Genomic DNA, 144179 nt, shown 5'->3' with positions numbered 1-144179 from the left:
TGTGTCCTGCCCATTTGCATCCCTGGGGCCCACACATGGCCTGTGCATGAGGTAGGTGGTCAGAGCCGTGGGGTCAGCCTCACCCCAGTCTGAGTCCCCAGTCAGATACAGATTGCCTGTGTGACTCCCAGGGAGTCACTTCCATCTCTGAGCCTCAGTTTCCTCATTGGTGAAATGGGAGTGATAACAGGGTGAGACTTAATGGGCAGTGGCTGGCGAGGCTTCCTGGCTGACCCATCCCAGTGAGTCCTCCATGACGGGCTGTGGTCACTGGTGTACACCAGGGCCCTCACCACCTTTCCCAGGAAATCCAGGGGCCAAGAAGTCTTTGCTGGTCCAACTCACAAGACTGTGAAGGCAGGAGGGGATCCCACCTGACGGTCACTCCAGTCATCCTCTTGGTCGTTTACTGAGTCACTCACTCACTCATTCCCTTCCACAGATGTTTACTGAGCACCTTCAAAACACTCTGCACAGCACTGGGTGCTTTGCTGATGCAAAATGTGTAAGACAAGCTTTCTAAGCTCAAGAGAGAACATATAAGAGAATTGAAACTAGGCAGCAGTATATAACTATGTGTCCCCTGGATGGAGCAGGCAGTGGTCTTTTGAGTTGAGAGACAGGAAAAGACACAGAAACTGGGAGTTGGGGGTGTGACAGGGGCACGCCTTAGGGAAGACTTCCCAGAGGCGGTGGCCTGCGGCCGGGTCTGTGGAACTCACATGGGTGGGGAGAAGGGGGCATTCCAGGTAAAGGGAACTGCTCACTGAGAAAAGGTACAGAGGAAGGAACACCTGCTTGGCTGGATGGAACGGGTGGAATCTGGTTAGACAGGTGGCCAGGGTTAGGCCGCAAAGGGCCAGGAGGCTGAATACTTCCTGGAGTCTGGGAGTCCAGGCTGTTGACAGGATGAGGCTGTGACGCCATCAAACTCACAGGCTCCTGGAAGGTGGTTTGGTGGCCGGGTCGGCTATGGCTCTCCTCCATGCCCTTTCGGGCTCCTGCCCACTGGATAGGGATTGGTAGGAAGAAAATGGTATTTTTGGATCAGCCTCTGCTTCCAGTTCATATGCGACCTCAAGGGCCTCACCGTTTTTCTTAGAGCCTCGGTTTCTAAACATAAAATTGGAACGACTGGGCCAGATGATCTCAATTGCCTTTCCAGCTCTGGGACTCTAAATCCTCTGACTGTTGATTCCAGACACACGTGTCACTGCAAAGCTACCCATCCAGTTTCTTGGCAATCACCCTCCCCACCAGCCAGCCACATGGTCGGCCTAGGCTGCCATATTTGTGCCACGTGACCTCTCCCCACTGGCCAAGCTAATTGGAGCAGATTCTAAAAGATTCCTGACCCTAAAGAGACATACTCCATCCATACTCCATAGCAATCAGATTGATCCTTTGGAGAATTTAAACCAAGATATCCAGGTCCTGGATCAATTAGATAGGGTTAGTCTACACATGCAATATTCTGAAGAAAAATAACTAATATTTGTTGCACACTTGTTCCCCTGTGCCCTTTATTTCATTCTCACATCACCCTGCAAAGTAGGCTGTGTTAGTATCCCCATTTTACAGATGGAGAAACTGAGTTCCAGTGAAGTACCATACTTGTCATGTTATGGCATGCAGCTGGTTAAGATGCATTCCAATTTTCCAGGAAAAAAAAATTTCAGTATATTTTTCCTCATACCTATATTGAAAATAATTGTAAGGTATTTGTAGAAGAAACCATTTCATTTTGTTCATGTAAATACAATATATTGTATACTGAAATTCCAGTAAAAAAATCCAAATTAGTTCTATTTATTCTGAAATAAAGTATTTCTTGGAACTGGCATGAAGGATAAAGAATGTAAGAAATGCACCTAACATGGGGTTTGCATACTGGGGAGGACTTCCACCAACATCATGTGATCATATGCCATTAGGTCTATCTGTCATTTTAAGTCTTCATTATGGGCCTTTATTAATAATATAGACACATTGGCTATATTTAGTGGGGAGGGGAGAAGGAGGTATGTGGATGTAGAATTTGTCTACATTGCTGCCATTTGTCTATAATGTTACTCCATTGGCAGAGGCAGTAACAAAATTCCATAGATAGGAGTGACCTGGGTCTTGATCGTTTCATGCTCCTGTCTCACCAGGGCATGATGGAGAGCTGGACCAGAGCTTGAAGCAGGAAGAGAAAACCTGCAGACAATATGGCTCTGTCAGGGAAAGTGGATCACGTGATCAGAGAAGCCACCCCAAGCATGGAGCCACAGAAACATGTGGAAAGAAGGCTCTGGCTGCCCTGAAGCCGAGCGCATTTCCTACAGCCCAAGCCTGTCAGGCTGCTCTATATCTTGATGATTGGCTCCCTTTTCCAAGTAGAAGTCTGTTCCTAGCAACCAGACAATTCCTGATGAAAACCTCAGTGTTATGATTATGTCCTGTTAATAAATGTTACAGGGTATGAATCCATAAACTTCACTGTGAAAGAAATGTTGCATTATTGTATTTCCTTGAAATCCAGTTAAATCTGACCCTGAGTCCACATTCTTGCCAAGGTGACTGGAAATTTGGTCTTGGTTGTTACTGAGGTGAGGGGAACCCTCTTCTTTAGGGCAGCCCACAAAAAGGTAGACTCCCATCGGAGATGGGTCTTCAGGGCATCTTTCCAGCCATGGCTCGTTGTCCTTCCTGCGTGTTCCCCTTTTGGAAGGCATGCCTGCTACTGCTATACCAGGGTCTGGCCTCCATAAGTTAAATGTCCCCCCTCCCCAGCCGCCTCCACTGACACGGCTGATCTCCGCTCTCTTCCCTGTCTTGGGGAATCTCCCGTCTCATTGCACTCAAAGGCCCTTGGCTCTCTCTTCCCTGCAGGATAATAACCTCAAGTTCAGGCTTTTGGATACAGAAGCCAAGGAGGCAGACCGTCATTGAGCATCTTCTATTTATAGCACGGGGCTACCTGTTGGCACTGGAGAAAGGAGTGAGTATAAGAGCACAGAACACAAAGCAACACCCCAGTGGGTAATTCCGACACTCTGCAGGTGTGTGTTCCTGATGGCTGTGGTGCCCACTGCTTCTGCCGACCTCCCTTTTCCAGGAGTGGCCCTGTGGCCACTGGACCCAGTTCCTCCACTGACATCTGTGTGGGTCACTGGAACTCCTTCCTAGAGCACAGACCTACTGGCTCCGTGGGATGAGGGAGAGAGGCAGGAGCTGGGTCCCAGCCCCTAGCCCACTTCCTGGAGACCGGGGTGCTGTGACAGGTGTGGTCAGCGTGGGGACCCGGCAGCCCCCAGTGGGTTGTTGCTTCCTCAGACACTTTTCCCAGAAACATCCTTCCAGGTCACTGCCATTGCTCCTGGATTCTTCCTTGGAGCAACTCTAGGTTTATTGTTATTAGAGGTGCAAAAGTCATTTCCCTGAAGCTCACATATGACCTCATTTCCTTGTTTAAAACCCTTGGCCTTTGGGTCAACCCCAAACTCCTCAATGTGGCTTTCAACCCCTTGTGTCATCTGGTCCTCGCTCACCGTCAGTCTCAATCCACACATTTGCCCACTTCACGTTCGCTCTCTGCTCCAAAATCACATGCGTTCTTTTCATCTCTTCCCCAGGTCCTCTGCCTGGGACTATTTCAGCAGCAGCCTCATCGGCTGGCCCTCGAGCCATCCTTTAGTGTCAGGGAGCACAGGGAACACTGGCCCTAAAGACCCTAGACCTGGGTTTGAATGACAGCTCCTCGCTGGCTGGATGTGTGACCTTTTATTCTCTGAGCCTTAAGCATCTCATCTGTAAATAAGCCAGTTTCACAGGGCTGAGGTGAGGATTCAGTGAGGAAATAGATATAAAACACAGAGAAGGACTTCGTTGGTGGTCCAGTGGCTAAGACTCTGCACTCCCAACGCAGGGGGCCAGGGTTCTCTTCCTGGTCAGGGAACTAGATTGCCACATGCCAAGATCCGATGCAGCCATATAAATACATACATACATACATACATATTTTAAAAATAAATAAATAAAACACAGAGGATGGCTAAAAAACGTGCCCCCCTACCATGTGCTCAGTGAATCAAACCGTCTCTTATTTCTTTGACTGATGTCCCCTCTTGGCACTCTACCCCCAGCTGAATAGAAGCAGAATATTGTTTATTGAGTTTAACTGGTGTCTGACAAAAAGATTCTTGGCCAGGAGTTTGAGTAATAAAGTGAAAAGAATGAAAGTGACAACCATCACTTGTTGCACTTACTGTGAGCCAGACCCTGGCCCCGTGGGCAATGCTTGAAGACATCGCCTCATTTAATTCACAGATCCCCAGAGCAGGAGAGTTTTTATTTATCTGTTTTTGTGGACAACAAAACAGAGGCTCAGAGAGTTTGTGGTTTATCCAATGTCCCAAGCTTATAAGTGGCACTGTCCAGTCGGAATTGAATCTGAGTCCAAATGTCAGGCAGTTAAACACACCCATACACATATACGCACATACGTATGCTCTGCACTCACATCCACAAATGTGCGCACCCATATTCACATACACACACATTCCATAGTGCGTTCTCCAACACCACCAGCAATATACTGAAATCTCAGTGGACACCGATGGGACATCCTACAATTTAACTCAATTCAGGCACTATTTACCTGGTGAGAGCATCAGATCCCACAGGTTAAGGGCTCAGTCCTACAAGACTGTCCAGTCTCCCTTTCAGATGCCAATCACAAGTCCAAGTTGTCACCTGTGTTTCTGATCTGTCAGTTATGAATCAGAACCCATGACCCTTTCCTTGAGGTTCCACTAATTTGCTAGGGCAGCTCACAGAAGTCAGGAAAACATTGTGCTTACTAGATCACCAGTTGATTAGAAAAGAACGGTACTCAGGAACAGCCAACTGGAAGAGACGCATTGGGCAAGGCATGGGGAAAGGAGCTTCCACGCCCTCCAGGAGTGCCCCACTCTACCTGAACATCCGCGTGTTCACCAACCGGAAGTTCTCCAAACTCCATCGTTTTGGGGTTTCATGGAGGCCTGGGGAGGGGGGTGGTGAGACTGAAAATTCCAATGCTCTCTATCACATGGGAGCCTGTTAGAAAATAAAATCCAAGTCCCTCTCCCCTCACATTAAAATCTGCATTTTAGAAAAATCTCCGAGTGATTCATACATATGGTAAATTTTGAGGATAACTATTCTAGAATCCTTGGTAAATAGTAGATGCTCAAAAAATGTCTATCGAATAAAATAATAAAGAAGAAAAAAAAATTCCTACCTTCTAATCCTGGTTGGTTCCCTGGTAACCAGCCTCCCTTCTCAGGGGCTTTCCAAAAGTCACTTCATTAACACACTCAGGTGTGGTTGAAAGGGGCTTGTTACAAATATCCAAAGACAACTTTACTGTTCTTATCACTTAGGAAATTCGAAGGGTTTTAGGAGCTCTGCGTCAGAAACTGGGATGAAGACCAACTACATACTTATTATGAAGCACAATATCGCACACATACATGCACTCATAGACACACGCCCCCACACACATATGTACACGCACATAAGGAAGGGTAGAGGGGATGTTATTATGGGGGACTGGACCTACGGTGACTTGGAAGAAGTAGATGACACGAACAATGAAGGGGACAAATGACGCCGCTCCACTCTCAAACAGGGAGAGGAGAGCAGGCTGAATTTAGGACCCTGGCCTCTCCCCTCCCCTTGCTTCACTGACACTGTGGTTTCACTGGGGTTTAAGGGGCCGCTGCCTTTTTCCTGAGACTCTCTTCCTCCTCACAGCAGCCCACATGATTGGGGCCTGCAAAGAGATGTGCTCACTTGGAGGAGGGAGCTGGAGGGAGACTGGGCCCTGTGCCAGAGCCCCCCAGACCTTCACCTGACCTGACGCCCTGATCAGAGACACTCTGATCCATCGGCAGAATACTTTCCTGATTTCTCCAGCTTCCTGACACTTGGTCCACGGTGCAAGCACTTTTCCTTTCCATGGACTGTGACGCACATGTCACTTGCGTACATTTTGATTTAAATTTGCTTTTGTAAAAGAGAAAATCTTAAAAAATAATGTCTGTGAATGCCTGTCAACATTTTAGTCTTTCAGACATGTCCTCATTTTAGGAGTGACCAGTCTTGGGCCCAAGAGGCTGGCCCATCCGCAGTGTTACTCATCCATCCATTCATTCATTTAAAAAAATGGTTACGGAGCACCTACCATCAGCGGGTCACAGTGATAACAACCAGGAACCAAACAGACCATGTTCCTGAATCCAAGGAGACATGTGGGGACATGGAAATCAAGTTATCAAACAAAGGAATAAGCAAAATAATTTCAGGTAGTGGTGTGTTATAGAGATGATTCAAAAGGTTCTGTGATACCCAGAATAACTGAAAGCAGGGACGCAAACAGATGCTGGTATGCCAGTGTTCATAGCAGCATTATTCACAGTAGCCAAAGGTGGAAATAACCCAAGTATCCATCAACAGACAAATGAATAAGTAAAATGTGGAACAGACACACAATGGAATATTACTCAACTTTAAAAAGGAAGGAAATTCTGACTGCAACATGCATGAACCTTGAAGACATGATGTTAAATGAAATAAGGCAGACACGAAAGGACAAACACCATATGATTCCACTTATATGAGCGACTTAGAATAGGCAAACTGATAGAAAGAGAAATTAGAATAGAGGTTACTAGGGGCTGGGAGAGTAAGGGGAATGAGGAATTATTGTTTAACGGGTACAGAGTACCTTTTCGAGATGATGAAGGTTCTGGAGATGGACGGTGGTGATGGTCGCACAACACTGTGAATGTACTTAATGCTTCTGAAGCGTACACTTAAAAATGGTTAAAATGGGGCTTCCCTGGTGGCACAGTGGTTGAGAGTCCGCCTGCCGATGCAGGGGACACGGGTTCGTGCCCCGGTCTGGGAGGATCCCGCGTGTCGCGGAGCAGCTAGGCCCGTGAGCCATGGCCGCTGGGCCTGCGCGTCCAGAGCCTGTGCTCCGCAACGGGAGAGGCCACAACGGTGAGAGGCCCGCGTACCGCAAAAAAATAAATAAACAAATAAATAAATAAATAAAATGGTTAAAATGGTAAATTTTATGTTATGCATATTTTATCACAGTGAAAGATATTGATTTTTTTAAAAAAGTTATATAATAGAATGGGAGGTCTAATTTACCTAAGATGGTTGAGGAAGGCCTTTCTGGAGAAGGTACATTTGATCAGAGTGGAGGAGGCAACAGGATCCAGCCGGCTCGGCCAAACGATGGTAAGCGAGTGGGGTGAGATCATGCGGGAGAGGGAGGCACGGCAGCGCCACGTGGGACTTCGCAGGCTTGGGCAGGGAGCGCAACTTTTATTCCAAGAGCAATGGGAAACTACAAAAGGACTGTAGACGTTGGCACGACATAATCAATTTCACACTTTCAGAAGACCACTCAGGTCTCTGTGTGGCACAGAGATTGCCAGGGGGTGCCGAGGGCACAGTGGGGAGGCGATAGGGCAGTACAGGCAACAGGTGAAGTCTATCTCCTTACACACGTCACCCTCCGACACCCTCTCCCTGACTGTTGCCGCGTCATGGGGCCAGTGGGCCACATGTTGGGAAAGGAAGATGAGGAAATCAGAGTGTTGAAATCTGCTGGTGCCTCTGTCAGAGGCAAAGGCTCCTCACTGCTGGGGACGGGGCCTGGCCCATGCGGCCCCTCCGTAAGCCTGATTCACCCAGCTTGCCAGAGGAGGGAAAGGCACAGTGAGTGACCTGATGGCAGGGCCAAGAGCAGGCAGGCAGTGGCTTACAAGAGCACGGGTCTGAGAGTCTGGCAGAGCTGGCTTGACCCCAACTCTGGCACCAGCAGCATGCCTTGGGCAGATGAGTTCACCCCCCTTAGCCTCAGTTTCCTCATCTGTAAAAGCATGATAACCATACTTACTTTGCAAGGTTGTTGCAAAGATTCAGTGTGTTAAGCTTTTAGCACAGTATCTAGCACAGGGTAAACACTCAGTAAAGATTAGCACACTCATCATCATTATTTTGCTCCTGTAGATCTAAAATATTTATTCACTCTGCTCTGGGTACATTAGGACCATGAGACATGGTCCTTTTACATTCAAGGATACCACGTGAGAAAAACAGCAATTTGAGACCCCCGGCTGATAATGACTTCTCTTTTGACGTTTTTGTCTTTGGCCAAAAACGTCGTAGTATGACCTTAGACCAAATATTAGGTTGAACCATAGAAATTGCAATGACCTGCAAAACTGACTATTTCATGTTTCTAGCTAAAACTGTATCTTTTTGAGATTCTATGTATAAAATAAGGATAATAATTCATACCTAGAGGATTGTTGTACAGATGTACAATAAACACCAGGACCTAACTTGGTAGCCAAATCCATCAGTTTTCAAATGCATCTTTGCCAGAGATTAATGGGAACAAGGTGCCCTGCTGCCCAAAGCTGTGGCTTAGTTTTCCGATGTGTTATCCTCCCTAATGTCTGGAAGGGCAAAGGCCTTTAGAGTCCCTATTTTGTTCTCCTTTTTCAAAAGGGCTCTTTCTTATCCTCTGACCTTTCATTTATACAGCCTCTTATTCTTGTCTTAGGGATGGGGTTGCCAGACCTCCCTTTCTGAGGATATTATTGCTATTGTCCTTCTTGTTCCTTGGCAGTTTTCTTTTGCCCTCAGCATCACGTCTGTGTGTCTGTTGTGTTCCTCTCTTTTCTATTTGTTTTGCTCCAGAGGCTTTGGTTGCTGTTCATGGTTAAGAGCCGAAAAGCTGTTTGAAAACTCATCAGTGAGGCTTGTTGATTGGTGAGCTTCACTATTGTGCAAAAAAGTGGTGAATTGGTTTTGCTCTTAGGCTAGTTAGTTTCCCTAGAGAGGAGCCCTTGAACCTCCTGCCTGGGGGTTATTACCCTGGTACCCAGGAGGGATCTCTGTATTCAATATGGAGACTTTCACTTAATACCTCTGTAAAATAGTCTTTTGCACCTGACCTGAGCTGTAGGAGGGTCTCTCCAATTCATCTTCCCCCCAAAGATAAGCATCCAGGCTTTTGTTGTCTGCATTTACCAGCTGAGGGAGGGAATGGTGGTGGTGGTGGTGATGTTGGTGCTGGTGATGTGGTGATGGTGGTAATGGTGGTGGTGCTGGTGCTGGTGGTGCTGGTGATGGTGGCGGTTGTGGTGATGGTGGTAATGGTGGTGGTAGCGATGGTGGTTGTGATGGTGGTAATGGTGGTGGTGGTGGTGATGGTGGTGCTGGTGGTGCTGGTGCTGGTGGTGCTGGTGATGGTGGTGATTGTGGTGATGGTGGTAATGGTGGTGGTAGCGATGGTGGTTGTGGTGATGGTGGTAATGGTGGTGGTGGTGATGGTGGTGATGGTGGTGCTGGTGGTGCTGGTGGTGGTGGTGGTGATGCTGGTGTTGGTGGTGCTGGTGATGGTGGTGGTTGTGGTGATGGTGGTAATGGTGGTGGTAGCGATGGTGGTGGTGGTGCTGGTGGTAATTGTGGTGGTGGTGGTGATGGTGGTGATGGTGGTGCTGGTGCTGGTCGTGCTGGTGATGGTGGTGATTGTGGTGATGGTGGTAATAGTGGTGGTAGCGATGGTGGTTGTGGAGATGGTGGTAATGGTGGTGGTAGTGATGGTGGTTGTGGTGATGGTGGTAATGGTGGTGGTGGTGGTGATGGTGGTGATGGTGGTGCTGGTGATGGTGGTGGTTGTGGTGATGGTGGTGATAGCGATGGTGGTTGTGGTGATGGTGGTAATGGTGGTGGTGGTGATGGTGGTGCTGGTGCTGGTGGTGCTGGTGCTGGTGGTGGTTGTGGTGATGGTGGTGTTGGTGGTGCTGGTGATGGTGGTGCTGGTGGTATTTGCTGTCTCCTACTTCTGCAACCATTCCTATTATTTTCAGCTCCACTCCTCACGCCATCTCCAAGCTACCTGCTATACAATTCCTGCTGTTTTGGGGTCCTCTGACTTCTCTCTTGTAGGCTTAGGTTAAAGCTTCCTCTGGTTGGCAAAGCTGATTAGTATTCAACTGTATGTTGTCCCTTTTCATAAAATTAATTGATATATCTGAGTTCCTATTTTTTGGTAAACTATACCTTTTATATTCCTTTGTAATTTTAGTGCTGTTTGAGGAAAAAGTAGATGAAAATGAATGGATTTGATCCCTATTTTAAAATAAAAGTTCCCCACTGCTCTTTTATAAACCTAAATTTTGTTTCTTTTCATCTTATTTTCTGCTTTTTTCCTATTTCTCGTATTTTATTTTCAACATGAAGAATAGGATCCGTTTGCAAGCACCCTGAATGGTCCCAAATGCACTAAGAGCTACAAGCTTCTCTAAACCATACGAATTCAGACACCAGGGGCCTGGATTTCTCAGAAAATAAAACAGCCCTGGGCCACTTCAATTTTTTCAGTATTTCTGAGTAAATTTTTTTTTAAATGAAGATACCCTGAAACAAAATTTAGGAAAATTGAGATATATTTTAAACATTTGCATTTGCCAAATGTATGCTTTCAACACTGAAAAAAATTCCAAAGCAATATAATTATGCTATTCACAAGATAATTACAGGATTTATTAAATATATTAACTCATGACACACAGGCAGAGTGGTACAGTAATGAGATGCAAGCTTAAAGCACTATGATGAATATCTTCTTTGAATTGCCTCAATTCAGTTAGAGGCAGCATCAGCCTTCTAGCCCTTGGGACTTCCATGAATAGGGTGGCATGGAGTGTGCTTCCATCCCTGCCTCCGCCCAGCACTCTCACCCCAGTGATGAGATGCGCCCCGAAACATCAGCTGGGCAGCTCCCACCAAAGGTGGCGAGAGCAGAGTAGCAGGGGCGGTGAGCAAATACTTGCCCCTGTGCCGTGGGCAGGCGAGCCAGACTCGCTCAGCAGCATGCCACAGGGCAGTGATGCTTTCTACTCCTGACTCCCATGGCAGGCCTGGGTCTTACACATGACTGGCTCTTTGCAGCTGAATGTCTCCTGGGCCCTGACAGCGGAAAAGGAGTTAAGTAACCAACATGGTATCTCCCTTTAAGATATTCAGGTTACCCAGACTCAACCCTATAAGGGCTTGGAAACTTCAGTGTATTCCTCACTTTTCAGGCCACCTTAACATTTAAAGAAATGGTACACAAAACAGAAAAAAAAATTACCCCCAATCTCACTACTTGCCAGCCAAGTAAATCATCCAGATTTTCTTCCCATGTTCTCTGTGGATGCTATGATGATATAGATACACACACACACAGATACACACTTGTGTATCTTAAAATAAATAGAACACTGGCTCAGAAATCAGACAGAGCTGGATTCAAGTCCTGTCTCCTTTCCTTATCAAATGCATAGCCTTGAACGTGTGACAACTTCTCTGAACTCCAATCTCACATCTGTACAATGGGGGTAATAATAGTATCAACTTCAACAGATTATCTCAGAATAAAATAACATGACATAATGCATGGGAAATGCTGATCACAATGCCTGCCACATAGTAAGTGCTCAATAAATGTAGTCAGTTACTGTCATTGACTCTTTAATTCAATAAACATTTATTCAGCATTTTTTAAGGTCAGGCAGCAGGAGAGAGAAAACAGAGTGCCTTTCCTCCTAAAATGCATCATGTAGGGCCAGAGGTGGACATGTAGACAGAAAATGAGAACTTCCATGAGGCCTGAACAGGGCTAGACAGGAAGCTAGGGAGGAAAGACCAGACTGATCAGGATCTGGTTAACGCGGGCTGTCGGGGGGTCTGGGAGAACTTGCAGGGAGACAATTTGGGATTCTGCCTTTTTATGCTGAACATTAAATTACAAGCACTTTTGATGTTGCTACCTAATCTTCCCGTCACTTTTAATGACTGCATAATATTACACTGCTTCAAAGGACTGTATTTTCCCTCACCTTTCCCCTGTCATTTGGTTCTGAGGTTACCAATTTGGAGCTATTAGAGATATCACCACAATGAACATGGGTGTGACAGTTTTTCCTTTCAGGAATTATGTCTGTAGGATAAATTCTAGGTCAGAGGGGATGAACATTGTTTAATAGCTCCGGCAGCTCACTGCCAAGTTGTTGTCAACGGGTTCACGCACTGAATATAATCATCACTTTATGTGTTTTGTCAGAATAGGTAAAGTTGGTACTTCAATGTTGTTTTTGTTTCCATTTCTGTGATGAGTTGTTCGGTGGGGGAAATTGAATGCAAACGAGTATCTTGGGTAGATCTAAGGGAAGGAGAGTGCAGGGAATTGTGACTGCGGGGACTGGGTTTGAGAGGCGGGTTTCTGCCATGCCTCAGTGAGGCAGAGGAGGAGAAGGTGGCTTATAAGGCAACGCCAAGTGCGTTTCTTAATTGCATTGCTTGTATTTTCCCTCTCTTCCATGGCGGACTAAATGAATCATTAACACGGTAATCATCACTCCTGTATGTAATCATCACAATGTATGAAAAAATTGTCATTTCTAACACTGACTGCCTTCTCAGGAAGGTGGTGACTGTTGAATAGCAACCTTTTGTTCTGCTGAGCCCTGGGAAGTGCTTGGAAAAGCAGTTGAATGCAGGATAATATTTGCGGATCTTCCACTATTGATTGGCAAGTTGTTGGAAGTGTTGCTGTTGTCTGCCTGCTCCATCTATCATGGCCTCAGGGAAGGAGCAGTGTGAAGGCCACCCCAGGATAGAGGAGAAGGTGAGATTGCCATGAAGTCCTGAGCTGAAGGAGGCAAGGAATGGGAGGCCTGCTTCTTCTGCTCCCGTGTGATTGTTCCATGGAGAAGAAGATGCTGAGATGAAGAGGCCAGAAGGATGTGTGTCTGGTTTTCCCAGGTCAGAGAGGGCCTCCAAAGGAGGACTTGGTAGACACATCTAGGTGGGAGGGAGGATGCTGAGAACAGGGGATGGGGTCGGGGAGGACACGTGCTTGTGACTTGCTTTTCCTGGGCACGGTGAGCCGGCTGCACAGCTGAAGGGGGACCCTACACAAGGTCATGTCCACCTGTCAGGGCCAGCAGCATATGTCCCAACAGTGCAGGGACAGAAGCGGGCAGCTGGATAAATGAACCCGAGGCGGCATGAGGTGTGCGAGGTTTTGGCAAGTTCCCAGGGGCCCCAGCAAGGGACACTGAGACACAGAGAAGGGCTAGTGTAAATGGGCTTTAAGACCAGAGGCAAATAGCTGGACCACGGACTTCAGCGATAGTGGCCACCCAATGCCCCAAAGGCCAGTGAGAACAGTTACCCTTGGCAGGCACCAATCCAGGGACCAGACTGAAGTAGGCAGTCCACAGCAGAATGGACACCAAGAAGAATACAGAAGAGGGATTAACATACATACACTATTATATATAAAAATAGATAACCAAAAAGGACCTACTGTATAGCACAGGGAATTCTACTCAATATGCTATAATAACCTACGTTGAAAAAGAATCTGAATAAGAAGAATGAATATGTGTATATGTATAACTGAATCACTTTGCTGTACACCTGAAACTAACACAACATTGTAAATCAACTGTACTCCAATAAAAGTTAAAAAAAAAAAAAAGACCACAGAAGATGTATGTCTTACAAGGCTCTATCAACCATGACACCAACTGCTATTTCATGCCACCCATATTTGGGAGAAGATGCTGAACTACTTTGGATAACAAAGGGAAAAGAATTTAGAATTCTGAATTTTAGGAATTCTAGGAAGGAGGGAGAAAGTAACGGAGATAGATGGGAAGATGTCTCAGACAGCTTGACTCCTATAATGGAATACCATTGACTAGGTGGCTTAAATGGCAAACATTTATTTCTCGCAGTTCTGGAGGCTGAGAAGTCCATATCAAGGTGCCGGCATTGTTAGGTTCTGATGTAGATCCTCTTCTTGGTCTGCCGTCTTCTTTCTATGTCCTCCTATGGCACAGAGCAGAGAGAAAGGAATAGCTCTCTTCCTCTTCCTATAAAGGCACTAATCCCATCATGGGACTCCACCCTCATGACCTAATCACCTCCCAACCCCACCTCCTAATACTATCCCATTGGAAGTTAGGGTTTCGACACATGGATTTGGGGGGATAAAGCATGCCGGCCATAACAGAAGGGAAGAGATGACTTAAGCGCCAGAAAGATGGTGGAAGGCTGTATGCTTTGAGCTAATCTTCCTTCCTTTGACCCCTAAATTTCTACTAAAATCTACTCACCTAACTTAACTGCTTGTCATCAGCTGATATTTTGTAAAAACAAAACAAACAAACAAAAAAGTCATTTTCCAGTCCATGGATGTGAAATAGCTGTGTGGCCTGGCCAAGTCACTCATCTCTATGCCTCAGTTTCCTCTTCTGTAACATGGGGCTGGTTATGGCACCATAGGATTGCCTGTAATTCATTTAGTAAGTGAATGGCCACAAAAAGCACTCAGTGAATGGAAAGTATTGTTGTTGATATTATTATTATTACTTTTGTGCCTAGAGAGCATCGGGGTCACTTAGAGGGCTTCTTAAACACAGACGGCTGGGTTCCACCCCTAGAACTTCTGATTCAGTAGGTCTGGGCTAGTAGGATCCAAGAATTTTCATCTCTGCCAAGATTCAGGTGATGCTGATGCTGCCAGCCCGAGAACTGCACTTTGAGAACCACTGGCCTAACTTGCTGCTTATGAAGCCACAGGGCAGGCTGTGGTGCTTAGCAGAAGGCAGTGAAGTGGTGCAAAGAAGTGAAGGAAGAAAGGCAACAAAAGCTTGGCAGTTCCAGCACAGAGCTTCCCAGCCCGTATATCGCGGCTAGAGATGTGTGTGCCCAGAAATTGATCCCTCATCCTCAGCAGGATCCTGAAGACAAGGGCATCCAGCTTCAGCTTCAAGGGGAAATGGGGCTGAAACCCCCAGACAAGATGCCTTTCCCTGATACGCATATGGTCCAGCCCTTAAGGGGGTTTGGCAGGGTGGGGGAACACTGGGATACCTGGCCTATTGCCTCTGGCCTTAATCATGGTCAGCTATTTACTCCAGGCGACGTACAAGAATGATCGTTTCCGACATGTGCTGTGACTTGAAAACATTTGGGAAGCCTTTCTCTACAGCTGCACTGTCCAATTCGGTAGCCACTAGAAACATGTGTCTAGTACAAACTGAGATGTGCCATAAGTCTAAAATACATACCAGATTGTGAACATTTAGAACAAAAATGAGAAACTCATTAATAATTTGTTTTATATTGATTACATGCTGAAATGTTAATATTTTGAATATATTAAATATGCTGCTAAAATTATTTTTACTGCTTTCTTTTTAGTTTTCTTAATGTGGCAATTAGAAAATTTTAAATTGCATATGTGGCTCCCATTACATGTACGGAAAGTGCTGCCCTAGGAAGAAAAGTCAACACTTTGCAGAAACTGTAGGTGGTTTGGCCTACCTGCAAGGGTGTGTGTGTGTGTGTGTGTGTGTATGTAGTCGAGCTATCAGGGGAGGCAGAGAAGACCCAGTGGCAGGCTAAGTTCTTGGACTTGAGTCTGTAGGAGACAGAGAATGATTCAGAAGCTGTGAGAGGCAGGATGACAGGATTAGATTGTTTAGAACGATACCTAGAAGTAGAGTGGAGGAGGGATTGGAAGGTCTCACAAAAAACAAAAGCCCTGAGAAGCAGTGCAGTGGAAGTGAAAGAGAAGCCAACTGATGGTGGGCCACACAGCCCAAGTCCACACCAGATATATTCAGGCTCAGGCCAGCCTAGTGGTTAAGAGTATGGGCTTTGGCATCAGACTGCTCTATTTGATTCTCAGCCCTTCCACTTAAGGTCAGCTGTTTTACTTAACTTTCTGGGTCTCAGTTTATTCACCTATAAAATGGGAATCAGTATCATTGCGTTGTTACGAGGCGTAAAGTTGTTCAGAGATGTAAAGTGCTTAAAACAGTGTCTGTTTGGTCCTGCTTGGTCACATGCTCCTCTCTCATTTTTCCAGGAGGATGTGGTCTTATGATTGGATTAGCCTGGGTCTCGTGCCCAGCTCAGGTGGACAGGCAGCTGGATCTGTTACCCCACGAAGCAGAGAAGCACGCCAGCACCCACAAACAGCAGCTGCCCTGTCTGCACTGCCCTCCTGGCTCGGTGACCTTGGGCAAATGACTCAATGAATCAGAAGCCCAACTTCCACTTCTATAAAACCCTTCTAGAGAGATTGTAAGGATTACACAATCCCTGCCCCCACCGAAGGTGACCAGCAAATAATTTAAGGCGGTGCTGCCGTCATTGGCAGTAAAGACCTGGGGCTAGGCGATGATCTGAACTGGGGAGTTGTCCTTTCGGGGGGTCAGATCACACCTCAAACTCTCAAATCAGTGTCAACAGAAAGGTCAGCAGGGACTCTGGGGCTGAGACCTGATGGGTGGGTCCTGGTCCGTGTCTGTTTAATAAACATCCCCTAGCCTTCTGGAAAGCTTCCTTCACTGGCTATGCAGTTTTGGTCCAACCTGTTCTCCTTTTTGTGAGCTGGGGTTTCGTAAGAGGCCAAATTCCAGTCTGGGGCAGGATAAACAGGATCGCATGGCTGATGATTGGTGAGCCGGCCTGGAATGCAATTTACTGCAGATTTCCGTGGAGGAGAGCCGGTCACCCCCTGGACAGTTTACAGGGAGGCTGTTAAAACAGGAAGGAGCTTCTAGGCTCTGCAGGATGGCTGCTTGGCATTTTTCTCTACCCTTTTTAAAGGAATGGAGACACCAGCTACCAGCTGGGAATTCTCTGCGTCAATCTGCTTTACAAAGAAATAAAAGCCTCTTGGCCAAAGCTTTATGTTTGTCCAATGCTTTGCAGCTTACAAAAGATAGTCAATTCTAGCACCACTCCAGTTTTGCAGGTGGGGAATTTGGAACTCAGAGAGGGGAAGTGACTTGCCCAAGGACACATAGCCAGGAAATGGCAGGGCAAGGATGAGAAAATTTTCCACAGAGCAAATTGGGCAAAAATAGTGTTTGTGCTCAGTCTTCTAGTTCATCAGCTAACCCTTCTCACTGGGAGTTAGCTTGACTTGAATACAATCTGAGGGTGACGGGATTAAGAGGGTCCCTTGCTCCAATGTGGGTATCATCATGAGGAAATATTTTTCCTTTTACCTAGCTCAGAATTTTAGAAATCTGTTTTCTTTTTTTTGAATCTGGTCAGTGTTTATTCATTATTTATGCATTCATTATGCAATCTTTTTTTTAAAATTGAAGTGTAGTTAATTTACAATGCTGTGTTAGTTTTAAGTGCACAGCAAAGTGATTTGGTTATATATACATATACATACATACATATGTATATACACATATGTATGTGTCTACATATTCTTTTTCAGATTCTTTTCCATTATAGATTATTACAAGATTTTGTTGAAATCTGTTTTCTTGACCTCACACTGTTCCCTTCTCTTTAAACACAGTCCCAGCCTCTTCAACCTAACCCTGGTACCTGTCCCATCTCTAAAGGGATTTCAAGGCAGGTAGGTCAGTAGGAAGAGATTTGAGTTCAGTTCCTAACATGGCTACAACCCTACTGCCTGACCTTAGGCAAATCACTAACTCTCTCTGGACCTCAGTTTTCTTATCTGAAAATGGGGTATATAAAGTAGAGCTGAGCCCCCAAAGCCCATCCATGCTTCTAAAGCTTCTAGTCTGAATCCCTGCCTGTAGCTCAGCCATGGGAGAGCTGGGGCCCAGGGCAACATCTGGCCCTTCCCTGCTCCTTGGTGACCTGCCCTGTTGGGGACATACACAGGCCTCCCCAGGCCTCTGAGGGATGGCCCTGGCTGCCCTCTCTGGTGAGCTAAGCACAGCATCCGTGAGAACTGAGGGTGGAGATGAAGACAGCCCCACTGAAATAAGGCACGCTCGTCCTCTGCCCCAGTGCAGCCTGCCTTCCTCAAGGCAGCTGCCGACTGGCCTGGGGGAGGACCGGTTGCCATCCCAGAATGAGCAGGGCTTGGGGTGGGCAGGTTCCATTAGCTCATTCTCCTAATTGTTGGTGATTGTTTCTCCTGATTAATTTCCAATTAGCACCGGGAAGCCCAGTTTGGGGTGGATTCTGCCAGTTTTCCAGAGCCAGTTCTCAGCTATTTCTGGCTTGGCCAGACCCAGGACCTTCCTGCTTCCATGGGAGCTGCCATTCTGGGAGGGCCTCCTGGGCACTGACACCCTGTTGCCACCCTCAGGACAACACTGAGAAACTGGTCTCATTATTGCCAAGTTACAAACGTGGAAACTGAGGCTCAGTGAGGTGAAGTAACCTGCCCAGGTTCCCGCAGGCAGTAAGTGAGCGGTGGAGTTGAATCCTGACTTACAGATTTTCAAACACACGTGCATTTTCGTAAAACTGCCGCCTCCATGTTCTTCTTTTCCCAACGCAGTGCTTGAATCATTTAGAAACAGTTAATCCACAAATAAACCTCGGGCTTTGTCTTTCCAATTGGAAACCCAGATTCTGTGACAATCGGGCCTTTTTTCTAAGCTAGCCAGGAAATCTGGTCATATTAGGAAGAAGCAAAGCCATTTGGGTTTTAATAACATGGTGAGAAAATAGTGTGACTTTAAAGTCTTTATGAGCCCTGGAATGCATTTTCCAAAGCGGGAATTAGCTGACACAGGCAGAGTGTCAGCTGGAAAAACAAGGTCTGTGTTAGGTGGCCCAGAAAAAAACCTGCTTCTGTGCCCAGAGCCTCCCATTGATTTCAATTGCTGGTTAGCACAGGCCAGCAGAACAATTGTCCCATCGGTGAATGTGCCATTAGGAATGACCCCACGCAGCTAATGGGGGTTTAATACTGGCTTGCTTGGTCCTTGGTATGGTTCCTGTCCTCATTTTCAGTAAGAAAATTACCTGTGTCTGTCATTCCCTTTAAACTTGTACAGTAATAATTAGCCAGCCCCCAAAGAGAAGCTGGTTACCTTTAACCTTGGCTGGATGAAAGCTCAGTGACCCATTAAAGTGTGTGAAGTCATTGGACTCTGGCCGGCTAGGGAGGAATGCAGCAGATATTTGGTAGCAAATGGTTATGATATCTCACATTTGTTCATCATTTCACAATCTTCAGAGCTCAGGGTAACCTTGAGGTCATGAGCCAGAATTCTCACTTAAGGGTCAGCAAACCATGGCCAGCCACTGGCCAAATCAGGCCCACCCTGTATTTTTCCAAATGAAGTTTCATCGGAATACCTCTATGCCGTTCATTTACATATTGTTTGTGGTTGTTTTTGCACTGCAACGGCAGAGATGAGTCCCTGTAACGGAGATTGTGTGGCCTGCAAAGCCTAAAATAGTCACAATCTGACCCTTGATAGAAGTTTGCTAACCTCTGCTCTAATTCACAAAAGCCAAGTTTGAATCCTGGATCAACCATTTACCAGCTGCTTGATCTTGGACAAATTACCTCCTTTCTCTGCTTCAGTTTCTCCATCTGTTAATTAAAGGTAGTGTCTATGTGGTAGTCGCTACCAGCTCTCACCAACTCCTTCAGTTACACACGCTGTCTTGCACTTAGGCGTGACCAGGGGACTTGTCCTTAGCAATGAAATGTAGGTGGAAGTGATGTGTATCACTTCTAGACAGAAGCATTTAGAGCTGGGGTTGGTTTTCCATGCTCTCTTTCTCTGCCACTTAGACCAAGGAGGCCATGTGCCCTGGATGTTGTAATTACAGGATGGTCGGTTGGGTTCCCAAATTCTTGAAATGAATAGAGATCCCCTCAACTTACAATGGACATTTAGTATGGGTGAGAAATAAACTTTTGGTGTTTAAACCACTGAGATGTAAGTATTATTTGTTACTTCAGCAAGATCTAGCTTATGCTATCTAATCAACCTACTTCATATGGTTTTTGTTAGGATTAGATGAGTTAGGTGTGTAAGATCTTTAGAATAGTGGCAGGCGTAAAATAAAGACTCAGTGAATGCTAGCTGATATTACTTATTACATCAATTATTATGCATTAAAATAATATGCATTATTTTTATGAAATAAAATATGAAAACTTTTTTCATAAATTATCTCATTTTTAACTTCATAATAACTATGAGGTGGTCATTATAATCCTCATTTATTCAGTCAATAAACATTTAATGGGTACCTGTTTTCTGTTAGGTAATATGCTAGACTCTAGGATGTAGAAATCAATCAGAAAAGCTATATGTTCACAGAGGCGAGGTCTGTTGAACCCAGACTTTAGAGTGGAAGTGATGTTAAAGGAAGTTGTTGCACAACTGAATCTTGGAAGGTAAGTGAGGGTTTACCAGATGAAGAAGGTGACGAAATGCATTCCAGGCAGAGGGAACCATCATATGCAATGACATAGAAGCTGAAATTATATGCTCTTCTGGGGGAACACTGAGTGAATTGGTGCATTAGAGGGACAAGATTTTGGTTAGGAATATAGCAGATAATATTGTTTGGCTACTCAACATATATTTGCAATCTACTTCTCTCTTACCAGCTTTACACTACAGAGAGAGAGCAAGGTATATGATTTACCAGCCTCCCTTGCAGCTAGAGAAGGCCATGTGACACAGTATCATACAAAAAAGATGTCAGGAGACATTTCCTTGGAAATTTCAGATTAAAGCAAAGAAGCCAATGAAGACAGCTCCTCACTGTAGGGACTTCCCTGGTGGTCCAGTGGTAAAGAATCTGCCTTACAATGCAGGGGACGCGGGTTCAATCCCTGGACAGGGAAATAGAATCCCGCATGCCGCAGGGCAACTGAGCCTGCACGTCACAACTACTGAGCTCACATGCCTCAACTAGAGAGCCTGCATGCTGCAAACTACAGAGCCCACATGCTCTGGACCCCACACGCCACAACTACAGAGCCCATGAGCCCTGGAGCCTGCATGTCACAACTAGAGAAGAGAAAACCCCCACGCCACAACTAGAGAGAAGCCTGCCCACCACAACGAAGAGCCCACATGCCTCAATGAAGATTCCGCAGGCCACAACTAAGACTCAACACAGCCAAAAATAAATTAAAAATAAATAAATAATAAATAAATCTTTGAAAAAAAAAGAGAGAGAGCTCTCCTCACTCTTATTTGTGAGTGTAATGCCTGGAGCTGTGGCAGCCATCTTGTGATAATAAGGGGAAGGTCAAGAGAATTGGGGAGACATGGAACCAATATCTGGATCTTGAGCTGCTGCTGAAGCAACTCTGGAAGCATGTCCCCCCAGACTTCTTGCCAAGTAAACAATATACATCCTTGTGAATTAAGTGACTGCTCATTTGTTATTTGTAGCCAAAAGTATCCTAATGGGGAGTTGTGAGAAGTAAGACTGGAGAGGTTAGCAGGACCTAGCTCATGCAGGGCAATAGGGGCAAGTCAAGGATTTTGCACAGGAAGGGGAAATGCAGGTTTAAAGAGGGCAAGTCACTACCCAGGATCCCACTGCTAATTGGTGTCAGAGCTGGGATTTACACAGAGATCTTCCAAGCCAAGACCAAGTCTCTTTCCACTGATGTGTAGGGCATTTTGCCTCTTCAGCTGAATGGTCCTAGCCAATCTCTACAGGAGAGACTTGCTCATGGCTTGTTTTGGCCCACTGGGGTCATTTTGAAACAGGAGGGAAGGAGGCAGGGCACAACCTTTGAAAGAATGACAGAGCCCGAGGACATGACATAAACTGGTTAGAACCAAATGGGTCTAAGATGGTGGACAAGTCAACTTCCACTAGACCTTGAGCCTCAGGATACGCTCACTGTAACACAATAGCAAGCTAAATGACACACCCACAGGCACCATGACAGTTCCAAGACTGCCCATAAGGATCAAAAAGTGGGTGGTGGCCCAATTCCTGGAATTCCCCGCCCCTTCCTGAAATAGCTAGAATACTCCTCCCACTATGAAATTACCCACCCTGGTGCCTTTCTTACTTTCTGAAATGGCCCACACTCTGTCTGTGGAGTGTGTTTCTCTCTAAATAAATCCACTTCTTACCTATCACTTTGTCTCTCACTGAATTCTTTCTGCAATGAGACATCAAGAACCTGAGCTTCGTTAAGTCCTGAAACCAGGTGTGTGATCTCAGTTGGAAGACTGTAGGTTTTGGCTGGGTTCGAGTCCCAGCTGCATAGGTTCAAGTCCAATCTGAGGCACACAGTTTCAATTTCTAACCACATGCTGTATAATTTGGGATTTTGCCAAAGCATCTTCCTATTTGGGGACCACATCTGTGAACTTCATAAATAAGGAGACTTGAGGAGGTGTGTGGAGAAATCAGAGAAGGTGAGGAGGTAAAGCAAATTAAAACCGAATTGGGGACTTCCCTGGTGGCACAGTGATTAAGAATCCGCCTGCCAATGCAAGGGACACGGGTTTGAGCCCTGGTCCGGGAAGACCCCACATGCGCGGAGCAACTAAGCCCGTGCACCACAACTACTGAGCCTGCACTCTAGAGCCCGTGAGCCACAACTACTGAAGCCCGTGTGCCTAGAGCCCGTGCGCTGCAACAAGAGAAGCCACCGCAATGAGAAGCCCGTGCACCGCGACGAAGAGTAGCCCCTGCTCGCCGCAACTAGAGAAAACCCGCGCACAACAATGAAGACCCAATGCAGCAAAAAATAAATTAATTAATGTAAAAAAACAAATAAAACTAGATAGCTTAAAATCTATAAAAAAACAAAAAACAAAAACCGAATTGGGTTTGGGGGAAAGACTCACAAAGACCCAGGACATGGAGGAAATTAGAAGCAGGAAGAATAGTGCCAACCCTTCCACCATCTAGGTTTCATTGGCTGAGAAGAAAGTTTACAGCCACAGCATCCTCCCCTGCTTCTCTGTAGTTTGCACCTCTCTGACACATGTTACTGCAACAGGAAGCTATGAGACCCTGAGCTCCTCAGGGCCAGGACAGTGCCGGACCCAGCTGTGTCTCCCAGAGCCTGGCTCTGTGTGTCACCCAGATGGGCACTTACCATATCTGCCCCATGTGGACTGAAACTTAAGATAAAGTTAAATTAGGAGTGACCTCATCTCTAGGGTGGCCACCCCCTCCAAAGGCAGTGTCATAAGTTATCCTAATTTTTCTCCCCCTAGGCTCCTTAAGCCAGGTAGACCCAACTCACACATCAACCCCACACCCACCCCCGAAAATAGCATCAAAGACCAGCTGATATTCAGTCTAGTTTAACAGTTAAGAGAGCCAGTTCTGAGAGCCCAATGGCCTGGCTCTTCCACTTCCTTGCCTGTGTGACTGTGGGCAAGTAGTTTACCATGTCTTCTTCTTGGTCCTCTCATTTGTTTAAGAAAGTATTGATTGCATATACTTGTGAGGATGAAGTAACACAGAGGAACTGCTGACATGCACTAAGCCCTTGATGCATGTTATTATTATATTATTATGATGATGTCAGTTGTTACTGTTATGATGATCATGATTCAAGGCAGCCCTCAGGACCCTGACCCTCACTTTCGCCCTCTCTGGCTCCTCGTGCTTATAGAACACGTATCTGGAGACTCCTGACTGCTGACATCTATCCTGCCGTTATCCATTCTGCGTTTGAAATCAATGTACTTGTCCCCAGGACTTGCAGCCCAGCATTCCCCTATAGGTCCTGGCTGAGTCAGCCCCTCAGGCCCCCGTGTCCCGTGTTGCCCCAGGTAGGACCAGCCCTGACCCCACACTACCCCCATCCCTTCCAGACTCGCCTCCGGCCTGCCACCCCTCTGCGCTCTCATCGGTGGGGGGACGAGGGAGGGGACGTGTGCCCTGGCAGCCCTGGCTATGCTGAGCCTTGTTTGTGTATTTCCACCTTCACGCTTCAGTGGCTGTCGCCCCTGACTCATCAGTTAGTTAACAAGCTCCAGAACCATGCCTCTTCCCTGTGGCACTTCATCAAACAGCCCATCTAGGCTGCGAGGGTGCGGGCTCCACGGGGATGTTTCTGTGGGAGAAGTTTGCTTGTCTGTTTTTCGATGCAGCTGCCCTCCCTTTCTCATTGCACCGAGAGCATCTCAAGGGCAAAGTCTCTGTCTCTTCTTTCTTTTGCAGTTTCTGAATATGGGTGGAGAATTTTGCTTTTCACAGCAAGGAGTCATGAGCCGTCTGGCTGGCTGATGGGGAAGGTGATTATTTTTAACAATAATAGTAGCTCACACTTACTGAGCACTTACTATGAACAAGGAAGTCTGCAGAGCACTTTCTGTGCATTAACTTATAGAATTTTCACAATAATGCTGGGAGGGAAGGTGCTTTTTAAAATTACTATTTTACAAATAAAGAGACTGCGGCTTAGAGAATTACTTGCCCAAGTCACGCAACTAGTGAGTAACCAAGGCAGGATTTCACCCCAGCCTTTCTGACTCCAAAACCGTGCCTCTCAAACTTTGGGGGACACAAAATCACTTAAAGGCCTTGTTAAAGTGTAGCTTTTGGGTTGAGACCTAAGATTTAGCATTTCCAAGAAGCCCTCACAGGATGGTGATCCTGCTGATTTGAGTATGCACTTTAAGTAACAGAGATCGAAATTGTACTGTATTCCCTCCTGGTATGTTAAGTTGACAACAGGATGTTCAATTAAGTTCTTTCCTGGAAGGAATTTCCTGAAACAGAGTCATGGAGAGGGTTCGTGGCTAGGAGTCCTGGGTTTGAACTCCAGCAGCTATTTAGTTATCATGATCCTGGGCAACTTCCATTCTTAGAAACTCAGCTTCCTCATGGGCAGCATGAGGCTAATTGTACCACTTGATGAATGATGATGTGATAATGCCCCTGAGACAGGGCTCTGTAGACTGTCCAGAAAGGATGGTTATTCAAGGAAGAAAAACCAAAGTAATATTTTTACTAATAACAACTCCCACTTGAATGGATCGTGGGCAGAGTCATTCAAGTTTTCATTCATTCCCCAAATTTTTTTTTATTTTTTTGCCATCTGATGATCAAAGGTTAAGAGATTCATCAGTGTTTCATTGAACTAATTAGGAGCTTTCACTACCTCAGTATCTGAGTCCTATAGAACCCTCGGTGAAGTGTGGTTTTATACCCACAGACCAATTCTCCCAAGCCCCTTCCATCTTTGTCATAATAGATGATACAGGAGAATAGCCTGGGTCCCAAAACAACGAGATCACAAGGAGAGCTTGCCTGAGCAGGAATGCTGAGCAAAGCTGACACCCACCACTGAATTCCCAGCCTTGGACATCCAGCGTGGAGTGCAAGAGATGCCTGGGATAGACGTTGCTGGTCTGACCAACTGACAGATTAATGGGATTTTATGTACTTCTCTTTCAGTCTCTTAATTTGTCCTCTGTAAAAAACTAGATACAGGGGGTTCGTGATGGCTACAACTTCTTTGCTGCTCCTCCCATTAAGAGATGGAGACCTAGTTTTCCTCCCCTTGAATAGAAGCTGGCCTTGAGGCTTAGTTTATAATACCCAACAGAATATGGCAAAAGTGGTGTTCTGGGGTTTGCAAACTCAGGCCTTAAAAAGAAGACTGACAGCTTCTGCCTTCTCCCTCTTGGAAGCCAGCTGCATGCTCTAAAGGAGCTTCAGCCAGACTAGTGAAGGGTATGAAGCCAAGGCCTGGAGAGAGGCCCTGAGGGTGAGAGGCTGCCTTGAGCAGCGTAGCTCAGCCAAGATTCCAGTGGAAGGCAGGTCATGAGTGCCCTCAGTTACACCAGGTGGAGGAAAAGAACCACCCAGCTGAGCCCAGTCAACCCACAGGATTTTGAAATATAATACATTACTGTTGCTTTAAGCCCCTACGTTTGGGGATGGCTAGTTGTACAACCACTGATAACTAAAACACTGGACATTTTTTGAATCTAAATTTTTTTCTAATCGTCCTTTCTATTTATACATCCAGCAAATATTTCCTATGTGTTAGGCCTATGGATCTCAGTGTGATCCCCATAAGCAGCAGCGTCACTGGGAAACTTGTTAGAAGTGCAAATTCTGAGACCCACCCCAATCTACTCCCTCAGAAATTCTGGGGTGGGACGCAGCAACCTGAATTAAGGAGCCTTTCAGGTAATTCTGATACAACACTCAAGTTTAAGGACCACTGGGCTAAGCCAATGGTTCTCTACCCTACCCGTGCACCTTAATCACCCGTGAAATTTAAAAATCTATACTTGCTCAGGGCTCACTTACCCCAGACCTACTGAATCAGGTGAGGCCTAGGTGTTTGTGATGCTTAAAGAGTTCCATACTGATTCTGTTGTGTAACCATGTACAATGGAAGAATGAAAGATGACCCTCATGAAGTTGGGCCCTGGAGACCAAGGCTTCTCAAACTTTAATGCATAAATGATTTATCTGAAGCTTTGGTAAAAATGCAGACTCTGATTCAGTAGATCTGGGATGGGGCCTGAGGTTATGCATTTCTAATAAACTCTCACGTGAGGCTGCAAACTTCACTTGGAATAGCAAAGCTCTAGGGAGTCACCAGCTTCTCTGACGGGTAAATGGCTTAAAAGACAGTTTTATATTACACACACACACACACACACACACACACACACACACACACACACACTCTTCTATAAATGCTTCAGTCGGAGATAGGTCTAAAAAGTGCTGTTGGGGGGCTTCCCTGTTGGCACAGTGGTTGAGAGTCTGCCTGCCAATGCAGCGGACACGGATTCGTGCCCCGGTCCGGGAGGATCCCACATGCCGCGGAGCGGCTGGGCCCGTGAGCCATGGCCGCTGGGCCTGTGCATCCAGAGCCTGTGCTCCGCAACGGGAGAGGCCACAACATGAGAGGCCCGAGTACCGTAAAAAGAAAAAAAAAAAAAAAAAAAAAAGTGCTGTTGAGGCAGCCTCACCATCTGCACTGCACAGCCTTTAAGGCCCTGCAAGAGATGTTATTTGAGTTTGCCTCAACAGATGAAAGATGAAAAGGATTTTGTCCAATAGACATGGAGAAGGACATTCTTTTTCTCTTTTTAAATTGTGGTAAAATTCTCATAAAATAAAATTTACCATCTTAACCGGTTTTCAGTGTACAATTCGGTGGTATTAAATACATTCATAGTGTTGTGCAACCGGCACCACCATCCATTCCCCATACGTCTTTTCATTTTTTAAAGCTGAAATTCTATATCATTAAACAATAGCTCTCCATTCCCCTCTCCCCTCAGCTCTTGGTCACCACATCCTGCTTTCTGTCGCTAGGGTTTTGACTTTTCCAAGTACCTCACCGAAGTACAGTATTTATTTTTTTGTGACCGGCTTATTTCACTTAGCATGATGTCTTCAAGGTTCATCTGTGCTGTAGCGCATTGTGGAATCTCCTTCCTTTTTAAGGCTGAATAATATTCCATAACATGTATATATCACATTTTGCTTATCCATTCATCCATTTCTGGACACTTGGGATGCTTCCATGTTTTAGCTATCGTAAATAATGCTGCTGTGAACGTGGATGTACAAATATCTCTTTGAAATCTTGGTTGCAGTTCTTTTGGGTATATACATAGAAATGGAATTACTGCATCACATGATAATTCTATTTTTAATTTTTGGAGGAACTGCTGTACTGTTTTCCACAGCAGCTTTGCCATTTTACATTTTCACTGACAGTGCACAAGGGTTCCAATATTTCCACATCCTAGCCAACACGTGTTATTTTCTGATTTTATTTATTTTATTTTTTTATAGTAGCTACCCTAATGGGTGTGAGGTTGGGAAGAGCCTTTGTTAAGGGAGCCGAAAAGAGCCACTCACAGTGGCTGGGATCTAGCTGGGGCAGCATGGGGAAAGCTAAAAGAAGCCAGCAATGGTTTGTGGCTAGATTATGAACGACCTTGAATTATCAGGCTTTAAAAGTCCGAATTTTATCCCATGGTCCCTGGGGAGCCATGGAAGTTTCTTCAGCAGGGGAGTGATATTTCTGAGCCATCAATTCTGAACCTGGTTCCCACATAAGGTGGGAGGGCGGCCCTGATTGCCCTGATGACTGCAAGATGTGTATGATGAGATAGAGTGACACAGAGTGACTTGGGGGCTTGGAATGAATGCAGCAGACCAATATTTTGAAACCAGGGTGGCTTGTCTTCCTTTAAAGAGAACAGTTTTCCAATCTCTTTGAGGAATTGTCCCGAGGAGGAGGAAGAGGAAGGTTTCCATTCCCAGAGAGCATAACTCTGGTCACATGTTCCAGTAAGTAATGTTCTCCTTACCACGATGAACAGAAAAATGTACGTGATGGAATGAAAATCCCACAGGCCGGCTTGCCGTGGGCAGCCTCGCTTACTATGGAAAATTCCTGATAAAAGTCAGCAGAAGAATTTCCTAGCTAGTGACTATTATTAACAGGCGCTTCAGCCTTGCGCTGACATTCAAGATTGGGTTCTTTCATATGCCATTGCACAAGCCAGGTGATTAAACCCCTCTGTTGTTTAAAAGCAAAGAGAATGCACCCAACTTTGCCAGGCTGACTACCCTTTTTAATAACCCACGCGGCCCTGCTCAGTTAGCATGAGAACAAAACTGCAACCATGAAATTATTTTAACAAGTACCATAAAAAAAACAATTTGCTTGAGTGATGTTTAGGGAGAAGGGGGGGACCCACCCTCTCTCTAAGCTAATTAAACTATGCTATATGTCCTTGTGCAGTTCCTGACATTTTTCTGGTTCACTCAGTTTGAATGCTTGCGCAAGGATCAGCGCCAAGCTCCCAAATGGCTAACTCAAAACAAAAGCGAGGTCTCCAGAGTATTCTCGAGCATCCGGCAAATTGAGGGAAAGTTATTTTGGGTTAATCAATGTACTTCAGTTGCAATCACATCTTGCCTCATAGATAAGACTGAACACAAATAATCAGTGTTTGAAGTCCAACCCAGAACGAACTAGGAAGTGACACTGACCTTACTTTATTCCTTTTATTTGATTTTAATTTTTCGTAAAATCATACTCTACCTGGATAAAACCATTGACAACGGTCCCTCATTGTCTATCCACTCAACCCCACCCTCCTGATAACTTACGTTTTTCCCACTCATACCACCTATTCCCGGAAGCCACTGGCAGTTTCCTTGAACATCTTTACAGGCAAGTGGTCTATTCTCAGCCTGATAGGGACCAGACATTGATTAATGGCTGGGAACTTTGGTTTCTGGCAAGACAAGCCTTAGTTTAGGCTGGAGAGGCCTTTGGGTGTTGGTCAGGCTCTCATCAAAGCCAAACTTAAAAGCATAATAAGAGTCTTGGACACAGCACAATTGCGTACGTGTGAGACATGAGACCCCTTCTGAGAAATGAGCTGGAATATCGTGCTCTTATACTCCTTCAAACCCATGTTTACCAACCCCTTTGGAGTTTAAAGAAAATGTTCCCTTTTGAAAAGCTCTTTACCATTGACAAAGCAGTAAAATTTGTGGACTACCGGCTCCCTTTTAAATTCCGAAGAACTGCAAAGCACAGATAAAACATATAATTCAATTCATTTCCTTTTAAGCATAACACAGCCAGCACCTGCCACGTGTGAGATATTAATGGGGTACCATCCTTTGGGTGAACAAGATGAAACAGACAGAGGTGCTTCCTGACTTCAAGGAAATTAGACTGTTCTAATTTAAGAGGGGAATCAGTATGATAAATAGGAGAGATGCTCATAATGATAAACCCTAACTTTTTCATTACCTTCTACAATGTGCAAAGTGCATGCATATCTGTGTATGTGTATACACAACTACGAGGCTGGCAGTAGATGCTGGCAGTCTCTGACTGGTCTGAATGCTTCTCCAACTCAGTGGAGTCATGGGTTCACTGTGGACGTGAAGACGACCAGGTGATTGACTAAGAAAGTACAGACTTTTGGAGTCTGACAGAGATGTGAGTCCTGGCTGCACCACTTACTAACTCTGAGCTTATCCCATGAGAGATACAATGCCCACCTCTCAGGGTCACTGAAAGCCATCTCCAAGATAAAACAACCTAACCCAACCCCTGGCACATGGCTAGCTCTCAATGGCTATCATGTCCCTTTCCCTCTCATGCGGTTCTTGCTTGATTAATCCCAAGCGTGCCTTGTAGAGCGGTAGCGAGCCATGCCGAAGCTCTGCCATGCTTCCCAGGGTCCCCCGTCCAGGGCCATTCATGTCTCCAGCCCCAGAGCTCCACGAAGGGTGTGGTCTCACTGTTTGTGGAACAGCTGCCTCGCCTCTGTCTGAAGGAGGGGCTGCTGAGAAGGGAAGCTGCCAGGAAGAACAGCGACCCAAGTTGGGCTACTTCCTGTTTTGAAACCCAGGGACTCGCTTGCAATCAAGGATGAGCAGTAGAGGCATGGGGAAGACAGTTCCCAACTCCCCATGCCTAAGGACTGCCTGTCACCCGTGGTTACATGACTGGTGGTGTGCTCTTGAGCTTGCTTCTGGCTTTGCAGTAAGCCCTTCCTCCACTGGGGTTCCTTTTTATAGAAATCCAAGGTCAAAGGAAGGCATTATCTGGTGGCCTGACCTGATATGGGAAGGATGGCCTGTTACTCAGCCTTGCAGACGTGCCCATGGTATGTACTGCCACACCTTGGTCCCTCTGGCATCCTCTGTCCCTATGCACACGGATAAGAAGAAGCAGAGCTACTAGTACAGCTGGGAGAACGCATTACTCACTGCCCACAGCTTGCCAGGAACACAATGCCTGGACCTCAACTCTGGCACCACAGTCACCACCCTCTTTCAAACCACGACCATCTCTGGCCTTGATCCCTGCAATAGGCTCCTAATCACTGCTTCCCACGCTTTCCTGCCTGCAACCCCTAGTCCATGCCCACGCTGCAATCAATATCATCTCTCAGAGTGTAACTCTGTGACCCAAGCCAGGCCAAGGAGAGTACAACATCCCTCTGGCCAGCGTGACTGGTCCAGGGATGGGCTGTAATCCAAGCTACTGAATAATTATAACTCCCATCTCTGAGGCACTTTCCGTGTGCCAGACATGGGACAAAACTGCCAGTATCTCACTCTTCACCTGCACAATAATCCTATGGGGTCAGAGCTGTTATTATTAGGGGAGGTAGATAACTGGCCAAAGGAATCTAGTGAGGGCACAGCCAGAACTTGAACTCGATTCTTTCACACTCCAGAACCCAGGCTTACACTTAAGTAAGAGTGTGGATGAAGAGTGCTCTGGGGATGTTTTCTCCAAACAACAGGATTTGTCCTTTTTAGTCTTTGTCTTCTAATAAGGATGGCATTATGGTGCAATATGGGCAAAATCAAGGAAAATTGAACAGCTTGGCGGCCCGGGGCTTGTCCCCCTCTGTCTCCTGCAAGCAATTGTGAGGGCAGCATATTTGCCACCTTATGATGAACATTTTATTTTTTATACATAATACATCACCACATTATAGCAATCTGGTGGATCTTGGTGGGATCTTTGTGGATTGATCAGTTTCTCCCTCTGAAACTGAAGCGGACATTGTTGTGCATTCATCCTGGGATGAAATCTCCTGTAAGAGTCTTCCTTTGGGGTTTGATATGAAATAAAATTGGCTTTGTGACCAATACCCATATCCTCAGCAAACATTACAGACTCCCCAGAGAGGAAGAGTCTCGTGCTCTGGGGCAGAAAACTGGGGTCAAAAGGACTAGTCTTAAGAGCTGTCTGATCTCTGGCAAGGTGTGAGAACCTGCTAAGCCCATCCCTCGATGGGATGATAATCCATCCTCTGAGGTCTGGGGGAGAACTGGGCTCATGTATGTCACTTGCTTAGCATAGTGCTGGGCACATAAAAAGGACTCAATAAATTGTAGCTCTTTTTATTCATTTTTCTACCAAGAGGAAAAATTGATTTCAAAACCCAAGGCTTGGGGCTTCCCTGGTGGCGCAGTGGTTGAGAATCCACCTGCCTATGCAGGGGACATGGGTTCGTGCCCCGGTCTGGGAAGATCCCACATGCTGCGGAGCGGCTGGGCCCGTGAGCCATGGCCGCTGTGCCTGCGCGTCCGGAGCCTGTGCTCCGCAGTGGGAGAGGCCACAACGGTGAGAGGCCTGCGTACCACAAAAAAAAAAACAAACAAAGAAAAAAAAACCCTCAAGCCTAGAATCCTCTGTTTGCTTGTTTATGTTCTAACTTCCTTCCTGGTCTGAATCTGTTAAAATCTATCTTTCCGTAATCTTGATTTGGTCTCTATTTATAAATTTCTACTTTATGGTATTATTGTATTGTATAGTATTATTGTACATATATAATATTGTGTGTGTTATTGTAATATGTACATAGAAAGGGGTCAATTAGATATATATAAATTGTTAGTGGGAAAATAATCTATCCAAATATTAAAATTTTAAAAATCTGCCGTTATCACATAATCTTGTAAACCCAGATGATAATGAAGCAGATTGATGGGGGAAGGGGTTTTGTGTGTGTGCATGTGTGTGTGTGTGTGTGTGTGTGTGTGTGTGTGAGAGAGAGAGAGAGAGAGAGAGAGACAGAGAGACAGAGAGACAGAGAGACAGAGAAGTTTCAACCACAGCATATATAACTCTATAGTCTATAGTCGGCTTGGGTCCGTGGTGAGAGTTGGTCACCTGAGACAGTTTGTGATCTTTACATGCTATCTTCTGATAGGCCTGGGTGACTCATTTCTCTCTGGCCTGCACATCTGTCACAGCCTCTTGGCCACTCCCTGGGCTCCAGAATGGGCACATTTGATCCACTTCCTATTGGGTCCCAGTATTACCCACAAAGTAACCTTTGAAGTTCCTAATCTAGTACAACCCTCTCATTTTATAATTGAGACTCAGAGAGGTCTTGGGACTTTCCTGAGATCACACAGCAAGTGAGTGGCACAATCAAGACCAGAAATGAGGTTTCATTCATTCCTACAGGTGCACATTTGTTTATTCAAAAAATATTTTTGAACATGAATAGGCATCAGGCATATTGCAGGCTCTAGAGACGCAGCAGTGGGCAAGATGAGTACAGTGCCTGCAGTCTCTGGGCTCCCATTCTAGAGGGGCAGATGGACAAGGGGATTTCAGATTGTGCTAAGTGCTACACAGCCTATGAAGGGGCTCTGGGCTACAGAGTGAGGGGTCGGTGTGAGGAGGTGACCGAGACCACTTTAGGGAAGGTGGTTGGAAAGGGCCACTTTGATTATGACATCTGAGCCAGCAGCCAGCCCTGGGAAGATCTGGGTCTGGGCATGTGCATGAGGTCTTGGGGAGGACACCAGCTTGGCTTGTTCCAGGATCAGGGACGTGCTTCGTGGGGCTGGAGCCCAGGGAGCAAGCCGGAAGGAGGCCGCAGGAGAGGAGGTTGAAGGGAACGGTAGAGCCACTGTAAGGTCTCATGCTCTGTCCGCTGGGCCTTTCCTTCCACATACAGCCCAACCAAACTCACCCCTTCTCGCTGGATCAGATTTACACCCGGTGGTATTTTTAGCCTTCTCTCTCCAGCTCAGCGAATGCACCCCACATGAAAGAGGAGACGCATTTATCTTCGTGGTTGAGAGATGCTCACATGGGAGAGGCAACGTGACAGCAAGAAAGAGCATGGGCTTTGAAGCACAGGAAAGCTGGGTCTGAACCTCAGCTCTGCCACTGAACCAGGTGTCCTTAAACAAGATTCCCTCACTGCTCTACACCTCGGTGTCCCATCTGTAAGATGGACTTAGTGATAACCAGTGTTTGTATAGTGCTTGGGCAGAGCCAGGAACTGTTTTACGTCCTTTCTAAGTAGTATCTCAATTCATCTTCTTAAGGACCCACTTATGGTACTATTGCAGGCATACCTCACTTTATTGCGCTTTGCAGATACTGTGTTTTTTGTTTGTTTGTTTTTTGTTTTTGCGGTACGCGGGCCTCTCACTGTTGTGGCCTCTCCCGTTGTGGAGCACAGGCTCCGGACGCGCAGGCTCAGCGGCCATGGCTCACGGGCCCAGCTGCTCCGCGGCGTGTGGGATCTTCCTGGACCGGGGCACGAACCCATGTCCCCTGCATCGGCAGGCGGACTCCCAACCACTGTGCCACCAGGGAAGCCCGATACTGTGTTGTTTTACAAATTGAAGGTTTGTGGCAACCCTGAGTTGAGCAAGTCTATCAGTGCCATTTTTCCAACCGCATCCCCTCACTTTGTGTCACCGTGTCACATTTTGGTAAATCTTACCATATTTCAAAGTTTTTCATTATTATTATATTTGTTAGGGTGATCTATGATCAGCGATGTTACTACTGTAACTGGCTGAAGGCTCAGATGATAGTTAGCATTTTTTAGCAATAAAGTATTTTTTAATTAACGTATGTACATTGCTATTTTAGGCATAATGCTATTGCACATTTAACAGAGTACAGTATAGTGTAAATTTAACTTTTATACGCTCTGGGAAACAAAAAAAATTCATGTGACTTTCTTTATTGCAATATTTGCTTTATTGAGGTGGTCCGGGAACAAACCCCCCAAATCTCTGAGGTCTGCCTGTATTATCAGGCCCATTTTATACTGATGAGGAAACTGAGACTCAGAGAGGGGAACCCAGAATTCAAATCCCAGTGGTCCTGCATCTTGCATGTGATGCTGCTGTCAGGAGGCTTCAAAGAACTAAGTTCGCAGCCTGGGCCCTCACGGTACTTAATCAATCTTCTGTTTCCCCTAAGGAAGCAGATGGATGGCGTCGCAACCAGATGGTCCATGGCTGCAAATGTAAGGCAGTGGAGACAAGCAAAGCTGGTTGGCTGTGTTGCTCACCGGGATCCCCAGCTCAGCAGCTAGATGCCCAGGACATTCCTCCTGCCTTTCTGCCATGGAAAAATAAATGGGTTCAACTTCTTCCCACTGTACTTACTAGTGGTCCTTCAGCTATGATTTTTTCCTCTGAAGTTCAACATTCTTCAAGGTCCCTGTGAAGCAGGCAGAGCATGGCCCTCCTCTGGGCTCCCACTAGACCCTCGACATCCCTCATCAGCCCGTATGAAGCTCTGTGGTAATTACCTTACTTGCCCAGGGCAAGAACACAGACAGAGGTCCACATATCATAGGTCTAAATATTGAAAGTTATAAATCAAGCTAATAAACTGTTAAATAAAATATGTCCTATCCACATACCTTGAAAAATACATCTGCCTAACAATCTGGAAGCTAAGATGGAATAAAGAAATCTCACATGCCTCAGTATGATGACGTTAGGAGAGCTGGTCCCCAGCCCCAGGCCTGGCCCCTGCCCCACCCTGATCTCTGTCCTGAGATGGGCCTTGTGCAGGAAAACACCCGACAGTACCCCAGCCTCATGTCCAAGCCGCATCATCTACACCTCCAACAGCTGCTCTTTGACTTCCACTGGGCTTTCAGGTTTGCACATAGGCAGCTTGCTCAGCCTTTGGGAGGACAGACGGGGGAAGTTTATGCAGGTCCCGGAATTGGGCTTTTAGCTACTTGGGCAAGGCTTCCATGGTCCCCAGTATGTGTGCATGGAGCATGATCTAGAAGAGCGCTGTCTGATAGAAATATAACATGAGCTACAGGTGCTGGCCACGTATGGAATTTAAAATTTACTCTTGGCTCTTGCCTGGTGGCGTAATGGTTAAGAATCCGCCTGCCAGTGCAGGCGACACGGGTTCGATCCCTGGTCCGGGAAGACCCCACATGCCGCGGAGCAACTAAACCCATGCACCACAACTACTGACCCTGCACTCTAGAGCCTGCGAGCCACAACTACTGATCCCACGTGCTACAACTACTGAAGCCCGTGTGCCTAGAGCCTGTGCTCCACAGCAAGGGAAGCCATTGCAATGAGAAGCCAGTGCACCACAACGAAGAGTAGCCCCCGCTTGACGCGACTAGAGAAAGCCTGTGCGCAGCAAAGAAGACCCAACGCAGCCAAAAATAATAAATAAATAAATAGGTTTAGTTTATTTAAAAAAAATAAAATTCACTCTTAGCTCACATTAGGGAAAAAAAGTAAAAAAGTAACAGGGCAAATTAATTTTAGTAATCCATTGTATTTAACCCAATATATCCAAAATACTATCCCTTTAACATGTAAGCAAATGTAAAAAAATATTCATGAGAAATTGTACATCCTTTGTTTTGTGCTAAGCCTTTGAATTCCAGACAGCCCGTCTCAGTTAAGTCCAGCCACATTTCAGATGCTTGACAGCCACTCAATAGCTAGCAGCTGCCTTGTTTGGCAGTGCAGGTCTAGAACCCTGCTGCTCCAAGAGTGGTCTGGGGACCAGCAGAATTCACAGCACCTGCAGAATCTCAGGCCCCACCCTAGACAGAATCAGCCTTTTAGCAAGATCACCAGGCAATGGATATGTACATTAAAGTTTGAGAAGCTGGCTGCTACCAAACGCCCCTGGACCCACTGACTCCACTGAGAGAGGACTGGGCAGGGGTTCCTCTTTTATTTATTTATTTATTTATTTTTTCGGTACACGGGCCTCTCACTGTTGTGCCCTCTCCCGTTGCAGAGCACAGGCTCCAGACGCGCAAGCTCAGCGGCCATGGCTCACGGGCCCAGCTGCTCTGTGGCATGTGGGATCTTCCCGGACCGGGGCACAAACCCGTGTCCCCTGCATCGGCAGACGGACTCTCAACCATTGCGCCACCAGGGAAGCCCAGGGGTTCCTCTTAAGGGAGGCTTTGCCAGACTGTTTCTACTGATCCACACTGCCTCCCTTTGAGCCCTTTCAGCTGGGCAGAAAACACCAGCACAGCCTGAAAGGGGAAAATGTGCAGGGCTTGGGGAGTAGGAAAAGGATTCATAGGAAGTAGGAGTAGAGACGTGAAAAGGAAAACAGAAGAAAAAGCCTGGTCATAAGGGGACAGCAAGCCAAGAGGCAGGTCTGGGGAGGGAAGCTTTGCAGAGAGACTCCACTATAATGAGAGATAATGGTAAATAGTTACACTGGTTTCTGGGCATGATTAGGTGGGTGTTTAATAAATGAGAGAAGTCCAAAGTCACCAAGTGGGAGGCTTCTGAAAAGAGCTGTACAGGGAAATTCTTGATCTCAAGCCCTTCCACTACAAAGGTTTGAACTGACATTTTGTACTGAAGGCAGAAGCCAGTCCCATATTGCACATTTCATGGAGGTTTCTCAAACATGCTGGAGGTGAGAGGTTCTATGGGAAGTTACGCAGGGGAAATTTCACTGTCCTTTCCATTTGCATAATGGATATTTTTTGAGAGCAGCCCACCAGGTATATTTCAGACTGTTAGTTCAAGCTGGACCTGTATCAAGTTGGCTTGGGTGGACAATAACACCTTTTCAGATGTCTTCAGATGAAAATAAAGACAGAACGAAAGAAACTAAGGTCTTCCTGAGCACTATGGCTTTGCTTGATACATAAGGTATCTCCAAGAATGGGCATAATCTTCTCAAATATGTGCAGTAAGCTCACTGCTGCCCCTCCAATGCCTGAACAAAATTATTTCCTATTAGGAAGAGCCAATCAGGGGGTGGGGGTAGGAGATGACTGCTTGCAGGTAACCAAGAGCCTGCAATGGGGACAATTATTGCACCCATTTTACAGATGTGAAAAGTAAAGCTCAGTGAAGACCACATACTTAGAAAATTATGAAGTTGAGTTTCAAACCCATTTTTTTTCTGACTCCCAAAAATCTTCCCACTGCCTTGTTCTACCTGTGGATTTATCAATAACCCAGACCTGGGAAAGTTCCTGCAGTAGAAAACATTCAGATACAGATTATAATTTGGACACATGCTGTCAATAGAAAAGAGGTCACCAACTGGACACCTTGCCTGTGCTTTGCTTGGCAAGAGATTTTTAAAATTTTATAAATTCATGTTTGATACTTAACATTGGGAGAGATTCCGCATGAAAATTCCAGTTTCTGGGTATAGCTGAAGAAACATGAGAAGATCTGGCATCCCTAACCTGACATTCCCTCCTGGCAAAAGTCACTGGGAGCTGGGTAGCAGTGGCTGCATTTGGATGGAGCAGGGCACCCTGATTTTCCTCACTCCCCACCTTTCTCTACCGCCTTACCCTTGGCCAGTGCACCTATTTGTGTCATTGACCTTGTCCCAGTTGCCCTTTTGCAGTCTCCCCCATGGATCTGATGCCTGCAATGCTGATGGTAGGATCCGATGGCATCTGTTCCCCACTCCAACCACCCAAATCTGCAGCCAAGAGTCCTTGAAGAAGGGCAGAGATGGGACAGTGGGAGCATTTGGAGGGAATTTGAGTTTTCCCGTGGGACCAAAAGTATGGGGACTCTAGGACTTCTTCGCAGGCACTGCTCTACAGACAAAGACACAGCCCTAGGCAGGAGGCCTGGGGCATTGTCCCCCGGGGTGTATGGTGTGGGTGTGAAGCCCCAGCCTGCGAGCAGTTTGGGCAAGGGGTCTGGGATCAAAGAAGTAGGGACAAGCCAGGCTGCTTTAGCTCCCAGAAGCTGGCTTCTGCTGAAGCTCTCCAATTTTCCTGTGCAATTTCACATGCCTTAGACTCTCCATATGTCCCCTGGGACTTGTTTGAGTTGTAAAACATTAGCCGGGGACTCATTCTCCTCTTGTTGAAACCACTACCACAGGAAGTTGTGTATAAACTTTGGGCTTCTTTCTTTAGTTGTTCAATTCTGAAATGCTGTTTGCTTGTTGTTTGTTTTTTCTTAAGTACATTTATGAATTCATCTGGACAGGGTTACCCAAGAGCACTCCCTTACAAAGGAGAAGCAAAAACAATAATAAAAATGCTGCTGATGGTAGTATCGCTAAGAAATGAGGTAATGCAGGGGAAAAGTCCTAGCCCAGCTCTGAGCCAGCTCTGAGGACACAAATACTCAGGGAATTCTCAGTCCAGTGGGAGAGCCAGACACATAAACAGGCCATTACAATGGAATCTGAGCAGGGCGGCTCCAAAAGTAAACAGAGGGTATTCTCGGACCTTGGAGGATTGACGCCTACCCTGAGATGGGAAAGCTGCTGGAGGAGGTGATGACTGAATCTTGACAAAAGATTCAGCAGAGCAAAGAAGAGGAGAAGGATGATCCAGGCAAGAGGAATCGTGGGAGCAAAGGTCTGGAAATAGACAAGAGCACGGTGCACAGTGGGACCTACATGTTCTTGGAACTTGCTGAGAAAGGTTTAGGAGGAGGCTGGAAGAGGAAAGAGCAAGCCAGTGAGGACTGTGGATTCATCTTGAAAGAATGGAGACGCCATGAAGGGTCTTAAGTATCAATGTGTCATGATCAGACGTGCTTATTGGAATAATCACCCAGGTTTCAGATCTCCCAAGGTGGGAGGATAAATTGGAGTGTGGATCTGAAGCCAGCAACTGCTCAGTGCTATTACCTCCTAAGGAAAGATGGAAACTAATATTCACCTTTCTGTCTCCAGGGTTCTTGATCTCTGTAACTGGAACTTCCATCCATCCAGTTGATCAAGTCAGAAACTTGGACATCTTCCTTACCTCCTACCTCTCTCTTACCCGCTGTATCACCAAGACATATAAAGGCTACATCTTCAGTATCTTCCCAAGGTGCTTATTTTCTCCCTGCCACTGCCAAGTGGACATCATCATCACCCTTAGTGACCTCCTAACTGGTCTCCCTGCCTTCTGGTGTTCTCCCTCTCCCAGGCGTTCTCCGAGTCACAGCCCAAGTGGTCTTTGTAAAATGCAGACTTATCCTGACACTGCTTAGCAAAAATGCCTTCAGTGGCTCCCATCAGTCAGGGTTCCTACTGCAATCAGAGCTCCAGCCTATTTACACAGAAGGTAAATTTATAAAAAGGGTACAGTGCAGCACATGAAATCATCAGAAGTTTGTTTGTAAGCTATCATACGGCGAAGGACGTGACTTACTCTGCTGAGCAGTTCTGCTCCACACGGTGTTGGCAGCGGCTACTTTCATCTAGAGGCACAGCTCAGCTGAGATGGCTTGCTCTTGTGGTTGGTCGTTGGTCCTGGCTGTCAGCTGGGAACTCAGCTGGGGCTGTCGACCAGACGACTCTGTTCTCTAAATGGTCTCTCCATGTGGCATGCGCAGCTGGATTCCAAAAGGAAGTATTTCAAAGGTGTGAAAGTGAAAGCTGCAAATCTCCTAAAGCCCAGCCTCATGATTACTTCTGCTGAATTCTCTTAGTCAAAGCAAGTCACACGTCAATCCGGATTCGAAATAGACTCTTGATGGGAAAAGAGGCAAAAAATGTGCAGCCATCTTTGAATGCACCATCCCTCACCTGCGTAACCTCCTGAATCACCTACATGGAGTAGGATTGGGAACTGAGTGATCAGTTGATTCCATCATTTACTTATTTATTTATTTGGGAATCACTGACCTTGAAATAGATTAGCAGTCTTCTTGGAATAAGTGAGAAGGCAGCTCCATATAGTGAAGAGAGCTCACCAGACCTGTGGTCAGACCTTGTTTCTCCTATGACCTTAGGTAAGTCACTTAGTCTTTTTGGATCTCAGTTTGCTCATCAGTAAAATGGGGATAACTACACCTACAGATGAGAATAACAACACCCACCTCACAAGGTATTTCCAGGTTTCACTGGTCATGTCCTAGCCTTGTTGGTTAATCTTGAGGTGGTATGACCTAGTAGAAGAAAAGCTTAGTCTCCAGAGAAACAAGTTTATTTTGGGGAAAAAAGAAACAAAAGAAAACAAAACAAAAAAACCTCCGATGTTACTTTAAAGCAAACCATCTGGAACAGTTAGAACACTATCAGCAAAGAAGACATTGACTTTTTACTCTATAAAGATTGTTCATTGAAGAAAGCCCATAATAGAGGTTGCCTCTGGGGAACCAGGAATTAGAGATGGAGGGAAAAGCTATGCTTTAGTGCTTACTCCTTGGCACTGTCTAGATATTTTTCCTCATGTACATGTAGTCTTTATCATTAAAAAAATTAAAAATTTAAATATGGGAAATTCAAATGTTGAAACAATTTCTCCTTGGTCATGATTATTTTGCTGAGCACATAGCTGGTCATTAATACAAATCACAGCTAAACACAAAGAAGATCAATCCCATTTTTCCTATAACAAGAAGTCTTGAAAAGAGCACACAGAGTGGGACTCTTCACCTGACTTAGTTTCCTCCCGGACCCTCTCTTTCTGTAGGGCAGGGGCTCCTATTAGTGAGGGTTCCTGCTGCAATCAGAACTCCAGCCTTTTTAAACAGAAAATAAAGTTATAAAAAGGGAATCGTTGTTTTATAATGCTCTTGAAGTGCTTCTGCCTTTGTTCATTAAGTGCCTGTTCAGAGTGCAGACAGCTTGGGCTGTGTCCCATCACTGTTGGAGATGATGCATCTACACACCCACAGCCCCCTCGCCACACACCCTCCTTGGTGGCCCCTGCTTCTGCTTGGCTGGATCCTAATCTGTGACTTTCAGGCAGCCTAATGCCTAACCTTATTTAGCAAGATCATGATGTGGGATATACTGGGAGCCAATTGAGGAAGGGAGAGGAGGCCGGAAAGAAACATGGATGGAAGAAAAGAAAGAAGGAAGCGGGGGGAGGGAGGGAGGGAGGGGTGCTGATTCTTGCCTTTTTGTAGACAGCCCCTCCAAAGCTTCTCTTCCTCCAGACCCTTGCCCCTTGCCCCAGGCTTCTCTTGTCCCCTCTGCCCTTGCAGTCCCCTGCTCTTGCCTATTACACTGACTGGTGCAGATCAGTACATGTTACTCTGAAACACAAGAAAAGGGGATTTTTAAAAAGCCTACTGTCGTCTCCCAGTCACCCTCCGCTACCCCCACCCAACACTGCGTGTGTCCTCAGGTCCTGTTAGTTCTATGAAAATGATCTGTCTAATCGCCCACCTCTTGGGGTCTCCACCACCACCATCCTCACCCCTCCAATAGGAATGGGTGTAAGCCAAAGTGTGTAAACACTGCTTAAGGTCATTAAAAAAAAAAAAAAAAAAAGGTTGCCCTTAAATTTTATTGCGGCTCCTGATCTTTTTCTTTTCTTAAATTTTTTTTGCGAAACCCATCTCCAAGTGGCAGTCAGACCCCTACCAAGTTGACCCCCAGTCTTCCGCGACAGCTCTGTTATCAGTTAAATTGTGTCAATCAAAAAGATATGTTGAAATCCAGACCCCTGCCCCCAGGACCTTAGAAAGTGACCATATTGGGACATAGGGCTGTTGAAGATGTAATTAGTTAAGATGAGGTCAATTTGGAATAGGTGGGCCCCTCATCCAATAAGACTGGTGCCTTAGAAGAAGAAGAGACACATAGACACATGGGAGAAGGCAGAGATTGGAGTGCTGCAGCTACAAGCCAAGGGACACCAAAGATTGCTGGCCACCACCCAAAGCTGGGAAGAGGCGAGGAAGGACTCCTCCATAGTCTCAGAGGGAGCACAGCCCTGCTGATGCCATGGCTTAGGACTTCTGGCCTCTGGACCTGAGAGAGAACAAATTTCTTTTGTTCTAAGCACCCAGTGTGTGTACTTTGTTATGACAGCCCTGGGAAACTCAGCACAGCTCCGCTTAGCTATCTTCGAATCTACCACTGAACAAGAGTCTTTCAAAAGGAACTAGGTGATAGATGTCAATTGGCTCAATTTGAATGGAATTTTGGAAGCGAAACACATACACTTTTCACCAGATACTAAAAAGGCCTGTCTTCCTCTAAATGTCCTATCAAAAATACAGAGACATTCAAAGATGCAACACGGCTCTCTTTTTCTTATCCTCAAAAAATAAGTTCTCAGGATAACAGGGAGAGAGAGGGCAGAATAATGCAGAGGGTAGACAGAGGGAGAACGTAGGATCTCAGAGTCACCCCTTCCCTATCAGCTGCGTGCTCTTGGACAAGTGGACCAGCCAGAGCCCTGGAGGAAAGACCATTCACAGCACGTAGGGGACAACCAGGGATGCTGAGGCAACAGAGGGAAGCTGGGACCAGCCCTAGGGCTGGAGGACAAAGGGAGGAAACTGAGTTATTGGAGGTTATGGAAAAATTATTCATGGAGGGACACAGCTCCTGGCAGAGCTCCCTCTTCACTCTGAACTTAGTTTTTTCCTCTGCCGATGGGGGATAAGAGCACTGACCTGATAGGCTTGTGACTAGTTAACCTGGTAACGAATTATAAGGGACATAGCGCAATGCTTGGCACAGAGGTGCGCCCTCCATAAACATCTCGTAAATGTACAGCGATGGCAGAATGAATATTTTTATAAGGCACACACGTAATAATTTTCTTTTTGTAAAAAAAAAAGTCTCAAATGATAGACTTGGATAAGTTATGCCTCCACTCTGTGTCATAAAAAGTACAGAGGGAATTGTATAGCATATAAGAGATAATTAACTCCAAGTTGAATCAGGGCTGCCAGAATTCAGAAAGGATTCCTCTAGTCAATCTTGCCCTAAAAAGGCACCGAGGCACACGTACGGGAAGAAAATAGAAGCCAATTAATTCAAAACATTTGGTACCTTGTAGCCCCAAGAGGTTTAGATGGAAGTACTTAGTGACTGTGACTGAAATAGAAAGTGCATTGGTGGCACGTGGTAGGCTGGACAGAGCTGATTCAGCCACCATCCAGAGGAGTCCATGGTGATGTCCATTTCCGGTCACTGTGGACTCAAAGGCAAAAATGCAACATTAGGGCCAGTGGGCTTGGCAGGGGCGTTGAGAGCAAAGGCTCTTTCTATCTCTGGGGAATTATATTTGAGTCTACCCAATTGCAAGAGAGAAAGGAAGGGAAATAACTGGGCTCCTGCAAACGTGTTGGGTGATGGGCTAGAAGGCTCCTGCACATTGCTTCTGCGAATCCTCACAGCACGAGGAGAGGCAGAAGAGGAAACACACCCAGGGAGGACAAGGGTCTCGTCCAAGGTCCCATTACAGCTGAGTGGCCCAAGAAGAATTCAAACTTAGGTTGTTTTCACTTTTTGCTGTGTGTGTTTTCCACCCCATCATGAGTCAAACATGTCGGCCCTACTTTTAAGGTGTGGCCATAAGAACCCCTACAGGAACTGTATCACCATACTGGAAGAAAAACAGAAATCAAACCACCACATAGGAAGAGAAACAGGGGACCTGGATTTAAATTCCAGTTCTGCCTCTGCCCCGGAGATTGCTATCACCATATTTCAATGATTTGAACTCACACTTATTTTTTTTTCCCGCATTTTAACATCTGAGAAATCAGAGCATAATTTACAATTAATAGCATGTCATAGTTTGACAGTGGTGATTCTTTCTTAGTAGTTCATAAAATAATGGTGTGCTTTATAATTGCTGGTGCCTTTATTTATGAAATATATGATTATCACCTTCATTTCTCATGGATGAGTAATAGCCTGCTCACAAGTGAATCAGGGGTCTCATGCCCATCTCCCTGACCTCCCCTCCTCCTAGGACACTTCCCTCTTGCTACATTTGCCTTCTCTTTCCACCTCCCACCACAGCTAACAGAATCCTGATTTGGATAGACATGTCCACCCATAGGGGGGTGAGCGGTGGTTATCGTAGCCCATCGCAATTAGATGCCCAATCTAATCATGGATAATGCCATTTCTCTCATTTGTGATTGGTTTGAGGCTGGGCTTGTGAGCCAGTTCTAGTGTAAGAAAAAGTGTCCTGTGTGTGTGTCGGGGAGGCGGGGGGGGGTCTCCTGGGGAAATCATCTTCTCTTTTCAAAATGACCCACGAGAAGTTTTCTTCCCTCTCCTAGACACAGGTCTGAATGTGCCTGGAACTACAGGCAGCTCTCCTAGGACCCTAAAGGGGATCCAGCCTTGGGATGTTGGGACTGGCAGAGCAGTGACACTTAGAAGACCCCACATTCTAATGACGTGTTTGAACCCTTCTGTGTTCCCCACTTTTCACCCTTGGACTTGAGAACTCCCAGTCAGGGAAGTCAGAAGCTTCCTTATCATTTAAGCCACCTTGAGTTGGGTTTTCCGTTACTTTCAGCTGAAAATGTGTGCATAGCCTCAAGGCTTTTCCTCTTGCCTGACCCTCTCCCCCTGGCTGGCTCCGCCCCATCCTTCAGGTCCACCTCTGAGGTCACTCCCCGTCACTTCCCTGTTGGATGTACCTTCTGCCAATCACCCCATCCCATCCTGTTCTGTTTCCTGCAGAACCCTTGGGAATTCATGAAACATCTCTTGTTTAGGGACAGCACCATCCTCCCTTGTGTTGGAACATAGGGCACATGAGGGCTATTCATCTCGCTTTCCAGGACCTAGCCCAGTGCCTGGAATGTAGTAAGCACTCAAGAAATCATCTCCAGGTGAATGAGAAGTGGAGAGCTGGCATTCTAATCCGAGGCACCTCCCACCTTGCTAGACACCACCTTTCAGAACCCTTCTCCTCCCTCCTTTCAGATTCAGTTTCCTTGTTGCTCTAGCAGCGTGGGCTCCCTAGCTTGCAGAGGCAAGTTCCAGTTGATTAACCTCTCTGGCATTTCCCCCTAATGATCAGCATTCTCCCTTTGCACTTGAAACCTCAAAAAATAGACAACCAACACATAAGTAGCTTCCTGGTCTGCAGTTGGTTTCTCTGCCCAGGATTGATGCCTATGGTCCCTAGACTGAGATGCCGGGCCCAGGATTGGAATGGCTTTATTGTCCATCTCCCTGTGTTCTCTGCCAGTAGCCCCCCACCTGATCTGCTGCAGTGGGAAAAAGGTCACATTGGCAATGGACCCTAAGAATTCCTCAGAAGATGGAAATTTTAGCTCAGACTGGGAAAATGATCTGGCCACAGGCAGTGAGTGGAAGAGGACCTTGGTTTCCTCTCTTTTCAGATTCCAAGATCTTTTCAATAACCTGTTACTTCTCTTAGATGGAGACAGAGAAAACGGGGATCAGACCCCTGAGTTGCCATTACGTCCAGGGTAACCTAGAACACGTCATTTAAATTCTGTGAGCCTCTGTTTACCCATTTGCCGGTTAGCGCGCTCAGCCAGCCTCATGGCTCTGTGTGTGTGTGTGTGTGTGTGTGTGTGTGTGTGTGTGTGTTTCTTAGAAGGTCATGCAAGGGCTGATATAATGCTTATAAAAACACTAAAGCAGCTTCTTCTTTAAGACCAGTTTCAATGTCCATCTAAAGCAGGCATTTAAAAATTTGACCTCTTATAAACATGCATCCCTGTCCTTAAAAGATGCTTAACCTGAGGCATCCATTTTCTGCTTGCCTCATCTGACGAGCCATGTCCCCAGCTCCCGGACATCTGGTGCCTGCAGCTGACCCATTAGCCTCCTCTCCTGCCCCCATAGCAGAGAGATCTGTCCTCCAGCTTGATCCAGGCCACCATGAAATATTTAAGCAGCCCTGACAGCAGATAACTTATTTTGACTGGATTCTGCTAGGATCGTGGATTGGATTACAGATGAGAGGTCTGACCAGCTAAGAGAAGTCGGAGGTCTGAAGCAGGGCTGCCTGCAACATGGAGAATGAGCACTTAGAAAGAAATTGCAATGTAGGGTGCTACATTTTCAACAAACGCAAACTTTGCAAGTTCAGACTTGCTGCAGACTCCTAAAGCAGTGGCTGAGACCTGAGAACCGATACCAGAGAGAAGAGGATTGCCGTCCTTAGAGTCATAAAGATCTGGGTTCAAATCCAGCCTGGCCATTTTCTGGCTCTATTCCCCTGGTGAGTTACTGAGTTATATACTGAGACCCAGTTTCTGTCTCTGTAAGTTGGGGAAAATAAGGCTTACCTCCTAGTGTTGCCATGAGGTCTCAATGTGATAAGGTCATTTGGAGGTACCTGGTAGGTTCTTACTTTATATAAGTTTCCTCCTCCTATCCAATCCAGGGCTTCTTACCTAGGTCAACTTTAAGAGACAGCCAGGCATTACCTGATGGATATTGGGTCACCTGGCAATGGAACCAAATTCACTCCATCCACACACTTAGAACCTACTCGAGACTCCTAGGATTTCTTTACCATTCACCTCATTCCACCTCAAAAGGATCTGAGGCTGTTGAGTACATAGTGCCTTTATATACACTCCTGTTAATAAAACAGGAGTAGGAATAATAACAGATAATGTTTACAGAGCGCTTACTATATAGCAGGTCCTGAGTTAAGTGCCTTACCCACATTAATGTTTTTCCAAAGATTGGAAAAAAAAAAAAGGAACGCTCTGGCAAGCAGGTGAAAGCAGACCTGCTAAGCATTGGTGGCCCATTTCTGGTTTTAATGCCAGCGCAGCCCCGAGTTCAGGGCCATGGTTATAAAATAAATTGTTCCGATGGCAGAAAAAAAACAAGGGGGTTTGGACTAGAGAGCTTTAGCGTCGCAATAACACAAATAATTTTTCCTCCAGGAGTCCCAGCAGTAAAAGTGTTTCTGTAGCTGGGTGTTCACAGCCTTAAAACCTAAATGTCCGCAGCTCCTGCTGTGTTGGATCATGTGCTATTCCCCTTATGGCCACCAGCTCTGACATCGGGGCAAAGTATCTTAGGTATTTTTTTATCCTCTTTATCGTCTTTTTCAACCAGTGTTATGACGAAGTCTCTCAAAGCAAATGTTATAACTTCAAAGCCATTCACCTGTCACCCTTGTGGTTCCCTCAGGGGGCCCGGTAAGGCCAATTGTATACCGTAAATAATCCATTGGTTTATAGCCAGTTTGCACAATGGACACTCACACTACAGGAGAAAAGTCTATGGTTGAGGGCCCAAGGTCTCTCTGAGCTCCCCGGAAGCCCATTCCCCGAGGGAAATTCAGTGAAGTCTGGAGGGTGTTGGTGCTTTGGCTTGGCTCTTTTGAAGTGGGCATCATCTACCAGGCTTTGGGCTGGTTGCTTTTTACCCCTCTGGCTGTGGCTTCCTTGGCATGAACACAGGATCTGTTCACCCACGCAGTGCAGAATGCCTGTAGGATTTGACAGACCCTAGGCTCCGCTCCCATCATTCCCAGAATGTGTCAGTCTCTACCTGCCCAGATTCCACACACACCATTTCAAGGAATCTTGACAAGTCCCCTGTGAGGTAGACAGTATGCTCCCTTTGACAGATGAGGAAACGGAGGCTCAAAAAGATAAGATAAGCTGTCCAATCTCACGTAACCTGCGTGTGGCAGAGCCTGGGCTAGACCCCAGGTCTCCTGACTCCACTGCAGCTTCAGAGGGGTCCAAGGCTGGGCTTAACAGCACACAGGGGTCACAGAGCTGGGACTCAAACCCAAGGCTCTGGACACGAGTCCAGCACTCACCCCATAACACAACATGACTGCCTAGCTCCCGTGCACCCATGTAATAAATTTTTGCTGCCCACTTGCCAGGCACTAGGAGCTATTGGATGTCATGAGGATGCAGCTGTGAGCAAGACAGACAGGATCTGCGTTTCTTGGGCTCACCTTCTAGTGGGGGAGGGAGACTCTAAATAAGGAAGCTGATAAATTTACAATCATTGTGGTTGGGATGAGTCTCATGGTGGACATATGCAGGGTCTGTGGAGGGGAGAAGGGGTGAGGGTGTGGGGTCACTGCTTTAGACAGGAGGTCAGGGAGGGCTTCTCTGCGGAAGTGACATTATCTGAGAACTGCATGATAAGCAGGAGGCAGATATGGAAGAGAGAACAGGACGGGGGAGGGCCTGGAGGTGCGAAGGCTCTGTGACAGGGACAGGGTAGTGTGACCAGAAGGTCATGAATGAAGACAAGAAGGGCTCGGGGTGAAGTTGGGTTAACCACAGGCCTTGAGGACACATGGAGGGCTGAATATTTTCCTATGAGCAACACCGAGACACTGAAGTGTTTAGGCTTGGAGGCGACATGACCAGATTTGCATTTTAGAAACATTACTTTTCGTTGCCGCCACTGCTGTTGCTGCTGCCGCCGCCGTGTGTGTGTATGTGTGTGTGTGTGTGTGTGTGTGAGTGCACACGCATGCATGTACATGCACTGGGGGTGGGGATGGGGGCTGCAGGTGGGGATCAGGGAAGCCAGAGAGATGCTGCTGTGGGAGCCCCAGCACGCCTGGACTAGGATGTGGTAACGAGAATGGAAGAATGGGGCAGATTTGGGTCATGCTGAAAAACAAAATTATCAGAACTTACGGATGGCCTGAAAGTGAGCAGCAAGGGAGGGGAAGGTGTTCAGAATGACTTCCAGGCTCTGGGCTCAAACACACCAGGTGCAGAATAGGTCTTCTATTTTGGGGCTGTTAGAACGGGTCCGTGAGGGCGGGGCCTGGGGGAAGCTCAAGGACCTTGCTGGGAGGCTTGAGTTTTGAATCCCACCCTGCAGCAGGAGTCCTTCCAGCAGCCACCAGACCCCTCCGCCCACAGAGCAGGCAGATAAAAATCCCCACTGTGCCCAGAGCCTTCCGGGAGCCCCCGCCAGCCAGGCTCTGCAGCAGCCAGGGCACTGCACTCTCTAGATTGGGTTCCTGGAAAAACTGTTCAATAATTGATAAGGAGCCCTCCTGACATCAGTCAAAGATGAAGAGGCGCTCTCCTCGCTTAAGTAAGGCCTCTCTGGCCTGCAGATTTGGGTCCTGCAGCTCCGCAGTTGGAATATGAGGGAAGTGAGGGAGGGGGCAATGCAACAGCCATAAGAAAAACACTCAGCACAGAATGATAATAATGACAATACTGTCATAACTATCATTTTCTGAACACTTGCTGTGTGCCAGGCAGGGTTCCAAGGGACCACATGTTTCTTAAGAACTCTAAGAGGGAAGTCCTATAATTATTCCCACTTTACAGGTGAAAAAACTGAGGCAAAGGGAGGTTAAGTAAGTTGTCCCAGGTCACTTGGCTTGCAAATGGTGAAGCCAGGTTTAAACCCCAATAGTCTGGCTCCAGAGTCCCTGGAAACCCTCTCTGCTCTGTACTGTCTCCGTGTGCTCACCGAGGTGGAGACCTGGAACTTGCAGCAGTGGGGGCTACTTTGTCTCTCCTCATTTAAAATGAATTTATTAGGGGCTCCTCTGGTGGCGCAGTGGTTGAGAGTCCACCTGCCGATGCAGAGGACACGGGTTCGTGCCCCGGTCCGGGAAGATCCCACATGCCGCAGAGCGCCTGGGCCCGTGAGCCATGGCCGCTGAGCCTGCGCGTCCAGAGCCTGTGCTCCGCAATGGGAGAGGCCACAACAGTGAGAGGCCCGCGTACCGCAAAAAAAAAAAAAAAAAAAAAAAGAATTTATTAGATAGAATGATGTGGGAAACATTTAACTAAGGCCCCTGTTAGGGGCTTATGTTCACTACTTAGTTTGATTTACTAGCCCCCTGTGAAATGAGGAATCTTGTCATGCCAATTTTACAAATGAGGAAACTGAGGTTAAGAGACCTAAGAAGTTTTATCCAAGGCTGGGCAGCTAGGAAAGGATAGACCTGGAATTTGATCCTTGGTCACTTAACTCCAAGGGCAGAGACCTCTAACTTCACTGCACGTGTAGGTATATGTATATCATATCTATAAATTGCTCAAGTTCATTGAAAAGAATCTTCCTGTTTGGACACAGAGCTATGAGGCTTATCCTGATGCTGTGAGGTGGACCTTCTGAGCGTGTCTATCCCCACAGAGAGCCCAGTGAAAGGTCCACTCGGAAGCTCAAATTCCAGCTGCTTCCGTGCTTTCCTTTCTCTGATCTTGGGGGTGTGCCTGTCTTTTCGTGGCCTTAGAAGAAAGGAAGTTAGACCCTAGAGCCATTTCTCTAATCTTCCATCAATATACTGCTTTGAAAAATTCTGTTGTTTCTCTTTATTTTGCTATCTTCAACTGTTTTCATTATCCCGCCTTCTTCTCCTTCCTTGCCTCCTTCCTTTGTCATTCAAGGAGGACATTTACAGAGCACCTGCTCAGCGGCTGTAGCTGCTGATGTGGCACAAAGATCACCGATAGTGGGGCTACACAGCTGGCGCGCAACTCCCAGCTCTGCCCTGGACTAGCTCTGTGGCCTTGGGCAACTTCTTTCCCCACTCCCAGCCTCAATATCCTCATCTGTAAAATGGGTTAATCGTACAATCGATTCCACATGGGTTGCCACAAACAGGAAAGATGGTTACAGTTATGAAAGTGTCTGATGTGGAAAGTGCTCGGTGAATGTTGATGGACACTGAGACTTTGAGTGTGAGAGGAGACAAAAGGATCAGATGCAGATGCTGCCCTTGAAGAGCTAGCTCCCTGCCTAGAAGGGGAGATAGGGCCGAAATCAACAAGGCAGACTGTGACAAGGGCCATAGGAAGAGGCACTTAAAGTGTCCTGAGGACTGGCAGGCATTGTCATGTAAATGCCTTTGGTTCTATAGAACAGCCTAGAAACACATTCCTTCGTGTCTCTCTCTCTCTCTCTCTCCCTCTCTGAGGGGTCAGGAAGATGTTTTTCTAGGCCAGATTCAAATCTGCCCTGAATCTTCAGTAAAATAGGGCAGAAGGTAATGAGCAGGAATCGAGGTGATACTACCTGTGATTGAGGCCAGCAGGTTTAAAAGCAGCAGAAAGCTCCCTCGGGCTGGGCTCATCCATGGGCAAGAGACAGGAGTCCAGATCTGCCCTGAGTCCGCGCTCTGTCACTTCCTAGCTGTGTGACTTTGGACAAACACCTCACCATCTGGAAGCCTCAGGCCCATCACCTATAAAATATAGTTAACAATAAATAGTGCTATCTTCAGGGCTGCTATGAGGATTGAGAGAACTATATGCAAGTTCAGGGCATATGGAATACGCATAACAAGGACCAGCTTTTAACTTTTGTTCTCTTTTTGGTGAGTGGGGCTGTGTTTGGGGCTCTTCTAAGACAGGTGGATTTTATTGGCCAATTAGAATTTTGGCAGCTCCATTGCAGAACAACTGAAGGGTAGGCACTTGACAATTTCATGTTTTCAGTATTTGAGAGTGGAAACTGTCAGAAATAGATGTGCTTTGAATCAATGGGAGCAAGCCAATTATGAGAGAGCCAGGTTCCTGCATCCAACTTGGAGCTGAGTTCAGGGGCAGCATCCGTCTGATCCGATCTCATGGTCATATTGCAGGGTGGGTTTAGGGAGACTTTACAGGGAGGATATCCATGAGTGCTTTAGTTGGCAGCAGCCATCAGCCTGGGATGAGCACTGTGAACAGGTCAGCACCATCAGTGATGTTCAGAGCTTCACAAACCACATACGCACACATAGCCTCCGCTGAGCTCATTCATGCAGTCAGCTCATGCATATGCATGAAGTTACTGTTCAATGACCAATCAAAGGACACCTTCTGAGCAGGAAAGGAAAGAGCATTAGGCCAGGGAAGTGGAACTCTGTTCAAATCCAGGTTCTGCCTCTTTCATCTCTCTGAGCCTCAGTGTCCTCATTTGTAAAAATGGGGAGAATAACAGGGGCTGTTGGGAATATTAAATTAGAGAACTGATATGAAAATGACCTGACACAGTGCTTAGAACGTGGTAGGGGTTTAATAAAGGCCGGTTAAATTGGAATCTGCTGAGGACTATAGGGACGTAAAGATTTAACGAATATTGTGGGGATCCTACAGTATGTCAGTCTCGTGTCAGGTACCAGGCATACAGAGGTGAATAAAACATGCCATTGTGGGGTCTATATTTAAATAGTGGGACATATGCACACAAACATCACGAGAGACATCACAAAAGGGAAATTTATGCCACGTGTGAAGGACACAAATGGGTTTGTAGTCAGAGACATCCTATGTTTGCAAAGTCCTCTTTGGTTACTTCTGGCTTTTGAGAGCATATAGCCATAAAGAAAAATGAGATTCAATCGTCGATTCGATTCGAATCGGTTGAGAGACTCCATCCAAAGTGTGGAGGGACAGAAGGTGATGTCAGGCTCCCAGTTTGGCCAACACGAGTCTAGTCAGGTACCAGCCATCCAACTCCACATTCCCTGGAAAAGGCCACCATCCCTAAGACCCAAAACTTCTCTTTGCCTTTGAATCTCCAGTCCCAGGGCGGGCAACGGCCTCTCTGTGGTTCCAGTTGAGAACCAGTGTCCCAGAAATCTTCCCTGTGCCCATCCAGACCCATACTCCACCCACTTTCACCCTGCTCTGTGCCTGCCCTGGGGAGGCTGACCTTGGTGGATTCAATCAATGGAGCCCCTTACCCTCTGGTTCCTGGTTAGGCTCAAACAATGGGGAGCCTGAACAGGAGATGGGAAGGTGGGAGGAAGGTGAGACTGGGGTATTTATTCCCCTGTCTCCGCCTTGCTGGGCCTCTGTGGGTTGGCTGGGTCCCTCTACCCAAGGCCACAGGTCCTGCCAGGTGGAGCTCTCCACACAGTGCTCTGGCTCACGGTTCTGGTCACCACATTTTCCCCTCTGTCTTCAGGCCTAGGGGAGGTGACAGAACTCAGTTCTTACCAGTCCCAGGGAACTGGGCTATCTTTGTGGCTCCCCCACACCTTTGTAAATAGCTCTTTTATTAAACGCTCCTTGAATTGCCTAATTGGAGCATGCCATCTGTTTCCTGCTAGCCCCTGACTGACACCTCCAGGTTCTCAGCCTGGAGATCACTTTGCTCTGTGCATATATTTTTCTGGCCCACGTGGAAAATAAGGTTGGAAATTTGGCCATGATGAAGTTGCCCTTCCAAATCTTTGCACGTCCTGTTTGCTCTTTGGTTTGGACCAGCCAGTCACTTTTCTTCCCAGCTCTAAGGAAAAGTGGTTTTCAAGCCTCATCTGAGATCAAGAACCTCAAATGTATGCGTGGACAGAATTCACATGAGCCACCAGGGCCTATTCAACTACCACGCATGGTGGTTCTCAGAATTAATTTTCAACTACACACGCCAAACCCTCAGGAGAACACCTGGTATACAGTAGGCACTCTTAACCTCATTTGGTTGTATCATCGGCTTGCCTATATTCCCTAATGATTCACAGATTCACACAGACATTGTCTCAAGCATCCATTCTGCTCTGTCGCCTTGTCATTTTACATCTGCAACATGTAGAAATAGAATTCACATTTTTTTTTTTTTTTGCGGTACGTGGGCCTCTCACTGCTGTGGCCTCTCCCGTTGCAGAACACAGGCTCCGGACGCACAGGCTCAGCAGCCATGGCTCACGGGCCCATCCGCTCCGCGGCACGTGGGATCCTCCTGGACCGGGGCACGAACCCGTGTCCCCTGCATCGGCAGGCGGACTCTCAACCACTGCGCCACCAGGGAAGCCCCATGTTTTTTTGAACTCCTATGGAGGAGAGTAGAATTGACAGAGTGACTAGACATGCTGACTCTACCCACTCCCCGCCTTATTTATTTACAAACTTGTGGCCTTGAACCAGTTACTTAAGGCCCCTGTTAATGCCTGTCTCCTCATATGTGAAGTGTATACGATAATGGTACCTACCTCCTAGATTTGTTGTGAGGATGAAACGAGTTAGCTGTGTAAAGCACTTATATATGCTTATTATGATTATGTACTTACTTGATCCTCACAGGATTAGGAGCTATATGTGATTGTCAGAGCTCTGCAGGTCTGTCTGACTCCAAAGCCTGGTTCCAGCACACTTTCTATGGCCATAGGGATTATTTGGGGGACAGAGCTTGAGAAGGGATGTAACGAAGATATTAACGATGGCTGCCATGTGCTGGGTCATTACCGTGCTTGTCAGGAACTACGCTAAGCACCTTCCATACGTTATCCCGATTTCAACTTCCAATGATGCAACAAGGAAACCATTATTAACCTCATTGTACACGAGGAAACTGGGGCACTGAGGGTTAAGTTACACAGGTAGGGTCATGCATATTAAGTGGCTCTGGCAGGATGGAATCCTGGTCTGCTCTGACTCAGACATTCAAGTTCTTAGCCACCAAGAAGACAGTACCATGCTTCTCAACTGACAAAACTCAGGGATCCTAGAGAAGCCTGTCTGGGGGGATTCTGCCCTGTGAATTCCATCCCAATATGAACGAGGTTGGCATCATCCTCTGCTGCAGCAGTGAGATGCGTAGCTTAGCACTGAGGCTGGCAAACACAGCATCTGATGTAATCTATTCCACTACTGAATGCGCAGTAGCTCACATTTTAAAAAAAATAAATAAATAAAATGAAAGAAAGGGGAAAAAAAAAAGGCTGTAGAAATGGTAGGAAGGCGGGAGGCCCAGAACCCAGACAATTGAAAAGCAGTGGCTGGTATTATCCAAGCTGATCACGGTGGCCATCAAACAGGAAGCAGGGGAGGACCCTAACTGTTGAGGTCATCACCATCCCTGCCTGCGGGACAATGAAGGGTGAGGGCACTCCGACAAGGCCCGGTTCAGCCCGGCGCCCACAGCCAGGCCCAGCTGTACACAGCAGTGTCACTGCCTCAGAGGAGACCATGTCGGGGGACAAGAGCACCAGTATATAGTCTGTCCTCTGCCTCCCCCGGCTGTCTGCACCAGGGCAGGGGGAGACTACCCTGTTTCCTCCTTAAAGGCCTTCACTCACAGAGGACAGATGGACAAAAAGCAACAGGAAAATAAGATCTGGCTTCATCCAACACAAAAGGGGGACAATGTGTGTCAATCCCAGCATGAAAGAGACTGGGGACAAGGCTGATGAGGGAGGGGCCCTCCTGAAAGGGAAAGCCAATAGGACCTAGCAGCGGGCAGCTGCCACTATGGAGGGCTGAAGCCTTGCTAGAACCAGATCCAAGGCAGGTTGACATCTTCTGGCTGGGTTGGCTTCAGGAACCTGATGCCCTGGGCTCCACACCCAACTCAGCCTCTTGGCTGGGATTCCAGCCACGGAGGCTATCCTCTGTGATCCCGCCCCTGGGCACATTTGATTGGGCTGGGGGAAGAGGTCAGCTGACCTGAGATAGACCAATCAGAATCTCACTGCAAGGGTCACCACCACCAAAGGCAGCATTTGTTTTGTTTTGTTTCTTTTTTTCCTATTTTATGCAATGTTAAATCCCAAGTGCCTAAGATTATGCCAGGCACAATATATATTGAACTGAATCTTTCTCTGCACTTGGAATCAGGATTCAGCCAACTGTCCTCTGCAGGCCTGGCACTGAGGGACCCTTAACCCGAGAGTTGAGGCAGCCACAATCTGCAAAAGGATTAAGGACCGTACAGAGGGAAAAGGAGGAGGAATAAGAACTAGAAAGGAGAGGGCCGAACAGGCTTCCAGAATATGTCCCTGTATCCTTATGACAATGTTCTTCTCCCCGCTTTCTCCTTAAGCTAGCCTGAGTGGGTCTTGAGATTTAAAACCAAGTCATTCTAACCAAAACATGTCTCCTTGAAGTCCTTCCCCAAAGGGATTGTGAAAATTCCTGTGAACCCTTGAAGTATTTTTAGCTGCGTATACTTGGACAACTTTAGCCCTTGTCTGATCTGCCTACTGAGACACAGAAGTGGGAAGGCAGGATGGCAGTCTAGAGCCTGACTGCCTGGCTCCCAATCCCGGCCCCTCGCCATCCATCCTGCAACCTGTGTCAGATTATCTCACTTTTCTGAGCCTCAGTTTCTTCCCCTGCAAAATGGACATTATAATAGCACCTACCTCTGTGGTTATTTTGAAAATATAAAGTGCTTTGCACAGTACTTAGCACATGCTTAGTGCTAGCTTAGTAAAAATAATGTATCCAATACATTGAACAAGCAGGATTCTTCTAAAAACAACTTGATTTTTGTCTCCCGTTTCCCTTTAAACCTATTCACTGCAAGTAATCCGTTCCTCACTCCTGAATGAGATTATGAGCAGTCCCGTGAGTTTTCTAATCACTGTTAGGTCATAAAAGGTCATGTGGTCACTTGAAGTCAGGGACAACTGCCTCAATTCGTTACTTACTTCTTCTCCCCCCTTTCCACCAGGGCCTGCCGTCAACAGGATCCTGCGGGTTGGGTCTTTCTGCTCCCCCACTAGCATGATAACCTAGTTTCTGGTCCCTCCAAGGATCACATGCGGATAGAGAAGGAAAGGAAGGGGGATAGGAAAGTTCTCAATTGTTTGGTTTTGTCAGAGGCTGGCGTTGCCCTCTCTGAGTCTGACAAATGTTTGAAGTTGACAGTTTTGCACTTAGGTTTTCTGGAGATGTCTCTGCTGGACCACCCATGATGACAAGTCCAGGCTTTCCATTTGGCCAGTCCCGGCCATTCCCCATCTTGGCCTCTCCCTTCCAGCACTTCCTTCAGGACAGGATCTCTTTCACAAGGACCCCAGGCTGACATTCCTACTGCGGTTCTGAATGTGACAGCCCCCCAGTCCCCAATATCTGGCCCCCGTTTCACCTAGCTCTGGCCTGCCATCGTAGGGCCATGTCCCTCTTTCCCTTCTCTGCTGCCACCAGCCACTGTAGCTCCCTTGAACACAGGTCAGGCCCAGGCCCACCACGTCCTCCAGCGGCAGGGCACACAAAACAAGCTCTCTGAGAGTCCCAGTGGGCTAAGACTCAGGGTGAAAGCACAAACTCCTTCTCCAAAGAAGGTTTCACAAAACCTTCCCGAAATTTCAACAGCCCAACCCTTTTCTACCTTCCAAAGTGGTGGAGAGCTTTGAGAAGGGTTTGACTGGTTTTGGGAATTTTCTTTTGTAAACTCTGCACTTGGCTGGCCTTGCCCCTCCTGTGGAATGCAGCAGCTGTCATACCTTGGTGCCTCAGCTAGAACTTCAACTTGAACCTCCTGTTAATAATGAATTGACGTGTGCATCTAACCTCTCCGTTCACCAAATGTGATCAGATGCATTACCTCACCTATTCCTCACAGTAACTGTATCGAGGTGGCAATTTTGCTCTCCCCATTTTTCTGATGAGGAAACTGAGAGGTCAGAGAGCTTGTCTTAGATCACTCAGCTGAAGACTTAGAGCCACATTGGTGCTATCTGCCTGACTCCTTTCCACTGTAGCACAGCTTCCCGAGGAAGAAGGCATATCAGGGCTCTGTGCCCTTGCCCTGTGCTACCTGGCACTTGGGCTGTGGGCCTTCCACGGCCCCAGGACACTCCTGACTCAAGGGATATCCTAAAGGCCTGCCTGAAAAGGCAGCAGCCTCCTCAATACAGAGCTAAAACACAGACAGGAGACTTCCTTGAAGTGGATCGAGGCAGCCAGCCCTGTGACTGGCAGCTGGGTTCAGAGAAGCAGCCAAAGAAAAGCCTCACTTCCTTTGCACATAAAGCGTCCATTCTCAGCCACACACACTGGCACAGACACTCACAGACCAGCGCCGGACAATGAAACAGACACAGGCAAGAGCAAGAGATTTTTTTTTTCCCTTTCCAAATGTAAAACTCAGATAATACTCAACACATATACAATTTGCATATGAGCTGACATTTTTATAGGAAAGGCAGGGATTTCTTGTGCCAGAGTTTTGGGGCAGATGGCTGGGGGAGGTGTCTATAAAGACAGCATTATAGCCTGTGGCCACTTCTTCATGGTGATCAGCACATGGGCCAAAAATATACCAGTTCCCTTTCCCCCCATGTTTCTTACCTTCTATCCATCTTGCTCTCTCCTCTCCCTCTCTCTCCATTATTGATATTTTCTAGTGGCCACCAGCCCTGGAGATGAGTGATACTCCACCCTGCCCTCCAGGGGCTCACAGTCAGGTAGGGGAGCTAGGAGAGGAAAAACCAACAATGAAAATGCAGGATAATAAAGTAAAGATGGAGATGCATGCAAAGTGCTCTGGGACCCCAGAGTGGAGTAAGGGAAGGAGGGAAGGGGCGGGAGGTCGGGGGGATTTTCCAGATATTTTACAACTGGTACTAACGTACCAGGCAGAATGGTTGCTTAACCCATCAGAACAGATTCCAGCCTTTACATGGAATTGGGTGAATATCAGCTCGTGGTGGATTGAGAGAGAGCTTCACAGAGGAGGAGATGCCTGAGCTGAGTTGTGAGGGTTTGGTCATTAGGCAAACAAACTTCAAGAGCGGGGACAGGAGACAGAGTCAGTTAGGGGGACTACTGAGACCTTTTTATCTCTGGTCCCTTAGAGGCCCAGAGTGGTCAGGAGATGTTTGTTGAATGAATGAATGAAATGGAGGCCATGGGATGGGTAGTCACAGGGGATGAAACTGAAGAGCAGCAATAAGACAATAATGGAGCTGCCATTTATTGTAGTCTGCTACATGTTCCCTGCTGCCTGTCAGAGGGAGATGAATTGCCAAGATTAGAGGAGCGAAGCCATATCACCTAAAATCCTCTGGCACATAGTAAGTGTTATATCGGTGTTAGTTATTATTATCCCCAAGTTACAGATACACATGTGGAAACTCAGAGAAATATGATAACAGTTTGGACAGCCAGGCCTATCTGACACCAAATCTTATTCCCTTAGCCTATACCCTGCAGGGGAGTAGGACTGTTTGACTTATGTAAATTGCACTATACATATTTGAAAAAACACACAACATTTTAATTCTCGATGGCCTGCGCCCTGAAGTAACTATGGGGTGAAGCCTGATTCATCTCTCTTCCTACAGGCCTCTCATGGCCAAAGCATCTCGGTGTGATTTCCACACAGCAAAGTTTCTAAATGCAAACATATACTCCTTTTGGGGCTCAATCAAAGAAACCGTGATCTGGTCCAAAAATGGAAGCTAAACCATCTTACTCTACCACGTACATCGGATAGGCAAGTGAAGGCATTTGCAAGGGTGGTTTTTATAATATACATTGTAGTACAAGCTGTAGTATATGGTAAGGTGCAGTTGTGCTGTGTACAGCCTCCAGGGTTAGGAATGGTCAGCTGGTATTTGGGTTAAAGGTCCTTGGCTTGGCGGTCATCCTTATGCCCCTATGTCCTTGGAGTGTCTGGAGCCTTCTGATTCCCAGTGGCCAAAACACTCAGATTTTGTCTGAAACCCAATATTGGTTTTCCCAGCTGTGGGAACACAGTGAAAATCTAATGGACCCCACTGGATGCTACCCGCTGGTTCTCCACTGCCAGTCTTTCGGTAATTAACCTTTGGATCCAGAAATGAAAGCTCCATAGCAGGGCTGGAAGGTTCTCTCCAGAACAAGATGGAGCTTCTGAGCTGAGACCCTTTCTCTTGACAACCTGAAAATCAATATTCAATCAAGGATAACAGCCATCACCTGGACCCATATTTCTAAAGTGACCCAGCCTGTCAGGAACCATATAACATCCAAATGTTAACCCACATGGTGAGAAAGAAATAAAAATAAAATCAGGCTACTTCATCATTAGTCTCTCATGAATGCATCTTATGAATATTTTTCTTTCAGAGACATGTACCGAGTACTTGGGAAACAGTGTTGGTGTGTGCTTTCATTAAGTCTCCGACTCCGAAACACATTCTGGGACTAATTATTTTTTAACTAACTAATCAGCATGTTTCATTCATAAATTGGGATTTATCAGTATAGCACATGAAAGGAGAGAACATATTATTCTTTTAATTTGGCTAATATGCAAAAACGCGCTGTGTTTGTAATGACCTGCTTTCAGTGAATAGAGGCAGGCTGGAAATAGTAGCAGCTTCCTCTAATGAGGGTGCTGGCTCCTGGCCCCAGCTGTTCACCACCAGACACTCAGTGTGCTCCCTGACCTATCAGAGCACGTGTTCCTCCGGTGAGGACGCAGGAGCGATTTCCTCACCAGGGGAAGAACTGATGGCCTTGTGTTTGTTTGACGGATGGAACCAGTTACACCCGCTTTGTTAGTGCGAAGTAAAAGCCTGGGGGCGGAGGGTAGTGGGAAGGAGTGTTCACTTTTGTTGACTATAACACACAATCACACACACACACACACACACACACACACACCCTGAACCTGTCAAGAGTTAAGGCCCAAATCTATTAATAAGAGATTCCACTGTAATCTAGTGATTCTTGTCTTTCTCACCCTATTGTGCCTGCCAACCAGTGTGCAGCTTGTTGGCTATGCAAATAAATCCTCCGCTCTGAAGTCCCCTGATAAAGGGATTTATTTATCGGCCAGACCTGAGTGTCCCATTTGTTCCTGCAAATTTGCTCCTCCCCGCTCTTGCGCACTCTGATTTAGAGCCACGGACGCAGGTTCGCCTGGTTGATCAGGAGCCGGGACAATCTCCCCACGCCCTCGAAACCCCAGGTCCGGCTTTGAACCCGAATCCTCTTGCGCCTCTGGTCGGCGGAACTGCTTTGGCCTCACCCAGCAGGACCGGGGGGGGAGGGGCGGGGACCGGAGTCGCGCTGGCCTTCCCGTGACACACTGGAGCAGGGTCCAGCCGCATTCTTTCTGTCCAGCCCTGGTGCCAGCCTGCCGAGGACTCCGCCCGGGGACATCCTGATGTGGCACATTTTCCAGCCAGGCGCTGCTTTTGTGTTTTAAAGGAGGACGCTTCCTCTTCTGTTGTTTTGTTTTGTTTTGTTTTTCTCCCGTTTGTTTTCAAAACTTTTATTCTAGGAGCTACTTTTTTAAAATTGAAGTATAGTTAATTTACAATGTTGTGTTAGTTTCAAGTGTACAGCAAAGTGATTCAGTTATACACATATATTTATTTTTTTCAGATTTTTTCCATTACAGGTTATTACAAGATATTGAGTAGAGTTCCCTGTGCTCTACAGTAGGTCCTTGTTGTTTACCTATTTTATATACAGTAGTGAGTATATGTTACTCCAAACTCCTAATTTATCATGCTCATTGTAGAAAAGTTAGGAGAAACAGAAAACTCGCCATTAAAAAAATCTAAATCCCACTGCCAAGAGACAACCAGCTTGTATACTCCCGTTTGGGGTATTTCCTTCTGATCCTCTGTACCTGTGGCAGAACGGGATCTCTCAGCCAGTGAGAGCAGTCTGGCTTCCTCTATTTGTGAAGCAAATGCTAAAGCAGGATGGAAAAAAACTGTGCTGTATTTTAAATATTTACAGGCAACAATCAGAGTCACATGATATTAGCAAGAGTATATCTGTGACTATGTGCGAGTATTCAGAGTATCCCTGTGATTATTTATAGAACTGCATTTAGAGATGATGTCAAAAATCTAAATCTGAGACCTTAGATGAACATGAGGTGCAGTCAAATAACTCTCCTGGGTCCCTTACCCCACCCCCATGGGTCTTATGTATGTGTATTTGTGCTTATACAATATTTGAGATCATTCTACCTTCACCTTTTTATATTAATATGACTTTGGTCACATTTTTACAAGTCAACAAAATTCTTCTGCAACAGGTTTTGATGGCTACTCATCATTCCATTATGCAAACTAACCATTTAAGCTTTCACCCATTACTGGACATTTCATATGATTCCTTTTTTTTTCACTCTGATAAATAATACTGCATTGAACACCTTTATATGAAAATCTTTGCAACTCTCTGGAGTTATTTCCTTTGGCTGGACTCCCAAGAGGAAAATTACTGGGTCATAGGGTAGGAACATTTTAGTGTCTTGTTTCATGTTGCTCAGTTCGATTCTGAATAAGTGGTACTGATTTACCCTGAAAGAACACTTTCACCATTTTAGTTAACCTTTAATTGCAGAAGTCATTCACAGCATACACGCTCCTTGTAAAAAGAGTTAAAAGGTAAGGCCTGTATCTCTTACCACCACTTCCTCCAATCTCTGAACCTCTCAAAGGCAGCCACCATTTTCAGTTAAAAAGCCCTTAATGCATTTAATTAGTTATCTGTGTGCTTATATAAAATGTATATCTATGAACTAATAAAAACTCTCATATCTCTGTAACTATAGAAAACATGGTGGTTTTTGTGTGTGGAATTTTTTTACGTGAATGATATCATATTGTATGCGTATTATGTAACTTTTTTCCTCAGCTATCTGTCTCATAGTCTTTACTGTGTATATATAAATCAACCTTACTCTTTCTAACTTTCCATACATTTCTATGGGATAGATTCAGCCTAGTTTTGACAGCCATTCATCTATGCATAAATATTTGGGTTGATCCCAACTGTTTTTCATTTTGACAAAAAGTGCTGCAATATACACCCTTTTCCACAAGCAAGTGATTTGAACAGGTTTTGTCTCTACAGTAGGAACCAAGAAATAGAATTTCTGGGTCAGAGGATATGCACACTTTTTATTTTAATAGGTGTTGCCGAATTGTAGAGGACATTTTAAATTACTTTAATTAGGGATCTTCTAGAATGCCTTGGATTTGGGCTTAATTATCAAGATGTAGTTCTGAAGTATCCTATCAGGTAGGATGTCACCCAAAGGTCTGTTCATGTATTCATTCACTAGCCTAGCCATTTCTGTCTTCTGAGGACCCAGCATGGCCCCTGATACATAGTGCAGAGTCATTAAATGTTGCTAAGGTCCTCTCCTCTGCACCAGCCACACCCTCAAGGGGCCTCAACCCAACACCCGATTCCTTTCTGCAGCTGCCAACCCCCAGCTCAGCTTTCCAGACAGCTCTCAAATATCCCCTCTTCTTGGAAGCCCTCCCTGGAGCTCAGGCTGAGTAAGGCAGCTTCTCTTCCGTGTCCCCGTGGCACCCTTATTTATTGGCTTGTCATGCTTATTGCCATTTGGAATTTAGTCACCTCTCCCCTGTTACACTGGATAGTCTCAGGATTTCAGTGGTGCATGGTATTTAGGCATCACCTGATCAGTGTTTGTGGACTGTTGGCAGCCCAACAAGCATGTATGCATGGCAGTCTGTTGGCTTTGAAAGAGAGGGGGCCAAGTGTATGCAGCATTCTTCATATCGAGCTTAACAGGAAAAGGCTGTAAAAACTTAGATGGCAAATATTTGACCCTTGACAGTGATTATGATGTTGATAAAAATGATGAATGACCGGTAAGTAGGGTAAATCACAAACCCTCGCAGGCACAAAAATTTAGAACCACATCATTCACCTCTTGGGAAAATGTTTGTCATGCTCCTCACTTCAATATTTCTCCATGAAATCTAGAAGTTTCTTATGCAACTTATCTTTTTTTTTTTTTTTTTTTTTAATATATATATTTTTTAAGTTTTCTACATACAACAGCTTTCTTTTTTAAATTAATTTATTTATTTTTGGCTGTGTTGGGTCTTCGCTTCTGTGCGAGGGCTTTCTCTAGTTGTGGCAAGTGGGGACCACTCTTCATCGCGGTGCGCGGGCCTCTCACTATCGCAGCCTCTCTTGTTGCGGAGCACAAGCTCCAGACGCGCAGGCTCAGTAGTTGTGGCTCACGGGCCTAGTTACTCCGCGGCATGTGGGATCCTCCCAGACCAGGGCTCGAACCCGTGTCCCCTGCATTGGCAGGCAGATTCTCAACCACTGCGCCACCAGGGAAGCCCTGCAACTTATCTTTTAAAATGCGGGGAGTGACACACATCACGGGGAGTGACAAACAGCAGCCAGAAAGCTGCTCAAATTTTGGAACATGGCAGCTTATTGTTATCAATCTCTGGGTAGGATCTCAACTCTGAAAAGAAACATATGAAAAAGACTGAAATAAATATACCAAAATGTTAATAATGGCTTTACCAGTGGAATTAGGGTGATGTGTGATGTTCTTTCCTTCTTCTTTTTACCTTTCTTACAAAACCTTTCAGATGGTGTTACCGTGTACATACATTCATTTTACATCAGAAAAACAGAAATAACCAAAATCATTTCTAGCAATGACTGAAGTTGCTAAGGAGACAATTTAAAATAATCTGTGATGTGTGGAAGTCTGTGACAGAAGATAATTCCAAGGGGACTAACCTGAACTATCAGCTCTCAGGTTAGACAGTCACTCATTCAGGACGAATTGGGTACCACAGCCGAGGACCGTGCTAGGGGTGAGGGGATAAAGTGCAAACATCAGGTACACTTCCCACCCTCACGAAGCTCACAGTCTACTGGGAACCACAAACTCAGCACTAATGGGCATCAGGCAGCAGGGAGAAAGGAGTGAGATCCACCAGCAGGCCCACTCCTCATATTTTGCAGACCCTGGGAAAAAGTTTAAATGGAAGTCCATCTACCAGATCACTAAATACTTTACAAGCTATAAATCGAGTTAACAAATTGAAGTAACTTCTAGTCTCCTACCCTGACAAATGTACATTTGTAATGACCTGGAAGGCCAAGTTCAAAGTAGAATTCTCAGACTCCTCAGGGTTCCTTACCTGAAGATGTTGGGGAGAACTGGTCCCCAGGCCAAGGGCTTCCCCACCCCCCTCAACACACCATCTGCTCTTCTTCTCTTCCCATGCCTGACTCCATCCCCCACAGCAAGGAACTCTGTGCAGGTGGATGGACACCAGGGCCTGCACATTCAAGCTTCAGTCCCTTCCCTCCCTCCAGCTTTGTCTTGGCCACACTTTGGGCATGGGGTATACTCCCTAGCAGTGCTAGTCGCCCTTGGGAGAACTAACTGGGAAAGAGGTCTCTGCAGGCTCTGGAAGCAGGCTTGGGTCCCGTGGCCAGGGAATTCCAGGGCCCAGCAGCCTGGTCTAGACGAGGCAGTGCAGACATCACTTGGTTGCATGGGGTCAAGGGCAGGGGCCCCACTCGCCGGAGTCTTAGGGCAGCACTGTCGCCTTGGGAGTGTTGTAGAGCAAATGCCCCATCTTACAAGAGCAGCCAATGCCAGCCCTAATTTGCCATATGTGGGGAATGGATTCAGATGGCTACATCGTCCACTTTTTTTAAAGAGAGAACACAAATCTGGGTTTTCCTATGAAACTGCATAATTTTTACATTACCAAGTAATAATAATAATGAACAAAACACAAAAATCATTCGGCTGGCCAAATTAAAAAATATCTGTGAATCACTGTGGCCGCTATGAAAGGAAAGAAAATTAAAATTCCATTTACAAGTTGCTTGACCACCATTTAGTTTTGAAAATGATATTCACCAATTCATTAATGTCACTTAAGCCCATCAGTAAATGGTATGTCTCCACTGCTGTATATATGTCTGAATTTCATGCACTTTCTCCTCCCCAGCAGAAATCCAATTTACTTGGTACCTCCTAGTACTGATGTATGTCCCCCATAAGCTATCAGGAAAGGCCTGATTTGGGGATCTGCTCACTTTTCTTCCCTGACACGACTTTCATCATGTCCTCCTCTGGCCTGCCATAATGACCTGGGAACCTACCTCTCACTGCACTTCCCATGTACCACTGTCATTAGCTCTGTACACGTCTGTCACCTCAAGAATTACCTCCATGTCCCCAGGGCCTACCACAGAGCCTGTCATATGGTAGACACCTAGCACATTTTGTTTGTTCTGGACTGAATTTGTTGGTGGTTGGTTCTCTGTGATGACCCACATCTCCCCAATCACAAATGAATAATGATCATAGGTGACATTTCTTGGACACTTGCTATAGGTAGGCACCATCCTAAGAGCTTTACATGTATTACCTATATAATCCTCTCAACTAACTGCTCAACAATTTTTTATCCCCGTTTTCCAGATGCAGAAACTGTGGCTCAGAGAGACAAAAAGACCTGCTCATGAGTCATTCAGCTGGCAAATGTCAGAGGTGGGCCTTGAACCAATCTTGCCTGATTCGAAAGGTACATATTACTCAACCAGTAAGCCAGGCTTCCCTAAAAGTGCCACCGATGGTTTTTGAGATGTCTTCAGATGGCACAGAAGAACTCTTATTTCTATTACTAGGCATTTGCTTGACTCATTTATTCTAGTGTGGGTTAGGAAAAAATAAATGACAGCATCCATTTATGGCATGGTGTATTGATTCTTCTATTTACATGAGTGATAACAGAATTTTTCTTTCCAACTTATTTAGTTAAGTTCTAAAAAATGAGTCCATTTACACATAATGTTGGGTGAATAATAAAATAGGTCATACAACAATGAAGCAAAAATTATGTGTCTGAGATAACAAAAAGAACTAGAATTTGAAGAACACTGCCTCATCAATTGCCATATATGGATTAAAAAGACATACACACACATAATGAAACTAATTTTTAAGCTCACTTGCTTAAAAAAACACATCCCAGAGCCTGCCTAAGAGGACTCCAACTAGCCTCTAAACTTCTAAATTTGAAGCGTGTTTCTTCTTCCTCTTTCTATTTTTGGAATTTAAATAGCCAAATGGATTAAAAGAAAAAAACAAACAAAAAAACCTGCCTCTAAATAAGAAATGAGCTAGGGCCCTGGAGCTCTCTGCCTCATTTCAACTCCAAGCAAATAGTGTATTACAACACCCCTGGACATAGTGGTTTCTAACTACCAAGCTGCCAGGCTTTTAAATAAGAGCAGCATAGAAGTGCGGCCATAACGCTACCTATTTCCCTTGCTAAATTATTTATGCATTTGTTATATTTTACATGGGCTGTTGAACCTGAAGGTACTTCTGTGGGGGCCAGGTCATTTCAAGAAACCCATTACTGAGAATCAACTCAGCTATGTTAGAAACTGGCACATCCAATTGTATGTGATATTGCTCGTTAATATTATATAATTACTGCCTCTGCCATTGTTTTCAGGTGGTGATAAATGTGTGTGTGTGTGTATGTGTGTGTATGTGCACTATTCAATGGCTTCAAGGCAATCCACTTCATTAACAGGCTGTTTAACATTGAGGGTATATCAATAAAGACTAGCTTTATGCAATCGTGGAACTGCATCTAAGATGACTTGGCCAAATGAAGCTATTATCCTGTACAGTGTGTTTTACACAAGACTGAAATGGTTTACTAAGTTTATAAAGCCATTTGCCAGGATTTACAGTGACTGATTTGCCAAAAGATCAGCAGTGTGGTAGAATTTTTATGCTATGTCAATAGAAATTTGATGTACACTACTAGGAGATTCCCCAAATTTTCCAAGGCTTGTTGTTAAAGTCAACCTAACATTTATTACTTCAGACTTCCTTATGACTTGTATATCAAGAGGAAAGAAAACTGATTAATTCAACCTTAATTCAGCAAACACTCATTAAAGGCCTACTGTGTGCTGGGCATAATGCCGGGCTTAGGGGTTACACAACAGAAAAGTGCCTGACCTGGAGGAGCAACTCCAGTGGGTGGATCTAAATAGCCAATTACATAAATAGTCAGTTATGTGGCCAAGTGTCTGTGCCAACCTGGGAGAAGATGCCCACCTCTGCTGGGGGGTCAGAGAAGGCAGTGAAGGTGCTTGAGTCTGAGCTCCCCTGGCAAATGAGATAGCTGTTCTTGGCAGACAGACATACACTGAAAGGCCTAAGAAAGTTGTGTGGTGAGCATAGGACACACTTGTTGATTCCTCCAAAGACTTTCCTGCTCCTTCGCTAGCAGAATTCTGATTCTGTTTGTTTCACATTGGGGTCCTTTGGTCTCAGGGAAGGTGGGCCCAGGTCTCGTCGAGATCAAGGCATGTGACCCCATCCTGAGCAAAAACATGTAACAGGAAGTGTGCTTGGAGGGTGTTTGAGGTATACCTTTCCTCCCTGATCAGAGGAAAGCTCCTGACCAGAAACTCTCAGCTCTTTGAAGCCCTCTGTGTCTTGCTTCTGAATGTCATGGTGTGATGACTGGGGCTGTGGCAGACGTCTTAAGACCCTGAAGGTGAGGCCAAGAACATCCAGAGATTCCAATCCACAGCACTGTCATACTTGACCAGCCAGCATCAGCAACTGCTCGCCTCTAGACTTCTTGATGTGTGAGAAAAATCACCACTTACTGTTTGTCACTCTTACTCATGCATTCCGTTACTTCCAGCAAATAGTATTCATGACATTGCAAGTACTTGGAACCTCAAGTTTTTCAGAATGGTTGGAACAGTGCTCTCAGAGAGCGGCAGGAGATGATGCTAAAATGTTAGGCAGGTGCCAGTTCATCAGGTGCATGGGGTGCTACATTCAGGAGTCCGGCAGTGCCTTCCAGAGAATGGGTCCCTTCCCAGTGGGGTATATGAGATAGTTGTAGGTGGTACACAGACAAGACAGTATATAATCTTGAATCACACAATGAGAAATTTCGCTCCTTTTCCATTCTTTTTCAGCCCTTCTCATTAGGTAAAGACGACGTTTCCAGGTTGGGCTAGTAAGTCTTTAGCATCTCTCTCTAACCTTTTAATCTTCCTTTTTAACAAAGAGAAAGAAAGCCTCAGACTTAGGGCCTGTGATATACTCACAGGATCTAGGAGCAATTCAATACCATTATTTTGTTTTCATTATTTTAAATGTGATAATTACCTGTTGGTTCTAGCATTTCGGGTGGCTAATCAAGTTGTCTTGACTGCATATCTATTTGTTTGTTTTTTAAAGATAAACCAGTTTATAAAAAATGTTAAAGGAAGGACAATGCAGGAACCACATCCATATGGCAAAAACTGGGATGCTGGAATGAAAATCACTCAAGTTTGAAAAATAGAGTTGAATACATAAGGAAGCCACTTGAAAGTATTTAAGCAATGGAGTAAGGTTATTAGATTCTCTATTTAGAAAAATTCAGTGAGCAAGTCCAGGAAGGAAATCCAAAAAAGAGGGATATGTATACGTATAGCTGATTCACTTTGCTGTACAGTAGAAACTAACACAATATGATAAAGCAACTATACCCCACTAAAAGTTAAAAAAAAATTAAAGTAATAGGGCAATAACAAAAAAAAAAAAAAGAAAGAAGGGAAAATTCTTGGCGCTACTCCATACCTATTCAATCAGAAATTCTGGTTTAACTAGTCTTCCAGGTTATTCTGATGCTTGCTAAAATTTGAGGACCACCGAGTAGAGCGAAGAGTTTTGAGTCAAGATACCTGGGCAAAATAACTGAGTTTTTTTAGACAAGGCCCTTCCCTGGGCCTCAGTTTCCTCAACTGCAAAATGAGGGCATTGACTTGGTTATAAGACCTCAGGTAGTCATGAAACCTCTCTGGTCTACATGCCCCACCCCCAATATCCACCTCCCTTTGCTTCTTTGATAATAGAATATACATTTTTAGCTTAATACATAAAGCATGAAATAAAGACTATACTTCCCAACTTCTTTTGCCATTAGGTGTGCCCATATGGCCAAATTCTGGCCAATGAGAAGAGAACGAAAGTGACGTGTATGTCTTCTGAAGTTCCCTCAAAGAACGGTTGTGTCATTCTTCATCTTCTTCTATGTCCTTTGGTCTGGAATACAGACGTGATAGCTGGAGCTAGATCAACTATCTTAGATCTTAGGTAGAAGTTGAATTCTGAGGAGGGAAAAGCAATGAAATAAAAGGAACCCTGGTTTCTGATGACTTCTTGAAACTACCCCACCAGCGCTATATGGACTCTTGCAAACTTCTTTCATGTGAGAAAGGCACTTTTTTTAGGCATCCTTCATTTGGATTTTCTGTGCTTTTGCATTATTATGAGAAAATCTTTAGTACCTTATAACTTTATGAGAAAATACTATGAGAAAACAATCAGAATATCGTGGGGGCAGGGCCTGGGAATTTGCATTTGATGGGCTCCCGTGGGGACTGCATGCTAAAGTTTGAGGTTGGATGCTTACAAATCAACTCTTATAATTGTTCTTTAGTTTTATATATATATATATATATATATATATATAGATAGATAGATAGATAGATAGATAGATAGATATATACTCCAAGAATAGGGGAGCAAGAAATATGGACATAAAAGGAAAGGACCATCTTTAGTGTTTTTTTATATAGATGACTTTCTTTGAAACTTTATTGCTTACGGGTTCCAAAGTGCAACTCCTTTGGCAGTAAAAATTCTGGCTTAAAGGAAATCATTGGACAAACTGGACCAGTGCCTGTGAGCTCAAGGCTATGTTGGGGCTAAAATTTTGGTCTCTGACTCCCAGATCTCAGATCTCTGGACTCTGCAGCTTCCCTGCAAGCTCCAAAAAGCTCTTCTTTTTCCAGCATCGCAGGTGAAGATCCTCTAGTCTAGCCACAGAGTGTGAGATGGCGGCTCTTTGGCAGCCTGGCCATGGTTTTGATACAGGGAAGTGAAGTGTGTCCAATCGAAACAGCCAGGGGTAATCTAGGTCAACAGCCCATCCACATATGTGGCTGGAACCACAAAAGAATCCAAGTCATCCCATGTGATACATGTCACAGTTTGGAAGGTCAACCCTCCATTCCAGCTCACCTAAAGCTTTGCCGGGATACGGTGAAATCAAGTGAAGCACGTCTCTGTCCTGGACCTTTCCAAACCTTTTGTTCAGTGACATTGCGTTGGAAGAACTGACATCACCGCTCCCCACCAAAATGGATTGTTAACTATGGACTCCATGTTCATGACAACATCTTAAGTGGGAAAGCAGGAAGAAAATACTATTTAAAATGCAGAGGGCTTTTGCAGGTTATAAAACAACAAACAAAAGGAGAAAATGTAACCCAGCAATTAACTGTAAAAAAACCAATGGTGCTTTCTAAGTAAATGTGCCTGCTTTCCAACACTGAAACAGGGTGAAGATCAGAGGTGGGTTTAATAAAACCTGCCTTCAGGACGTGGTTCTCTTTCTGTCTGGCTTGCCTTCTGGTAGTGAGCTTTCGGGCAGTTTTGGAAAAGACGTTATTGCAAAAGTAATTCCATCCTTCTCTCTTCCCCTACCTTCACAAGAACTGCTTCTGAATATTAATATCATATGTTTTTCGTTTCAGTAACATATATATTCCTCTACTACGTTAAAATCCTTATGAATGCTGCTAAGCAAAATAACTGCTGGGTATTAATCTCTTAGGGGACTGGACCATGTACTTGCCCGGACTTGTCTTCTCACTATAGCTCCCCACCCAAAACAACACTAAGGACACGGTGTCCTTCAGTTCCATTACAGAAAGCTCCTGGGCCACCAAATCTAAAAAGATCAACTGCTTTATATATTTCTCCATGTGATGAGCATGTGTTCATGTAATTTATGGTAGTATCTGGTGGCTTTGTGTATGAGTGTCATATTTCCATATTGTGCCTCGGTGTCTCATGGAAATGAACCAAAGCAGGGCCACTGCATTGTGCAACAGGGGGATGGGCATTCACATCATAGTCTGTGGTGCCTTATGGAGTTGCACAGTGCACAACCTGGGCAACGTTGGGTGGTGGCCCTGATTGCTAAAGTCATTAGACAGGCCCCTGGGGAGCTTGGGTGTGTGCTGTTGGGAGAAGACAGTGTGTGCTTCAAGGGCAGTGGTGGAGGACATTAGCTAGCGTGGGGAAGAGTTCACTCTGTGTGATTATGAGGTGAGATTTATATCGCCTGCCAAGCTTTAAGAGAGGCTGATGAAGGAAATATTAGGTCCCTGCTTCCTGGGAGGCTCCGACTTTGGGGTGTGGTTGACCTCAAACCCCAGAGGGGGCTGGGCTGTAGCCAGCAGGGTCCATGCACTAGCCTACAACTTTTCTGAAGGTGTGTCAGCCCTTAATGGACAGGGAGGGAGGGTTTTTAAAAAAATCTTTTTAATTAAAAAAAAAAAATCTGGTAGCACCTTAACGTCCAGGGAGAGCTTGCTTTCTCTGCAACCTGGAGGCTTCCCAGTGAGCATGTTTCATGGGAGGCGCTCTCTTCTGCCAGCAAAGTGTTCAAGCCAGCACTCATCTGCAACTGTTGATCTCTTTGGAAATCCTAAATAGAGCTGCTGAATTGTTGTCATGGTTACCTGGGACAGTTTCTGAGGCCAGAATGTTTTCAAGGAGGGCAGCCCTGAGCTGGGTATCCTGGGTCTCTGTAGGCAACTGACTCAAGAGAATTGCTTCCCGCTTCCTTCTCCCATGCTCCTAATCCCTAGCCAGGAACCTGATGTCTTCAGGGATCATTTTAGCTTCAGCCCAGCCCAAACCTACTGCCCATGCTTGATTTAGCCTTAAAAGATCAGGCTGACCTAGCAGCACCCTGACTATGGCTCTGGTGTGTCTCCTCCCTCTACAAACCAACATAGGTTCCTGGATTCACTCATGCATGCAGCTTCTAGGCAAAAGGCACTTGAGAAGTGGTTCTCTGCGCTTCGTATGTTAATAAGGAACCGACATTTTTGAAACCCTCTTATGAACCCAGCACTTCACTTGTATCTCATGTAATTTACCACCTCCTAGCCAGGGAGGAATATCATTCACATTTTATCTATGAGGAACCAGGGGCTTGTAGAGGTGATGCCCAGAGCTCTACAACTAGGAAGTAGCAGATCTGGAATTCAAATTACCTGTTTGGTTTTAAAGATAGCCCTCTTTCCTTCAAATATGGCAGCCATTTTAGTCACTAAGAATTGGCAGCCCCAAAAGACTCTCAACCATCTACTGGGCATTGAAGATTCATTCATTCATTCATTCAATAAACATGTCCTGAGTCTGCTCTGTGACAGACCCTCTCATGGCCACTGGGGACACACAGATAAATCAGACACAAGCTCTGCTCGTGAAAAAACTAACTCACTGACAACCAGCAGTGAGTAAATGAGAGGAATCTGTAAGATGCTACAAAAAGGAGTAGTCAGGGAAATCATTTTGGAGGAAGTGACACCTAACTGAACCAGCTAAGTCTCAAGGTATGTCCAGTTGTGGGGAATAAACAGCAGAATCAGACCCAATCCCTAACACTTAAGGAACTCAAAGTAGAGTTACAGAGACAAGACTCATGTTCATGACACAACGAAAGACAAAAAAATCACTGATTAAGGTCCCGAACAGGTGCTCTACATGGAAGTATGGGAGGATTGATAAACTCAGGCAGCAGAAGTTGGGGCCATTGAGGAAAGGCTAGGGAAATAAAATGGAAGCCACCTTTTTTCATGAGATTCTTCTTAAAAGTCTTTGATCTCTCCCTTTTTTATTCCCTACTCTTGCCATAGTCACTTGTGGCTCTTCTCTGATTTCGTTTCATTTCTCATTTTCTACTAAAGGAAAACACTCACTTATTCAACATCTTTAGAGTGAGTGCTGAGAGCAAGGCATTAATCTAGGTCCTGATGGTGGTCATAGTGGTGAGAACGTACAAATATGAACAAGACATGGAGCCCTTGAGCAGCAAATGAACAACCTAAATGATTAAAGTTTGATAGATGTGAGTCCCAAACCAAATGGCATAAGGAATGAAATTATGCAGATTTGGAAAAGGGACTGTCATTCAGGAAAGATTTCATTGTAGTTGGTTTGTTCACTCATTCCTTCAGCATGCATTCACTGATGACTCCTATCTACAAGGTTCCCTCCTCAAAGAGCCCACAGTTGACCACAGGTCCAGGAGACCTAAGCAACCATTAAAATAGAGGGTGATAAAGAAGCATGAGATGTACACTGGGCCATGGATGTTCGTAAGAGGGAGCTCGGAAGACAGAGTTGGTAGCTTTTGAACCGATTCCTAAAACTAAATAGGAGTTTACCAGGTGGAGAAGAGAGGAAAGGGAAGGTAAAAAGGCGCTGAAATTATATTTGTAGCACCTTGGTGTGGGGCGGTTGGAGGGAGACGAGGTGTTAAGATATACTGCCCCCAGAGTGGAAAAGCTTTGAACGCCAGACTAAAAAGTTTGGTCTTTTTCAAGGAGGTAGTGGGCAGTCGCAGAGAGGTCTGAGCAGATGAGTTCCCTAACAAGCTTTTCGTTTTGGAAATGTCCCTCTAGTAAGCGGGAAGGGTACACTAGAGCCGGTTGGGAATGAGGGCTCAGCCACAGACGTTTACAGCAGCTGTATCTTTGTGCCTGAGACTGCACCAGACGGGAGCCTAAACCAAGAGGAGGAGTGGGGGTGGGGGAATGGAAGGTGAAGGGAGAGTCCCGCGTGAGGTCTACATTCACGACAAGGACATACGCAACTCCAGGCACCGCACAGCTGCCAGGAAAACCCGCCTCCTCTTCCAGATCCCTCTGGGGAGGAGCTCCGGTCAAAGCACGTGATGCCTGGGGAACCACGTTTACTATGGGCAGTCCTCCCGTTCATCCGCGGTTTCAGGGGTTGCCCCATAGATCTCCCACACCTGGACTCTTTACCGCAGTGCTAGAAGAATCCGTTCTCTTCCACGCGTCCCGCTATACTCCTCCTGCAGAACGTGGTTAGGCGAGATAAACAGCGCAGGAGTCCTTTGCCCACACTAAAGATGGCGACCAGTTGCGCTCACTCTGGGTCGGGGGAACGGGTTCCAGGCGCCGGGCCTCACTGGGCGAGGCGCAGACGGAAGGGGCGTCTCTCGAGATAACTTTTCGACCTTCCTGGGAGGGCGCCTGAGCCGAGGGGCGTGACCTAATCTGAATTCTAGCAGCTGATTGGCTTTTCGGCAGGTGGGCGGGGTGTCTTCCCTAACCCACCCCTCCCTCTTCGAACCGGAAGTGTCTCTCGGTCTTTCCAGCTGGTTGTCATTTCACTCGGCTCGGTCCTGAGGAGAGGGACTCAGCCGCGGCTGCTGAACCCGGGCACCGGGAGGCGGTGGCAGCGGCGGCGGCGGCGGCGGCAGCGGCGACAGCAGAGGAGGAAGGAGGAGAGAAGAAGAGCCAGGCGGAGTCCCCAACTACGACAGCGGGGACTGCGGGACCGGGGTAAAGCGACGGCGGCGGCGACGACGGCCCAGCAACCGTGAGGAGAAACAAAAGCCTTCTAAATTACAGTTTTTAAAAAAATCTGGGGGAAAAAAGAGAGACAGCGAGCAAAGGGGGGAAGGCCCTTCTCTTTTAGAGTAACTACGCTGGTGGGGTTTTCCTATTTTTCCTCTTCTTTCCCCCCTGCGGAGAATCGAACTGAGAGAACTGAACAAACCGCCCCTGGGTCCCATGAGGGAAAAAAACCCCGGAGCCGCAGAGAGGGGTAGAGGCCGAAACCGCAGGACCTTCCAGGTCGCCCCCTTGGTCCCCGCACCCCGGGGCCGCCAGCTTTTCCTCGTCGAGTCTCGCTAATCCGTCCTGATCGCGACATCCCCAAGAGGGAGAAACGGGTGTTTCCAACCCATTTCATGGGGGAGAGGAGGCCGGGGGGAGCCCCAGGAACAGCGACAGCAGCAAGATCTGCACCCAGAGCTTCAAGAACAGCCCCAGAGGCCAAAACTGCACCCCGTGAAAGATCAGAAACAGGACCAGGAACAGCAGAAACTTCCCTGCAATCATCTTTCCATTAGTCAATGCTGATTTCCTCTCCCGCAACCAGGAATTCGCCTCCCACCCCAAATAACCTAATATAATCTATATATATAAATATATAATATATAATGTTCTTAAGTTATTCCTGATTTTTTTTAACCAAGCTGCCAAGAAAAGAACGTATTCTCCCCTTAGCCCTATTCTAATTTTTATGTGAGTGAATCTAAACTGCTGAAGAAGACCATATGTGATTGTTAAATTATATATATATATATATTTTTACTCCGCGCAATGCTTATTCTTCTACATCCATAGATGCTTGAGAAGCTGTGTTTTTGTCATTCATGTACGTTTTCCTTTGGAAAAAGAAAGCGCCTATTTTACTAACCAAAGACTTGATTTTTACCCTCTTCGTTTTTATTCCCTCCTAGAATAAGTTGGATTCATGTCAATGTTTTAAGACATTTTTTTTTTTTTTTTAGTTTTTTTCTTTTTTCTTTCAGAGACCAGAATTCCAAATCTGTACTATTTAGGGTGATAAGCTGCGATCTTTGAGCTAGCTAAAAATAAGACATTTCAAACAAGCAACTTAAATTTAGGGTAGAGGATACAAAGGCGTGAGACATCAGGTTGTTGTTTCTTTTTATCATAAGATTCTGAGCCTAAAAATAATAAATGGGGGATTACGGGTTTGGAGTGCTAGTGCAAAGCAATACTGGGAATAAATCTGCTTTTCCAGTCAGATTCCATCCACATCTGCAGCCTCCACACCATCACCAAAATGCCACCCCCAGCCCTGCTGCTTTTATAAATAATAACACAGCTGCCAATGGCAGCAGTGCCGGGTCAGCTTGGCTCTTTCCTGCTCCGGCTACCCATAACATTCAGGATGAGATCTTGGGATCAGAAAAGGCAAAAAGTCAGCAACAGGAACAGCAAGACCCTTTAGAAAAGCAGCAGCTCTCCCCCAGTCCAGGTCAGGAAGCTGGAATACTGCCTGAAACTGAGAAAGCAAAATCTGAAGAAAATCAAGGGGACAATTCTTCAGAAAATGGCAACGGGAAGGAGAAAATAAGAATCGAATCACCAGTGTTGACAGGGTTTGATTATCAAGAAGCCACGGGGCTAGGTACTTCAACCCAACCCTTGACGTCTAGCGCGTCGTCTCTTACTGGTTTCAGTAACTGGTCAGCAGCGATAGCACCTTCTTCCTCTACAATCATCAATGAAGATGCAAGTTTCTTTCACCAGGGAGGGGTCCCGGCTGCTTCGGCTAATAACGGTGCTCTGTTGTTTCAAAATTTTCCCCATCATGTCAGCCCTGGCTTTGGAGGCAGTTTCTCTCCTCAGATCGGGCCTCTCTCACAGCACCACCCCCATCACCCTCATTTCCAGCATCATCACAGCCAGCATCAGCAGCAAAGGAGGTCTCCTGCCAGTCCCCATCCCCCACCTTTCACACATAGAAATGCTGCTTTTAACCAGCTGCCTCATTTGGCGAATAATCTTAACAAGCCCCCCTCTCCATGGAGCAGCTACCAGAGTCCCTCTCCTACACCGTCTTCTTCCTGGAGCCCAGGAGGTGGTGGATATGGTGGCTGGGGAGGTTCCCAAGGCCGAGATCACCGCAGAGGGCTGAATGGAGGAATAACGCCCCTGAACTCCATCTCGCCTTTGAAGAAAAATTTTGCAAGCAATCATATTCAGCTCCAGAAGTATGCTCGCCCCAGCTCTGCCTTTGCTCCTAAATCCTGGATGGAAGATAGCTTGAACAGGGCTGACAACATTTTTCCTTTTCCGGTAAGATTATGTTCCATTAATAGATTAAGATGAAATAAGGAAACGGCAGGGTGTAATATCTGTGTAACGAAGAGAGTTTGAATTGTCTGTATTCATATCTGAGCTCTTCTTAGAAAATTAGTTAATTACCAGATATTATTTTGGCAGGAGAGGAGTATAATTTGGAACAAAATATTCAGCTTTTTTTTTTTTTGGTAAATTTCTAATTGTTATCTTCCCCTAGATAATCGTATAAATTAGCATAATTATGAATACCAGGTAGTTAGTGATGTCATGATTATTAACTATAATACCTTTCTAGCCTGACAAGAGAATCGTGGTTGGTTTTTCCCTACTTATTTAAGTGAGAATAAATAATGTAGATATAAATATATTTCATTGTGGAAACTGATGAGCATTTTCTACCCGTTTGCATAACTATATAACCTCGCAAATTAATTTTTGTCCACTGTAAGGTAGTGGTTCACTGAAAACCAGCTATTGAATTATAGTTTTCTCACTGGTTATATTTTAAACCTGAAACCTCTCTGAACCCTGCGGTCTGAACAGTTTGAATTCATCAATTTGGCAATTCCTGTTAAAGCTTTTTGCAAATTCTGGCCTGCCTTGTGTCAGTAAGGACTGCTAGAGAAATGATCTGAATATTTTCTTCATCCCCAATTATTTTTGCATACTATGAAACTGTTGATCTCAGAGTGACTCTTTTATGATGCCTTTCACCCATTTGTTTATTTTCCAGTGTTAACACTTGGGGGTGTAGATAATTAAACCATTCCTAAAAATAGGCCCAGGCAAAGATCACTTGTCTTTCTTGCCACCAATGTATCCTTATTCTGCAAGAGTCACATTGTTTCATGTTTTTTAATTAATGAGCAGCCAGTCTAGTTGATAGACGTAGGATAAAGGGAATTTCATAGTTAATTGAACATCAGATGCCCCACTAAATTTGTGTACTTTGGGGGTATGATCATTTATATGTGTTTAGGAAATTTATGTGGGTTTTAAGCTAACATTGAATCAGTCCTCAGAACAAAACCCACAAGATAAGTTCTATTATTATCCCCATTTAGAGATGAGAAAATTGAGTATCAGCAAGATATAATAACTTGCCCAAGAGCACACAGCTGATAAGAGTACAAACTCTAGGTTAAAAAGCAAGGATTAAAAAATGCTACATACATGTGTACGCATACACATGTGCTATATCTAGAGGGTTGTTTTAGAGATCTTTCAGCAAAGGCTCAAACAGATTTCAAAATAATTGCAATGTCTCCATATATGATGTCAACACAAGTAGAATTATCTGTTTTAATTAATAATTTGCTCAGAGGGAGGGGAAGTTTGCTAAGAGAACCCTATGTCATTCCAAGGAATTAAATAACCCTTCTCTAAGGATTCAGGTATAATGATTAGGATGTATCTTAAAATGTTTGGTGAAATCTAGTTAAAAAAATTTTTTTTAAATAATTTTTTTGCCCAGGTATTAAAAAAAGCTGTTGCTTTTGTTTTTAGAAAGGGTTTTTACTCAAACTGAAGAGAGCAATTATCATGCTTTAGTGGTCAGGTGAAAGGCTGTTGAAGACATTGGCAATCCCATGAAGTCTATCTTTAAAAAGTTGGTTTTGATATTCCTTTGAACATAAATTTAAGGGAAATTTAATGCAAAGGTAACTTTTATGAATTATTTATATATTCCTAATTTGAAAAAATCTAAGATGGCATTCTCAACATTTTTAACTGGGTTAAGATTGGCTCAGAATTAAAAATACTTTTCTATTTTGCTACTTATAAAGTGACAGAATGAATTTATGTGACCTCATAGTTTGTTTTCCATTCTCAGTTTACTGACTTTTGATAAAGGTTTGCTTTGGGAAAAATAAAAATTCCAGAAAATGAATAAACATATGTATATGCACATTATTAATATTTTTATGGAGCTAATGGGATGCGTTTAACATGTGAAATTTTTTTAATCAGATGTTTTCTTAGAAATTAAGCTGGTGTATGAAATAATAGTAGACTAGATTGATACTAAAAGGTACTGTTAGAAACTAACTCTTCCCTTAGAATTGTTGTCTGTTATGCTGAGGATGGAAAATGGATGAGTCAATATACCTGGCTCAAATTTGGTAGGATTAGAAACTAAGTTGCTTTCTGTTCACCATCCCCACCATTTTTAGGAGAGTGTATATATTTCTGTGTGTGAGAGAGTGAAGAGAGAGAAAGAGAGAGGTTGGGAGATGGGGAGCTGAGAGCAAGCATTGGGTTGAGTTGAAAGTCACAATAAAAATAAATGATTTGAAAAGAATCTTTATGACAAGAAATTCCTAATAGGGTTTTGAAAATATAAGAAGTTAGTAAACTGAGTACCGTGGTGCTTACTTAAATGAATGTAGTTCTGTGTGTGTGTTTTAGAGAATTATTCTTTTGAATAATTTTTTGGCAAAAAATACTGCTTTGAGTTGATATGAATTACTTGGTTAAATCTGATATGAAAAGATTTGAAGAAACATTTATTTGACTGGGAGCCCAGACACCTAGGTTGTGGTCTTGGCCCTATCAGTGTCATAGCATTTGGGGACCTCAGTTTCTTCATAAAATTGGGGATGGTGGTGACCTAGGTGATTCCTAAGTTCCTTATTATTCTAAAGCAAGCTACTGTGAAATTTAAACTGCTGCAGTCACAGTCCATACTTTTTTCTAAACACTGCTATCTTATTTAAATTTATTACCTTAAACACTATTAATTTTAGGAAAGACATTTTATAGATTAGTAATTCAATTTCTATTGCTTTTAGAAAGAATTCCTTAGGTGTTATAGAGAGATCTTAAAATTTACCACAGAAATTACAGGATAGAATTTACATGGCTATATTATAATATTGGTATTCAATCAAAGGCTAGCATGGAATTATTATATTAAAAGGAAATAATTTACCTGAAATGTAACTAATACTGGGCAATGTTTATTTTAATTTGAAATGAATCAATGGTTTTTACATTTGTTTAATACAGGTTTGGGTACATACAGTGAATTAAAATTCATGATGACATTTTAAATTAATTTTGGGGGCCAATCTTAACCTTCTCTTTTATCCATGTTTATGGAGCAGGAGCAAAGATTCCAAATATGTGAATAATCCTCTAAATAACTGATATGACAGGCATTATATTTTGGGATTTTCTTTGTATTAAAATTTGTTTCTAAGTTATTTTTGCTTAGCTTAAAGTTTTCATTATGTGGATGCAGATAACATGCCTGAAATCCAGTTTTCAGATACAACTAAACTAATATGTATTTAATAATAGCTAACATGCCTGTGATAGTCTAAGTGTTTTACATGTATTAACTCATTTAATTCATTCAACAATCCTATGAAGTAGAAATTATTATTATTATTGTTATTATTACTATTCACACATGAGATTTGGCTTTTAACCATTATACTACAGTGTCTTTTCACATAGACATTTTACAGATGGGAGGGGTAAATGCCTCCTGGAAGCATGTAAGATGAGAGAAAAATTTTTACAGTGAATCATTGATACCTGATGATCAAAAGCTGATTATAAAGTTTTGAAAGTGGAAAATAATAGAATATATTTATTTATCAACTTTAAAATATTAAACAAATAATATTCAAATCAATATATTTTTGTTTGATTTTAGTACGTCCTATATACTAGGTACTGAGCTAGGTGCTTTCACGTATGTTATCTCACTTCGTGTATAGAATTTCTCAACCCTATGAGGCTTAGTTTTATTGTCTTAATTTCAAAATGAAGAAACAAGGGCCATGTTTATGTGACTAAAGGCATGATTTGACCCTTACATTAAGGGGAGAAAAATCCTACCCATCCTGCCAAACACATCCTGGAATCCTGATGTCCGAACCAAATAATATATTGGGGCACCTGCCAATAATGAATTTGAATATAGCAGTTCTTTGGAGGGGTGCCTAGATCTTCTGTCCTTACAGGAATGTAAAGGAGAATTGTATGCTATATATCCTAGTACTCTCTTATATTCAGCTCAGTTACGCCCCCATCTCTATTAGCTAAGAACCAAGAAGTAGACCAAAAAGGAAAAAAAAAAAAAAAAAAAAAAGCAAAGAAAAAGGAAAGGGGGGAGACAAAATCTGTTACAAAGATGGTCCTAAAACTTGATTGATAGGGAGACATTTTAGGATTTGGAGCCCATTTGCTCTTACTTGGTCACCATGGATTTGTTAAGTTGTCTTAACCAGGCAAATAATTTATGTTAACTTTAATAACTCTCCTTGTGTTTTCAGTTTATTGATCCTCAAAATTATATATGGCATCTTATATCTGAAAACAGAAAGTTACTGCATCGCTTCAGGTCTGAAAGTCATGGTGAATTATCAATATTAAAATTGTCTAAAGTGCAACGTTATTACGTTTTTTGTTTTCTCATATAGTCCCAAGAGGGATGTAGGAAACATTTTCTTTGACTTTGTATTTATCTATATTAGAAGACGGGAAAGTAATTTTTTTTAACTGTAAAGTACGGGTTGGATGGTTCTGGCTCCAGCAGAGTTGAAATATTGGAAAAGTTTGGGAAAAGGCTACCAGATACCATTTTACACCTTCTTGTAGAAAGCCTTTTAACTAGGTTTAATTGCTTTTCTGATGGAATTGAAACTTGGGCAGGGTAGTTTTTTGATTATTTTTTGATGTGTCTTCAGGGAAGCCATGGAATATGATCAACACACTGTTCCAACATCTTTCAGGAAAAACCTGGTTATTGCAAGCCTAGTGAATGTGCTTGTTGCTAGTTGCAACTAGAAAGATGTTATTTAGTTCATGAGTTTATGCTTTTGAGAATAATTTTTGTTGGTGTTCATGAGAAAGAAATGGAAAAGTAGTCTTAAAGTTAACCTATGCCTATTTTGAATTTTACAGTCTAAATCTATTTTCCTTACGACTTTTTTGCTCTTTCTATAAAGGAAAATAAGCTTGAGGTTCCATTATCACATTTTTTCAGCACTGTATTTTACCTCAGTTTTTGGTCCCATCACAGATGAGATAATATATTTCTCTTTAAGGCAGGGAGCTTGTAACATGAGCATTCATTTTAATTTTTCCTGACAAAAGTCATTTTGTATTTAATTGTTCAAACAAAATTGTTCATGCGGAAATTAAAGTATATTTTTACCATGATAAATTTATAGCAGTGTAGAATTTTTTACTTCAAAGTTAGCGTAGATTCTCATCATATTGTATAATATTGGAACAGAAGGAGTTACACTTTCAGGTTTTCAGAAAATTCTCAATAGAAAGATAAAGGATCTATAGATTCTATTTTTAATCAGTTTCTGAAGCTGACACTTGGATAATTACTGAGAAAGGCTGTTGTGTGAGGCCAAAAATATAGTAGACTGAAGCACAGGCCCTGGATCCAAACAGACTTAAGTTTGATCTGAGCTCTAGTTAGCTGTGTGACCTTGAGCAAGTCACTTAAATTTGAGAACACAGACCTAGCAGTGAAGGGTTATTGTAAGCTACTTTAAATATGTGGCCGTGTTAGGTAGCTTACATTTTTTTGTTTAAAATAAAATTAAAATCTCTAATATTGAGTAAAATCAGGAAATTAAAATAACTACAAAAAGCTTGGGTATCTATGAAAGATTTTGAGCAGTCCTTAGTTTTGCTTATCCTATCATATATGCTCCACTTCTCAGAGTACTACTTTTAAATAAGCTAGATGCAACCCAGGACAGATAAAACATTTAGCAGAATTATCAGTTTTCTTGAAGAGAAGTTTTATAATTGTTTATATACCTAAACATTTATTAGCATTGGCAGCCTGCATCTTTCAGTAGTTTGAAAGATTTTGCCTATTTTTAAGAAATTTAGAACATTTGGTTGTTTTTGTATACATTAAAGGAGACTGTACTTTTTTTTTTTAACATCTTTATTGGAGTATAATTGCTTTACGATGGTGTGTTAGTTTCTGCTTTATAACAAAGTGAATCAGCTATATATATACATATATCCCCATATCTCCTGTCTCTTGTGTCTCCCTCCCACCCTCCCTATCCCACCCCTCTAGGTTGTCACAGAGCACCAAGCTGATCTCTGTGCTATGCGGCTGCTTCCCTCTAGCTATCTGTTTTATATTTGGCGGTGTATATAAGTCCATGCCCCTCTCTCACTTCGTCACAGCTTACCCTTCCCCCTCCCTGTGTCCTCAAGTCCATTCTCTACGTCTGCGTCTTTATTCCTGTCCTGCCCCTAGGTTCTTCAGAACCATGGTTTTTTGTTTTTTTGTTTTAGATTCCATATATGTGTTAGCATACGGTATTTGTTTTTCTCTTTCTGACTTCACTCTGTATGACAGACTCTAGGTCCATCCACCTCACTACAAATAACGCAATTTCATTTCTTCTTATGGCTGAGTAATATTCCATTGTATATATGTGCCACATCTTCTTTATCCATTCATCTGTCGATGGACACTTAGAAGGAGACTGTACTTTAATGAAGAATTTATGATTTTGTTGGTTAAAAGACAGGAGAGGGTACCATAGATTTGAATTGAATATATTTTAGCTTTTATCCTGGAATTAAGTTCTGTTTTTTATATTTTAATTAATTTATTTAGCATATATTTATTGAGCGCCTGCTATGTTATGGACTAGGCATAGGTAGATATCATAAAAATTGTTTTGATTTGATTCATAATGTATTTCTGACCTGTGCTAATCTTTGAATGATACTGAACATGCATTTTTTATCATTGTAAACAAATTAGCAACTAGCCCAATAGTTATATTTCATTTTAATCCATGAGCTGTTTAAACTTCAAGGCAAACTAACAGGTTCAACTTTAGGTATAACAGAAACAGTGTGTAAATGACAGTTCCAAATATTTTATTAATGGTCACATTTATAAATATACACCTGTACACAACTTGTGCTTTTTTAAGTTCTGTGACAAAATGGTACTACAAAAGGCAAACTTTAGCCTGTGGGTTGCAGAATTTAGGTCTCATTACATGTCAAGGAAAAAAAACTTCATCAGTCACTTACAGGTCTTCCCTCATGTTTGCAAACTGAATTTTTAAAGTTTAAAGCCTTAAGCTAAAGAAGGACTTTTCATATTGTAGAGTATTTAGATTGGGCAATTTCTATTTGCTGCGTATTTACCAGATATATCCCAGTCATTGCTTTCTTTTAGCTCTAAAATAAGTTATAGTTAATTCCAAGGTATTATACATTTTAAAGCCATATTTATATTTAAATGTTATGCAACATACTTTTAATAATAGTTTTCCCAGGTGTTTTTGAGGAATGCATCTGGTGCTAGTCAGTAAAATAACTGCTGTAGCCTTACTGTCTGTAGGAACCTTAAAAAGAACCAAACAATGTAAGAACAGTTGCTACTCAGAAAAACCTCCTAATTATCATATGGAAGTCAGATCTGAGTTGATCTGAGTTTCAACGATGGCTCTGCCACTTACTAGCTGTGTGACCTAAGGCAAGCTCCTCAACTTTCCTGATCCTTCAGTTTCACATTTCTTTTGTCCAGTGTTTTTGAAGTAAAATGAAATGTGCCTAATATTTGGCTTCCAAAAGATTCTGTTGGTATAAGAAAGTCATCAAATAGAAATATTAATTCAAAATTTTGCAAATAGCACAGATTCTTAAAAGGTGAAAACCATTGTGTAACTGGTGTATGGTAATTTGAGTTTAAAGAAGAATTTTATAATCTGAACTATAATTTTGTTTAATAAACTCAGTGTACTTAATAGTGGGAATCAGCCCAGATGGTGCTCCCATTTTCTTGAACATTGCTGGAAAATTTAGCGACCAACTGGTTTTTTTGTTTGTTTCCTCTTTGGATAAAGTTTTTCCCCCCAAGTCTTTTTCATTTCTTATTATGGAAAAGTTTAAACATATTCAATAATAGAGTAGTGTATAGCAAATTCCCATGTACATACATGTCACCTGGCTTCCAACAATGATCAGCTCCTGGACAGTCCTGTTTCATCCATCTTCCTAACTGTCTCTTCCTGCTTTCATGTTATTTTGAAGCATTTCCCAGGAACTGAAGCATTTCCCAGGAACTGTATCATTTCATCTGTAAATGGTTTAGTATGTGTCTCTAAAAGATAGTCTTTTTTTCCCCCTTAAAAACATACAAAAATATCTTCTAGTTGTTTTCTTAAGAAAGATAGTGAGAAATTGAAGCAAGGCCCACATTTCTGTTGTACCTGCTCAGCCTGTTTCACCACTCAACCTGGTGCTAATCTCTAAAGAAACCACTATTGGCCGCATCTCCCTTCTAGGTCAAGAAGGGTGCTGGTGGTCACATGGCCGTCAAAAAAAAAAAAAAAAAAAAAGAGATCGAACAAGACACCAAAACATCAGCTGATGACCACAAATTTGGGAGGAGATTGTTCAGTTTTCCTCTCTTCATTTCAGCCTTCTCCTGGGTTCAGGCTTCTGTGGACTTGGGGGAAGGATCTCCAAAAGGAGAGAGAACAGGACAGGACTGAGAGCATTTTGGTTGTGTTTTTGTTTGTTAATGTGTTTTTGTTTTTCTGAAGGGGAATTTAAAGGTTTGGGGTCTTTTGCAGGCCTTTGGACTGCATCACACTTTTTTTCATCTCTTGCTCTTTTTCAACCCACAAATGTTTGATGCTTTCAATGGACCGTGTGCTAGGAGTACATGACCAAGGCAGACATGCTCCTCCTCATGAACTGTACAGTCCGGTGACCTCTTGCTCTGTGCCTGCGTGTTGAGAAGTGCCTTCTGCTCCGGAGACTCTGGAGAGCTAAGGATGTGGCGGGGGGAGCTGTGAGGGCCCAGAGGCCGACACTGGGCACAGGCTGCCTTTTGACGTTGCTGTCAAGGCTCATGAAAGAGAAGAGACGTTATGGATGTTATGGGTTACAGGATACAAGCCTCAGTTTAAGAATAAAGATTGTGTATTTGGGTGACCGTTTTCTCTGCTGACTCCGGACCCTGATCAGGCCCAGCAGATGTATAGCAGAGGACTGCTGACTGCCAGTAAGCGGCGAAAGACAGAGGACTGGCCAGAGGGTCTAAATGACTTCATTCCTTAGGGCCTAGTTTTAGTAGCTCTTCCCACTTTCCTGAACTAATGACCTCTTGCCTCGAATAGCTTATTAGGTAGGAAATATCTTTTTTTCCCCCTTTTTTGTTTCTCTATGAAAATGAGCTACAGGAAATAGCACAGAACAGCTGAATTATTGAGATACAAACAATGCCTAATTTAATGTTAGTTTCGGGCTCTTTTGCCATTTCACCAGAGAGAGAAAGGGCAGAGGGAATGTTTATTGAGAGGATCTCCTAACTGGTGGGCGTGGTGTGGGCCTTGTCTCATTTCCCCGCACCCCAGTTTTATAAGGGAGGTGCGATCCTTATTTCCATGATGAAATCAAGGTTCAGAGACAATGCAGTGTCAAGATCAGTTGTCTTCTAAGTGGTGATTTAAACGCAGGTCTTGGACTAGATTTTAATTATTTCCCTCTGCCAGGCAAGGTGAAAATGAACAAATAGTTAACAAGAGGAAGGGGTCTCTTGATTTAGGAACTGACTAATCAAGTCTAGAATGCCAAGTTGTGTTTTTAATACAGTCAAGTGGTGACAAGAAATATTTACCGCTTTAAGGATTTCTAATGGTGAACTTGAATGTGGCTTATTTAGTGAAGGTGGGATCAAAGAAAGTTTTCTCAAAGGCTTTCTGGAGAGATCAGATTCTTCAGTTCATGTGGAAGAAAATGGAGCTATTGATCCAGTCAGGGTAATACCCCAAAGACATTGATTCATTTTGTTATAGTTTATTATTCTATTAGGAAGCACTTGGTAGCCCAAGATCTGGAAGACTCTTTGCCTCATTATAAAGCGGTCATAATGAGAAAGCACTGACTGAAGAGGGATCCTGCTAAGAAATATGAGATGCTATTAAATGTGGTTTCTCCTACTTCAGGTAATTACCTCTTTCACTTTAACCTCTGACACTTGTTCTCTGCATTCAGACCCTGTATACAGTGAAGGATTTCATACCTTGCAGGTGTTGATAGATTGGAATTTCTAGGTCATGACAAAGCTCATTTAAATGGACCACTTTTCTGAGCTTCTGCTCTGAAGTCAGACTCCACCACTCACTTCTTGACTTTGAGGGCAAGTAGTTGACTTGTCAGAACTCATTTGCCTAAAGTGGGGCTGATAATTGTATCCACTTTACATGATGGTTGTGAGGAACTGATGTACATAAATCATACATCATTCATCTGAGACACAACACAGAGCCAGGAGGGACATGTTAGCCACTTTAATGATGATGGTAACGATGATGAGAGACTTACTGGACGCTGCACAGTTGCTACAGTCTGTGGCTGTGGAGATGAGTGGAGCTCGCAGTCCAGCGGCAGAGGGGGTGGGTAGCTGTAACAGAGCTTGTCAATATCACGTGGGCTGTCGGTGTGCTAGGGGGATATGGGGAAAAGGGGACTTGTGCCTGCACAGGGATGGAAGGGTCATCTGGTAGTGGAATCTTGAAAGCTGACTATATTGCCAACTTTTGATATCTGTGACCTTAAATACTTAACCCAAGAAAAATATTTACATTTTGGCAAATTTTGGATTAAAACTCCCAGAGTTACCTTTGATTAATTATGGGCTCTGCTGGCATCTCAAACTTCCTATTTATTTTGGCAGCTGATACACTGGCATAGGCTTTGCCTTTCAAACCAAAATATTTTCCTTTCCCTTCTTCACCAGGGAAAGTTTAAGCCGGAAAGAGAAACTTCCATAAGCTGATACAGATACCTAGCAGTCTGAGAAGTGATGCTCCCGGTAATGTATGTCTTTATATGAAGGCAATGAGTAAAGGGAGTAGCTGAATTTTGGCTTTGGTTCTTAGTAATGTGGGCACGTTCAATTAAGTACATTTTGTGTTTTAGACCAGGTCTAGTAATGCTAAAACATACTAACTCAAGTATAAGAAGGCAGGAACAATTAATGGAGTGGTCAGGGTGGTTGTTCTGTTGAAACTGAACTGAATTGTAATCTTTTTTCCAACTTATGCATCTTAGAGCTTGGAAGAGAGGGCTTTGATTTGGGTTTTGAGAGCAAAGCCCTTCTCTTCATAAGGAAACCTTAAAATGGTTGATGTAGAATACTTAAGCTGGACTGCATCACAGCTGTCAACAGGATGTAAGCTACAACTCACACCCCCAAGTATCTAATGAAGTTAACCTGTGGAATGGAATTGCTTAACTCAGTGGTTCTCAAAGTGTGGTCCCTGTCTTCACTTGGAAACTTGTTAGAAATGTGAATTCTTGGACCCTACCCAGACCTACTGAATGAGAAACTTGGCGGGTTGACCCCGGTAGTCTGTGTTTTGACAGGACCTCCAGATGATTCTGATATACTCTTAAGTATGAGAAACACTGGCTTACATTATCCATCTGGATTTTTTTTTTTAAAGCTACAAAATGATAATTTTGGTTTGTGGCATAATTGCAATCTGGTTGTTCATCCTGATTGTAATAGACCCAACAGGTTCACGTGCTTCTTGTGGCTACTCTGGGATGTTGTAAAAAGACGTGTCATCAGTTCTTTGCGCTGTGGCAGTCAGGATTATTCAGGCGAATGTTAAAAGGACAGGTCCTGCTCTTTGAAATACTAATTTGTTTTGTCAGAAGGTTATTTTTATCAATGTTGATTTTCATAGTGGCTTGTGTGGTTTTTCCTTTAGAAATTGTCCTGTGAAGTAGAGATGACAGAAACTGAAACCAACAAGTTACAACTCAATATATTAAATACAATTAATTTTTACAAAATAAAAAGAGGTGTACACGTTGTAATCAAGTTTGCTTTGCTGAGCCTTGAAAATAATTGGTGGTCTTTTATTTTCATTCATGATTATTAAGCTCACATGTTCTAGAGTCAGAAGGCCTGGGTTCAAATTCTGCCTTCTCCATTACCTGACGTTGGTAAAGTTACTTAATCATGCTAAGCTTCACTTTTTTCATCTGTGAAATGGAATAATAACTTAACACTTAATTGTATAGGATTTTTGTGAGGAATAAATGAGATTATGCATGTAAAGCATTAGAGCTTGTTAAACGTTAGCTGCTGGTACTATTATTATTGCTATTACTACCACTTCTGCTCCTGTGGTTGGCTGTAGTTAACCTAGAGATGCATTTGTGTTAGGTCTTTAATTTGTGGACCACATCTATCTGTCATCTCAAAAGGAAGAAGGAAGCTAAAGCTTCTTTTTTTTTTTTTTTTTTTTTTTTTGCGGTACGCGGTCCTCTCACTGTTGTGGCCTTTCCCGTTGCGGAGCACAGGCTCCGGATGCGCAGGCTCAGCAGCCATGGCTCACGGGCCCAGCCGCTCCGTGGCATGTGGGATCCTCCCGGACCGGAGCACTAACCCGTGTCCCCTGCATCGGCAGGCGGACTCTCAACCACTGCGCCACCAGGGAAGCCCAAGATAAAGCTTCTTTATCTCTTCTTATGTTTTTAGTATCTCCGATATTATCCTATATTACTCTTATACATACATTTTGTTCTTTCATTTATTGAGTCATATTTGAGTGCCTACTGTTTGCCAGGTACTAGCCAGCACATTCCTGCCCCTAGGACCCTTATGGCAGACAGAGTATCTCATTTATTCTAATATATATCTTAACTAGTGTGGTCTTTTGACTGCCATGACCATTACTTTACCCAAGGCAGCCCATTTCCTTTGGAGTGAAACTTGGGCTTGCATCCTGACTAAGCTGCTGAACTAGGCAATAACCTGTCTGTGCAGTAAACTGTGGATTTTCTCTAGTCTTAGTTTTTGTCATTAAAATGAGAATAATAGGGCTTGCCTGGTGGCGCAGTGGTTGAGAGTCCGCCTGCCGATGCAGGGGACACGGGTTCGTGCCCCGGTCCGGCAAGATCCCACATGCCGCGGAGCGGCTGGGCCCATGAGCCATGGCCGCTGAGCCTGCGCGTCCGGAGCCTGTGCTCCGCAACGGGAGAGGCCACAACAGTGAGAGGCCTGCGTACTGCAAAAAAAAAAAAAAAAAAAAAAAAAAGAGAATAATACAATCTAACTTAAAAGGAGGTTTGAACATTAATTAAGACAGTATTTAAAAAGTACCTAGAATAATGTCAGGTACTCAGTAGATGCTCAATAAAGGGTAGCTCTGCTTTTCTGCTTTTTATTTCTGTAGTCTGCCAAGAGAAACTGGCAGCAGTGGGTTGAAGCAGATAGAGTGTTTTTTGTTTTACAATAGAGTCTTTGAACTTTTATTGGAAATCAGGACATCCCCCTTCAACAAATTGTTTTAAGTAAGTTTTGGAAAATGCTTGTTATTTTGTATTATGTTTAGCATAATGAAAACGCAGTGACTGTCCTTTTAAGACTCTATAAAAGTTCATTTTCTTATTAATCAGTCATTGACCGCCCACCTTTTTGTGGGCAAGAAGTGATAAACTTTGATGTCATTCTTTTTTTTTTTTTTTTTTTTTTGCGGTACGCGGGCCTCTCACTGTTGTGGCCTCTCCCGTTGCAGAGCACAGGCTCCGGACGTGCAGGCTCAGCGGCCATGGCTCATAGGCCCAGCCGCTCCGCAGCATATGGGATCTTCCCGGACCGGGGCACGAACCCGCGTCCCCTGCATCGGCAGGCGGACTCTCAACCACTGCGCCACCAGGGAAGCCCCGATCAGTCATTCTTGTTCACATCTTTGATTCCTTCCATACTCATCATAATTTAAGCTGCAAATCTTGAAGGAGCACAGACTATTTTAGGATATCGGAAAGCTAGAATACAAGTGTATTTTGTTTCTGGGAAAGGAATATTAGAGATCTAATCAAACTCTTTCCTTTTTTGGATCAGGAAAAGGGTCTAGAGGATGAAAATGCCAAGCTCACATGACACTCCAGGCTTCCTAGTGCCTAATGCTCGGTTCCACTGATTTAGGCTGATGTTCATATTTTGATCATCAGCTCAAGTTCAATCAAGAAGAGCTGTCACTTAACAAGGTTTCTATTTTATAGTTAGTTTACTTTCTGGGAAATGGATTCTAGAAAATAGGTAAGTGTTTTTGATATTTGGCCCAATTAGCAAGCCAAAAAGGAAAAATCGAAGAATGAAATATAGAAATCAAAGCACTCTTGACTTGTCACTTTGGTTCTTGGGCAGGAAAACCAACATTGTTTGTGCTGTTCTTATTCCTTGGGTTTATTTGTGTCTGTACCCCTCCACCTACTTCTTAATGACACAGACATTTGCATTTTGGTCCTTTTTGTAAAATTAGATACTTAAAATAGACAGAAAAAAGTCAGTGAGGGAGTAATCAAGAATGATAAACTTTGGACCCTCTCTGAGAACAGAATGTTTACTTGACAAAATATGTGGCTTGGAACTCTGAATTACCGTAGCATCATAGGAAACAAAGTGTTATACAAATGTAAAGTAGTTTATAATAATTGTAATTGCGAATAAGGTTGGATCGTGGGGAGGAGTACATATTAGACCCGGGTTGTCAAAAATGTGGTGCTTGTGCCATTGGGTCTGTATCTTGCACTTAAAAATGTCTGTTGAGAGACTGTTTTCTTCTAATTCCATTCAGAGCCTGAAAATTCTTCTCAACACATTACATCTGAGAGTCAGTACCAGTTGATCAGAGTTTGTATATTGGTATTTATTTATCATCCTTGTATTGAATCGTGACAAATGAAAGGAAAGCTAGTATAAGTGTAAAAAGGATAGAGGGTTTTTTGTTTGTTTGTTTTTTAATCCCACAAAGCATTACTGAAAATTTAAATATTCATTTAGGATTTTAGTTTTAATGTACTGTACCAATTAGAAGTCAGTGGTTATTTTAGCAAAAATCTTTATATCCTAGGCAATAGGCTGGGGGGGCGGTATGAAGTGGCTTTGCTAAATTATAGGTGAAAAGGAGGCTTCTTTACTTACTGGAAACAGCTGTCATAAAACAAACAAAAACACTGTATAATATTCTTAATTGACTGATTCTCTTGGATGCTCTTGTCATTCAGTGATTGGCAAAATGCAAGTTCTGGAAGTTCACAGGTTGCTTACTACTTTAGTTGCGTTAAAAAAAAAAAGAAAAGGCTGAGGTCTCCTCTTCTATCTCTCCCCACCACCATTACATTTTGACCCCCAAAACCCCCTACAACTCTATAGCCAGAAAGGGGATGTATAAAAACAAACCTCAAGATAAGGAAATAGGAGAAAAGAAATATTTTCAACATTTAAAATAAATAACTTGAAGGAATTCATTCATTCCTCAATTGAGGAGACATATGCAGGCTTTCTAAGCTGTCAGACCCTGTGTGAGGCACAGTGACACAGATAATGTGGAACAAGGCTTCTCAACCTGTTTCACATCATGGCACGCATAGAAAATGATAATATAGAAATAGAAATCATCTGCCAGGGAGTTCCTGCCACATCAGGCCCTCTGGGCAGTCCTGTGGGTTGAGGAGATGATACACCATCACCCTTTGGGAGTTACAAACGTTGGGAACTTTTGATTTAAGACGTACTTCCTACCCTTGGGAAACTGACAGAGAACATAGGCAAGGGAACAGACACTGAGCATTAGTGTCTCCAAGACTGGTTTTGTTGTGGAGAAGAGATAGTGGCTGGCCTGATTTTGAGTGTGGTGCATAGATTGTTGGAGGGAGGACAAATCCAGCTACTGCAGAAAGAGATAGCAGAATTTTGTCTTAACTTGTTTCTCCAGTTATGCCTCAAATCCACTTGGCTTCCGGAAGAATGTGCAATAAAGTTTTGATTTAATTCAGGGCTTGAGATGAGGAAGGATAAAAACAGAAGAGTTTTTCCTTTTTGTGAACACTAACCTTAGAAATTCTCATTCTGGTCACCTGTCCTCCTGCCTCTCTATGGACCGTATTGAGAAGATGAGGACAATGAGGAAAGGATCGGGAGGAAAAGTGGGAAAGATATTCTGGAAGAGCCATACCAGTTTGGAGCCGAAGAGCATGTTAAGGCATCTACTCCCCTCCCATCTTCATCCCCCACCACCCCGGGGGAAAAACCTGTAATACTCTCTACTTTAAATATGGATTATATCCCAGTGTAACTGCCCTTGGACCCCTCAGGTTGCAGAAGTAAAAAAAAAGTTTGTATCCTAAAATATGTGAATATTTGAATATGTGAATATTACTGGATATCTGTGTGGTGGGTGGGGTCAGGAGGGGTGGTCCCTATTTCATGGAAGGATAATAATAGTATAGGGTGAGTAGTGTTACGGAAGGACAAAGGAGAAATGTCAGGATGATCAGAAGGACTACTTTTGACCTATCAACCTTAAAGTTCTAGAGAAGCTGGAAGGTGGAAAAGTGAGATCCCAACAAGTGTGGGGGGAAAAAAAAAAGGGATAAAATGAGGCGAATCCTTTTACAAAGCCAAAGCTTTGAGTTAAAAAGTAATGAGAGAGAAAATGTAATAAAGAGGGCTTTGGAAGCCCCCTTTTCTTTAATACCCTTGCTGTCGTCTTTATATGTGTTAATGTATTTAATTTGAAAACTTCAGTATTTAATTTGAAAACTTTTTCATCTACTTTTCACTATCAAGCTAAACTTTAATTTTAGTTATCTCTAGTACTTTTTATCCTGAAGAATGCCCCAGCAGTTGGGGTGGATGTATATTTTCAGATTCCTCACCCACTCATGAAGTGCATTTCGTTAAGCCGGGGTTTAGACCAGCAGTGTTCTCCACACCTTGTCTTTCCTTTAATGGCAGAAAAATCAAGAATACTTTGCCACTTAGTGGCCTTACAGACATTTGATGATTATTTTAAGATCTTGGCTTATAAGTAAATATAGCTATTCTGAATAGCACATGTAGATGCCACCTTAGTAGATTACTGCTGGAACAAGTTTGGGAAGCTTTGCCACATGACTGCAATCTTAAGTGACAGAGAAAGATTATGAATTCTATTTTTACATTTATTTAATATTCTTAACCATATGAAAATTAGTTTGTTTTTTCTTTGTTCATGAAAGTTATGCTTTTATTGAAATTATTATTAGAAATCAAATCAATCTTTGCTGAGCCCTGGGTGCCTAACTTTTGTGGTGTTGGTGTTTTGGAAGTGTTAAAAATAAAGTGTAGTAATAATGTGCCTTATACAGAGAGGGAGGAAAATTGCCACTTTTTGATGTGTCCCATCAAATACAGCTTATTATCCTCTTTTATAATTAAATGCTGTTTTAAAAGTGGTTTGTGGCTGTTTGTGTTTACAGGATCGCCCCAGGACTTTTGACATGCACTCACTGGAGAGTTCACTCATTGACATAATGAGAGCTGAAAATGATTCGATTAAAGGTAATTTTCCAAATGTAACTATTTGATTTTAGTAAATAGTTTAAAATGTGTATTATCTATGTAACATGATGAGCAATATGGCAAATATTATAGATTCATATTTTATATCCAGTCAGTTCCATCAATTTTATACATGTACCTCTTTTTGTTCAAAAACAAACATATTTTATGCGCATCCACTGTAAGCCCTTCACAATACCAATTAAGGGACCTACCTACAAGAGTTACTAATTGCTAAGGGAGGGCAGTTAACTGGAAAGATGGGAACCATACTCCTAATTTTTTTTTTTTTAGTCTCTCAGGCAAAACCTGCTAAGTGCCGCAAAACCTTTATGTCTGTTCACCAATGACAGTGCCTATACACTAGGAAGAGTTCAAATGTTGATAGATTTTTTGGCCTAGTTTCATGTTTTTTAAAATGGCCAACAGTTTCAAAGTTAAAATGAAGCTTTGTAGTTCTTGAAATACTTTTTCTGTATTATGTTAAAAAAAATAGTGCTATTCCCACTTGGATTCTGGTCTCAGTTCTTTTACCCTGAATAAGATATTGCAGTTTGACTAGGCCTCAATTCCTTCATCTTTAATAGGGGACTTAGAACCACTCTTATGATAAGGGAGTTAATAATGGGGAGCTTTAAAAATACAGGTGCCTGGGCCCCATCCCAGGTGTGGGGTGGGGCTTATGATATTTTTTAGTGTCTCACGTGATGTTCATGTGTAGCCAGAGTTGAGAATGAGCAGATTAGATGTTCTCTAAGGGCCATTCTAGCTCTGATTTTGTGAAAACTACCCCACAAAATAAAATATTTTTCTGCAAAAAATCTCATTTTACTAGACTGAAGAGTTTTTTTTTTAAAGACATTTGGGTTGTTTGGTATATTTGGTCCTGTCACAAGTTGTTTGTTTGTTCGCTTATTCATTCATTCATTCATCCAATGTTTCTGAGCCTGCTTTGTGCCAACACAGCTTTGCGCTGGGGTCAAAGGTGGCAAAGAGCCTGTGACTTCAAGTGGTAACCAGCTTGGCCTAGTTTTCCTTTGAGTTTGGTTTATCATATTACTGATGCAGTAAAACTATTTTTCAGCAAACCTATAACAATAAATTGTTTTATGAGGAATTTTTTTGAGGTCTGGAGAGATGAAAAATAATATGTGAAAAAATATGTGTCCATCTGATGAACTAACTTTGAAGTGGGATTATTTTGAAGGTCTTGACTGAATTCCTCAGGGAATTCTGATGGACTCTAATCTGATTGCATACTTTGTTTCTGAGGAAAGAGGATCTCTCAGAATTGGCTTTTTTTTTTTGGTCACTTCTTAGCACTCTGACTTTGGCTAGTCCTTCAGCCTCTTCGAACCTTTGTTTTCCCATCAGAAAACTTAGGAGAGTCTAAGGCCCTGTCTAACACCAGAAAAACTGCACACTTTAAAATAAAGTAGCTAAAGGAGAAATCTGAGTAGTCTGAATTATACAGTCTCACTTTCCTGGTTTTGTACTATAGTTATGTAAGATGTTCCCAGTTGAGGACACTGGAAAAAGGGTACACAGAATCTCTCTGTACTACTCTTTGTAACTTGATGTGAATCTATGATTGTTTCAGAATTAAAAGTTAAGTACAGAAAAAGTTTCTAAAGGACACTTTTTTTCCTTAATTGATTTCCTCAGCACCTTTTTTTTTTTGAGAGCCTCTTATGTACTAGATAATAGGGATAATAATTAGAACTCATTTTCATGGTAAGTGCCTATGTCTTTTATCAGAGAAAACAGTTTACAAATGGCAGCAGTATAAACACTTTATTATGTGATGCTTCTAAGAAGTAAGCTTCTAACTAGTATTTATGTAAGAGTTTGCACACATTATTCTAATAGGATTAACAACATTTCCTTGGTTTATCGGATACAGCGAGGACAACTCTGGTTTATTTTTTCTCCTGTAGTTTGCTAAGTGGCTCATTGTGTAAACTTCTGCCTTTATTCTATATTCCCTTTTAAATTTTTTCTTACCAATTTTTACCTAAATTAGGTTTCTTTAGGCTGATTCTGTAGAGATAATTAAAAGTTAAGTCTGGTGACAGAAAAAATTAACTCTGATTGACCTAACGTGGGAACGCAAATGTTTTGTGAAATTGTGACATAAAAGAGGAAGTGTGGCAGGATGGAAAGACCATGGGTTTTGGAGTCACACAGACCTGGATTTTAATTGCCACTCTGGGGCTCCCCTGGTGGCGCAGTGGTTGAGAGTCCGCCTGCTGATGCAGGGGACATGGGTTCGTGCCCCGGTCCAGGAAGATCCCACATGCCGCGGAGCGGCTGGGCCCGTGAGCCATGGCCGCTGAGCCTGCGCGTCCGGAGCCTGTGCTCCGCAACGGGAGAGGCCACAACAGTGAGAGGCCCACGTACCAAAAAATATATATGTATATAAATAAATAAATTGCCATTCTGCCCCTACAGTTTTGTGGTAGTTATGAGGATTAAATGATATCGTGTGTCTATAAAATCCAGCATACTGCCAGTTCATTGAGAAGACACTCAATAAATGGTATCGAGTATTACTAAACATCTATTAAGTCTGTTTTCATGCTTATCAAATGAGAAAACCGGTTTCAATATGAGTGCCAAGGTGACTTAAGCATATTAAATGAACTTTGTGTATTTTTTCCTTCTAAGAGAAGTAAGGCATTCACAGATGAGTTCATGGTCCTAAAATGCCAGACCGCAGTTATGCTTGTTTTTTTTTTTAAACCAAGATGATGAACTTTATACCATTGTAGTCTATTGCAATGCAGTTTTGCTCAGGGGAATACTTTATTTCTTGTCAAACTCTCCTCTGATTTAGATAGCTATTTTAGGAAAACTATGTTTGATTTTAACAGTGGTTCTATTGTGAAATTTTGTTTAAAGGTGATAATAAAAGCTGAATATCTTTAAAAAATCTAACACATTGTCCTTTTAAAGTAAGTATATAAAACTGCCTGTCCATTTTGAAAATGAATAAATAGCCTCTTCATGTGCTCTGCTTCCTTAGAAACAGATAAAACAGAAAATGGGCATTATTTCTATGAGACTAGTATAGAATAATATGCCTTTCAAAAAATTAATTTGAAAATTGTTTTTAAAAAACTATCATATGGAGGCAGGTTTTATATTTGGGTTAGTTTTATCTTAAAAATAACTATAAAATATATTATGAATGACTTCATTTATTTTTATTTTCATTTGCAATTCCTCATAGATATGTGGTTTTTGTGTATGTGTTTAAATAATGAAGCCTAAAATTGATACAAGACCTGTCAATTGAATGAAGTCGCTAAGGCTGTATTTATTTAAATTAAAAAAAAAAAAAAAAACCCAAATTGAATTTGCCTTTTCCTTTTGGGAAAAAAGAAAAAATCTCCCTTAATGAAGTTGGTTTAAAATTTTATTTTATTTTTGCCATCAACAGACAAGATGTTAATATGCCTAGGAACTTTCAAATATAATTTTTGAGGTTATTTTTTATGAATGTGCTGTTGATTCCAGTTGGCTTGTTTAGCAACCTTTTTTTTTAAAGAAATGTGCAAACAGAATAGCTAGCCTTCATTTCATAATTTATATATATATATTTTTTACAGTTCATTTAAAAATAGTTTTTCTAAGAATTTTAAGGCTACTGTCATTTTCTCCATGTACAGAGTTTACCTCTTTGAGAAGAAAAGGGTCCTCCTTCTGCCTTATCTCCATGTCCTTTCACTGATCAGCTGGCATGTCTGTATGTAGTATTTTTATCCACGAAATTATGTATTGCCTTCTCCATAACTAACACCAGTGACAGTCTGTAGCAGTTCTTCCCCAGAGAACGATTTCATTTTCCTCACTGCACACCCAGTCTTACAAGCTAAGAGCCTGCTCTGTAGACTAATTTTTGAATTTTGATCTCTGAGATGGCAGCTTGTGCATTGCTACTATCATTATTAGGCTTATCAAGTATTTTCTTCACCTGGACAGGAAAATCTTTTACTGTTGTAGATGCTGAGATGATTATTTGGGAAGTATTGTATCTTACTGTTATTTATGTTTTTTCCTGCCTGTGAAATTGGTACTTATTGTTTAGAAATGGAGCACCATGAAATAGATTAAAAACACGTGCGAGTGCATCTGTTTTCAGCCCTTATGAAGCATAGTTTGGACATAGTGAAATAAAGATTCATGAAGCGGTATTACATTCAGTGTACAGTAGGAGAAACCTCTAAAAATTAAGGAGACTTTTAAAATTTTCTTTCCTGTATGTGAAGGGAATAAAGGAATATATGTATAAACCCAGAAGCAGTAGTTCATGGAATAGAAGCAGAGGGAGACAGCACTGGAATAAAGAGACAAAAACGAATATTTGAAAATTATCAGATGTCAGAGTAGAACAATTCACAGTTTCATAGTAGTGGTTGAGTGTTTCAAATCATATATATGAAAACAATTTAATATCCAGTTTGCTTCATTTCACTAGAAAGCCAAATGAGACAGCAAAATTATTCAGAGAACAAAGGCAATCTGTAAATTGTCAAAACATTATATAGTTGTTCTTCAGATATTAATTAACTAAGTTATGAATCAGAATATCATTTTATTTTTTCTCAGAATACTGTGAAATTAGAGTCTTCCACTCTTCATATTGTTATAGGAAGTATCTTGCTTCCAGTTTTTGGAAGGGGAAGCTCAGCGTATCTACCCCAATCCCTCTGAGTTTCAGGCATTTTAAATAGTTAATTTGCATCTGGGCAATGATGATTGCATTCAGAAATGCAAGTTGTTTAAAGTGCCAGTCTTTTACATATCCCCGTTGTGCCCGAGAAACCTATTGCATATGTCAGTCAAGTAAGTAGTGGGAGTGTGTTAAGACCTTACTGCCTCACTTGCCTCATGCATTAATTTAATAAGAACTTATTTTAAGAGCTGGACCTACTCCAAAAATGCTATGCATTTAATTCCAGACTGCTGAAGGTACTGTGACCTTGCATTTTAAAATACTTCTGAAATTTTTTTTTCCTTATCTACACATTAAATTAGGGACCCTCCCCAAACTATTTTTCACGGCTGTGAATTTGTTTGAAACAAATGCTTCAGCGAGTGGGCAAGTGATGATTCCATCTGTGCCTCTTTTCTTTGCTGCTAAGCAGAACCATTTATAATAATCTCTCTAGAAGAAAATCATGAAACTCAGTTGAAAGTTTAGTACACAAAGCCAGTTTTGTTAATTTTCTATAAGCTTTTTTATGTCACTGTGGGAGAGAGTGACTGTTGGGATAATTATTTAAATTCTGTATCTTTACAGTAGGGGAAGGAATAAAGTTAGTGCTGCTTTAAAAAGATATCATAAATAATAACAAGAAAACCTTAAATTTTCCTTCGATCCACAATTCTTTTAATATTCCTATACTCCAAATTGCAGTCACTTAGCTCAGTATTTTCAAGAACAGATGTTGTATACCAATACAGATGTTTTGAACAGATATTGTATACTGACTTTGTGTACACCGAGATAGCTCTGGAAACCTTCCATGAGACTTGCTGACAATAGGACTAAATTTAATATCATTCAGTTATAAATCTGAGATTCAGAGTAAATACAGTTCTAAAAAATGAAAGGGACTTTTACCGAATAAGTTCCGTTGCTATATTATTTAAATGATTTATTTGAAATAGTTGTGGGGAGATGTAATCTCTTACAGTATTTAACCTTTTTCTATTTAAATCAGTTTGCCTGTGGCAATTTGAGGAGAGACAACTATGCACTGCTCTGCACCCCACTCCCCAGTCACCTTTTTAAAGGATTAGATGGACGTTTTTCTTCAAGGGATATTTAATGGGCCGTGATACAAAGTACCATAGAGAAGACACGGATAAAGCAAAACGGCTAAATTTTACTTGGATTCATAATCAAATTTCTCCTTCTTAGCACATTACCATTACGTGGTATCAAATGTCTTCTGGTGAATTGGGGGATCTTTAAATATTACAAGTGTTAAAGATTCAGAGTCTTCCGGGCAGCTGCCCTGCGAACCTGGCTGGAGCCTTCCTGAACTCGGCTGGTTCTTTCTTGCTCTGCTTGGATGATACCAAGTAATTCAAAGCAGCATAGCAGGGGAGTGGCTGAGGTCTCTGGGGAGCAGAAAATTGCCTTACTCCTAGAAGCTTCATGAGTAATTGAGTAAGGCACACAGCAAAGAATACAGTTCATAAACTTGGCTACAGTTGAACTTTGCGTGTGGCTATTAGAAGTGAAGTGGTTTCCTCTCCTTCCCCACTCTCCCTTTCCTGCCTGCTGAAATGGAACATCCTAAACATTCTTTCTCTTTTGCTTGGCTTAGTTGTGCCGTAGGATGGGACCTGGGCTTCTGTGTTGAGGTAACTTCCTTTGTGAGGAAGAAGGGGGCAAAGCGCTGGGGCATGATTTTCTGTGTATTACTGGTGCAGGGTGTATTCGTAATTCGGACCCACTGTCTCCTTTTTGGTTTACTGTTGGTCAGGATTTTTCTGATTCCTCACAGCACAGTGTAGGCAGAGTTTACAAAGGTGTCGGTTTCAAACTGTGTGACTGTACTTTTCCACGTTGAGGATTGCTGTTGTTTTTTGTTTTGTTTTATTTTGTTTTAAATTTTTCAAGGGGAGGAGGGGAAAGGGAAATGCCTGGGAGGACAAAACGTGATGTTTGTGAACACGGATGTGCTCGTAGCCTTGGACTGAAGTCTTCCTTACTGTAGGCTGCGAAGTGAAACCAATTTGGTTCATACTAAATGCTCCTGTGCCTCAGGAGCCTCATCTGCCTGATTTTTTATGTAACATGTACTGGTAAGTACAAAGTAGTGCTCCTCCTTCCTCTGCCCTCCATGTGTTTGTGATAGAATATTGACCCTTGTTCTTGTTTGTTCCGAAAATCATAAGAGCAGTTGTCACAAAGGGGGAGTTTGTCTTATGTCATCCGTGATGTGGGCCCATAATTACTCAAGCAGTCCCTTATCTTAATCCTGAACATTGAGCGTGAAGAGTCTTGAGCCCAGGAAAATTGAGTAGGCATCTTAAAACATTGTTGCAACTCCCCTTTTACCTGGGTGAGAGGTGAGGGTAAAGGGGGGCAGAGGGGAAAGTGACAGTAAACTTTTTATGTTATTAGAAGGTTGAAGAGCCTAACGATTTCTTTCAAAGGTGCTTTTAACTCTTTTTCTTTTTTTTTTTTCTTTACAACTGTATTAAGGCTCACGTACTTTATGGCTGTTGTAACTTGATTTTGTTAGATTCACATTCAGGGCAGGGATTGGTAAAGGAATAAACTATATGTGACAGTTAACACTTAGAAATACCAAATCAAAAAACAAGCAGCAGGCAGGTAACAAATTAGTGAGTGCTTTTCTGTAATCTTGTACATTTTCACACTAAGTACTGTGTACAACTTAGTGAGTATAGATATTACCATGTGGACAGACAATATTATTTTCCATTCAGAAATGAAATCTGAATAAATTCAAGTAGTAAGGTTTTCAGATTTTGTCAGCATTTTGTCAGTGTCAAATATTATGGACCTCCCTACTGTGTAAAAACGTAGAAGGAGGTCCAGAACACTTATAGAGATCCGTTTTGTTCATGTACCATGTCCAAATTAATAATATATTGTACCTTTTGATAGTGTCACTTATTATTTTTCTGTTTTTTCCCTCTATATTATAAAATTCTGTAGAGAGGTGACTTGCTGTTTCATTTCCTGACAGCTATTAGAACAGCCTTATATGCTAATAATCTGCATAATGAAAGCCCTTTTGATTATGGAGTAATACAATGGTGAGTTGTCTGTGAAGGTCTTAAGACTTTCTTTAATCCTGTTATATAATCCTGGAATATGTTATTCGCTGACTTTAAGGGAGTGGAAGCAATGCCACCTGATTCATAGCTCTCATAAAAATATGCAAGATTCTCTTTGCATTCAGTTTAACAGCAGGAAGCAGAATAGTTGCACAATTGTGCCACAAAATTATTTCTTCCTGACAGGCATGGAATTTCTACCTGAATATTGTAGGCAGTTGATTCACTTAGCAGCTGTGTATACCTGATTTGTGAATTTCTTTATTCACTACTCCTTAGTTTTTCCCCCTCATGTTGCCACTATCCTCATTACCTAAGTTACAGGAGGGAAAAGAGAAAAAACTTGATGAATTTGTTGCTGTTCAACAGTAAAAATTTGCAAAAGGAATACCTTTTAGCTAGTTTTAAACTAGTTACTACTTTTTGAACCAGATATGGAGATGGCTAGGCTGCCTCTGGGCTTCATTATCTTGTCTGAAAGACTGAGTTTGAATTCAGTCCCACACTAGCACAGTCTGTTCTAAAAGCAAGGCTTTGTTTTATTCTGGGTATTACCTGGTAACCAGTCAATTAAGAGCATTAGTGGAATTCTGAAGGGAAAGCAGTTCCATAATCTCTTTGGACTCCAATTGGGCTGATGCCAGTTGTTATACATTGGGAAGAGAAGGAGGAATCAACCAATTAGAGGACCCTTTTTTAATTCTTGAGAAATCAGCACTAAAGTGCAGATCTTCATTCGGAAGAGCAGCCATGATTAATTAGTGTTAATTAGTATAAAGAATCTAAAAAAGAAAAGAAATCTAACTTCTACTGGCTATAGTATTCCAAATAATAAATGTCTGGCATGGTTAATTAAATGGAGATATTTAAATCGGCCACTTGATCTCTTTATTGTAAAAGATCAGAAGTTGTTAGCTTATAATAGACTTTCCCAAATTGTTAGAAATGAAGAGAAGCATGTAGGAGTGTATTAAGACCTGGTTTTGCCATTAACAGTTACATGGCTTAAGTCAGTCACTTCCCTCTAGATCCTGGTTTCTCTACCTGCAGGAGGAAATGGAGGGATTGAACTTAGTGATCTTTAACTTGCTATCAGCAATTCCACGCAGCCTCTCTGGCATGGTATTTCTCAGTGACAAAGTTGAAGGTTTTTATAGTTGAATGACTGAAAGTAACATGGATTTCATGTGAGTTGGGGTGTGTCAGCACTTAATATTGAGTAGCTTGTAAGAAGGGATATAACCAGAAATCAATCAAATTTATTCAGTTGAGTGAAGGCTTTGTTTCTAGACTGCATTTTTTCTTTTTGAGATAGGCCTAAAAATACTATGTCAAGGAAGCAGTTGTTTAAACTTGGCTTGATATAATGTTTCTGTTCTCAATTTGTGGACCACGGGCCTCTTCAGCCATGGGAATTACTTGATGGGGTCTAGGAACCTATTAGAACCAAGCGCTCTAGTTAGATGACAGATTTGTCATGTATGTGCTGCATGATTATCTTCCAAAAGCATGTGGATGCTGATGTAATACAATGAAAATATATTTAAAGGTGTTGCTGAATTCATAGTAGCCTTTTATTATTAAGGGTTTTTGTTGTGGTTGTTTTACTTGTAGTATCCACTGGCATGGGGCTTGAGGGTTTCAGGTGTTATGGTGGGGAGCCTCTCTGAAATATTTTGATTGAAGTAGGTCTTAATAATCATGGAAGGTTATGAAACACTGCTGTAGAGAACTTCTCTAATTGTTCCGCTTTAAACTCCTACCATTAGAATGTTCCCCATTACCAAAAAAGAACATAACAAAAAAAGGAATTTAATAGAGGAAATAGTGAGGACGGGGACAAAGAGGAGTGAGGAGGAGTCGCTTACCCTATCCTAGATTATCATCTCCACCAAATAGCATTTTGGAATGTTGTCTCTGGCATCTGAAGCCATCTTATTGCTTTTTGAGGCATGTCTAGGAGCGTGGACTTGTCAGGCTACATCTGGCACAGTGCCAGGGGGCAGAGGGAGCCCTGTGACAGGAGGGGTGCACCCTGGAGTGGAGTAACATGGTAGCCCTTGTTAGGAGGGGGAGATGGCTCTCTTCAAGCCACATGGTTTGGAAGTACCTTACATTTTAGCTTCTGCTTATATTCCAGCTCCACACACATTTGAGTGTATTCCATGTCCCGAGTAGTAGTAGACCACAGGACACATTTGATGCTGAGCTACATATTTCTTTTTTGAGGTGGACCTGGACATTCTGTATAGGAAGCAGTGTTTTTAACAACCAGTTTCAAGTGAAAGGGCAGTTACTTCTGATACCATTTCTCTGGCTTTTATTCTTTGCCGCTTCTGAGAATTATCTCTAATTTAAATCCTTATAATAACCTTCCATGTGAGTTTTGTGATCTCCAATTTACGGTTGCAGAAACTGCAGTTCAGAGAGATACAACCGCTTTTGTAAAGTCACTCGACTAACTGGTGCCTAGAGAATCAAGATAGGAACCCATAGCCTCTGGCTTCTGGTTCAAGGTATTTATTGTGTAGCATTTGTGAGGGGAACAAACATTAAAAAAGTTTGTCTTAGTATACTTTAGACAGAGAGCAGGCATTCAGGTTTCTTAATTTCTCTGTAGGAGACTGGGGACAGAATTTAAAATCTGTATTTTATCATAATCTTCTGTAAAAGATTCAGATCTCACACCTGCTGATTTCTTATTGAAGGGTGCCTTTTGGAGGGTGGAGGTCAAAATAGAATCACTGAGGGGACTTTTCCAAGCTGGCTTATTCTTTTCGCTGATTCTGATTCACCAGGTCTGTCATGAGACTTAAGCATATGTATTCTGGAAGTGATTCAGATAGACTCTCTCCCTCCTCACCCCCAGCCTCACTCTACTTTGAGAACCGCTTTAGATATATATGTAAAGTCTGAAGCTGTGGGAGGCTGTTCTTAAAACAAATAAATATCAAGCACTGTTTCAGGCTGTTGGGATATATCAGGAAATTAAGACTCTTGGCCTCATGCAACTTATTCTCCAAATAATTTGCAGATATCTTTGAACAGCAGCCTGTTTTTTAGTTTTGAGGGCTAATCAATACGAGGAAGACTCAGTGCCTTTAGTATTGATAAAGGAAAATAAGAACTGGCCTTTTGAGACAGCAAAAGATGAAATCAGATTAGGTATGAAATCCAAGTGCATTCTTTTTTTTTTTTTTTTTTTTGTGGTACATGGGCCTCACTGTTGTGGCCTCTCCCGCTGCGGAGCACAGGCTCCGGACGCGCAGGCTCATGGGCCCAGCTGCTCCGTGGCATGTGGGATCTTCCCGGACCGGGGCACGAACCCGTGTCCCCTGCATCGGCAGGCGGACTCTCAACCACTGTGCCACCAGGGAAGCCCCAAGTGCATTCTTCATGAAGTTTCAATAAAGTCATCAGAATTTATATTAAGTAAGTGATTAGGGTTGATGATATGTATGCAGAAAGCCAACTACTGACTTTGCTGATTGCTTTTTGGGGTTTGGACTTAAGTAACCAGTGTTAAGAATGGCTTATCTCATCTCTAAAGTTCTCAATCATTTGCAAGCAACTTAGTTTACAGTACCTAGGGATTTCCTAAGTTTGTCTTGGTCTTCTTCATGTCAGTACAGAGAGCCATTGCTCAACATCATCTTTACCTTCTGGCCAGTTCTACAATTTATTTTTATTCACTGGTTCTTTTAAAATATGTCTCTTATAACACATGCTTCTTTTAATCAACCTTTTTGCAAGGTAGAATTTTAATTTACTGCCTTGTCTTTGTTTCTGGATTACTTACAGCTTTTCTACTATCCATTGGTCTGTTTTTCCACTTTTCTTTCCATTATATTATCTTTCTTTTTTTTTAACTGGCTTTGGCTGGTTTACTGTGGATAAAAACTATGCCTAATTTTTTAAAGCTTAGAATATTGCCATTAATCACTGGTATCATAACATCCTCTTAAGGCAAGTTATCTTGTTGCTCTGTCCTCTAAATGTAGCATCCAGAATCAGAAGGCCTCTGGCAGGGATAAAAATAGCCTTCCTGCTTGCTGGTTTCTTGTTAGATTTACTGGCAGTAGGAAATCTTTCAAATTCCTTAATTGGGTCAGCTCTTTGCTAGTGTCTCTCTAGACATTCCCTTCTGCCTGAAATTCTTAGATGCTTTTAGATCTTCTATCTTTGCACCTGCCCTGAGTTACAGTCAAAGCAAACCTTCTTTTATTATGAAACCTTCTTTTATTATGAACCCTTCCTCAATCTGTAGAGACATATCCCATTGACTTTACTTACCTTAAAGATAGAGGTTCTTTTCTTCTTTTTTTGGCCACTATATATTCTGGTTTTCAGCTGTCATATCACAATTGAAAAATTAGACCTGAGCTATTGGTACAGAAGAGAGATCCTCCTTGGCTTTTGTTAAAAGGAACATTTTTAAGTTCCTTTGAATTTTCAAAGTTTTCATTTCCTAAGATACTTCTGCTACTTTGCCTGTTTGGCTATCATAAAAGTAAAGAGTTAGGTTTTTTCTCTTCTCTCCCCCAGAGAAGAGTGATATCCTTGTTTGTAACTCAGAACGTTAGCAAACTCTCATTTCTCTGAAGCCCAAAATCCCGCAGATAGCCACTCCCTTCTCCAAGGTTCCAGTTTGGGTCTTATTTGGCTAAGAGGAATCTTTCCTTTCTTTCTCTCACAAGTAGAAAACTGTTGGTTATCTTTGATTTATAAGTTAGTGAGGGAAAAGGAATTAACATTAATTGAGCATATACTCTATACTGGGAGAGTTTTCTGGGCTTTCTGCAAAAATTATCTCACGAATTTGTCACATGTAAATAGAAATATCTCTGTTTTACTTCAGAGAAACTGAGTAATTTGACCTAGCTCACAAGATGGGATTGGTCCAACTCTACACTTTTCACTGGGTGTTTCATGGCAGAGAGACCACCAGCTGCTAGCTTTGTTTTATTCACTTATTCAACAGCTATTTACTGAGTACCTTTCTCTGCTCTAAGCTCTGGGATGCAGGACGCAAAATCTATCCTCAAAGATTTTGTTGCCCTAGACTAGGAAGAGAGTTTAGAGATAGGTGATTTAAACATAGTATAGGGCTTCCCTGGTGGCGCAGTGATTGAGAGTCCGCCTGCCGATGCAGGGGACACGGGTTCGTGCCCCGGTCCGGGAAGATCCCACATTCCCCGGAGCGGCTGGGCCCGTGAGCCATGGCTGCTGAGCCTGCGCGTCCGGAGCCTGTGCTCCGCAATGGGAGGGGCCACAACAATGAGAGGCCCGCGTACCGCCAAAAAAAAAAAAAAAATATATATATATATATATAGTATAATAAGTGTAAAGCATGCTGTATGGAGCCCATAACGCTGCCTGAACCGGGGAGCAGGTGGCTGGCTTGAGGCAGGGACTTTCCATAGGATGTGAGGCCTAAGAAAGAAGCTACCTGGACAGAACGGCGGAGGCTTGAGTGGTGAAATACTGGGGGCAGAGAGAAAGGAAGGCATTCCAGACAGAGGGAGGGACCCAGAAGTAAAAATCAATGGGCTAGTAGTTCTGAACGTGCAGAGTACCTCATGTGGGAAGGGAAGTGGCAGTGTGAGAGATGAACCTAGAGAGGTAGGCAAGAGAATTCAGGTATTTTTTACAAGTCCCAGTCTTTAAACTGAAAGTCAAATCTCTCCTGGAGAGCGGTTTTGTGTAGCCTAAACTGTGTGTGTAATTTAAATGGCTCTTTTGGAGGGGGCAAGACTCTCCATCAGTTGATGTCAGTCCCAGCCAGTGTCTCCATCGTGATTTTGAGTGGAAACGTCTTTACTGGAAGTCAGTTGTATCACAGATAGGTCAGGGGGTAGAATAAGGTTACTGATTATGATTTGGGGAGTTACTTTTAGGTCATTGGAAGAAATTATAAAAATGATTATCCTTGTATCATTAAATGATAGAACATAATGAACACATTTTTATTAGTTCATATTGATACGTGTTCTGCGTTTGTGTAAGTATAAAGCTGGTATTCAGAAATTGAATTTATTCCACATTTCTTGGACCTTGCTTGCGTCATCCAGGCCCCCACAGCGCCATCTTGCTGCAAGTCTCAGGCAGTGTTGGTAAAAACAGCAGATGCAGAAAGGCAGTTACAGCACCTCCTTTAAAAAATTATTTATGGCAGTATAGCTTTGGCTTACTTAGATATGAGCTAAATAAAATTAGCAGGAGCAAAATCAGGAGAAGCATCTCTAGTTAAACAATAACAAATAATGTATATGTGTGTATGTATGTGTGTGTGTGTGTGTGTGTGTGTGTTGTGTCGTGTGCATAAACCTTTTAATCTGTTTTAGAAATGGACCTAAGTCCATGCCTATCCTTTCCCTATGAGAAATTTTTAACGATGTCCACTGAAAACCTCTCCTTTTTCGTTGGAGTATCTAGGTTTTTATACTGTGAGTCAATAAAAATACTAACCCAGAATTTCATGCTTCTTGTCACTTTTTTGGACTGCATGGCTATATTTTAGACAACCTTGCAGAGTTATCCCCTGTTATCATTCCTTGACCTGTACCATGACCCCAACAATGCTGGCATGACTGAAAAAGAGAAGGCCATAGCATGAAACCTAATAGCGCTATAGACCATTTGATATTTTTCGTTGCTTGTGTGTTTGAAATGGCAACATTTATTGTATCATTTCCTGCTGAATCATCAGTAGCAATAATATCTAGGTTAATTTTTAGAAAACAACGTACTTCACCTAATTTTGAAAATAATGGAAACATTTTAGAGTAATTCCTTCTAGTCTTTTCTCCTTCCATCTCATTAACTCGGTTACTTTAGTTAGTGTCTTAAAAGAATATGATAATACACCCTGTTCTTTTGAGCACCTCCTCCCCCCAGCAATTCTTAGTCATTCTGGTTGATAAATATTGGTTCTTTCCAACTCTCAAATGCTTAGCATAGAATTGCCTAGTTCGAGTCTGAATCTTTTCTAGGCTGTAGAATTTGGTAGTGTAGTTCCCCAGAGTCACACTGTATCAGTTGCCTATATTTGGCTAGGTTGAGTCATGTCACCAAATATAGTCTATGCCTTTTGCATGATGTATGCCAGGCTTCTGGCTCCAAATGCCACAGCTGGCCTCCAGAGATGACTGCTTTTTCCTGTCATTGCGTCCCTTAAGGTTAGGACTGCTGATCTGGCAGTATTTCTTTGCATTTATAACACAGTCAATACCAAGAGCCTCCAAAGATTGAATTTTATCCACTAAATAGGTTTACTTGCCTGAAATGCCTTCCTTCTCCCTTGAGGAATTCAATTCTAAATGTGCCCAAACCTGAGTTATGTTTATAGATAGATGAGTTATCAAAAAAACCAAAGAAAGAAAACCCACAAACACTGGGTTATATTCATATTTAGATATCTCAGGGATTTTTATTTTACTTCACTTTATTCACTTGTGAAGTGCTGGTGTTTTAAGTTCAGTGGAATGAACTAATTGAATGCTTACCTGGTGCCCAAACAGGAAACTCGTACCTACGTTTAAAAAAAAAAAAAAAAGCTCTTGGGAGTTCCCTGGTGGCCTAGTGGTTAGGATTCTGGGCTTTCACTGCCATGGCCCAGGTTCAGTCCCTGGTTGGGGAACTGAGATCCCGCAAGCTGTGTGGCCGGAAAAAAAAAAAAAAAAAGCTCTAGTTCCTAAAGGGGGCTGTTACTTAAAAGAGATAAGAAAGCCAGTAGCTGAAATGATTACGTGAGAAGGTTGGCTGTTGCAATATAGATAGCAACAAAATCTGGTGAGTTAATATAACAAGGGGGTTTCCTTTTTGGGAAAGGTGCCCTGGAAAAAAAATTGAAAAACAAACAAGCAAACAAAAAAAGATTTGAAAATATCCTCCATTGGAAACAAAGAAAGAGGGCCACTGTCTCAGAGGGAGGGAGGGGATTGTCAGTAATCTAGCCATGGAAGAGAAAATGCAAAAATGCCGGTGAAAATTAGCATCCGTAGAGCAGAGAGAATATTAGAGCAGAAATAAAAGGGGTACAAGGAGAAGGTGAAAGGCTTGTAGAAGACAAGGCACTTGTCCCATGGCACTTATAATGGGAGCTTTCAGAGAATTTCCAGAAAGGAAGTGATATATATTCTCCATAATAGGTGTCATGAGTGGATGACTCTAGATATTTTAATTACTGAAAAAAATTTATAGAAGGAAAGGGCAGGTAGGATAGGGAAGCATTATGAAAGTTTTTTTCAAAGGTTTTTTAATGTCACTGCTAATATTTTAAAATTGAAGTAGAAGGCGTTGCTTGCTGGTTTAACAAAATATTACAGGTATCTTTACTACTCAGAGGCCAGAACTGATTCCAGCCTGACAGGACTCATAAGAACAGGTCAAAAAATAAAAACAAGTATCACTTTGAGAGTTAACTGTGACTTTTGCCACTGATTCTTCACTGCTCTATTGTCTTAGCTGAAGGTTAGAACTACTGCATTTAGAAGACTAAGGATCAGAAAAAGTCTCAAAGGTTACCTACCTTGGGGGTGGAGAGTGGCATCTCTTTAGGAGGTGTGTGTTGAGGCAGACTCTGAGAGAACTGAGTTAAGGGATATTTTTGTGCCTGTCAAGTTGAAATATTCTTATCTCTCTCTCCTTAAAAGGTACCCCAAAGGTGAGTTTCTGATAAGGTGGAACTTGATTTGTTAAACTGGGCCAGCTAGTTTGAGAATTTGTTTTTTGGATCCTCATCATTAATTATCCTTCCTTAGTATCAAGTAAGAAGCATTATAGTTCATATGGAACAGCCCTGGTTTCAATTGGTAGAGTATCTTCAATTAGATACTCAATTAGAGTATCTTCTTAGAAAAAGCGAAACATTTTCTTAACTTCAGTTAATATTGTTAAATATTTTTGTTTCTGTGTCAATTTATATCATCTTTTTAAAAAATGTTTTATGATAAATAAAAATGGTATGAGTGATAGCTGTTAATTCATTTACCAGAGGGTTTTACAGCTACAAAATTAATGCAAATGTTCCATCATGGAAAATCAGCTGCTACTTTGAGTCAAGTGATTCAGAAACAGCACTCCCTCCCTCCCTCCCTCCCAAGTTTTTAACAGTTAAGGTCATGTTCTTGTTCCAGCATCTCAAGTCTATGCTTTTTTAAAGATAATACTTGTGACAGGTCATATGATCTGGGCTTGTAGCTAAAGCAGTTCAGCTGGAATTCACTGGATTTGGATACTTGACTGTGTGTATATGAGCATTAAATAATGAAGCCAATTTTTAGGAAGAAATTGAAATATCAAAATTAATTTTCACCTCCTCCTTGCCCGTCTTCATCCCTACCTCTCCTCCCTAAATAGGAACATGCTGAAATTTGAAGTGGAGCAATTAACAACTTAATTTTTTAAATCCTTGTATTTGGTGTTAAATGGTAGAAAAAGTAAGTTCAGATTTTGTTTCACATGAGACTCCAAGGTTTGCACGTGGATTAATTAAAGCTGTTAGCAACAGAGAACAGTTTTCTCTTTTCATGGCATGAGTTTATTTCTGTGGAGACTATTTCAAAGAAGTAGGAGTTTGAGAGACTGAAGGATAGTTGTGGTCTAAAGTTCCTCTTTAAAGAGTTGTAAATGTGTGGCTCGTGGATTGATAGGACCACATATTAGCTCTGGCTCCCGCAGTGTTCTCTGGAACTAGGTGGAGTCTTCCTGGCATCTTGAAAGGCTTGCCCCAGCCTCCAGGCCTGGGAGAGCCTCTGCTTACCCACCTTTTCATTGTCTTAGAGAGTCTATTGTTGTTCTGTGGGGTCAGAGTTTAGACTGCTGTTTCCTAATTGGAATGTTTGTAATTCTGAGTCAATTTTAAATTCTCACTCTATTCCTGATGTATAGAGTGCTAGACAGTGGTGGGTAATTAACAGCGAAGTTCCCCTATCCATTCCTTAGATGAATAAGACTTGAGGGTTCTCCACCATTCTCATAAAGGGCATGGGGAATATGGAGACATGAAAATGTTGTCATAGTGAGTTTTGTAACTTATAGCATAGAACTAGTTACATGGTGTGTGGTCTAGCTACCTCAACTTGCATGTAGAAACTCTTCCAAAACAGAAATGCATTCCCCCCCCCTTTATTTGTGGCTACCAATTTGGAAGGTGGAGCATCCTCCCAAAATTTTAGACTTTCACAAACTCTTTTCTCGAGGGTATCTTGGGTACCCATTTTAGGTTCAAAGTTCGAAGGAAATTAACCCAGCATTTGCTGAATGCTACTGTGCCTCTGGGCATTGTGCTATGTGCTTTGATATTTTCTTCATGTGTAAGTACAATGAAATGTGTCTCTTTACCTTCTGTACTTATTCCCCGAAATTTGAATTTAAACCCATTAGTGTGTCTGTACATGTAGGCATAAGACTGGCAGTTTTGTTATGAATTATCTAAAAAAATGCTACTGCTAACTACATACTTTTAAAAAGCTATGGAAAACTACACATGAAAGAAAAATTGCACATTTATGGGGAAAAAATATGAAGGTTGTTATTATGAGTTGGTATTAGAACATAATGGTCTAAAAATTTCCTTTGGATGGGGATTTGGAAATTAGAATAACCGAATAGTTAAATTTAAGGGGTATTTTATTTTCCCACTTTGAAACTTTCCCTTTTTGAATGTTTGTGAATATGCTGTTTGATATGTCAGCTGACTCTGTGTGTTTATTAGCACAGCTAAGTTTTATCTCATAATATGGCTTTTTAAATACCTATTAAGCAATTAATTCAGCTTTGTTGTTGAATACATTTAAACCATCTGTGAAAAAAAATAAAATTTAGTAACGGTCTTCTTTTACCCTCAGGTCGTCTGAACTATTCCTATCCAGGATCCGATAGCTCTCTGCTTATTAATGGTAAGTATTCACCTTAGTTAAGTTCATAGAACTGTAACAAGTTAGTACTGGGTAGAAAATACAGTAGTTAAGCCTCAGCAGGTGGAGAAATGACATTAGTTTGCTCTGTAATGAATATGCAAGTTGCTGTTAATCTAGCACCTATTTTCTGGATAATTATTATTCCTCCAAAAATTAGAGCAGGAACTTTTTTTAAACTTTGAGAGCCAGCTGATTTGCTGTCTTGAAACTGGTGACAACGAGAATGAATGAGACTCGCATAATGACACTTAAAGAATGGCTTAATCCAATGTTAGCTTCTGTAGAGGGACCTTTGAAATGTCAACATAAAAACCATTTCCATGTAGTTGGAAAAGTGTTCCAGGAGAAAGGGAAGGTAATCAGAGATGGAAAGTCAGACAAAACAGCCTGAGACCACAGGGCTTGACACTGCAAAGGACAAGGTCATTCACTGTTTGCTGTCTAATGACGGCAAGAAAAATGAAGTTTTATTAGCCTTTGCAGTGCCTTCAGTAAATTCTCCTTGCCTATTCTAAATATTACCACTGTGCTGTTGAGTTCTCTTTTTATGTGCGTATTCTGAAGCAAACTAACTTTCACACGGAAGGAGGGGCCATCTACTCACAGAAGGAATTAAAGAATTAAAAATTGCCTTTTTTGTAGTACTATAGTTTAAAATAATTCGGTGGAATACAGAAGTGTTGTTTACTTCTTTTCCACCCTTTTACTGTTGAATATGGATTTCAAATTTGTGTGTTCATAATGCCTTCCATTTGCCAAAACTCATTTTCAGTCCCACCACTTCTATGAATTATTCTTGACCAAATAACTATATTCTGCTCATTCCCAAAACAAAGCAAAACCAAAAAATCCTACTCCTTGTCCATGCTATATAGTATGAATGAGGAATTAAAAGTTGCTTTTATGACTGGATTTCTTTTTGGTTAGTGTTTAAAATCAGTGTTCTGTAGAAAGTAAGATTGTTGAGCCAAGAAATGTTAGAAGGAGATTTGATTTATGAGAGTTGCTGGGTGCATTAGATCCTCTGGAAACTATATGGTTTGTAAAACCCTCACTTGTTCATTAGTCTTTCGTCTTTTCATGCTACATTTGCCAGAAATAATGCCAAAATATAATATTTCAGCGTAAATGTGTGTAGACCGAAAACCAAACACAGTGGTGACGGTGGCATCAGGATAAGGGGGAGTAATATAAGGCTCGCCGTTGTAGCATGGTTTCATCTTTTCCTGTGGAACGAGTTCCAGAGTCAAGTGCTGGAAATTGCAGGGAACCAAGATTTGAGATACTGTTGTGTGATCTTAGGCAAAGTGATCAACTCTTTGTCGTCCCAATTGCTTCATGAAGTCGCTAAATTAGGTCGGTTGCCCCTGGGGTCATCTTTGTTGAGATGAGAAAAAGAAACACTCTCTAGTGGGTTTTCCTTAAAGCCCGATTCACTTAATTTTTTTTGAGTCTGTTATGAGATTCTTTCCTTTTACCTCCCCCACCCCGCCCCGTTAATATCCTTTCTTTTAAGAATAGATTATTTTTTAACAACCCTTACTTGGCAAAGAAAAGGTAACTTTCCCCTCTGAATGTTTATGTTTTGAAATTTTATTGGCCCATAGATTCTAGAAGGAGACTGGATGGTGTTTACTGTGGTGGACATGGAAATTTTGTTCTAGAAGTATACTGACTGAGGTTAACATTACCTCAGACTGAAAGATAGGATGGTAAAGAACAAAGAGATGTCAAAGAGGGGAAACGTGCTGGCTCCTCAGACAAGACCCAGGATATGGGGTTATGGCTGCCATGCTGTCAGATGCAGTATTCAGCTTTGCAAGGCCCCTGAACTTGCTTTTGTCAGGTTTGATCAAGTGCTAGTTCTTAATAACAAGCCAACTAGGACCGGATGCCAATTTATGCACTCATAATGAGGAGTACAACTTCTAGGTAGACCAGATGCTAGAATTTACTGATAGACCCGTTCCCTGATAGCAAAGTCCAGGTTTTGGAAGACTGCTGAAAAATCTTGAAATTAAAGCAGGGTGGGGGTGGAGGGATGTTAAGACAGTTCTTTAGTCACCTTGATTTAGGCTTAGGCATTGCCCATTCTCTTCAGTCAAATTTATGAACCACCTTCTGTGGTGGATTGCTTCTATAGATAAATTGATCTCATTCATATGTTGAACCTTAGTAGCTTTGTTCTCAGTATAGCTCAGGTTTTGGGAGTCCCCATATTGAAAATCTAGTGTAATCCATTAATTGTGTTTAATGGAAGATAAACTTAAAAATCACAAATGCTACCCATTTCATAGGACTGTGGTGGAGACTTAAGTGCATGTACAATCATTTAGCATAGCACCTGGCATGTAGTCAAATTAAATAATTAGAGTGTCATTTTGGGGGGATTGGGAATATTAGTGCCAAGGATTTACAAGGGAAAAAAACACAAAACAAGGGATTATGATTGTCTATGAACGAACATGCTTTCTTTGTCTATTATTAAGAGCGATAATCTGAAACGTTATTTACTTTTAAATACAGTCCCTTTGCATCTTACATCCATTCAGCTTTTTCTTAAAACTGAAAATAAAAGCCAAATATGTTGTGTTGCTTTATATTCATTATTCAATTTTAAGACTTTAAGGAACCATCAGGAGCTGTTCTTTCCTGTCCACCTAAATAGTCTACTCAGGCTTTTAAAAACCTTTAGAAAGGTGATTATATAACGATACTCTGCTTTGCTTCAACTATAACTTTCAGAGCTTTTTCTTCCAAGCCTCTGTTGAGTTGAGAACCATTTCTTGCTTTGTTTGAATAAAAATGTGAAAGAGCTGTTTCTTCTCTTTCTCACCTGCACATTTGAATTTTGACATGATTTTTATTGTATAACTTGTTTTGAAGTTTTCAAGCAATCACAAAGCGTTTTGGAAAGAAGTGGGGTTTAAATCCTAAATAAATAAAAAGAAAAGAAGATTCAGAATAGTTAGTCTACTAGCTTCAGCAGTTTATATTGGAATAATATTGGAATTTGCATGTACAAAGATAAAAAGAGCTTACTTATCCAGTGGATCAGATTCACATTGCTTTCTTTTTTCCCCTTGGCTATGCTCAGTCATCAGTTTTCAGATTATGCAGTTACCTTCGTATTACCACTCATGACTTTTAAAAGACACTGCCAGTATAATTCAACAAATAATAATTGCATGTTCTAGGGAATTATTTTTGTTGTTATTAATCGTAGAGATATTTTTGAGGGGCATTCTTGGGGGAAATCCTTGGATTTTAAATGTATTAAAAAAAAACAATTTTCTAGCTACTTTTTGGATATGGTATTAGTTTGCTAGGACTACCGTTAACAAGTACCACAGACTGAGTGGCTTAGACAGAAATTTATTTCCAGTCTTGGAGGCCGGAAGTCTGAGATCAAAGTGTCAGCAAGGTTGATTTCTTCTGAGGCCTCTCTCCTTGGCTTGTAGGATAGCTGTCTTTTCCTTGTCTTTACATGATTTTCCCCTGTGTGCAAGTCTGTGTCCTAATCTCTTGTAAGGACACCAGTCATATTGGATCAGGGCCAACCCCGGTGACCTCATTTAACCTTAACCACCTTTTTAAAGGCCCTGTTTTAAATACAGTCACATTCTGAGCTTCTGGGGGTCAGGGCTTCAACATATGAATTTTGAGGAGGGAACACTATTCATCCCGTAACAGATGCCGATTTCCTAGTTAATCTTATACATAGTAGGAAGATAGTTAGAATATCCATTTTATGTTATGATAAGCAAGCCTGAAACTTGCTCAGTTTCTCAGCTAAGTCCGAAAGGAGTGCTAAGCATAGGCCAGACTCACCTTATATTCCTCTGGTGTGTCTTGGTTTAGCTCTGAGACAGATATCAGGTTAAATGATTAATATTCTTTTTACCCAACTTGAAGCTTTATTTTGTCCAAGAAAACTAGTATTTAACCACCACTACCTCTGTATAAAAGTGCTCGTGCATGGTACTTTTTTCCCTAACCTCCCATTTCACTACTTTAGCCCTTAGGATTAGCTGCTTCAAAAATGAACCTTGTGGCAGGGAAAGTTATAGAACCCCAAAATATTGGGTTGGCCAAAAAGTTCATTCAGTCAGTGAACACGTTCAATAAAATTCTTTGTGAAAATGAAAAATGCGTCTTTCATTTTTACTTAAAACTGAATGAACTTTTTGGCCAATCCAGTAAATTAGTTTAGAACAGATGCATGTATGTATGTATTTCCTAGCCTCTGCGGATGTCTCTCCCTTAGAAGCACCAGCTAAAATATTTGCTCGTCCCAGAAGAGAAGATTAGTAAGAGATCTTTTAAAGGTTAGCATAGAACAACACCTCTTAATTATAGTTCTTGGGAAGGAAAGGGAGAAGATTGTTTGCTTAAAGGGGACGGGGCGGGCGGCGGGGGGACAGAAATCTATGAAAAGGGAGGGGAAAATTTACCCAGGAGAAATGTAGATTACAGTCACTTGCTGAAAATGTATATCATGTGGTTCTAGTTGCTACAGTAAGGAGCATGTTGAGAGATCCCTTCTTGAAAAAGACAATATGAAAGCAGACTGTAAACTCTAAAATGCTCTACAGTTGTTAGCCTTGGAATAGTAATGGGAAGCTGAAAGTAACTGTTGAACACCAATCTAAGAATTTATACATACGAGTTTACTTTTGAGGAAGAAAATTATTATTTACTGAGCGTCTGACTGTCTGACCATCATATATACATGTGGTATCTTTTGTGATTCTCTATTCATTTCTCCATTTTTATAAATAAGAAACTGAGGATTAGGGATATACAGAAACTAGAATTACATTCATACTCTGCCCTTCTGTAAGATAGCTCTTTATAAATAATCCTCTCATATCTTTATTATACCTTATCAACATTCTTTGAATATTGTTAATGCCAGCAGGCTAGTATAAACAGAAGCCAGTGTGACATAGGAAATTCTCTTAAGCATATATCTAAAGTAATGTTGTGACAGTGAGCCCATTAATAAATTAGGGGGTGATTTATAAAATCCTTTAAAATGATTCTTCGCATCTCTGTTGAATTGTATGCTTTGGTCTTTGTGATGATTGTCTGCTTTTGGGTTCTACCACCTTTATTCTTTTGTTAACAGATCAACTCCTTTTAGCTTCCAGCCTTTAATTTATATCTTTTTAACTGACTTACTAAGTTGATTCCCCCACATACTTTTGTTTTTTTGGTCCTACTGGAAAAGTCAGTTATTTGATAACATCTTTTAATCTGAGCCCTCTCCCCTTGTTTTTCCAAGTAGCATTGCTATCTGCCTTCTCAACATGGGGGCAGTGAGAGGTAGATGAAGAGCCTGAGGAAGGCCAGAGGTAGTGTGAATAGGATCAGTCTTTCATTGCCCACTAAAAGCTAGTCATATGTTACTCCTTATGGCCTAAAGTCCTATTATTTATAGAGTTGATTAGATGCCCTCGTGTAGGAAAGGATGCTTTTCTTTCATATATCATTTGTTTGTTTTTAATGTAAGTACCAAGAAGAAAACCCAAAAGGGTCCATTAGCAAACATAGTAATATAGTGTACACAGTAGTAATATAGTGTGCACAGTAGTAATAAATTTAAATGGTGCAGAAAAGGATAAAACAAGAAGTGGAATCTTTCCCCATTCCAGTCCCTATCCTCAAAGGTTCTTGTGGTTGTTTCTAGAAAAAACATTTGTGTATATTCCCACATATCTATTTATATTTCCTTTATTTTTAAGTTCACGTAATAAGAATCATACAGTACACACTTAGGCACCTCATGCACACTACATTTTAGAGAGCTTTAATATGAACACATGAATATGTGCCATATCTTTTAAATGGCTGCATTTTTTGTTATGAATATATCACTATTATGGATAATTTATTCCTTTTGTGACTAACAAATGTTATAACATGAGAAAAAGATACTTTTAAAGAGATAAATAAATGATACTTTCATTTTTATAATGAAATATATATATATATATATAATGTGTATTGAAAAAGACCCAGTAAGTCTTTCTGTACCTTTTTGCAAGTCTGGAATGCCAGACTACTGGAATTTTACTAGAGGGAATTTACTGATGAATATGGGGCATTTTAAAGCGATCTTGTAAAGACACTTTGGGAATAAAGTATTTATCATAGATCTAATAACAACATGCATCCAGAAGTTATAAAAATTTATAGCCATAATGTTTCCAGCCCATTTAAAAATTCTTGAATCATTTTAATACTGAACATTAAATTATATAAATCAAAACTAAGTAATAAATATAAAAGATAAACATATAAATAGTATTAATCTTAACTCTGATGGGAACTAGAAGATTTTTATTCAGTAATAGTATGCATTTTTGAAAACTTCGAACAGTGTATACTCTTTGGTAACTCATGGAAAATTCTAAGCAAGGTTTATTTTAGCTGACTTAGCCAGAAGTTTTTCAAAATATAGATTTCTTTAAACATATTTAAAGTGATTTTTTTTTAACCGCCGCTTCCTCCAGTATTTGAAAAACATCAAATAATGTGCAACACTTGATAATCATGAGATTGGAAATCTGACATTTTCCTCAGGAAAGTGGTGAAGCTCTGTGTTATAAGTATTTCATCATAATATGTTTCACCAAGTATAATTTGAAATAGGTGAGAGAATTGTGCTTAAGTACCACTTTTGTACATAGATGAAGTGGCACCACTTACCATTCTGTTAATATCTGGGTTCTGGTTACATAGGTGTGTTCATGTTATGGAAAGTTCATTGAACTGTACACTTATGATTTGTCTACTTTCCTGTATATATGTCATATGTCAAAATCTACATTAAAATAATGTATAGCATTATAATAAGTGGAAATAAAAAATTTAAACATTCTCATTTTCTGTGCTCCAGAATGTCGTTGTTTGTATTTTTTGGTAATACTTTATATTAATTTGCCTGTTTGATTAGGCAGTTTTTGTAGCTATAAGCATTGTACACCTGTAACCTGTTTTCCCTAAATGTGGGAAAATGTTTCTAAATACAGTTTTTAGAATTTAATCGTGGAATTTAATCATGATTCTTTTATATTAACCAGCTTAATTTTGTGGTACAGAATCAAAGTTTGAAAGTGCACGTTTGAAGACTTTAAGAGTATTTGATTTTTGCTTTTGATCTATAGCCTTTACTGTTCCTGAAACTACTTATTTTTGAAATAGCGGAAGCCATGAGATTTTTTAATGTTAATTTTGTAGCTTTTAAAAGCCCACTCTTTTCAAATATCTGTTTTCTCAGAAATCCAAGCAGCATCAATCAACTTTTTAAGATTGACAGAACCAAGATATTCAAATCATTAATTTCCCCAAACTCCCTTGTCTTTGAAGCAGTTGTATGAATAGAATGTTCTTAAACAACTACTTCTGTGATATCTTTGTCTTTCTAACCTCTGTCAGGTTCACTGAGTGAGAAAATACATCCACCCCCACCCCAAATTTAAGAACTACTAAAGTGAAAATCTAACAGCTGAGGGAGATTTTACTGGTTGTAATCCATTTGCCCAAGTACTTTGGTGAAATTCAATGTTATCTAGTAATGATAGAAATTATTTTGGTATGAGACATAATTTCATTTGGAAAATAGGTACATGGTACTTCTAAGCTATAACTCAGTTATAACTGAGCTGTACTTACTTAGCATTTATCGAGAGGGCTAAGAATGAAAACCCTGACCAGTTCATGTAGTGATCTCTTAGAATGTGCTATAATTTCTAACTGGAAAACCTATCCCAGCTTCCTGTTTAAACTTCCTTTCCAGTCAAGAGACCTCACTTGTTGCATATGCTGCTGTTCTCGGCATCTTTCCTTGAGCATTACAGCACCCCTGTTCATGCCATTGCCAGGTCTTGCAGTGCCCTTTCTCTGTTTTCTCTTTAAGGTCCATCTCAGAGCCACACCCTCCCCTCTCTGTCTCTTTAATCAGAACTAGTTTCTCCTCCTCCTCTGCTTCTGTTGCACCTAACACTTCACATGCCTATTGCCGTAATGGTTACATTACCGTTATTTGCGTATGTGGCCACCTGGCCTTTTAAGTTCCATGTAGTCAGACCCATGTGCAGTTCATCCATAGTGCTTATTAGCAAGATCAGGCATGCATTCAAGAAATGTTTGTTGAATAGAATTAGGGTATTTGGACAAACTGCACATACAAGTTCCAGTTTGTTTGAAGGAAGACATTTTCTCAAAAGTTTCCTGATTTGAAATTTATACTGCCATTTTCTGAGTATTCGGGTATATACATATAATAATTATAAGTCTATATTATGTTGTATTATACTATATTATATTATATTCTTTTTCTTCTCTTCTTGGTTGGAACCTACTTTGTGATAAAATGCCAAACTTTTTACTTTTCAACATTTGGGCCATGGTGGAAGATTTGATTAGGGACAAGAAACTGGCTAAAAGGAAGTTTATAAATTTCCTAAAGACTTCATTTGTTATGAGTTTCTTTATTAGGGAATAATTGAGAAATAGTATAAAACTGCTGTTTATCCTGTAGTGGCAAAAAAGTCATGAATTAAATATTGAAATATCTACTGAATGGCTAGTTAGCAGGGAATTCTGGGAGAAATTAAGATCCATATGGTAGGAGATGGTTTAGATCATGTTACATATCCCTTAGTTTCATACTAGTTTGGACCTTGGGTGACAGAGCAGAAAGCTTCCCTTAAAGCAAGTGAGGCTCAATACACTTTTTACAGTGTCCTTGAAGAACTTAAAGAAGGAATGCATTAAACTGACCTCTCACCATCCAAATTCCATATTTTTTTGAGATGCTTACCAGGAAATGAGGAATACAGCCAATTTTTTTCAGTTTCTAAAGCTGGTAGATGAAATCACAGTTGATTCTTTTGACAATGTTTGAAAGGTTGTTTTTTTGTTTTTTTGTTTTCTCATTTGACATGCAGCAAGGACATATGGGCGAAGGAGAGGTAACATTATTGTTTCTAACTTTTGAATGTATCAGTTGTATTTGGAGAGGACCCAAGTTTGCTCAATTTCTAACCCTTGTTGGGAAGTGGGTAGGGGGAATGAAACATAGCTGTGATCAATACATACTTTATGTGTTATAGTTAAAATTATAGACATTCTAATTTGAAGGAGTCAGAATGGTAGGAGTTGGATTTGAATTGAAATAATTTCAAACTCACCTTATTTATATCTGAAGATTTGTTTCCCTTTTTTCCTTTGTGAAAGGAATTTCTTAGGAGAACAAAATTAAGAATCTTTAAAAAGGAAAATATAGTATGACTGGTCCCAAAATACCTGATTATATTGGAGGTTCAGTTATGCTTGAATAGCTTAAATCTACTTTCAGAAATTTTTATTTATTTGTCTGTTTATTACTGAGCATAATACTGCATTTTGTTTAAAATGAGACTAACTAAATAGATGACTAATCCTATAAATTTCAAACATTGGGGTGGCGGGGGGAAGCTCTACACATTTTAGAGAATTTCAAAGAATCATCTCCTAGAGTGCCTGCCTGAATAAACTTTATTTTTGCCTCCTGTACTATAGTTTTGCCTTTTGATAAGAAAGTAAGTTAGACAGTTAAATAACGTAGCTTTAAAATATAAGTGACTTTTGAAGATCCAGAAATAACCTCCAATTTTAGAGTCATTTTTTATCTTCATTATATAACTCTTTGAACTGTGGTTTTATAGGGTAAATTCATAACAAATATACTGTCAATTGTGTTTAATAATGAAAGTTGAAAGGAAGACAAGTGTGGTGACAAAAGGATATTGGAATGTTTCAGTAAAGGAAGAGCACTTAAGATATATTTCTGCAGAATCCATTAACGAATTCCTTATGTAGTACCTAGAAGTAAATTGGCAGCCTGAAAAGTGACACAACAGTGCTTGAGAGATTCTACAGTTCTTTGTAGCTCTTTGCTTTATGATGTATACGTTCATATTTTACTGGCAGGGAAGTATGGGGAGAATATTAACCACATTGGCATCTCTGGTCTTTTCTGTCTTTATATTCTGAATGAGAGTATTTTCTGACAGCAAACGTAATGACTAGTTTTTAGAATTAGACACTACCTGTACCAGCTGCTAATTACTTAACTCAAAGAAAATTTATCTTTAGCATGCCTAGAAATCTTAGATTCTGTAAGACTAGCCAACAAACTTGGATAACAGCATCAAGTGGATTTTGATGGCATCCCATTAGTTAAGGTAAACTGAGTGCTCACTTTAAAAATCAACTTGTTCATTTTAGGGACATTCTTAGAGCAAACTGGGCAGGCTCTATTGTATGATGTTTTAAAGAAATTTAAGTGATCTAGCATCTGATAGTCAAATTTAATACTTAGTGTACGTGTGTAGGTTGCCAGTGGCCGTGGGGCCCTGCCAAGGTGGTGCAGTCTGCTGCCAACTGCTTTCAAAAGACTGCTCTCTCCTATTGTACTTTCACCAAGTTTCCGGATCCCAGTGGGATGGTTGAGCAGCCCTCTGTTGAACCATGTACTTTCTCCCTGACTCAACTGGGACCTTAAGGTGATGGAAATTCAAGAGCATGTCTAAGTGATTTATTGTTCCGTGAGAAAAATAAAAGCAGCTGTTTTATTGGATCTGCTGTTTTCCTTGTTTCTTGTGTAAGATAATCAGTGGCAAGGAACATTTTCTGTTAGCTTTTTTTTTCCTGCCTTCTGTTCCAGGTCAGTCTTCACTGTTTCCAATGGAAGATGGATTCTTGGATGATGGCCGTGGCGATCAACCTCTTCATAGTGGCCTGGGTTCACCTCACTGCTTCACTCACCAGAATGGAGAAAGAGTAGAACGATATTCTCGCAAGGTGTTTGTGGGCGGATTACCTCCTGACATCGATGAAGGTATATTTAGAAAGAGCCGTTTATAGCACGGTGCCCAGACTGTGGCGCATAATAGGTAATGCATAGGTAATGGTTGCTGTTATTATAATAACAGCCTTATCTGGCTCCAGGTCTTCAGTTGTGATTGCATTGTTCTCTTGTCCTGTCTTCCTAACACAACATGTAAGGTTAGTTCACAGAAGGAAAGGGAGCAGGACTCTGGGAACCTGCTGAAGCAAGTGGCTGGACTAAATCAAAAAGAGTAAACATCATTGGGAAAACCTCTCAAGGATTCTGTTGTGGGCAAACACAAGATGCTAACTGCATTTTTGTCTGTGTGTCCTTCCTTGGCCAAATTCAATTATTCATTTTCCTATTTTCTACCTTTTAGGAGTGCTCTATAAATGTACAGTTAATTGTTTAAAAGTTTAAAATCTTAGAACAAGCCTGAACTTTTGAAAAATATAGCCTGGAGTCGTAGGGAATCTTAAGAGTTGGATCATTTTCTGAGTATTTTTTCACTTGTCAAATATTTACATGCTTTCTGAATTTTATGCACTGTTCCTAGGATTGTTTAGAGTGGTAAACAAGATAGAAAGCCCCTGCTCACATAGAGTTGATATTCTAGTGGGGGAAGGGAGTTAAAAAATGTGAGAAAATATTAGAGAATAAGTACTGAAAAGAAAACAGGTTGATGTGGTATAGTGGAGTCTCAGAAGGGAGACTTGTGAGATTAGGTGGTTAAAGAACTCCTCTTTGAGGACATGATATTTGAGCTGAGACCTGAATAAGGAGCCAGTCATGCAAAAAGACATAGAGGACTACTGTCCAGAAGTATTTTACTCACCTGTGGGTCTAAGTGACCCTGACAAAAATCAGAGTAGCGACCATATAGCAACCATATATCCTTGCTTGCTCTTTGTTCCTAATCTACTTTGTCTTGGTTTCCTGAATGGAAATGGAAAGAAACGTTACAGAGGATAGAAGAGTTTTCTCTAAAAATCTATAAGGTCTAATAGTGAGTTTAATAACTTCCCATTTAGATTGAGATTAAACTTACTGAGCCACTACATTTTCCTTAAGATGATCAGTCTTTTAGAAGGTTGAGATAAAAATGGCTTCAAAACAGCCAAAGATTGAAATAAACACAGGGTTTTTTTGTGTGTGTGTGTGTCTATGATAAAATGTCCTGGAGGAAGCTGTGCTGAAATTTCAGGCCAGACTGGCTCAATCTCTGTTCTGTCGTCAGAAGGCATAGCTTCTGTTCAAAGTGTTCATCCTGGGCTGGACACCTCATCATGACGTTGTTCACTCCAGTAAGCTCCTGGGTGTGACCTTTTCTTTTCTCCAGCTGGAATCCTCACTTTCCTTAGCATTATGGATTCTAGGTTTTATGAGCCTTTAGAGGTCAAATCTTTAACACTCCTGAGCCCTGGATGGACTTCAATGAGGAAATTATATGCTTATATACAGAAAGAGAAGACTGAATTTTATCTGACCTTGCTTGGGATAAGCTCCTTCTCTGGCCTAGTTAGTCTGTATCTTTTAGGAAAATTACTAAGCAATCTTAAATGTATTGTTCCTAAAATTCTTAGAGGCGCAGGTAAATTTGACCAATTTGGCAAAGGAGGTGGTTTAAACTGAGCAAAATTAATGGGAATTGTGTTAGTCATCTTGCTTTATCCTCAAGACCACGTATGTTGATAAGTTGGTAGCAATTTAGGCAGGCAGCCCTTTCTATTAAAATGTGAAATACGTATTCCTGAAGAATACTGTGTTCTGCAGAATTGTGCACTAAGAATCACAGAGTTATGGGGCAAAAGGGGTTAGAGGCAGATCACTTAGAACCTAATGAATTTTGTACCAGAGGCACTAACAAAAAGAGAATTAGTACCTTGGAAATAACTTGGACAGTTCAGGCAAGCAGCTCAGTATGGTTAGAGGCTGCCTCAAGGAATATTGAAAATGCACAAAACCAATAGAGCAGAAATGCTGGCTTGCTAGCTTGGAGGCAGTGCAGATGAAAGTGGACCTCTGAGCAGCTGAGGAATGCAAACTCTCAGGAGATAAGAGCCCTGCAAGGTTGGGGGAACACCTCTCTGACCAGAGAGGCTTGGTTGCTGTGCTCATTCTTAATTTTCTTACAATAGAGCTGAGGGGGCTCCTGCCTGCACATCACACAAGCTGGGGGCTTTTTCCTTTCCTGCTGAAGGTTATGGTTCTCCCACTATGCTAGCTCACCTTGCTTAGGAAAAGTCATTTGTGAACCAGTATAATGTCTAGGTTACACTGACATCATTCCCCTATTTATCAATCTTACACGAGCTAAACGGTACCGTAGCAACAGGCATCATAGCTGTTTGAACAGACTACTTTTTCACAATCTGGAGGAGATGAGAACAGTTCTACCAGACTGAAATTTGAACGTGTTTCTCATCTCTCTTTTCTGTTCCTGCCCTACTCCCAGGTCTTATCTACATATGCTTACCTACTCTTTCTAGAAGTTCCCTGGAAATTTATTTTCCTATAGTCTACTCATTAGTTCTCCAAATATATAATATAGCATAACTGGTATCATTTACATTAATAGGAAAATATGATCAAGTCTTCCTTGTCCATCCCACGTGCCCTTCCTTTACCTTCTTCATAAGGCTCAGAGATATTGGTGTCCAAGGAAGATGGTTGGTGAGGGGGAAGAGGGTGCCAAGTGGAGGGCGTGTGTAGGTACACACACGGAGGGGCCTGTCAGAGGCCTCGGCAGCAGTGTGCACGGTGCCCAGTAAATCAGGGCAATAGGGCTAGGGTGCAGAGGTGGAAGGTAGAGGAGACTGCCAGGGCAGCTAGCTGAAAGATGGGTTACATTGAGCACGGAAGCCAACATATTGAGGATAATCAGAACTTGGTTTCTCATAACGAGAAGGGAATTTACAAACATGGGAAGTGGGGAAGGCTAGAGAGAAACATGGGATGTTGGAGTGGACTTGCAATTACCAGTATGAACTCATTTTTATAAATGTACACAGATATAGAAACGGTTGTAAATATAGCTGTGTGTATATTCATATATTTCCTAGCTTTGTCCTCAGAGAAGACTTAGAAACAGTAAATATCCACTAGCAATGACTATACGGAATACCCAAGTCTCAGTTTCTAAATATCTTTTGTCACTGAAAGGAACGAGGATTTCTTGGGGGGGTGGGGGGAGAAACGGCTAATTCTAAGGGTAGGGCAGAGAAAGAACAAGATGAAAGCCTAGAGTATCTTCTTGGGCCAGGAAGTGTGGAAGCCCTTGAAGGATGATGGGGGGATAGGTCAAAAGGACATAGGAACCCCCACTGGCCAAATCAGGGACAATTTTGAGGACAAACTGAACATCAAAATAAATGAGGAGAGAATCAGATTATAACCCATTGAATAAAATAGGTCCATACTGATCTGATATAAATAAATACATGACTAAATAAATGGGGGAGAAGGGAAAACTAGTAAATGTAGAAGGATTGATAGAAATAGGTAATCAGCATTTGGCAGTAATCATTGTGGTAGTTGATATAGGTAGGAGTCTTCAATGGATGCCAAGTCTAATGAGGGAACAGGATATTGATGGATAACACAATATTCCCCCACAAAATACTAATCAAATTCAAAGGGGAAAATGGTTTCTTTTTGGTGGAGAAACCAGGCGGGTATCAATTTGACTAGCTGATCAAGATGAACATACCTAGTGAAAGGACAGGATGACATAGCATCATTATGGTGGTTTTCCTGTTTGGAATGCATAGGTCATGAGGCAACAGTACCGACCCAGGTTGAGAGCCATCCTGCAGAATGAATGGTCTGTATATTTTAAAGCTACTAAGCATGTAAAAGACAGGAAAGAATGAGGAACTATTGTAAACTGAAAAAGGCCGATGACCTGGGACATGACATCTAAATGTAGCATGGTTCTGGGTAGGATTCTGGATCAGAAAGGAAAAAAGAGATATATTGCGATAGTTTAAAATTGGGATGGAGTCTGTGAATTGGGAAAGAGTGTTGTATCAATGTTGATTTCCTGATTGGAAGCGGCATTGTTTGGTGGTACATAAGGCAGTATAAGGGAGTGACCTTGCTTTGAGCAGGTACCAGTAGTTATGTTTGGGGGTAGTAGAGCGTCATGTCAGAAAAAGATGATGGATAGATAGATAGATAGATAGATAGATTCGTGCATAGATAGAAGGGGAGGAGGCAGAAGACAAACGCACAAAACGTTAACAGTAAGGGGAATCCAGATGAAGGAGATGTGGGAGGTCTTGGTGTACTATTCTTGTAAAGAGTAGATTGGAAACTTATTTTCTAAACTATTTCCCAAAAATGAACATAAAAATATTTAAATCTACTTTTTTGGTTTGTTGTTCATTAGATGAGATCACAGCTAGTTTTCGTCGCTTTGGCCCTTTGATTGTGGATTGGCCTCATAAAGCAGAGAGCAAATCCTATTTTCCTCCTAAAGGTAATTTTCAATATTCGATATACATGCATAGTTTATCCTTATGTTCTTTTCATAAATGTCTGCCTTCACTGTACAATTTTTCATTGTTAAACTTACATTTTCCCAAATATGTCTTTAAAATTTGTATTTAGTATGTACTTTCAATTCAGATTTAATTTTACTCTAAAAGAGGTTTCAAGATAATACCAAACTGAACTTAATGTTGATATTATCCGATTTAGGGTGAGATTTAACTTTTAGGGGTTTCTGTTTGTTTTCGTTTTTTTCTACACCTTTTCCCTTCCTTAGTTTTATGCTTCCTTTCCCTTGAAGAATTATTTTAAAAATCGGAAAAATATAAGCCTTTCAAAAATTTTTTTATTAGGCTATGCATTCCTGCTATTTCAAGATGAAAGCTCTGTTCAGGCTCTCATTGATGCATGTATTGAAGAAGATGGAAAACTCTACCTTTGTGTATCAAGTCCCACTATCAAAGACAAGCCAGTAAGTGCAGTCTAGCATGAAAATAGCTTCTCATTTTTGCCTCTGTTTGTTAGCTCTGAAAAACCCACAGACATCTTAATGTATGTGTTAATTGACAACGTTTGTAAGTAGAATCGAAATGAAAAGTTTTGTTTTTGTCAGGTTCCTAACATTGACATTCTGTATATTTGTGCACATTATTTTGACATTGAATTTTTGGTTAGTTAAAATATTGGTGAATCTTTCTATTAAAAGACTTCACCTGGTAATGCATTTGATAAATATAAAGTAGCTGAATTTCCTCTGAATGATAGAACTCAAATCACAAATAGATCTGTCTTTCTCCTTCCTCTCTTTGATCAAGATTTTACCCAGTACTATCCTTAACTTTTTGCATATGGTACTCGCCAAGTAAAATGAATTATGTATATACATAAATATACATTGCATATTGTTTCTTTTTGAAGCAGTTTTTCTTTATTATAAAATTTAGTCTTTAGGAATAGTAGCAACTAGCCTGTTTTGACAAATCTGGCAAACCAACACAACAATCTGTTATCGCTCAGCCAGTACCTAGTGATGGGGTCTCCAGTTCAGAATGGAGGCGCTAGTGCGCTTAGCTCAAACAGTGATTTGTGGAGCTCCTCTTAGTGTCTTAGGGTTGTCCCAGAATTCTTATGTGGCTAGACTCTATTTGACTTGCTTGTTCCCTGCCAGTCCCTAAATTTAGGTATTTAAATTGGGGACCTTCTGGCCTTGGGACTTAGTTTGGTGTACCTGTTGGGAATACCCCACTGTCAACCCCTTAGCCTTTGGTGTGGGCATTGGTAACAGTTTATACACGCAAACAATTGAATTGAGGTACTTGATCCTTGGTTGTTGTAATGGACACACTGAAGTGTTTTATCATAAAAAGCTTACTGCAGATATCATCAATATTTTTATTTTGAAATGCTTTTTGAAATAATGTAACAGATTTGTTAGTATCAGGAGTAGTTTGCATTTCCTGGACATAGGATTGGACACACAGTCCTAGTTCACATAGCACTGAATACTAATCAACATCCAATACCGTGCTAAATTTAAATTACATGGCTACTGGGGTGTTGCGTAGGAGAGGGGCCCAAATAAGCTGTAAAATAGTTAATTAACTTACAGATAATTAAGGGCATGTTAGTGTTAAGTGATTTGGGTTATAATAGGCAATTAAATTGAACTTTCCACCTTGGTTAGTTTACTCTTAAATGTGAAATGAAAGGTTGGAATATGCTAGTTGTAAGTCTTTTCTAGTTTTCCAGTTTTATTGATTTGTAATGACATGGATTATTGCTTTTAAAAGTAAAATACTCTGCAATAATTTTAAACTTCCTTTATGTATAAACTGTCTGTGTTGAGAATGAGACATTTTGGTTTGCACACTCTCTAGGTACAGATTCGGCCTTGGAATCTCAGTGACAGTGACTTTGTGATGGATGGTTCACAGCCTCTTGACCCACGAAAAACTATATTTGTTGGTGGTGTTCCCCGACCATTGCGAGCTGGTATGATTAAACAAAGAAACAAACAAACAAAAAAACCCTATTTATCCGTTAGCATAAGAAATATACAGATTTTTCAGGATAAATTCTCCATAAGCATTTGAGTTCATGTCTAGGAGTGAGAGTTCTGGAATCCAAGTGTCTGGGCTTGAATTCATGTGCTCTGCTTCCAGTTAATAGCTGAGTAACCCTACTCAAATTAATTTCTCTAATTCTCAATTTCCTCATCTGTCAAGTGGAGTTATAAGTATGTCCTTTATGGAGAGTTGTTTTGAGGATTAAATGAGATTGTGGGTGCCTAGTGCGTAGTGCACGGTCTCGTAATGCTAATGCTCATCACTCTCATCATCATCTGAGAGAACAAAACCCTTCAGGGATGGGTTAGGTATCGAGATGGTCGCTGTTTGTTTTCCCCGTCCCCATGGGCTCAACAGCTGCTTACTGAGCTCTGAAATACAGCAGGGTTCTCAGCAGTGCATTGTGTTGTAAGAGCAGTGCTTACAGAAGAAATTTCATCCCCAACTTCAAGTAATTTGAGGTTTAATAGTATAAGTGAGTTGAACATAAAATGAACATGAATGCAGTTTCAAAACTGTAACATTTCATGGAGAAGAAGATGCATTTATTACTTCAAGTTTCTTTTTTTTTTTATTGATTTATTTTTTATTTAGTTTTGACCGCGTTGGGTCTTTGTTGCTACGTGCGGGCTTTCTCTAGTTGCAGCGAGCGGGGCTGCTCTTCACTGTGGTGCACAGGCTTCTCACTGCGGTGGCTTCTCTTGTTGTGGAGCACGGGCTCTAGGCGCACAGACTTCAGTAGTTGTGGCACGCAGGCTTGGTAGTTGTGGCTTGCAGGCTCTAGAGTGCGGGCTCAGTAGTTGTGGCGCACGGGCTTAATTGCTCCGTGGCATGTGGGATCTTCCAGGACCAGGGCTCGAACCCGTGTCCCCTGCATTGGCAGGCAGATTGTTAACCACTGCGCCACCAGGGAAGCACTACTTCAAGCTTCTATGTGAAAAATTGGCAAATAGCTACACGGTAAAGAAAGGTAAAAAGGATTTTGTTGGAAATATGCTCGAAGGACACCCAAAGACCTTGCCAATCAGCTTTCTAGTGTTCAAGTGATTACTTATATGAAGCAGTACATTGTTAACTGGTAAATATATGGTGCATCGTGGCGTAGAGCAGATAGACCAGGGTGCCAAGTACAGCACAGTCACTTAACTACCCATGACCTTGCACAGATTAATCATCCTCTCTGTGCCTCAGTTTCCCCAGAAAATTACTCCCTACTTCATAGGGTTGTTGTGTAGATTAAAAGTGAACATATGTGAAATACTCAGCAGAGTCCCTGCCCTTAGTTACAGTAGGTTAAAGATGAACACCTGGACGACTGGTTATAATAGCTAGTTTCATTTTAATAATTATTGTAATGACAGACACATGAACTGCTTTTGATGTAAGAGCCAGATGAATTTTCCTGATTTCAAATGTCCCCTTTGCTCCTTCCATATGTAGTGGAGCTTGCCATGATAATGGACCGGCTGTATGGAGGCGTGTGCTATGCTGGGATTGATACCGACCCTGAGCTGAAATACCCAAAAGGAGCTGGGCGAGTCGCATTCTCTAATCAACAGAGTTACATAGCTGCTATCAGTGCCCGCTTCGTGCAGCTGCAGCATGGAGAGATAGATAAACGGGTAAGTCCTGGACTACATTCTGGGAAGTTCTAGAAATGGCCGTCTATGTCATCACCAAGCTTGGAGTGGGGGAATTTTATGTGACAATAAATTGACAGCTGATAGTTATTCCTGTAGGACCCATTAGATGCATGCTCTGGAATACATCTAAGAGTTGCATATGAATTTCTTCTGTCTCTTAGTTTTCTGAATAGCCTAACCAGAACATTACAGTCACTTTGTTTGAGTCTGTTTAATCTTTCCTAAGGTATCACCTCCATCCATTCACTTATTCAGTTAGTCATTCAGTGCATATTTACCGAATCCTTTGTACTATGTTATATCAACTATACAAACATGAACACCCTTGAGATCTCCTCACGGTTTTTTTTTTTTAACCTGGGATATCAAAAATACCTCAGCAAGCCCTATTTTCCTGTGTAACAAATGATTGAGTAAATTCATTTCTAGGACGGCATGTCTAAGAAATATTTCATTGTAACAGATTAAGTAGAAGAACTCAGAATCCTTTCATCTGTAATCTATTTTACTGCCTGAAATTAGGTAGTAGTTCATTAGCATTATTTTCACACTTTATATTCCTCTTCGTTGTGTTTATCCTCTGAATCAAAAGCCTGGAAAAAACCCTCAAAGTTAACTCTTCTGTTTTTTAATGTATTGTATTTGAGACTGTGTGTTCTATTATATGTCTTTTTTCTTCGCATTCACGTATTTCTTACCTTTGTGTTTCATGCATTCAACAAACATTTTAGTGACTAGGGCAAGAAGTCCCTGTCCTCATGGATTTATGTTCTGGTGGATGGAACTCTATCCTACACCAGTACTACTCAAAATACGGCTTGTGAACCGACTGCCAGTTGGTAAATGGTTTGTTAGGAGTTTGTGGTGAGATAGGAATTTATACCAGAATGTGAATCTGCTGCATTAATAAGCACAGTGTTTATAGTTCAGTTGAGATTTCTTCATAGAAAGACCTTCTTGATGAAGAAAGCAATGTGTTGATTTACATTCTGGTGTCAGCTCCTCATTTCATGGCAGACTGGCACTTTCATTAGGGCTGACTTAGATATCCAACACTCCAAGGCATTGTGCTCAGAAAAGTCTTTGTTGATTGACTGTATTGTGCCTTTCTCAATTCAGTACCAAGTCACTAGTGGTTTACACTTACTGCTTATGTTCCATTTCATGTATATTTCACATCGGTGGCAGCTGAAAATTTCCCATGGTAGTGGTCATCATACTGTGAATATAGTAAGGCGAAAGGTATAGATTCTACTGTAAACATGGAGGAAGGGGGCAGGATTAGTTGCAGTATATGTTAACATGCCTCCTCGTTTTTTATTCACACTAAAAAATATGTACATCTGAGTAAACGGACACTCCCGCCTCATCGCTTCATTCCATCATCGGTTTCAGAGTTGTAAGGTTAGCCATTAGAAATTCAGACTTAATTTGTTTTCCTCTACGATCCAATTCTGTGACCAGTGTGCCTGCCATTCTGTAGATGTTACGGAATGGCCTCGGTGCCAGAAGCCTAATCCTCTGATTACGTCTGCTCTTCCTGCCTTCCATATCACTCTTCTCTTTTTGTTCACAGCTAACCTTTGTTCAGGATTCCTTGTCAGAAGTGGATGGCACCAGTGGTAGTCATAGCCTGGTGTAAGGGAGTTTCAGTCATGAGTCTCTCCAAGACTAAAAATAACCAACTCTTTTCTCACTGGAGAATTAATAGCCAGGTTATTTTTAATGCTTGAGAGGCTCAAATGATATTGGCCTATTGAACACTGGAACAGACCCAGTTTTATAAATTCACCTCTGACTTTTAGACTGAAGTAAACCATTCTCCCTGACAAAGAACAAAGCAAGGTTTTAGATTATGAGTACTATGGCTGCATCTTGTTTTCCTGGAGTTCGAGGTTTGTGATTATAACCCAAGATGTGTGCACTGTAAATAGAAACCATGACCCAAACCTTATTACAGCTCAGAGGCTTGTGATGCAGAAGTCAGGCAGCTTCCCTCTGATCTGTACATTGAAGTGCTATTTTGTGGCACTGGGAATCTCTCAGTTGGTCTTGTGTAAATTATAATTCCACATATGACAAGAATCCAGATCCACTAATTAAAGTGACGGCTTGTGTCTATGAAAACTCTCCTGTGGGTTTAACCTCATAATGTTCTTAAATGTTAAGTTGGCTTCACTCTTAACTTTCTGCTGGGATCTTGCTTTTCATTTGAAAACTGTTTAGGTAATAAGACAAAAATGTAAAACAATGGGCATAAAAGCCTTACCACCTTAAAAGATGATAGCTAATTTCAGTAAAAGAATTGTTGACCCTTCCTTTGGGATACCTTGGCACAGACTCATTCAGACAGTGGATGGAAATGTACATACACGGTATAAGAGTTGCCCGGTCCATTCACTGAGAAATGTAAACACCCTTGTTTTATTTTTGATTGCAGGTGGAAGTTAAGCCATATGTCTTGGACGATCAGCTGTGTGATGAATGTCAGGGGGCCCGTTGTGGGGGAAAATTTGCTCCATTTTTCTGTGCTAATGTTACCTGTCTGCAGTATTACTGTGAATATTGCTGGGCTGCTATTCATTCTCGCGCTGGCAGGGAATTCCACAAGCCCCTGGTGAAGGAAGGTGGTGACCGTCCTCGACATATTTCATTCCGCTGGAACTAAAGGATAACTACAGTGCTCATTTTCAGGCCCCAGAATAAGTGCACTCTTCTGTTAATTCTGCCCCCTTCCTCAACCTCTTCATGCTGGCATGTCCTTTTGTGCAGTCTGTAACTTAACAATAAGTCTAATGGAAAGAATGACCTATAATATAGGCATTTCGTAGATTCTTGTGTCACTGAAAACAATATGTATGAACTCCTTTCTCGTATTGCCATCATGTTGCATGGAAGTTTCATTCTCTTGTTGTGCTGGAGACCAAGAGGATCCAAACTTCCCGCAACATTTTCTTAGAGGAGAGAGAGAAATATTAAAAGAGAAATGAAACAATAGAGTATTTTGGGTTTTTAATTAAATTATTGTTCATAATAGATAAGAATACTTTTATTAAAATAACCACATAACAATAACACTATCAATCTCTCCTGACGCGGGGTTTCCCCCAGGGAAGTGCTTTTGCCTTTCTCTTTCTTTTCTTTCATATTTTTTGCCTTTCTCTTTTTTTCCGTCCCCTTTTTATTCTTTTAACAGCAGTGGAAGAAGTTAACAACTATTAACAGGAAGGAGCGTGTTAAAAGCAAACACAAATGCATGAGCAAGATTGAAGCAGCATTATAACTAATTTTAAGGGTTTAGAGGCGGAATGTAATTTCATTATGCCGCAAAGTTACCACCGCATCAGAAAAAAGAAAATAGGAAAGTAGGCAGAGCTAGGTTTATTTTCTTTTAAACAGGTTTTTAAACTTAGAATATAAAAATTGGGTACATTTACTTCTGAGGGGAGTGCACTTATTTATTTTTAAACTTTTACGTATCTGGTCACAGCCCCAGGAAACCTACCAAAGCTAGAGTTAATGACAACTGGTGGGAAAACTAGCATTTCCTCTTCTAAAGAACAAATATATAAATTTTATTTTTGATGTTATATATAAACTCTATATCCTAATTTACTAACACTCATCAGGTGTCAGCCTTTGCTCTCCATTTTGACGTTAAAAAAAAAAACAAACAGATCTAGAGATACCTCAAGGATATCATTTTTGATTTTGTGTTAGACTACCATGTGTAGCCAAAACTGGAAGACAAAACCAATATTCAAATTGGCTGCCGATTGGCTTACTTTTAGATTTAAAGTTACTTTGGGTATCCTGTAATTTAGTTGTAACATAGCAAATGAAAAAAAAAAGTTAAAAAAAAGTAGTTGCAAGGTGTTTTGCACTGTTGAACTAAGTAACTGTGTAAATCTGTGCAAAGGTACGTATGTTTATCTTACTCTTCCTATAAAATAAAATAACATTACAGTTTCAGAACTTAGCATGGGACATAGTCAGTGTTTGAAGTGCCAACTTCATCAAGTAATGCATGCTTTATTATAAATAAAACTAGCTTTTGAAAGGCGTTATGATGTGTTGAACAGTATGCTTCAGGGGTAAATTGAAAATAGTCTCTTGAAGCCCTGGTCATGGAAGTAACTTTTATTTTTATGGACATTCTCTTATGAAATGCCCTATCCACCATGAAAAGGATTATCATCAGTGTGCAAAACATTAAAAAAAAAACAAAAAACTAATGGCAATCTTGCTAGTTGTGCTACCTAACAGTACCATCTTGGATCCTTCAAAACCAAAGACTTGCCCCAGGAGTGCGGTGGAACCACCTGGCTGATGACCCCTACTGATCTGGAAAAGCAGTCCTTTATTTTTAATCCAGGCTTTAATGAACTCTATACCTGTTAAGTTCCAAAGGTCAAAATGGAGGCATTTGCTGTCTAATAGATACAGAAAGGGAGCTGCTTTTAAAGAATCCCCTGCAAATATTGAAAGCGGTCATGTGAATGGAGGGTGCTCTTGCGTAGCTGGTCAGGGACTTTTTTTTCTTTTCTCCTGAACGACATGATTCTAATTGGAATGTTCATTTGCCTCTTTTTATTCTTTTCAGTGCTTGTAGGTGGCTTGGGGTGTGCTATCGTGCTGTTCCTACTCAGTAAACAGGTGTGATGAGCTAACAAGAAATAAGAACTAGCTTTGAATAATAATTTTTCCCTTTGTACATGACCTGCTGAATTTCGGTACAGTGTTTTTGTAGCTAACTTATTTTGTCATGCACATAATGTATATTTGTTATGCACTACTTTTGTATATCTTGTTTTTCCAACAGTGAACATTTTTAGGCACACTTTTCACTGACGGGATATCTCTTTATGCAATACCTCAATTTTTCATATTGCAAAGAGTAGCTTTTTGTACTTTTATTACTGAGAGATCTTCATATACTTCATTTTTTAATATAAATAATTTTAATAAATTTTATTTTCTTATATTCTGCTTTTTATACATTTCAGTGCTCTGCATACATTTTAAATTATGAATGTTGTGCACTGGCAATGCTATTTTAGAGTCTGCAGAGAAGAGAAAGCATGTTGCTTAAACATCCTTCCCCAGCACCAGCTATTGGTGTACCTATAATTTAAGAAATAGTCTATGTAAAGTCACAAATTAATGAAAAAAATTTGCATGAAAATGACAGATAACACTGTAGTTCCTTAAAAAAAAATGAAATGCATAAGCATAGGGTAGAAATTTAAAATAACAAAATTGTCTACAGCTTCTTACTAAGTTTTTAAAATTATTCATAATGCAGACATTTTTGGTGAATGTTTAGCCATTTTTAATATTAATAAATTGGTGTTAAGTGTTTGATTCAGAGATGTCTGCTCTTTTAAATTATATATAAAGAAAAAAAATAGCCTGCCGTGGGACAGGTGTGTAATGTTAGTATGCATGACTAATGTAAGAAATTGTTATTCTACTAATATTTACTTGTGATTGTGTGACAAGCGTGTTTACAGATTATTTGGTTACACTTCAATTTACAGGGCATAAACAATTATTATCTATTACTCTGGACTTTATTGATTACATGTCCTTCAGATTACATGGGATTGTAGTTGGGAGTTACCATGTAACTCAAAACATAATTAACATGTAATTAGTTTACAGATTTTAGGGTATCACTTCAATGTACCAAGCATGTAGTTCTAGCGCACTAGCATGGCACCAGCCATGTACTTACAATGTAGTTACAGAGTAATTACATGGTTATTTTTGCAATGTAAAATAAAGTGTTTCTGATTATTTTCTATGTAAAGGAACCCTCTCCCTTCCCCTTCTGGTCCCTAAGCTTCGGTAAAATATATATACTTCTCCATACACAGACCTCTGCAGAATGCAAAATAAAACTTGCAGTGAATGAATTTAGCATTTTATGAGAGTGCTGTTGGAAAGACTTGATAATTCACCCTTTTTGTTTTGAAGAGTTGAATCTTCTGTTAAAAGGTGATTTAAAACTTGAATGTGATGAATTGTGGCAAGTTAACTTCAAGTTATGTGCAATACTTATTTCAAACTTTTGAAAGATCTTTGCAGTGTAATTCTTTGTTTTTAATTACAGACATTTAAAAATGTCATTTTCTACTGTTAAGAGTAATCCTCTTTCTTGCTGGTGTTTCTAAAGAAAAGAATCAGAACTCAATCTTTCTACTAATGTAAATTTGAGATTATTTTTAAAAATGGAATAAAAGAGGTTTTGGTCATTTGCTTTATTTTATTATCTTATTTTAAAGCTACTGTGATTGATAGCATTGTAAGAATTGGGACAATATTGTATTCAACTGTTTTATTTTTTATATTTTTAAAATTTAAAGTATAATTAGTTTTTATAATTTTCATCAGATTTTTGTTATATTTTTTGGAAGTGAAACTTTTAGCAAGTGGGTGTCTAGTTTTTACTAATCCCTAATTTTTTTTTCCAGTGTATTGCTCATATTATCAGAAGGAAAAGTTATTTAAGTATGTCAGTTAATTGTACTACTTGGCTGAATTTCCATATAGTTTTTACTGTGTATGGGGAGGTTGTAGTATTTATTAATAGCATTTTAAATAAGGGTAATTCATTTTTTATTAAAGTCATTTTCACGTTAAGTTCCTATTTTTGTATGTTCTACTCTTAAGTTATATAACACAGTTCCTTTTTTAAAAGAGTTCATTTGTTGAAGTGCTAGTGGAAAATTAATGTTATTAAATAGTTTGCAAATGACTATTTATACCAGTATGCATATAATTTTTAAATATTTGTAATGTGAGATGTTGAATGAATAAAACTTTTAACTCAGCTTTCTTTTAATATACTTATTTATTTTCAACATAAGTAGATTATGCTTCCATGGTTGGGGATATAACATTTAAAAAATATGAGGAATGTATTCTTTGGCCAAAGCAGAAGAAACTGAAATGAAAAGATGTCCAGTCATATAAGTACTCCTGGCAAGTGTGCCTTGCTTATGTAAACCCATAGATGTCAGTGGTGGTCGTCTTTGGCCTGCACTGTTAGTTCACACGCTGCCCTGCAGAGGTCTTTTCATTTGTAGCCTTCAGCATGTGTGTGAGGCCTAAGCCCAGGATCCGAGTGTTCAGTCATCTGCTTTAAGGCCAAATGTCCAATGAAAGTAAGGGGACACGTGTTTACTTAATAGGCAAGGTCAGTATTTGAGAGGTTTAGTTTTGGGTCTTCGTCAGTGAAGAACCTTGATTTCTGGCCACTCTCACAAGAAGATCTGGGTTATTAACAAGTCTCTCTGGAATTTTAACCACCCAGTTCCTCCCTAGATCCTGACATCACAGGATGTGGCCTCTGGGATTATAATCAGTAGAGCATGTGAATTGAAAGTATTATCTCTGGGTTCGTCCGTAAATCATGTGGACTACTGAATACTGTGATGTGTTAGTCATTTGTATTTTAGAGTGCATTTTCAAGCTTTTAAGGGTTTATTATAGCACAAAACATAACACTGAATAGATCCTGTTTTGTCAAATTTAATCTCTGCTCTTTCTTACCTTGGGTATAGTATTCCTAAGACTAGAAAATGGACTCTGGAGTTCTCTTGCTTCTAAGTTGTCTAAATATTCCCAATATAGAACTCTTCCGACTGTAGGGGTTTCTGAGAGTTCAGGCTGAACCAGCAGTGCATAGGACCCCCCCAGGAGTACTAGGTCACAGAAGCTTTGGCTGGCAGTAGCCAAAACTTAAGTTCAGAGTTCAGTGAAGGGCCCCTGAGAAAGCCCCAAGGACATAGGAGATGTGGGTGACATTTGGTTGCCACCTCTGCTGTATCCCTGGGCATGCTGGCATGGTTTCAGCACTGTAGGAGAGGGGGGGAAAAACATGAGTAGATTTAGTTTCTTTATTTGAGGAAATATTTATTTTAGGCAAGTGATATATCAACTATAAGTGATGTAACAATGGTATCTTGAAATAATATGTATGGGCAGTACTTCTGGTGTCTTAAGTCATGGAATGGTGAATCTGGAAAGGTTGTGTGAGGTTGTAAGGGCTGCATTTTCTTATTTTATTCACTGGTAGCTTACCTAAACCCACCCAACAAGGAAAGCTCCTTACTCCATTCTTAACGGTCCTTAACAACGAAGTTATTTAATAACTTCTTTTGGTAATGGGTTTGTATTCATACACAGTTCAGAAGGAAAATAAGTTTTTTTTTAAGTTTGAGAAATACTTAAAGTCAGAGAGAAAGAAAGTCATTGGGAAAATAAGTTCCTGATTTTAAAAATTAAGGAACATTGAAGGTGTCAATGAAGTGAGTTAAACACATTGAAAGGGTAATTATTTTTCTGAAGTATGTAATGACAGAATAATAAACAAGAAGCTCTTAATATTTGTCTCCCAGATTCTCCAGAGCATTAAGATAGTCCTTACCACGAGAAAAGGACAAAAAAAAAAAAGTTCTGTCATTAAATTAGTATTGAAAATAAAGCATCCTGTTTCTTAGAAAATAGGCAACTGAATTTATTAAGGCTTTGAGAAGTTCTACAGTGAAGAAACCTATTTGCTTTGTTTCAAGTGTTTTCCCCCTGAGTTGCTTTGACCGTAGACACTGTTTCCCGGTAATGCAGGATCCCATGGCACATACTTTGGGGTGCACTGCTCTACTTGTTAGTACGTTTGCTGGTGTCAGCCTTAGAACCCCACTTTGGATTGCATTCTGCAAGGGCTCCTGTTCCTGCCCCGCCTGAGTCATATCCTGGGCTGTTGCCATGGTCTGCATTGAACTTGGGTTCAACATACTTGCCTAGCCTCCGAACCCTGTCCCATTTCCAGTTCACCTCCTTTTTTCCCTCCTGCCTCTGCTCCCACCCCAGGAGAAAAAGAGTAGTTTACTCTGCAGCAGAAACTATCACCTTGCAATGCTATTTTGATTATGCTCCTTGCTGACTCAGATCGGCCCTTATTTCTCACGAGTGCCACAAATACCACGTCACCCAAGCAACCTGTGCTCTGAATCTGCCTTCTGTGGTGCACTCTCTACCTTTCTGATAACGCGTATCATTTCCCTCCTTCAAAAATTTCCTTTGCCAACCTCCCCCAGCATACACCCCACACCCCACACCCCATGCTCTGAGAATAGGGACCACAGGCTTCAAATAAACTAAGAATTCAGAAAACGAATATTTCTACCCTACTATGAGCCCCTTATCTAGCAGTACCCATTCGGTCTCTTTTATTAGAGAACGTTTTATTTTGGCTTTCCTGAGTCTTGGTGTATTTTAACTTGGAATCTCTTTCTAGTCAAATTGGGTGTCATTGTTTTGTCTTATTGTGATTCACTGTGGTGACCAGAGTTGGCAAAGTACAGTTTGTTTCAAGGAAGTTAAAAATGAACAGCAGCGTCAAAATCCAATGTGTGCCCAAACCCGCAGTGTTTTCTATTGCGGATAATCTGATTAAGCGTCGGTAAAAACCTGCTTGTGGGTAAGTGGGAGGCGGAGGGTGGTGAATCAGTGAATACAATGCCAGAAGCTCAGCCTGCGCTTTCTTCATCCTTTTCATTGCAGTTCTATTTCAGTAAGCAGGGCTTTGACACCATCAAAATGTCACTGCGATCAAAGCAGATGTCACCATTTTTAAAGAGACTGTTTTCAACGCTTCTCCGACCCTACTCCCAACACCAAAAGAGAGAAGAACCAAACATATCCAGGAAGGATCGCCACTAAACACAAGAGGGCATTTAAAACTTGTTAGCAGGAAGGGAACTGGCAGTAACATAAGTCTGTGAAACCATAAAAGGTTTTAGACAGAATCCAGGAAAGACCTGAGCCTTGAGCCTCCTTATTTGAACGAATGGAGGCATAATTCACCTCTCATATTGGAGGGAAAAGACAAGTGGCCCCTTGTGTGTTTAACTGCGTGGGGTGGGGGAGGGGATGTGGAACGGCTTCATGACCGCGAGGACGATCGATGGTTTGGTTCTGGAAGAGGAAGCTAGCGACTGCTGATCGACTGTGGTGCATCAGGCACCTACGTACTTTGGCAGGTTAACCTCCATTCCCCCCCTCCGCCCGTGAGGCACTGAACAGAATACAGAACTGTGTCCTGTCCCAGAGCAGCTGGGTGACCTGGAAGCTTACACAGCTAGTATGTGGTGAAGCCTGGACTCCAGTCCCCACCTACCACATCCCTTCTTCCTCTATAAACCTCACTGCCCCTGGAATAGCAATGGACAGGATTTTTTTTTTTTAAGTTAGGTTTGTTTTCAAAACAAAAAAATCTCATTCCTAAACCTAATCCGGGTGCAAACTCTCGTATTTGAATGTATAGAGAGAGGGTGATGAAGCAATTCACTAGAGAGAAGGTGAGTTTTGATTGAAGTCCACACATGAGGTCACTTGCTCCCCCAAGAACTGGTTCTTGGTTAAAGGATTTTGCTCAAGGTCATATAGGTGGGTAGGGGAGTCCAGGTAAGGAGGCCAAAGCTCTTCCATCTGTGAGGCCAAGGGGGGCTCCCGTTTACCTCTACAATTCTTATCTGCCCCACTGGCCGCCCTTAAATGTGTGTATGTGATTCAGCAGCCAGACTGGGGTATACATTTCCGGGAGTAGGGGCAAGGGAGTTGAAATGGCATTTCTATTCACGTCAAGGGACTACAGACTCCTTAGTGCATATCCTTTCTCTTTGACTTCACCACCAGGAAAAGACACGTATCAGTTTGGGGGGCAGGAAACAAGGAAAAAGGAAGGGACTTTTCTCTAGTACTGTGAACCCACAGATCCCAGAAACACAAGCAGCTCTGGGAGTGAGAATAATAATCATGATAATGACAACATCTACTAGCATCGATGGAGTGCTTACCAGGTGTAGGCATCGTGCCTCTCTGCCTCTGCCCACAGTCCTATGAGGCAGGTACTGTTAGCATGCTCCTTTTAAATATGGTCAAGATTTAGAAAGGTTAACCAGTTTTCAAAATCAGGGTTCACACCCAGGTGCTGTTTCTCCTCACCCCTTGTAAGTTTCCAACAAGAAAGAAATTTTAGTAAAATTTTATTCCCCGCCCTGCATTGACTAAGAAATCACCAAGACGTTATACCGAAAGGATACGTACCATTTTAGAGACCCATCAAGAAATTATTTTCCTTTATTTTGTTTGACAAGGATGTCTTTAACGATAAGGTGATGGCTATTCTTCGTGGTTGTTATGTTGTCCGCTAAGTTGTCAGGGGACGAAGAAGTGGTCCAACCAATCATCGCCACATGGGTGCCAAGGAAGGATCTCTAGTTAGCTGGATGGATGGATGGGCAGATGGTTGGATGAACGGATGGAGAATGGATGGTTACGTGGATAGGTACGTAGGTAAGTAGGCAGACAGACAGACAGATAGATACAGATAAGGTATACATGTATACAACTATACATCAGATTTTCTTTGAGATTCAAGGAAAATCCCACCAAAGAGAA

The 144179-nt window shown here is 42.1% G+C and overlaps 1 protein-coding gene across 1 annotated transcript; it reads left to right on the top strand.

The window, feature by feature from the left end:
* The first annotated feature begins 74996 nt into the window (after positions 1–74996).
* Positions 74997–139540, top strand: CPEB4 (cytoplasmic polyadenylation element binding protein 4). The gene is made up of 9 exons (XM_081232334.1): positions 74997–77502; positions 94798–94879; positions 113557–113607; positions 124346–124519; positions 128901–128990; positions 129355–129473; positions 130879–130993; positions 132508–132689; positions 135151–139540. Exons 1-9 carry the CDS (start codon positions 76378–76380, stop codon positions 135376–135378), a joined length of 2166 nt encoding a protein of 721 aa, XP_081088460.1. The 5' UTR covers positions 74997–76377; the 3' UTR covers positions 135379–139540.
* Positions 139541–144179: the final 4639 nt, after the last annotated feature.

The sequence above is a fragment of the Mesoplodon bidens genome (genome assembly GCF_964165515.1).
Source record: "Mesoplodon bidens genome assembly, chromosome: 4".
NCBI classification, from domain to species: Eukaryota; Metazoa; Chordata; class Mammalia; order Artiodactyla; family Ziphiidae; genus Mesoplodon; species Mesoplodon bidens.
The sequence above is the reverse complement of the archived record's forward strand: the minus strand, read 5'-3'. Positions and strand labels throughout refer to the sequence as shown.

Coding starts and splice junctions, on each gene's coding strand:
- CPEB4 (XM_081232334.1), top strand. CDS start 76,378: ATGGGGGATTACGGGTTTGGAGTGCTAGTGCAAAGCAATACTGGGAAT. Junction 124,520..128,900: donor ACCTCCTGACATCGATGAAG/GTATATTTAGAA, acceptor GTTGTTCATTAG/ATGAGATCACAGCTAGTTTT. Junction 128,991..129,354: donor ATCCTATTTTCCTCCTAAAG/GTAATTTTCAAT, acceptor TTTTTTTATTAG/GCTATGCATTCCTGCTATTT.